Source organism: Monodelphis domestica, chromosome 1 (assembly GCF_027887165.1).
Source record: "Monodelphis domestica isolate mMonDom1 chromosome 1, mMonDom1.pri, whole genome shotgun sequence".
Classification (NCBI taxonomy): domain Eukaryota; kingdom Metazoa; phylum Chordata; class Mammalia; order Didelphimorphia; family Didelphidae; genus Monodelphis; species Monodelphis domestica.
In genome coordinates this window covers 185844434-185980216 of record NC_077227.1, presented here as the reverse complement: position 1 = coordinate 185980216, position 135783 = coordinate 185844434, and the positions used below count along the sequence as shown (strand labels likewise).

General features: G+C 36.6%; 3 protein-coding genes and 1 long non-coding RNA gene across 13 annotated transcripts in view; 2 read left to right on the top strand and 2 right to left on the bottom strand.

Annotated features, from left to right (window-relative positions):
- The window catches only part of TRPM7 (transient receptor potential cation channel subfamily M member 7), a 165922-nt gene extending 128885 nt beyond the window's left edge, over positions 1 to 37037 (top strand). The window contains exons 25-40 of one of the 3 annotated variants that reach the window (XM_007479942.3): positions 7468 to 7600; positions 10327 to 11060; positions 12569 to 12648; positions 14109 to 14168; positions 22889 to 22985; positions 23434 to 23504; positions 24385 to 24419; positions 26860 to 26885; positions 28194 to 28244; positions 29003 to 29068; positions 29523 to 29806; positions 29909 to 29991; positions 30252 to 30457; positions 32587 to 32638; positions 33173 to 33279; positions 35542 to 37037. In XM_007479942.3, the coding sequence (XP_007480004.1) occupies positions 7468 to 7600; positions 10327 to 11060; positions 12569 to 12648; positions 14109 to 14168; positions 22889 to 22985; positions 23434 to 23504; positions 24385 to 24419; positions 26860 to 26885; positions 28194 to 28244; positions 29003 to 29068; positions 29523 to 29806; positions 29909 to 29991; positions 30252 to 30457; positions 32587 to 32638; positions 33173 to 33279; positions 35542 to 35666 (2210 nt within the window). In that variant the 3' untranslated portion in view covers positions 35667 to 37037. Of the gene's footprint in view, positions 1 to 7467; positions 7601 to 10326; positions 11061 to 12568; positions 12649 to 14090; positions 14169 to 22888; positions 22986 to 23433; positions 23505 to 24384; positions 24420 to 26859; positions 26886 to 28193; positions 28245 to 29002; positions 29069 to 29522; positions 29807 to 29908; positions 29992 to 30251; positions 30458 to 32586; positions 32639 to 33172; positions 33280 to 35541 lie in introns of those variants that run through there. The other 2 variants (XM_007479943.3, XM_056810187.1) reach the window with 2 other exon arrangements.
- The window catches only part of LOC103106828 (uncharacterized), a 71490-nt gene extending 28235 nt beyond the window's left edge, over positions 1 to 43255 (bottom strand). Inside the window, exons 1-4 of one of the 3 annotated variants that reach the window (XR_008914876.1) lie at positions 30213 to 30321; positions 26403 to 26451; positions 6220 to 6363; positions 1292 to 1479 (exon numbers count right to left, since the gene is read on the bottom strand). This is a non-coding gene — a long non-coding RNA (uncharacterized LOC103106828). Of the gene's footprint in view, positions 1 to 1291; positions 1480 to 6219; positions 6364 to 26402; positions 26452 to 30212; positions 30322 to 42879 lie in introns of those variants that run through there. The other 2 variants (XR_460822.3, XR_008914877.1) reach the window with 2 other exon arrangements.
- On the top strand, positions 43152 to 62385 carry USP50 (ubiquitin specific peptidase 50). 5 transcript variants are annotated; one of them, XM_007479940.2, is made up of 7 exons: positions 43152 to 43289; positions 48737 to 48926; positions 49561 to 49756; positions 52417 to 52623; positions 54863 to 55005; positions 60651 to 60783; positions 62104 to 62385. In XM_007479940.2, exons 2-7 carry the CDS (start codon positions 48781 to 48783, stop codon positions 62293 to 62295), a joined length of 1017 nt encoding a protein of 338 aa, XP_007480002.1. In that variant the 5' UTR covers positions 43152 to 43289; positions 48737 to 48780; the 3' UTR covers positions 62296 to 62385. The 5 variants fall into 5 exon arrangements, with proteins under 5 accessions (XP_007480002.1, XP_016278644.1, XP_007480001.1 ...); XM_016423158.2 differs by having other exon boundaries at positions 43157 to 43289; positions 48732 to 48926; XM_007479939.3 differs by lacking the exon at positions 43152 to 43289 and adding an exon at positions 46624 to 46846.
- A 5205-nt stretch (positions 62386 to 67590) lies between these two features.
- Positions 67591 to 135439, bottom strand: USP8 (ubiquitin specific peptidase 8). Of its 2 annotated transcripts, none has more exons than XM_001369991.5 (20): positions 135102 to 135439; positions 122694 to 122860; positions 119450 to 119594; positions 117625 to 117710; positions 110751 to 110907; positions 107362 to 107404; positions 105765 to 105909; positions 101551 to 101713; positions 98380 to 98524; positions 95603 to 95826; positions 92000 to 92542; positions 86758 to 86844; positions 85859 to 85939; positions 85197 to 85459; positions 82514 to 82726; positions 78846 to 79056; positions 76987 to 77223; positions 71152 to 71294; positions 69870 to 70002; positions 67591 to 69706 (listed from the first exon to the last, which is right to left on the bottom strand). In XM_001369991.5, the coding sequence occupies exons 2-20, from the start codon at positions 122795 to 122797 to the stop codon at positions 69521 to 69523; spliced, it is 3309 nt and encodes a 1102-aa protein (XP_001370028.2). In that variant the 5' UTR covers positions 122798 to 122860; positions 135102 to 135439; the 3' UTR covers positions 67591 to 69520. The 2 variants fall into 2 exon arrangements, with proteins under 2 accessions (XP_001370028.2, XP_007480000.2); XM_007479938.3 differs by having other exon boundaries at positions 135213 to 135438.
- Between the last annotated feature and the right edge of the window lie 344 nt (positions 135440 to 135783).

Genomic DNA, 135783 nt, shown 5'->3' with positions numbered 1-135783 from the left:
TCCTCAGGTAAAGAGCTATCCATTTCATCAATAATATGGTTCAATTGTTGGAGATCCTCTGATATCTTGCTCTTTAACCAAAGACCTTGTAAATCGTGTCTAATTTCTTCAAATACATCAGACGTGTTAGCTTTAACAGGAAGGAAACAAAAGGCTGAATAGCGATAATCACACCTTAATTTACCCTTGATAGCTAAAATTTCTACTTGATTGGTTAATAACAATACATCTTTAGATATTTGTTGTAAAGCATAAAAAACCCTTGTATTAATATCTTGCTGTTAGTGCAAAACCTGGGTTACATTCTGCGCTAGCCCGTGTAAGTATTCTGCATCATGTTCCAGGGTCCGTACATTAGCTACACTTTGTGCTAGAGAAACACTACTGACAGTTGTAGCTGTTATGGAGGTTATAAGAGCTACAATACCTAAAACTAAGCAAGAAACATATCTTCTTTTCCTAGGGCTGATTAGTTGAGACAGTTTTTCCATTGCTCTATTTGCTGGTGATTCATACCATCCCCCTGAGTGTCTAGCTAGAATGTCTAATGTAACACTTCTATTTATTGGTTTTTCCATTATAAGTAACATTAACATAATGAGACATATTTACTTTATCCAATGCCAGGGCTATCTTTCCATAATCAGTCAAAAATCTGTGTGAAATTAGCAGAATGTAACCAATTAGCTCAGGGGGCATCACCCACAAAGGCTAGCTGTATCCTCCTATAAAACAATCATGAAATTTATAAGAATCCAGTTTCTTTCCAATACACCTTGTGTTGTTATGCCAAGACACCCAAATCATATTTTTCCAATGAATACATGAACCCCTTTTAGATCTACATGACAGCAAGGGCGGAAACATTTTAACAGTGCCTCTTTGTTCATATCCCATCACATGGACAAATAGGTCTTTCTTGTCCCCAAATACTATCACAAGATTCCCCTAGCCAACCTAGATATTGCAGTTGGCCATAACCTTCATATTTTACCCCTTTGTCTACACGATAAGGTCCTATCCAGAAAGAGTCTGACAGGTCAAGATGACCATAATAATGCGCCTGCAGAGATCTGAGGGGCAGGCATGCAGGATGGTCTTGTGCGAGGCCCACTGGGGGTGCCTCAACTAGTCCAGTCCAATTGAAAGGCACAAACAAATTGTTGGCCTGATTGTTGTCCTTAGCTTGTCTCTCAAAATGGTAAATGTCAGGAATATCAGAGTTAGTTTTTGTATATAAGATGACTTCTGGTAAAGCGTGTCCCATGCTGACATACTCTACTCAAGGTGGTTGTTCTCAAAAAACCATCTCTTTATTCCAATAGCTGTACTTAAATTCTGGAATAGAAGCAGAAGAGTCAGTATCTTATGGAGACATTGTCAAGTCTTCTTGCGAGGCTTCCTGCATCCTCTCTTTGTCCTTCTCTTTATGGTCAATTTCTCAAACTCAGAGGGGAGGGAGCCATACTCTGTCTTTACCTGTGGAGACACAAACAAAACCTTGGCCTTGCAGGACCACTGGGTGGTCCTTGCCTCTTGCCAAGTTTGATTATCATCTTTCTACATGCCAAGTTTTTGTTCTGGGGTAGGGAGCACAGGAGTGGTGCCTGAATTTCGTTTATAAGAAAACGCAGAGAAAAATTTTTCAGCTCTGGATATATTATTGGAAGTAAAGATCAAATTATTTATAGTATATATAGCTATTGCCAATCATCGATGTGGGATGCTGTCTCCCTCTTTTTGTTTTAAAAGAAATGTTTTTAAGATCTGATTACTGTGCTCCACAATAGTTTGTCCTTGTGGATTGTGTGAGATACCTGTGAGGTGAATAGCCCAAGTGTGGCAAAAAAGAAAAAATTGTTTGGAAGTATAAGCAGGTCCATTATCTGTTTTAAATATTCTGGGGGGACCAGCCATCTCAAAAGTCATTAAGCAGTGATTAATAACATGAGAAGTTCTTTCTCCCATCAAGCAGGAAGCCCATAAAAATCCTGAATAAGTATCCACAGTGACATGGAAATATTTAAGTCATCCAAAGGACGGTTCATGGGTCACATCCATTTGCCATATCTCTGTACTATTTAAGCCTCTGGGATTCACAGCAATATGCATTGGGGGGAGGGGGGCCCTGGAACAAAATTAGGACACTTTTTAATAATACTTCTGGCTTGATCTTTAATGAGTTGGAACATTTTGTGTAAAGCAGTACTATTTTGGTGAAATCTATGATATGATTCCTCAATTAATTGCATATCAGTTAGATAACATTGAGCAATCAAAGCTTGATCTATGATAGCATTTCCTTTAAAAATAGGTACAGACCGATTGGTATGACTGCATACATGCATGACATATGCTGGATGTGTCCTTTGTCATATGACAGTTTGTAATTTACATTTGTGCATTGCTTTGAGTAGATCTGATGATAGCTTATTCTATACCCTGCAAAAACTGAAAAACATTTAGAGTCTATTATAAGGTTGAAAGGTTCCTGAAATAACCAAAAAGCTAGTAAAACATCTGTTAATTCATTTTGTTGGGTAGAAGAATAAGGAGTGGTAAAAATGACAAGTGAGCTACCTTCCTTGTATACTCCTGTCTTGTAATTAGCATTTGCATCAACAAAAACATTAGGTCCTGATACCGGACGATCTCTTAGAATACTAGGAAAAACAATAGAATGCTGTGACAAAAAAGTATAAAATAAGCCTTGTGGAGTGTAGGTGGTAATAGCAATGGGGTATGCTAATAGTAAAGACCATTCGTCATGACTTTGTAAATATTTCTGTAGTATATCTTTAGCAATGGATACCCGGATTTCATGAGGATACCATCCTAAACCTGAGACCACATGTTCTATGCCTTTCCATATTAATGGAACCATAAGACAATTATAACTTGCCTTTCCCGTTTTGCTTTTTAGATGTAACCATTCAATGACTCTGTTTCTCAGTTAAGGCACCTGTTGGTAACATTAAAGTTGCAAAAATAGTCACTTCCACGGCTAATTGAGGCTGATAGTGGTTAAGTGGAGCCTGATTCAATTTGCTTTCTACTATCTCTAAAGCAAGAGAGGCCTCAGGTGTCAAAGTTCCAGGGGAATTCAAATCAGAACTCCCTTCCAGTATTTTGAATAAAGGTTGTAATTCAGTTGTAGTAAGAAATGAATATTGCCTAACCCAATTGATATCACCTAACAATTTCTGATAATCATTAAAGCAGTCCTTTCTTAATTGTATTTTTGAGGCATAACAGATGTTACATATAACTGAGCCCCTAGATAGAGTACGGGGCTTGTTTTTTTGAATCTTTTCTTGAGCAATAACTAAATGGTATTTTTGCAAGGTAATTTCCAATTGACTATAGTACTTGCTTATTTGAGATTCATCTTCAGCTACAATAAGAATATCATCCATATAATTGATGATGTACAGAGCAAGAAAGTGTAGTCTTACAGAATGAAGGGCTGAAGCTACATATTGTTGGCTGAATAATCTTATCATTCTGGACATGGAATGTTTGCATTGAAATTCCACAGCTTCAGACAAGCCACTTAGTCAGACAGGGCTGGCAAAGTTTGTTTGTTTGAGCGTCTTAAAACCTCTGAATCTACAATTAAAAATACACTTATCTTAAGTTCTATTACACAGTGGTTGTTAACTCTTTGAGGTCCCTATTTCAGTCTCTAAGTATCAGTGTAGAATAATTATAAGCACTTCCTTCTCCCTCCTGTGTGCAAAGAAGGGGTTAATAGCTTCTGAGCAATTTATCTGAAGGCTCCTTGGCTCAATTTAGATTTATTACTTTTAACAGCCTTGTCCCATCCTTCTTTAACAAGTGAGCTTACTAAAATTTAAAATATTGAATTTATCAAACCTCTTTCATAATAATTTACTCTCAGTGGATTTTAGTTTGAACTCCACAACTCCCAAATATCTTTGATTAAGTCTTTTAGCAATCTTTCAGTGTGTAACCAAACTGAAGAATAAAGCATTTACGTACACTCCTCTCAAATTTCTGATTAAATTCCACCAACATTATTACAATTATATCTATTTCATACTAGAATTTAAGAGTATCAGTTAGTATCTCTAGTCATTACTCTTATTGAAGTGGAGCACTTCATAAAACAAATCCGGACACCCCCGAACTTATATAGATAGGTTATAAGATATAAAGTTATTTCCTTTCACATACACATTCTTATTTGATTATTAAACAAACCTTGTCACAAATATAGTTATGTGAGGTCAGAGATCCTTAGGTTTGTCCTCAGGGGTTGGTTCCTTTCACATATACTTACTCACTTCTCCCTAGTTACCTGGCATTCTAGCCTGACCTCTTTGATATATCTGAAGCTAGACTGTATTTAATCCTCATGACAAGCCCTCTTGATTTCAGGGCTGGTTAAATTTGTCTTGTTAAGGACATACAGTTTGTATATCATATACCCTTAACCTCTTTTAGGAGGAAAACTTAATTCTCTCTAAAATACAAATGCACACATAATTTGTATTCACTCAGCATCACTAATTTCCAGCATTTGGTATCTGAATACATATATGTTCATCTCTAGATTACAAATTCCTTCCTATGCATTTTGCACATTTAAAAACAATTCTTATAACCTTGATCAAAGACAACATCATTTAGAACTTTTCTCTTACAAAATACCAAATTCTTAGTACTAATATTATTGAATTCCATGAACAGATTAACCACTTTAAAAGCTTCTTGTGTGTCATATGATTTCTTGCTGCTAGACAGCACACACATTAAAATAAATCTGATTTGAAAGATTCCCAAGTTTAAATTCCAGAGTAAATTCTTCTCAACAACATAACTTTTTCTGAATGACTTTTACATCTATAGAGTAGCTAGTACAATTTCTGTCCATACAGAATAAACATTCCTCTATCAATCACACTTAGACAATTCTCAAATTCACTGAAACCATTATGCATTGCAAGATTTAACAAAATAAACTTCTAACCCTGAGTTTTGTTGTACTCAATAAAATCTGATTAATATTTCACATTTAACTGACAAATAGTTACACGAAATTAAATTTAGATTATATCAAAATCATTAACAATCCTCCCAAATTGCGTACATCAAACCATAGAATTAATCTTAAGTGAAAAGTCGTCTCTAATTACGGAGTAAAAATCTCCCTTTTCTGCTCTGAATTTTTCTCTTTTTTGCTCCTTTGGGGGCCCATCCAAAGGAAGAAAGAGGAAAAAGTTATTGAACAGGTATTTGCTTTTGTCCTCTGCTTGAGGATTTTTGACAGACAAGTTCAATCTTGCAACTATCCCATTTTATATTCTTTCTTTTTGTGAGTGTCCAATTTAAGAATACATAGAGATGAGACTTTGACAAAGACAACGATAAACAGAAACACACAACATTGTTACAAGCATGCTTTGAAGAAAAAAAAAATCAGTGTTTTAGGATCCATTCTAAAGAAAAAATATATTTTCCCTCTCACCCTTAGAGTATCTCATATTCTCCCCACTGAGGGGATTTTCGTAGCGTCAAAATTCTGCATGACCAACACACAGTGTCGGGGGTTCTCCAAAAAGAACCGAAGGGAGGGTTCCAAGAAAAAAAAAAAGAACCTGGGAGAAGGGGATCCCTAATAGGGGACAGTTTAAAACTGTCGGGGGACAGCTTAGAGCTGGCCGAGAAGTCGCAAGAAAGAAAGACTGGAACATTATCAAAGAGGGATAATGAATGTTTATTGTAAGTAGAACCCCAGATTTAAAGCTCTTCTCGAGAGACACAACCTATCCTCCCTACATGTCCTTGTCTCATCTCACCGCTAAATATCACTGGTAGCTTGTCTTTAGGCACTGCCCCAGTCTTTTGTTTCTGGTGTCCTACCTCCATTTTTAGGACAGCCTGCATTTTCTTATTAGCTTCTGGATCCTCAATACATAGTTTTATGACATTGTAAATGACTGCATAATCAGGAGGTGGTATCACCCCGTCGGAACCAAACTTTAATCCAACATGATCCCATTCTAAACTAGGTATAATCTCCCCTTCAGGCTGAGCCTGCCAGTCTCCGTCTTTTAAAAGGACTGGAATTGAATTGCCCATAACTTGCTGAAAGATGAACTAGAAAGTGAAAGAAAGAAAGATAGAAGAGATAGGGGAACAGAGGAAGACCTCAAAGGCGATACTTTCTTAACTCTGTTCGTTCCCCCTTCTTACCCGATCTGCGGACTAGTAGAGGGGGTCATTACTCCTCATCATCCTAAGACCAGCAAAGGAATCGGGGTTATGAAGGCAAATCCCTGTCCAGGCGGCCATTTGTAAGACTCCACCACAGGGTCGGCTAGTCCTGTGTGATCCTACCTGGGGTAACGAAAATGAAGAGTAATGAAAGAAAAAGAATGGACACTATATGAAAGAAAGAATAGTGCCAAATTTATTTGCTTTACACAGAACTTTTATAGGCAAAGACTACTAGACAAAGCCCACAGGAATTTGTGACTATACATTCCAGAAACCCTAACCTTGGTCCAGGGATAGGCAGGTGTTCAAAGGTTAATCCACATCTTCGTCTAATGCAAATCCAAACAAGAGGAGACGGATGCCCACCTTATTACAATTTGCTTTTTATAAATGTTATCGTGCTTCCTTCATGTTTAGTGTTCCAACCTTGGTCCCGGGATGGGTAAAGGTTAATCCACATCTTTGTCTGAAGCAAAGACAAACAAAGGAAAGAGGAGGCCCTGCCTCGACTACAGTCATCATTAAATGTATTCATGACTCCAGCTTCCATTGAACTCTTCCCTCTTGAAAACTCCTATTGCATTGTTATTCACTTCCATGCAGTGTTTTAGCCCTTAATCATTTTCTTTTTCATATGTGCTAAGTTTTGTCAACCAGATTGTAAACTTCTTGAAGGCAGGGAACTATATCTTTTACATAATTCATAGACTTACCGTAATTTGACATCTAATTATAATTAAAGTGATAACTTGTACTTATTGCTACATAGATCATCTTCATTTTATACTTGAGGATACTAAGCCTCAGAGATGTTGTGAGTTGTCCAAGGTCACAGAGCTCTAGTAAATAAACTGAGGTGGAATTTGAAGAACTAACTTCAAATCTAGTCCTTTAGCTTCTTGAATGCTTCCTTCTTAAACTTTTAGTAAAGTCTTGAGGGTGAGTGAATCCCAAGAGTATACATCAAATGGTTAAATAAGAAAAGAGGAGGTGAAGCTATAATGAAATAGTACACAATGGCTCAAAATATGGGGACTGTCAGAAAGGAGGTACGTCAGTGGTTTTGGTGCCATTTGTTACTATCTGATAGGCACTAGTTCCAAACCCATTCATTTCCTTAAAAAAAGGAATCAAAGATATGTTGTCAGATACGCATGCCATCACTGACCTATATTTTTTTTATTTGGTTGTTTTTCATTTATTCTTTGTTTTGCTGTTTCTTAGAACTTTACTTAACAGAAGAAGATCAAAAGAAACTTCATGATTTTGAAGAACAGTGTGTTGAAATGTATTTTAATGAAAAGGATGACAAATTCCATTCTGGAAGTGAAGAGAGAATTCGAGTCACTTTTGAAAGGTTATGGGGCTTTTATGTTAAAATTAGTTGTTTTAAAAATCATACCTGTATTATATATTTCTATACATACTGAGAACATGGTTCTTTGTATCCTATATTTTTGTTAAGTATTATGTTTGGTGGTACTGTGTGGCACATTGGATAAGAGCTCACCTTAGAGTGAAGAAAACCTGAATTCAAATCTTGAACTTTATACTGGCTATTTGACCCAGGGCAAGTTACTTAATCTCCAAGTGCTCCCTGGAGGATCTAAGATGAGTTGTGGAACTGTTATTCATTTGTATTGGTAGGGGAATTAACTTATTAAGTGTTCCTAGTGATAAATCCACCTCCCCCCAAAACAAACGTATAGTTAATGACCTTTTTAGTGGAAATTGAAGACTTCTATTTTTAGAATGACATTTTTCTTTCTTTCTACTCACTCTGTCATCAGCTGAAGAGTACAAGATATTTGCCCAGTAGCAGTCAGTAGCTTAAAAAGCTATTTGTACATTTTTTTCAAATGCTAAAGGTGACATTTGTTAAAATTTCATGAATGCCATTTTCATAGGATTAGCACATCAAAGTCAACAAGTATTTGTTAAATGCTTACATTGTGCTAAGTACCATGTGTTAAGCACTGTAGATATAAGAAGAAGCAATAATAATTGCTGCCCTCTTGGACTTTATATTCTAAGGGAGAGAAAGTATGTAAATACATAGATATGTAAAAAAAAAAAAAGAAAAAGATTGATGATAACCTTAATGGGGATGGTTTTTTTGTGTTTGTGTTTTCTTTTTCATCTTTGGGGGCAGGAAAGTACTTTTGCAGAAGGTGGTATCTGAAAGGTAATTTTTGATGGAAGCTTAAGATTTGAAGTAGGAGAACATTTCAGAACTGGGAGCATAGAATCAGGAGAAGGCAAGAAGCCTAGGAAGGTGGGATTGGGCCAGGATATGAAGATCTTAAATGCTAAACATAGGGCTTTATTTTTATCTTAAGGTAAAGTGGAACCACCAAAGTTTCTCAAGGGGCAGGGTAATGTGACAAGGAAATCACTTAAAGATTGATATAAATTAATTTAAGGTCGCCAAGGAATTCAGCTATGTAATTCCTAAATGAAAACTCAAGTCAGCAGTCAACCTTTTATGGAGTTTAATTACAAACAGGAGGCCCAAGCCCTTAGATAGCTGAGGCAAAGAAAAGAGATCAGTCCCTATCACTCACGTGACCAAAATGGAGAAACAGTCTCAGGGGCCTCCACCTCCAGCTTTCTTCAGAGCAAGCTTCTCAGAGCACAACCTCTCAGAGCAAAACCTCTCCAACCAACCACCCCTAGTCCTCAGACCCCGCTATCTTTAAGGAAACCATCCAAGTTCCCTCCCCTCAGTTCTCACATCTACCAATCACTGTCCATGTCTTCCCTGTGCCAATGGTGGCTCTAGCTTAACCCAGGACCGCCTAGAGGTCTGTGGCTTTGCACATGTCTGTTGAAGGTCATATTCTCAAATAATTAAATCTTGATCCTTTGCTACAGCCCTTCCTAAATCCTGTTACCCTGAGTAGGGTGGAGATTGGAATAATTAAATTTTGATCTATGCTGCAGCCCTTTCCATTGTTCAGCAAAAGGTTTCTGTCCTAAAGTAATCTTAAGAAGGGAGGAGGAGGAACCTCCCTTGCCAATGGGGTTCACATTCCAATGGTGAAATTTCCAACATTCACAAGTCTAAGAAATTTTAAGGTTTACAGTAACAAGGTCAGACCTATGCAACTTTCCTTATAGACAGTCTGTTGCCAAGTGCTTTCATCTATGCCTTTCAGCTTCCCTTCTCTCCTCTGCCTTCAATGCTCATACCTTCAAGCCTAGACATTAGCAGGAGCCTGATAGTTTTCTCTGCTTCACCTCTCCCCACTCAGCTGCCACAGTAATCCTGAAGAGCAAGCCTGACCTCATTGGTCTCCTGCCCAGTGATTTCCAGTGGCTCCATTAGACCTTCACAGTCTACTAGAAACTTTTCTGTGTTTGGATCTTAAAGGCCCTTCTAGACCTTTGCAGCGTTACTAAGCCTTACCCATGGCCCTATATTTTGCATTGCAGCAATGCTGATCATCTTGCTGTGGTTTTTTTGTGCTTTTTTTTTCCCTTCCTAACCTGAAACCTTATCACTAGCTATCATTCATTCTTAGAAAGCTCTTCCATCCATGAGGATGCAGGTATAACTGTGATCCTGGGTCATTCCCAAGTGTAGTATAGATAAATTGAGCTATTCCCGAGTTCTTTTCCAAAAAGAAAATGGGTTTCCCCAGAATATCATTTAATCCATTCAGCAAGGCTAAAGCAGAAAGCATTTCTTTTAGTCCCCTTACCCATCCAGAATATGAAATTTGTCATTTTATCAACAGCAATTCTTAGGAGAATCTTATATTCTATATATCTTATATGTAGTTATTTGCATATTATCTACTTCATTAAAATGTAAGCTCCTTAAGGACAAAAACCATGTTTTTGCCTTTTATTTTACCCCTGCAATTAGTCTAGCATCTGACACATCATGGGTGCTTTATGCTTGTTAACTAAGTATGTATAGTGTGAAGAACTGTATCTGATGTCGTATATTCTCCCTTTAAGTATTGTTTAGTTGCCTTTTAACTTGATTACAGTGACCATTACTATTTGTAGAAACTGAAAACAATTTATAAAATCATTCCTTTTTGTGTTCTAATTTTTGGTTTTTTGTTCTTTCAGGGTTGAACAGATGTGCATTCAAATCAAAGAAGTTGGAGATCGAGTAAATTACATCAAGCGCTCATTACACTCTTTAGATTCTCAGATTGGGCATTTACAGGATCTCTCCGCACTTACAGTAGATACATTAAAAACACTCACTGCTCAGAAAGCTTCTGAAGCTAGCAAAGTTCACAATGAAATCACTCGTGAATTGAGCATTTCTAAACATTTGGCTCAAAATCTTATTGATGATGGACCTGTAAGATCTTCCTTATGGAAAAAACAATGTGTTGGGAACACTATTAGTTCTTCTCTTCCTCAAGGAGGTCTCGAAAATAATAATCCTTTTCTGTGTAACATTTTTATACGAGATGAAAGAGATGCTCAGTGTAAGGTAACTGGTCAGGACTTAGCTCTAATATCCCGAAGGGAAGAACTAATTCCTAGGAGGGAAGGATTCAACTTTCCAGAGGCTGGTTCCTCTGGCGGTGCCTTATTTCCAAGTGCTGTTTTTCCTCCAGAACTCCGACACAGAGCACATGGTGCAGAGGCCTCAAAAATCATTAACAAAAATCAGAAATTGGGCAGTTCATCTAATAGCACACCACATCCATCATCCCCACCAACCAAATTTTTTGTTAGCACTCCATCTCAGCCAAGTTGTAACAGTCAGATGGGATCTATAGCTATGAAGAAAGAGCATACCTGCTCTAAAGCTGCAGAAGGAGATGTAGAATTTGGAGCTTTTGTAGGTGAGTTGAATACAAATTTTTTTATATACTAGTATCACTCTAAAAACGTTTCATCACAAACTTGGCAAATATCAAAAGTATTATGTTACCATATATAAGGAGTATTGTATATGAAACTGACTTCTTGCATACAGTTCTTCCATATATATATATATATTCAGTTTAACATATTAGTTTCAACACTGCCCTATTTTTCTTTCTCTTTCCCAACCTCTTTATGTTTTGTCTGTTCATTTTCAAAATATTTTATTGCGGGGGCAGCTGGGTATAGATCAATGGATTGAGAGACAGACTTAGAGATGGGAGGTCCTGGGTTCAAATTTGTCCTCAAGACAGTTCCTGGCTGTGTGACCCTGCACAAGTCACTTAATGTCCATTGCCTAGCCCTTACCACTCTTCTGCCTTGGAACCAGTACATAGTATTGATTCTAAGACAGAAAACAAGAATAAGAAAAAAGAAAAAAAAAGTTTTATTGCTCTTTTCCCTTTTTTTAATTATCCTATCACTACCCTTTCCATTATTCTCATTAGAGTACTTTTCAACATTTTCCTTATTTATTGGAAAGTTGTATCTGTTTTATCATTGATTGTTACAGCTTTCTCAACTTAAAAATTTGATATTCATCCTGTCCAAATGCTTTTCTGTTTATTCACATTATAGTACTAACACTGAAAATAGGAAATAAAAATGGATGTAGCTAAATTTACATCATTCTAATTTTTACTATGTCAGTTCATAGCAACTGTTGTCCCGATAATTTCCAGAGACATGAGGGTATGTGTCCCTTTGCCTGCAATTCACAAATTCTGATAGGTTTTACTAAATTGAAAAGTTGTGGAGTTATGGATCTGGTGATTGACTAAAAGCCTATTGTCAAAGAATCTTAAGGCTGGCTACAGAATCATAAATTTTTTAAGCCAAAGTCTATCTCCAAGATCTTCTCCTAAATGGTAGCAAAGCAGATAGGAGCATATCCATGCTGATAGAATTAATGGTCCAAAATTATGAAAAGAGTAGTTTTAGAGTGGATTATATTATAAGGGGTTTTAACAGGAGTAAGCTGAAAGCAGGAAATACTAAGGCTATATAAATGTTAGTGGGCATGTTAAAACCAATAAAAAGTCCTGGTGGTGTTTAGATATCACTCTAATGTTTACTGTTGGTAATGTCTACTGTTGGTAGGAGAGGGGGTTGGGGGAGTAAGATAGAAATATGAGAGATGAGAGTGTGTATAGGGTAGTTTGAAGAACTTCTTTAAGTACTGTAGAATAAAATCAGTAAATGTATATTATCTTTGCACATAGAAAATCCACAAAAATTGTCTGTAATGATAGATCAAATGTATGTCCTTAGTCACCAGAGGAACTATAAGTGACTATGATAATTTCTCAATATATCCCCCAAAACTCCTTAAAATCTTTTTAAGTCCTTAGGACAGAGTAGCAACAATATTTAGAAATCCATAAGAAAACAATTTAAAGTGTTTTGTGTTTGATTTTTACTAAAGGTCACAGAGATAGCATGGAGCTACAAAAATTTAAAGAGGCATCATACAAGATGAAAGAAATATTGGCTATAAATATTCTGGTGGGTAAAACTTATTCAATACATTGTACAGTTTTCTTGTACTATTTAAAGGATTTAATTCAAAGTAGAATTTAAAATATATGTTACGAAAATAAGTTGTAGTCCCAGCAGAGATTTATGATTGGTAATGAATTCTCTCAGCTGTCTGAAATGAACTCTTTTTCTCAATAAATGTACTTAGGGGGCTAGCAGGAATAGATTGATCACTGTTTTTACATATTACCAACTTTTAACTTTGTCATTGTTACTATACTCTGCTAGTGGCATGAATAATTATTTCAGCAAGAAACTGACTTGTGTTAAGGAGTTTTGTTTAGTATGGGTTCATTTCTCTCAATGATATCCTTTAATTTCAGCTGTCATATTCATTTGATCTAGAAATCTTTGGAAGTACTTTTTTAGTTTGTAGGTATTAATACAGCATTTAATTGTGCTTTTTAGACACTTGTCAGTGTCATAAATATATTATTTAATAAATTCCTTAATCCCCTACCAACAAAACTTTTTTGCCAAGGTCTCTAGAGGTGGCAGAAAATATGTAACTATTTCTTTAGCATTCTGTTTATGACTGAAGAGATACAATAATTGTTCTCATTTTTCCTAAATTTAGAAGATACAAACATTAGTTTCTTATACTTAGCTTCATATAAAGATTCATTGGAACTACATATCTAGAAGTATGAAATTGTGAATAATTCAGGAAAGGAACAGGATGAATTGAGATATGATATAATGGAAAAACATGTGGCAAACTATTTTATTCGGTGAAAATTTTAAAATACAAAAAATGACAAATTTTGTAATAGATCACATCCTCTTTGCTTATTTAAAAAATGTCTTAATAACAAATTGATTAGGTAGAAATAAGATCATTGAACTCTTAATGGGCAGAAATAAGTTGAAATAATAATGTTCATTGTTGCTGTTAACCATATTTCTTCTGAGACTATAGATACCTATAATGGCCTTGGGAAAAATTACTTAGCTGGCAAGACCTCTCTCTTTTTTTCCATGTATAAAGTGAAAGGGTTGAGCCATGTAATTCCTGAGATCCCTTCTAGATATAAGATCTTTATTCTTTTAAACTGATTGTCAAAAAGAAGTTCAGATAGCATTTTCTCTGATTAAAAAACTGAATAAGTGATGATAATGATATTTTTCTTTCAGTAATAGTGTTGACAAATTTTCCTTTAACAATCAAAAGCTTGCTCTGATCATAAAAGATTCTTTATTCTTTGGCCTCAAAGAAACATTGGTCACCCATTATGAATGTAAAAAATCTCCATTATGATGAAATAGGAAATGGTATTTTAATGCATCAGATAAGTACAGTTTTAGTGTTTGACCATTGGTTTTGTTGCATATAGGACTTTAATTATAAATTATGTGCAATTATTTACTGTATTTTTTTCATATTTTTACTTATTTAAAGAAGTTTACAGTTTGCTTACTTCATATAGGAACAGCAGAAAGATATAAAGAACACCATCCCAGAGAATGTAGAGATCCCTGGATATCAGGTAAAAGCTTTTACAAACCAAGTCAAAAGGCATTTAAAAAATTTACTGTGTGCTTTTTCCTTTGTATCCAGCACTATGCAAAGAACTTGTAATAAAAAGAAAGACAAAAAAGGTAGTTGTTGCTCTGAAAGAAGTCACAGTATATAAGGGATCCAACATAATAAATATGTACAAAGAAGGTGTATATATAGTATAAATTGGAGATCAGTCACCATAGAGAAGGTACTTGCATTGAGGAATCAAGAAGTAGAAGATGAAGTTTTTAGTTGACACTTGAAGAATTTCAAGAACTGGAATGCAGCCAGTGAAAATGCTTGGTCAGGAAATGAAGTGTTTTGTGCAAGGAACACTAAGAATGCCAGTATAACTTGATAGTAGAGTACATAAGAGTGAGTAAATGTTTAAGAATACTGGAAAGGTGGTAGTGGTTTGGAAGATGATGGTCTTCAAAAGACAAACAAGATTTTATATTTGAATCTGGAAGTGAATGGGGGGGGGGGGAGATGATGATATGGTCAGACTTCTGCTTTAGGAATATAAACTTGAATGAAGGACAGATTGGAGGGGGGAGAAATTTGAGGCAGGTTGGTGATTATGGCTTTCACTAGGCCAGTGGCAGTGTCAGAGGAGAAAAGTGGACCGTTGTATACAAACTATTACAATGATAAAAGCAACTTGCAACAGATGATGCCCTTAACAGAAATGAGAAAGTTTAGAAGAATAGAGGGCTTAGGGTGCAGGAGTAGATAACAAGTTCAGATTTGGACTTGTTAAGTTAAAGATATATACAAGATAATCAGCTTGAAATGTCCCATAACATCTTTAGCACTTTGGGTGCTTAAGGGAGATGCTAATATGTTAAAAGAAAGAATATAAAAATATATGTATGTACATATATGTATATTTACATGTTGCTTGCAAAATTAGGTGTAGAAAAATCCTTTCAATCTATCATCTTTAGGAATATTTGGAATTCAGTTAAAAACAAGAACATAATTTTCCTTCTTTTTCCTTGGGAGACAGCATGAGAGTACTGGCAAGGAATAGAAGTAGGAAAGATATACAACCTGGTGAGGAAAAATATAAGAAAAGGAGAAAGAGATAGACTGAGAAAAAGTAAAAAGAAGGAAAGTATAGAAAGAAAGAGTACATTGTCCCAGTGATCCTGTTCTGAACAGATTCTACTTTTTTCAGTGTGTGTTATAAAATATGGTGCAGAATTGAAAAAAATATTTAACATTTCTGTCTGACCCAGGACAAAGCATAGTAAGGCCTATTAATTCCCTTATGATATGTCTGAGATCACCTTAATTTTTTTGGTTTTGTCTCTCTCACATTGTGCAGTAAGTTTGTAATCCACTCAGAATCCCTAGGTAACACCTTCTCTCATACTACATTTGTACAATATTTTTAACCTGTGCTTTATTTTGCATTTATCTTTGATCCATTTTAGAGAATGGGCTATTGCAGTGATGACAAACCTTTTAGAAGGGTGCATAATGTGAGAAATGTTCTCAGGCATGCATGGAGGAGAGGAGCAACCTGCCCTGTGGGTCTCTGGCTTTCTAGTAATGAAGTCTAGCAAACTCTGTGTTGGGGAACAAATGGGGCCAAGAGGAATTGTGTTATAAGTTAACAAATTAATTTATTGTGAGTCCAGCTTATATAAAAATTTTATGCTCAAGCAATACACAGAAAAATAACATGTTTCATAAAAAGTGATACACAGAAAAAGGAGTGACATAGCTACTCACAGCCACACCATGATGTCACTGACTTGATTACATACAGGATCTTTCCTATACAAGAATATTTTTAGCCTTGACTCAAGGAAATCTTTCATGATGTAAGGTTTTACTGTTTTCATGCCAGATGACTTCAGCCCACTTGTGAGGAATGCTTTTTATCAAAAAATATTTTTATTTCTGACAGAGGTTTGCAGTTTGCAGTGTGGGACTGGCCTTGGCAAAGTCTGGGGTAGGCTTGCAAACATCTTTTGTGGCAACTTTCCGCAGAATGTCTAAAATGTCTTATGGCTTTGTCAGTGCTATGGTTTTAACTAAATGAACTCTTTAGATAAGCACATCATCTATGCCTTCCTTTTAGAAGGTTGGTGGCATGGAGGTGGGATGATATGGAGTATTAAATTGTACAATACCAAGAAGGCTTCCAGAATACTATTTAATAGAGCTCCCCCTCCAGATTATATATGAACCCTATAATGACTGCTCTTTAAGTGTAGTCATTAATCTAGTTTTGAATCCACTTAATTGTTCTGTCATCTAACCCATGGTTCTTCATCTTATCTCTATAGATGACATGAGAAACTCCATTAAAATTTTTGCCAAAATTAAAGCCTCAGATAGAATTCTTCTAATTTTAGTAGTACTGTAACAAAAAGAAAATAATACTATTGTGGTAAGATCTAGTCTAGAGGCCTATCTAATAATGTAGTGGATAGAATGCTGGGCTTAGAGTCAATAAGACCTAAATTCAAATTCAACCTCAGATACTACCTGTGTGACCCTGGGCAAGTCACTTAATTTCTATTTGTAACAGTTGCTAAACTGTAAACCTACCTTGCAGTGTTACTATGAGAATCAAATAGGATAGGTGTAATGCACTTAGCACAGTGATTTACACATAGTAGACATTCAGTTAATGCTCATCCTTTTCCCCCCCTTCCCCTTCTTGATCAATTCCCATTTGTCTCTTACTGATTACCGACATGTTAGTAATCTTTCTTTTTTCCTCTTTGTAAAGATTAAAATTAATATACAGTAACTACATATTATATTTTATAAATTTGTATTAGTAATAACTAAAGGAAAAGAATTGCCTGAATTCAGCCTAGTCGCAGGTCAGAAAGAGAGCCTGGGAGGACCATACCTCCACTTAAATACCAATAATGTGATCTTGCAACATGGAGATGCAGGAGAAGATTATAAGAAATTTTGGGAAATGCTAAGGACTCCTGGGGAATGAAGTCAATCTTTCAAAATCTCCATTTATACATAACTCCCTGTGAACCTATTGGGAAACCAATTTCCCCATAAAGATCATGGAAAGATAACTTAAAAATTGTAATAATTTGTGGATAAAAGGGGGGTGGAGACTGATTACTAGGTTGATAAAAAGCCAATTTGGGGGCAGTCCTCCTTGGCATAGATTATACATTCAAAACAAAGGCATTTCAACCCTCCCCCCCCCCCCCCCCCCAATAGTTCAATTCACATCCCAAAGTTCACTCTAGATTTTCTGCTGCAGCATGTGGTCTCTACAGGTATCTATCTTCGTGGCACATCATGGATTCTGGGAGGTAGCAAGTTTCTCATCCTAAAATTGCTCAAATTTAAATCAAAGTTCACAATAATAACTTGGCCCCCCTGAGGTGAATAATAACAAACACAGGGATCACTCAGGGATGCATGGCTGAGTTATGAGTTATATGAATCAATTTGCAAAAGAAAATAAAAAACATGGAAAAAATCCAAATAAAAGATGAAAATAAATTGTGGGTGAAATACAAAATGTAAAAGTCTTATGTGTAAAAAAATCCAAGTAAAGGAAAAACAAATCTTTAACAGGTCCTTGAATCAGGGCCCGATTAAAATGATTTAAGCAATTATGCATTTACCGAGTCAGTAGACTATAGAAAGTTTGCCACACCATGAAAGACAGAAAAGGGATTAGATTTCAGCAGCAAATGGGTGCCAGGATGGCAGCAAAAAGGAGGTGCTTGATAGAATGTGGCTCAGAGGAAATCCAGCCTCTGACATATGTCAAAACAGCCACAACCTTGAACCCCAAACAAGTTCAAGTCCTTTTGTCTTGGCTCAAAATTACATCAATCCCACTGGGATCTGGTCTCTTTGACCTCGTGTTCCATAGGCACTATGCAAGTGCTTTGTGCTTCTTTAGCACTGTACAGTGGCTCTTTTGTATATTCCCGTCTTCTGGAATCAGACAGAATCATGAAACAAAGTCCCATCATTCTTTTAAATAATCAATGGCAGCTTTTTGAGTGTGCACTAATATTAGAACAAGTGTATTTTAAACTTATATTACTGTAAAATAAAAAAATTAAAGAGAAATCTCAATACTGTTGACGTGCTTAAAATACAAAAAGGAGAGAAAAAATAAAACTTGGATACTATATTGCACATTCAAGGAAAAACAATAATAAGTTTTAAAAATCAAAAATATATATATAGCTTAAAATCAGTGACACTGTGTCAACCATGTTTGAGTACAAATGATTTTCAGAATAAAACAGTAACACAGTAGATAATGCCCATTCAAAGAAGTACCAAGTCCCCAAAATTCACAATAGCCCAGTTAATTACAATAGCAAACAAACCCACTATCATATTTCACATAAATTTCTGTATGACATAAAAAAAACCTATGAACTGATGGATATTTGTCACAATTTTTACAGATGTAGCAAATCTTTCAACCTTGGCAAACATATTTTTAAACAAAGCAAAACTTATTTGGGTCTAGAACATCATCAAGAAATCTAGATTGTTCTGGTGGAAGTAAATTAAAATGAAGAATTTTGCAGGAGCTCTTTTTTCCGGCTTCCTGCTACATAGAAATACCTTGGTAGGAACATTTCTTTGTTTCTCTACCTTTAATACAACATTCTTTATAATATAAATATAAAATATCCATTCAGAAACCACTAATTATGTAAAATTATTTCTGAGGACCCCTTAAAATTACAGTTAAATTCTTTAAAGGTTGTATATAGCTTTTGATGAAGTTCATCCATCATCATCTATGTGACAATACACAAAGGCAACATGTCATCATCCATGAATCTAGTGAAAATGGTTTTGGGCGAGACATTCATGGACTTATAATGATATTTTTGTTCTTCGGCAAAGGTAAAGGTACAAATTAAAGATCAATATAGGCAAAACATAGCTTAAAATGATTCAGCATATCAGAAATATATTGATTAAATTAAAACAGATAAACAAAAAAAATTAAACCTTAAAGCAATCAGCAAATACAATAACAAACCAATGAGGGTGCAGAGGCAGGCAGTGCAGTCAAAATTCTTTTCACCAATCCCAATAGACTTGTTGTTCATTATTACAGGAGAATAAACTCAAAATAGTTAGCAAGAAACTTCCGGATCTCTTTTAAAGTTTCCCTCCCTTCCCCCAGTATTTATTATCCATTTAGATTTCTTTTGTCAGTGCCTTGAATTTTTTCATAAAAGCACAGGGCAGGATCTCCACTCTGCATGTTGAGAGCAGTTAGGACTTTTAGAACTTTGTCAAAATATTTCAGGTTGGTTTTTAGCATAAGCAGCCTGGCTTGTGGCATATTCTTGAGGAGAAGGAAATAAAATGGGAAATCTCCAATGAAAATAAAAAGTCCCAGGGAAAAACTTACAGATCCAAATTGCAATTCTTAGCAAGACACTGAATATGGTTTGTTTACAGAATAAACAGAAAGAAGCAAAACTTTGAGGGAAAACAATAGCATATTTGCATATGATAGAAAAAAAAATACTGCTCCTTGGTATTTTGCATCAAGAGAAAGAAGGGGGAAAAAAACAGGTTTATTTCCCAAAACTGACTAACACCCTTCTAAACTAGGAGTCCAGGATCAGCTTTAAAAAAAAAAATTCTGCTTGAAAATTAGAAGGTGTGGGATTCTTTTTTTCACACTGAAAAATGGCTAGGGCAAGCTGCAAAAACCCACGTGGAGTGTGGGATGGGGGTGGGGGGGGTGGCCAAAGGGATTGGAGAATCTCACCCCCTGTGAAAAAAAAGATGGCTGGGATTGGCAGGCTCTTGTGGCCGGTCTGGTCTTGGCAAGAGGAGGTTCCAAGCTCCTCTAAGCTGGGTGGAGAGTGGTGAGGAATGCTGGCTCAAGCAGATGGTTGGGAGAAACAGCAGGCAGAGGCAGGCACACAGGCACACCATGCCACCAGACCCTTGTGGTGGGCAGTGATCAGATAAACTTACTATCTCTACTGTAAGGTTATCTGCTCAAAATTTTTTTTGAGAATTCGTAATCGCTTCATGGTGAGCCAAAATGTGGGTTTTTAAATTAATAATCAATAACTAAATGTTATATTCTATAAAGTTTTATTATTCATAACTAAATCAAAAGAACTGCCTGAGTTCAGCCCAGTCACAGGTCAAAAACAGAGCCTGGGAGGAGCATAGATCCACTTAAATAACAATAATGTGATCTCGCCAATGTGGAGACAGGAGAGATTATAGGGAATTTTGGGAAATACTAAAGACTTCTGGGTAATGAAGTCAATGGTTCAAAATCTCCACTTATACACTTTCTTGTCTTAAACCTTATTATCTGTCTTAGTAATAACTCTTAAGACAGAAAGGCAAAGACTAGGTAAACAGGATTGTGATTTACCCAGGATCACACAGGTAGGAAGTATCTGAGGCCAGATTTAAACCCAAGTCCTCCCTACTCCAGGCCTGATACTCTTATCCACTGTGCCACCTACATGTCCCATATGTATTATTTCTAATAACTCATAAACTATGCCAAGTTATTGAATTTTACAATACAGAGACTGCCTTGAAAAAAATCAAGATAATATAACCTTATTTATTTGGGTTTCAACTCTGTTAACCATTTCATTCTATTCCTTCCAGGATAAATAATATTCTTTTTGATTTAGAACAAGCAATCAAACATTTTTTTTAGTCTTGCTTTCACATTGTTGTCCATTATTATCCCACCTATCCCAATCCCTGGGTTTTATCCCTACTTTGAATTTCCTCTTGCCCCTAGAATAGTGTGTTACAAAAATTTTCTCTCATTCAAATACTTCCCTTCACATCCTAGGTTCATTTATTACCAGAATAGTTTTTAAAATTTTTGTTGACCTTAGTACCTATTGGCAATCTCAGCTTATTCTATTATTTAAGGCTCCACCATCTCCTAAAGGATTATATTTCATTTGTGGTGATACTTTGCTACTTCCCTTTGCTTCTGTCTTCTGTGCATATCAATTTTTTAAATATCGGAGTGGTCATTTAATTCCTTATGCATCTATATTAGTCTCTCTAGATATTTTCCTTCTAATCAGAATTATTTCTTAGAATTTAATTTTCCCTGTGTTTACTGTCACATTTGGACTGACTTCTCCCAAAGAATTTTGGACAATAGGATGTAATATTAGTAACTAATACCCTTTCATTTGATAGCTCTGCCCACTTTTTTATCTGATGGTCTGTTGCAAAGACGGTACAAATGTTGGGGGAGAAAAATGATAATGTCAAATGATTTTTTTCACTTAGTCTTGTGTGACTCACCATTGAATTGGCAAAGATAAAAACCTTTTTTTCAAATTTTTGCTTAGAAACTTGGCAGTTTATCTTCACTTAACAAATGCATATTAATTGCCTACTTTGTACAACAAAGATTTATACATATAATCAGGTTTCTTTTTTATGTCTTTTTTTTTTAAAGACAAAATATTACTCATTAAAATTTTTAAAAACCTCTAGGGATTTGGTGTACCACAACAAACAACATTTCCATACACATGAGGAACAAAAATAGAGGATTGTATATGAAGTAGAATCATTCCGTACATCTTGGATTTGTTTTCGGTATAGAATATTCTTAAATTTAATACTGGTTACACCAATGCTCTGCTGAAAACTGTCTTTTTTCTGATTTTCCTTCTGTTCTTGTCTTTGGATAGGTAGGATTCAGTAAATGATAGAGAATAGGCCCGATAGGCAGAAAGAATAGCATGAACTGGAGAGGAGAAATTAAATGTTTCAGTAATGAGCAGTTTTGAGTTTTGTTCTATCACGGGGTTATATAGGGTAGTATTTATAAGGTAGGTTTGGACTACTTTGAACATCACAATAAGGAACCTAACTTTGTTCTTTGGTCTTTTGAGAACCATTACAGATTTTTATAAAAGACATTTTTAGGAAGACTAATAATGATCTGGTGTGCAGAATGAGTTGAGTGGGGAGGGATACTGGAAACAGGTAGAGCAGTGAGAATCTGATTATTGAAATAATTTTATCTCAGGTAATAAGGACTGTGCCTGTACTACAATAGTGGTAATAAGAATGAAACAAAGATTTATACAAGAGAAGAATGATTCATTTCAAACCTTTGTAAGAAAACAGGTTTTTTTTGTTTTTTTTTTGTTTTTCAGAAAAAATCAGGAAGAAATGAATTCTGATCAAAAGGCATTCATATACTGAAATATGGTTTCAGTATAGTAGGTCACGTACCATTGAATTCAGATAAACTTTAGGCAGCATAGTGGGTAAAGAATCTAGAAGACTCTTTTTCCCAAGTTCAAATCTAGCCTCATACACTTACTAGTTGTGTAACCCTGGGCAAGTCACTTAACCCTCCATGTCTTCGTTCCTTTTCTGTAAAATGAGCTGGAGAAGCAAACTATTCCAGCATTTTTGCCAAGAAAACTCTGAATGGGGTCATAAAGAGTCAGACAGAACTGAACCAACATAATAAAAAAAAAACTTAAAGGCAACAGGATCATAATCAGAAATTTTAAAATGTTCCTCATCTCTGAGGTTGACTTCAAGGTGAATCACCATGCTGTTTGATATATGCTTGTAGTAGGTAGAAGACATGGATGAATGAGCTCATATTGACCAAATAAGGCCATTCTTATGACATTTAACTCATGGTATAAACAGACTTCTAAAAGATTACTGGACTGTTTTCTGCAGAATGATCTTCCTTCTGACAACTCCTTGAAGCATGTGAGTTCTTATGCTGGATTAACTGAGTGTCACAAGACACCCATTTCCCTTCACTCAGACCAAGGTAGGTATTTTGCTTTGTTCCTGGTCTTTCTAATATATAAGGGAAGGAATAAAGCCTATGTGCTGAGACTGATTCTGAAAAAATTAGTTGATTGGTTATGCTTATAATATTTAATGACCTCAATCTTGGTAAATATGATGCAAGGCCATCTGACAAAAAGAAAAAAGGTGGTAAGGTGAACCATTTGAGGTTTTGAATAGCCACAAACAAATGATAACTGAAAAGATTGGGAGAGCTACAGAGAAGACTCAGATAAGTTAAATAAACATGAATTTGTAGTAGACCAGTTTAGCATAACTAATTATTCTCCTGCTAGGTTTTGAGGCCCACAAACATAAAAAAAATTCAGAAAAATTTTAAATTTTATATTATGCTTACAAAGAAAGTCAAGTGTTTGGTTACTCAAATATTCCAGATGTTTAACTTTAGGGTTTTTTTTTCCTTTAAGTTCAAAACAGTAATAGAAGAGCATCTGCAGAAGACACTCATGAGGTAGATTCCAAAGCAGCCTTACTTTCGGTTTGTGCATTTTAATTTTATCCAGTGTTTATGTCAGAAAATAACTTTATAAATGAAAAGTGATGGTGTTTTAGGATCATACTTTTTTTAGATTATGTTAAAACTTTTATGAAAGAGCCTTGAGCATAGATTTATTTAAGAAATCTCTTTTCTGACTATAAGGTGGAGCTCTGCTTTTCAAGTTCCTGTAGAGGGGGCAGAGCCAAGATTGGCTACTTGGTAGCCCAAAAGCTAGAACCACTCAGAGAATCCTCCCAAATCAAGTTCCAGTAGACCTATGACCAAAATATCATTCTTCCCCGTGTTTGGCAATCCTCTCAGCCACCTGAAACATACCTCAGAAACCAGAGTATGCTAAAAAAAATTGTCTTCTTAATTACCAAAAACTATCAAACCAAAATTAGTCCATGCTCTTTCAGTTAATGTTCTCTGTCAGAAAAGCCCTTACGCCATTACTCATTTTTTAATGACTTCTGATTTATAATCAGTTATAACTTTGTTGCTTCTCTTAATTTCTCTGAACCTAGCAGATAAAAATAGAAAGAAGTGTTTCATGTTCATAGTGATATTCTTAGGTGATTAAAAAATTATGATCAGTATATTCTGTTTAAGAAGACAGAGAAGCATTAAATACATTTTAACTATATATTTAACTGAATACAGAATGTTTAAAATAAAATATTCACTTAGCATGAAATAATTGATTCTCTTGAGTGCCTTACTAGAGTTATGCCCATTATTGAGGACTGTGTGAAATGATAGTTATGTTTTCTTTTCAAACTAGCTTTAAAAAATATAATATTTTAAATAAAGTCATCTAGCAATTGTATTTTGTTTTGAGATTATTAAAATATCTTTGTTTTTGTTATTTTGATTATAGGATTGGTTACAAGATAGAACAACAAATACTCAAATGTAAGTAGGCTTTCTGACTCATAAAACTAAATTTCAGACTGTTAGATATTCTGTTTATATTGCTTATAAAGCATGTCACTTAATACTTAGAGGGCCATGGAGATTATATTAGAAAAATCTATACTCTTTACTATTTCTTTGTTGGGACAAATAATCATGAATTAGTTCACTTATTTAGTTTCCTACTTCTTTTTTTTAAAACTCAAGTTATTTCATTAGCAAGTCATACCTTTAGCTTGTTACTAAAATTATATGTAAATTACATTGTAGTATGTAGATGTAGAGACTAGGATTAGTGCCCCTAACCTAACCCTAATATGAGATCATAAAGGGCTGGACTAAGATGACAACTATGAGAACACAGAAAAAGGAACAAATTGGAAAGGTACTTCACTGGAAAAATAAAAAGAATTAGTGATAGATTGGAAATAGGGATAAGAAGAGTCACATCCGATTCTGATATTGGTAAATCTGAGGTTTCTCTCAATGGTAATTGGGAGAGCTGGCTTGTAGTCTATAAATGGGCCTTTCCCTGTTATATAAAAATAAGAAGTTACCCCATTAACCAACAATGGCACTGTTATTCAGTGCAAGCAGAGCAGGTATGATGTCACACCAGAGATAGAACTTGAAATTGTTCTGGGCACTCAGAATTTTATTTTCACAATGACCAGATTTCTCCTTGTATCTTTTCCCAGCTCCCTCCTCCCCAGAGGGCCATTCATCATAAAAAATATATTCTATTTTTAAAAAGAGAGAGGGAAAAATCAGCAAAGCAGACTAGTATGTGGAAAAAATCTAGCCCTCACCATAGATTCCCTCACCTCTGCAAAGCAGTGGAGAAGATATCTTCTCACAACTCTTTGAGGAGAAACTTCACCATTATAACTTCATAATATTCATCTTTGGTTTTTGTTGTGGTTCTTTCCACTTACATTGTGTATATTATTTTCTTGGCTTTAAATATTCAGTGGTCATGGCTAGAACATCCCAAAATAAAAATTACATTACTGTACTATTAAACTTGATCTAAAGATGTAATGCTTTCCAAACAAACCACTGTTTGTTTACAGGATGAACTGAATGAAATAGGAATAGTGCTTCAAGACCACAAACTATCATAAAATAATCATCATCAGAACTATTTGTCACTGGTTAAAAAATGGAATTGTAGATCAATGCAACAAACAAAATGAGAATATCATAAATAATTGAATTCAGTAAGAGTTTCTGAAAATAAATAACCTAGAAAAGAACTTATTCGATAAGAACTCCAGGATACCTAGAATTTCATGGCTTTGTCATTCACTGTTTTTATCATACTAAAGATCTTGGAGATTCATTACTGGTCAGCCATTAATGGACAACTATAGGTGGCTTAGTGGATAAAGTTCCAAGACCAGAGTCAAGAAGACTCATCTTCCCAAGTTCAAATTTGACCTCAGTCACCTACCAGCTCTGTGACTGAGCGATTCACTTAATCCTGTTTGCCTCAGTTCCTCATCTATTAAATGAGCTAGAGAAAAAAATGACAAAGAAAATGCCAAGAAAACCCCAAGTGGGCTTAAAAAGAGTCAGACATGACTGAAAATGACTGAACAAGAAAAGAGTTTGGACATAGGATGTATACTGTACCCAAGGAGAAGCCACCAAAAATAAATGTTGCTTTTTTTGTTAAACCAATTGATTTTTTTTTTGGACAATTTCTATTAAGGACCATCCACTTAGAAGTTTAAAGATTGCATGTGGTAGTGCTAGCCTCAGAGATACACACTGAGGGGGAACTCAAGGCTCTGAAGAGTTCTGTAATATCCTCAAATCCTGTACCAATATCCCAAATTCTCTAAACTAGTCAATTTTTTATTAAGAAAAAAGAAAAGATATTACCTTAAGGTTAATGGTTTTTCCTGTCAATGGATCTTTTTAAAATTTAATAATGAAGCTAAATGGAAATGCATGGTTTTTTTATAATAGAATACATACCTTTCATTCAGGGAGCTTTTACTTGTGTATTTATTCCATTGCTACGAAACTAGAATTTAAGAAGAAATTTTAAAACATCATGAAAGTCTTGGAAGCAGTTATAATGAACTCTGTGTAACTTCCTATGCAGAATCATGTCCTCATTTTCAGGGGATGAATTCTAGATATCACTACAATGTAGAACCAGTGAATATGGTAGTATGCCTATGATAGGCAAAAATATACCCACCCACCACAATTTGGAAACATACGATAAAGTAAATATGAAGATAATATTACATATAGGCAGACCTTCAGATCAGACAATCAGAAGGCTATCTTAACATTATTACTTTTATTAATAATTACATTTTAACGATTCACTAGAAAGTCAGTTCACTTCTAGGATTTGAGAATATCACTTAAAAAAAGAGCTTCACAACTTTATAACTTGGTCCTCTGTATAACATTTTTCTAGGCCATCTGAAGAGGAAACAGCAAATGGTAAGGAGTGAAGTTTCTTCACAATAGAGAAATTAGTGATCACATAAGGCATAGTTTTATTATCAAACTATCCTAGGTGTAATAATTTGGAAGAATTAATATTTAAAGGTATTTCATCCCTTCTAAAATTAAGATATTGATTGATTTTCATAAACCTCACCAATCTTCTTATGTTTCTACCTCTGAAATTTTTTCTTCAAGCTTTTTAGACCATGTTTCTTCTCGATGGTGAATCCCTCTTCAATCTTTTTAAAAAAATTGTAGTTCTAAATTTAAGTCTTAAATACAATATCCACATGAGTGACATAACCTCCATTTTTATGTGTTTTACATTACAAGTATTCATCTTACTAAAAGTGCACAGGTGTTCTAATTCCATGCCCATGGAATAGCAGTTCTGGTTAACTGAGATCCACACTGAACACTGATATACTGAAGTAGATATATGCTTCTACTCGATCCCCAACTATTAAATACTACAGAGACTGAAAAATGCTAAGAGGGAAGCATATGGCAAGGAGCGGAGGTCTACATTCCTGTGTCTGTTTACTCCCTCCCGGGCTGGCCCCCCTTTACCCCCACACACACATACACACACACATACACATATCCACACACCCAGTCAGTACTCCCAGAAGAATAGTAAATGTCAGTGGCTGATGAAGAGGACAAGGAAGTATACTGTTTTCTCTTTTAAGTACAGTACTTTATGCTTTTTAGATTATATTTATCATCTTCATTTTGTACATAAATGCAGACTAACAGTAAACATTAGAATTAAGCCGCCCAGACCCCAGGTTCTTTCCACTATATGATTCTTCCTCTCTTGTTTTACATTTTTCCCATAGGCCAGTATGCAATTTGGCAGGGGCCTAGAGGCTTTAAATGCATCTCAAACCACATGATACCATTTTACTATTGCCTCATATCATAGGATTCAGTTTCCTCTTTTAAAATTTTTTAACTTCATATATTTTGTTGTGGAAATTTTTCTTGATATTTTTTTCCCCTTCAAAAATGGGTTTTCACTTTCTTGAATATGTAATGGGAAGCTAGAGGATTTCCTTTAAAATTTTAAGCATTACTTTCCATCTAATCTCCCATATCTGGTATATGCATAGTCTACCCTATTAGAATTTAGATCCCAGAAGACAGGGACAATTTTTCCTTTCTTGGTATCCCAGGCCTTTTCACAGCAAGTACTTAATGCTTGTTGCCTGTCTACCTTACTTAAATAAGATTCACATGGAAACATTTACGTGCACTAGTTAATTCTATAGAGTTATACTTACTTATTTGTCATTTTAGGTATTGCATCTCCTTTTAAGCCAGTTATGGATATAAATTACTACTATTCAGGTCAGTAATATCAGAAACTGAAAATATATGTCATTCCCTTGCTCAGGTAATGTTAAAAATTTTTAGGATAAAAAACAAACTTGTCTTTAAAACTTTCCACATTTGACTCCAGCCTTCCTTTCCAGACTTATCTATTACTTCCTTCTACACTATGTACCTACAAATTTTGCCTATTTTCTCTTCCCTGACTCAGTTGGGAACTTCCAGACAGGTTGTTTCATAGGTCTGATGGTCTGTCAAAACTCTCAATCCTTTCCCACCCCCTAGGTGATGGTGGGCCGTCATGTAGTGTTATGTCATTAGTAATAATTCCTAGTCTATTACTTATCAAGCAAGATGAACTCTTTTCTCCCTTTTCTATTTACCAGATTTTATTGGGGGATAAAAGGGGGGTGACATTCCTTAACGTTCCTGAGAACAAAGAAATATGTACAAAGATCAAAGAATTGGTTTGAATCTCTCCTACAAAACTCAAGATATGGAAATAATTTGGCATACATAAAAAACAAATCCTCTCAAATCTTCAAGAGTCAATTCAAGGGCCACCTTCTAAAACTCCAACAAGTGGGTTGAGTGCTTTTTTACCTCCTCAGATTTTCCTCTGTTTGTTTAAATGTTATTTGGTGCCCACCTTTCCCAAGGGAATCCAAGTTCCTTAGAGGCAAAGATAGATTTTCATTTTTTATTCCCAGTGTGATGCTTTGCATATTGTTTGCACTTCATAAATAAAGTGTTGTTTCTGTATCCTTGTTATGCAGCTGTAGAAAGAAATAACCTGATGAGGTTATCACAGAGCATTCCATTCACTCCTGTGCCTCCAAGAGGTAAAAATAAATAAAATCATCATTTCTTCTTTATGTTCACGTTTCATTTGTTATCACAGTATTGATAGGGATAAGCAGGGTCTCACAAAGACGTTTTGATTTGCCACCACTAGAAACATTAAAGCCTCCTAGTCCAGAACAGTTCTAATCCATTTGCTGGATCTCCAGCAGTGTGGTATAAATAGTGCTCTCTCCAACTGCCACAGACCCTCCCTAGTTTTCATGTCAGGGTTTCAAAAAAATCCATCCATGCACTCGTCCTTACAGTGTGTATATGGCTAATTTAAAATGTATTTTAAAATTTTTTTAATTCAGAATTTGATAAATAATTCCATTTCAAATCCAGAACCACATATTAAGAAAAGTTCATTGATTTCTAATCACTTTATTAGCTTTTTGTTCTTTATAAGAGTACTAGGTTTGAGGTTCACGTCTATTTCCCTTTATTTTGCAGGTGAGCCAGTCACAGTGTACCGGTTGGAAGAAAGTTCTCCCAACATCTTGAATAATAGCATGTCATCTTGGTCACAACTAGGACTCTGTGCTAAAATAGAGTTTTTAAGTAAAGAGGAAATGGGAGGAGGATTACGGAGAGCTGTCAAAGTACTATGTACTTGGTCAGAATATGAAATCCTCAAATCAGGGCATCTTTATATCATCAAATCCTTTCTTCCTGAAGTAGTCAATACATGGTCAAATGTTTACAAAGAAGATACAGTGTTGCATCTCTGTCTCAGAGTAAGTACTAGTAACAATAGAAAATAGTCTTTTCCCTGAAGTACAAATAAATGTAAAAACTTGTTTTTATTAGCTTAATTGAATAAGCTGTTTCTTTCCTAGGAAATCCAGCAACAGAGAGCAGCACAAAAGCTCACTTTTGCTTTCAACCAAATGAAGCCAAAATCTATTCCATATTCTCCAAGGTAAATCTTTTAATTATTTAATTCTTTTAAAGCCTGTACTACTCTGAAGAGAGAGTTGCTTTTTTTTTTAAATATCACAGTTGAGGTTCAGTATTTTGTAATTTGAATATTGTACTAAAATTTAAAGTCTTAATGATATATATCTGGAAGAATGTATGCAATGGATAGATAAGTACGATTTTATTAGAATAGTTTTTGAAATTCTGAGTTAACAGATTTACCTTTATTTAATTTAGTGTCTTGTCAATATTTTTCCTAAGGTTCCTGGAAGTTTTCCTGTTATATTGCCATTCTGCTGGACAGTGGTTTGCAGTTGAAGAATGTATGACTGGAGAGTTTAGAAAATATAATAATAATAATGGTGATGAAATAATTCCAACCAATACTCTAGAAGAAATCATGCTAGCCTTTAGCCACTGGACATATGAATATACAAGAGGGGAGTTGTTGGTACTTGATTTACAAGGTAAATTAAATTAAATTTTGCCCAAGAAGAAATGACAAGTATTCTAAATGACTAAAGTTGCTTCTTATTCAGCCTTTTGAGGTAGTCATGTACCTCCCCTCCCCTTCTTAGTTTTAGATATTCTCTTCAATCCCAACTTTGAATAAGGGAACTCCGGAATCAGTACAGAAAATGCTATTATCAGACACTTAATAACCAGATAAGAATTATATGCAAATTGTAAACACTTGAAAACTTGAAAATTTTTTAAGTATGTTAAGTGGTCTCACTAAAATCTTTTTTAAACAACTTTTTAGCAAGTCTCTTGGTCATAGTCAACTCACTTGAGCTGCTTGCCTCCCTCTAGGTTTACTCTCTAAATTATATGTAGTTCATCTGTCTATTCCAACCCCACCTCCCCATGTCTCTTATCTCCGGAGTTGAAGTCATTACTCTTTTCTAGTCAGCTAGTTGTTTTTCATGTCCAATGTGACAAGGAAATCACTTTAAAAGACTGATATATATTAATTTAAGGTCGCCAAGGAATTCAGCTATGTAATTCCTAAATGAAAACTCAAGTCAGCAGTCAACCTTTTATGGAGTTTAATTACAAACAGGAGGAAGAAAGGTATTAGAGAGAGGGAGAGAGAAAGGGGAGAGAAGGGAATAGGGCTTAAATACCCCTTCTGTTTAGGCTGGGCCAAAAGGCCCAAGCCCTTAGATAGCTGAGGCAAAGAAACAGTCTCAGGGGCCTCCACCTCCAGCTTTCTTCAGAGCAAGCTTCTCAGAGCACAACCTCTCAGAGCAAAACCTCTCCAACCAACCACCCCTAGTCCTCAGACCCCGCTATCTTTAAGGAAACCATCCAAGTTCCCTCCCCTCAGTTCTCACATCTACCAATCACTGTCCATGTCTTCCCTGTGCCAATGGTGGCTCTAGCTTAACCCAGGACCGCCTAAAGGTCTGTGGCTTTGCACATGTCTGTTGAAGGTCATATTCTCAAATAATTAAATCTTGATCCTTTGCTACAGCCCTTCCTAAATCCTGTTACCCTGAGTAGGGTGGAGATTGGAATAATTAAATTTTGATCTATGCTGCAGCCCTTCCTAAATCCTGTTAGGACTGAGTAGGGTGGAGATTGTAATTTCCAAGACCTGGTTCTGTCATTCCAAGTATCTCTATTGTATCAATTCTAAAATCAATCATGACTCAAAGAACTTCCTGTTCTATGCTTAAGCATAGGTCAAAGCCTTTTCCATTGTTCAGCAAAAGGTTTCTGTCCTAAAGTAATCTTAAGAAGGGAGGAGGAGGAACCTCCCATGCCAATGGGGTTCACATTCCAATAGACTATCAGTAAGAAATTTTCCAAGTATGAAATTTCCCAATGGTGAAATTTCCAACATTTATAAGTCTAATGTTATGTTAGAAATGTTAAGGTTTACACCAAAAAGAATCTTTCTTAAATTTAAGGCCCTGTTAAACACCAATTCTTTCATTAGTGTATTTATAACATTTGGTTTCCTTGTAGCTTAAATAAAAATTTGTATTTCTGTGTTAGAGGTTGAGTGAGGTAGCAGAGTGAGAACATTGGACTTACAGTCAAGAAAGCCCTCGGTTCAAATCTTGCCCTTGACACTGTTATATAATCATAGGCAAGTCACTTAACCTCTGAGCCTTAGTTTCTTCTTAAATTGGGCAAAATGAAAATAAATAGCTTTAGTTGTTACTGTTCCCTACTCTCTCAAGGTTATTCCATGTATGTCAATAAGGTGATCTAAAGGGCTATGTAAATGTCGACTGTTACTTTTTATGAAACTGTATGATTGTAGTCTACTCTGAAAACATTCTCTTTTAATGAGTGATAAGTCAAGATGGATAAACCTCTTACAGGATTGTTTCCTCTCTTGACTGTTAATACACCTAAAAATGAATGCCAAAGGGGTTCAATCCTCCTACCTATCAGCTCTGACATTTGATTCCCAATAATGTCAAGAGTTATGTTTTTCATGCTGAAATATAGCATCAGGAGGTCAGACATGAAATACAAAGCAGTCCGAGAGGATACTTTCATACCTGAGCCAAGAATAAAAACTAACTGAAATAGTAGTGTGCCATGTCAATAACTAAAAAGTTCTCTTTTTCATATGAAGGTGTGGGTGAGAATTTGACAGATCCATCTGTGATAAAAGCAGGAGAAAAAAGGTAATATTGGATTTCACAGCTTTTTAATGCATATATAGTTCAGTGAACAATAGAACTTTTATTAGTTGAGGAATAGGGGAAATTTAACTAGGACAGTACTTCTTCCTTAATGGAGTTTACCATTTAGTGGTAGGACATGATGGATGCCAATAACTATGCTGCCATTCCCCACCATCACTACCCTGACACACACCCCAAAACAACAACAAAGAGGCAAATCTTTTAAAGGTTAACAATAAATGTGTGTCTGGCTGGGGAAGGATCCGTGAAAGACTCATGGAAAAGAATTCATGTGATTTGGGCTTTAAAAGATGAGTAAAAAATTTAAGAGGTGAAGAATACATTACAAGGATGAGGAACAAAATGAGCAAAGGCCCATGTGTGTGATCATTAAGCAATAAAACAGGTTGTGGAAATGAGTGAAAACACAGAGCTCAGGAGATGGGGGAAAGATAATGCAGAGCCTGGAATCGGGCAGAGGAATTTAAACTTGTTCATAATTCTTTACTACTTCTTTGCATAATGATTTCAAAGATCATCTGACATGGTTTTTGGGCCAGCAAACCTAGGAGAAGATGCAATAAAGAACTTCCGAGCAAAGCATCACTGCAATTCCTGCTGTAGGAAACTTAAGCTTCCAGGTAAAGTTTTCCTTTTCATATCACACATGACAACTATTAGACCAAGCTTAGGCTTTATCCCAGCCTATAAGATCATCAGTTCTATAGCCAAAATGATTCCTAGTGAAGAACTATCTGCCCACTGAGGGCAGTTGTAGCATCAGCCTTATGGTCTTGTGTTTTCACTATAAGTTTAGAGCATTAGAAAGTGAGATTTGATCTGATGAAATAAGGTTAGCAGTGCTGTCAGCAGGGTAGACCTTTTAGCTAGTGTGCCAGATTAATAAACTTTTATTGAATTCCTGGCTTTGTAGAGTTGCTACAGTTACAGAACAAAATCTAAATTGGCCTTGCCTTCTCATGTTATAATGGAGATTAGACTCTGTATACAGGTAAATAAATGGGGAAAAAAATCAAAGTAATTCCCTATTGGAGAGGGAGAGCATTGTAATAATTGGATGGGTTTTGAAAGGCTTCCAGTTAAGATATACTATTTGAACTGAGTAGAGATGAAGAGGGAGAGCATTCCAAGATCAGGAGCAAGTGGAAGCATGAGGATTAAAATAAGCAAGTAAATTTATAAGAATCAAATCATTTTGGTTGGAACTATTATAGGGGACATGACAGGAAATATTTTTTATATATATATATATATATATAGATCTAGATAGATAGATAGATAGATATGTGCCGTCTTTTTATTTACACACACACACACACACACACACACAGACACACACACACACACACGATAGGTTAGAGTCTATTAACATCAAAAATTCCAAACATTAATGAAGCTGTCTTCCTCAGGTTCTCAAATAGCAAAAAATATTTTTTTAATTGATACCTGGTATGATTTGTGAAGCATTATTATGTGATGAGAGTGAATGTTAGGATTTTCCCCAAGCATGTATTCTGCACATAAAATTCTTTGTCTTCAGAAGAATGCCAAGACTAACAAAAATTTGTAGCATAAGCTGCTAATCAAAAGTTTTAAAGGCTTATGATAGCAGAACATCTGTAGAGAACTGTGCATATAAGTGAGTAGGCATTATTTTAGAATTGAGTATTTGCAGAGATGGAACCGATGATTGACACAGTTAGGTCTGTGTGCTTATAGAGTGGCATAAATACAGTAGTCCAGGAGTCATTTATATTTAGTTTTAGAATGTTCTATTATTTTTCTTGCATCTTCAGCTTACTTTTTTAATTTAGTAGTTATGTTTAGGTCAGGAGATTAAGAAAGTCTGTTTGTGTTTCTCTGTGCACAATCTATGGAAAAGAAAAGGAACCTTTGATTTAAAATTCATTGGCAGCTAATGGACAAAAGTTTAATGTTCTGATGAATATGAGAGTAGACATGACTGCATTCAGGGAAGATATTAAAAGTTCAGAGTCCACCCACTTCATAAAATATATAAATATGAGTTTGCAGTCATCATTAGTGGTAATAATAACAAACATGTCTAAAACTATAGCTGAGTCCTCTGTAGTTTAAGCTAGCCGTGCCACATACTAAATTTTATTTTATTTTTATAACCCTTATCTTCTGTCTTAGAATCAATCCTATGTTTTGATTCCAAGGCCAAAGAGAATTAAGGGCTAGACACTGGGGGTTAAGTGACTTGCCCAGGGTCACACAAGTAGGAAGAATCTGAGGCCAGATTGGAACCTGGGACCTCCAGCCTCTAGGCCTGGCTCTCAATCCACTGAGCCACCCAACCCCTTACATACTAAATTTTAAGTCTTTCCTATACCTTCCAAAACAAGACAGCACAATCAAATTACATCATAGGATGAAAAATGAACATGTACTTTTTCGGTAGTAATAATTTGTTTATGTAGCATTTTAAGTACATTGTCCTATAATCTTCCTAACAACCCTGTTAATATAGGCATGGTTACATGTCCATCTTGTAAATCAGAAAAGTGAGGTTTCCTTACCTACTTTTCTAAGGTCACATAACGAGTAGCAGCATTTAGGACTCACATCTATCAGGTCTGTTGACTCCATGATGCAATGCTCTATTATACACACTGATTTAAGATTTAACATAGACATGTAGTCATTTTAAAGAGCTACTTTATTCTCACTAAAAATGGAAAGGTTGTGTTGCCTCAGCTTAAACTTATTTATTGTCATCATATGACTCAGTTTGGTACTTAAACTTATACGAGTATGCATTTGGTTAGATATATTGCAAAAAGTGAAATTAGGTAATTATCCAGTTGTAAGAAATACTGACCCTTCTTTTACTTCTGTTTTTGTTTGGAATGATGCAGATCTGAAGAGGAATGACTACACGCCTGATAAAATTCTGTTTCCTCAGGATGACTCTCCAGATTTGAGTATTGAGCCTGGGAGCTCCACCAAAGAATCAGCTAATTCTATTCGTCTGATGCTGTAATCATTGGTTTGACCTACACCTCACAAAAATGTTACTGTGGTGTCACTTTTCCTTAAGGAGGAAGCTGTGCAGTAATATGGAAGGGCAGATCCAAGGAGAATCTGGTGACACTTGACATGTAATGGGTCAGTGTCCTCAAGGCCTCATTAAAGTAGTGAGTCAGTAATTGTCTACAGGACACAGCTGGCAGTTAATACATTTTAAAGGTAAAGAAGAATTAGTATTTATAACTTTTAAAAGGGCTCGTTTTAGTAGAAGATTTCATTTGACTTTGTTCTGGTGAAGGGGGTAATTCCCTCTTTCTCACATGGTGCAATATCCCGTTAACCAAAGTCATGTTTTGTTAAAGCAGAATGTGTTTGGCAGCTGGTTTCCTGCCAATCTCCTTGAGAAATGAAGTGATCACACCCAGCCTCCTGATAAGTTAAAAGTAAATGTCAGCCTCCGCGCGTTTCACTGACATCTGGATAATGAAGTCACTCGATCTCAGCTAGATACTTATTACTCACTGAAATAGAGAAAAGTCCTAAAAATATTAGAGTCAAAGGAAGAATCGGGAAGATTGAGCAGAAGATCAGAATGAGCATTTTTCTAATCGAGACTTTTTCCTGAATCAGGGTTAGGCTCCATGTTTAAAGATAGAGCCAGTTTTTGTCACTAGAACCCTAATTGTGCAAAATTGTTTTATACATTGTTTTATCAAGTCACTGTTCCATTGTAACAGGTAAAGCCATGTGAGACTGGTATAATACACCTGTATAGAAGGGAAAAGTACTTGCGGTTCAAGAGTTGCCTTGTAAGAAAACATAGAAGTGCTTTTTGTCTGTAGTAACTTCAGAAGTGACATACTTTCCAAAGATCTTATAGACCAGAATATCAAATTAGAATGTACACATGAACTTTTAATTGTAATTAAATTGTGTAGGAACATCTTGAACTACTTTTGTTTTGGGTACTTATTTAAGAAATGAATTGAGTTGATTATTATGTAATGTCGGGAGATTGCAATGCAACTTTATGCCAATAAAAGGTAATGTAACTGCCCCAAATATTGTTGAATATTCAACAAGAAAAACCTGTTTCTGACTGAAGTTTCATGCTTCAATTGAATTTTTAGTTTCATTTTTGTTTCTTAGGTACTAATTGTAATTTTAACCACGGGGCAATATAGTGCTCCATTTGTATTTGTAGTGTATCTTATAGATACAGAAGCAAGGCAGAAACACAATAGCTGTTTAAATGGTGTTTTATGTTGATTGAAGGGGAAATGGGGAGAAGAGAGAAATGAAAAGTGTATTACTTAAAGACATACTGTATACATTTTGTATCATTAAATCTTTAAAAGACTAAATAAATTTATTCTTCTTTACAGCTGTTAGGTGTGTTGAATTATTCTGAAGAAAAACAAATGAGTTTTCATATAGTAGATATAAATCATTTGCATAGCTAGTCTTGGCTTTTTTTTTTTAATAAAGTACATATTTTTTCTTAGACCTCAAGCAGAGTGTGATATCTTATCTGCTTTTGCAATTGCATTTGTTATTTTATTCACAATGCACCATTTAGCCATTATTTCTTTTTCTAAAATCAGAAATTTTGTGATTTGGAGGAGGGAAGGATTGTACGAAGGTAGGAAAAAGGAGGGTCTTCAGGCTTCACCCAGAAGGCTAATTTGTAAAGTATGTCGGTCACTATGAAATAGTGACTAGCACTTCCTTGTCAACTGTTCACAAACAGATTCAAGGTATTAACTTTCTTTTCTTCTGAGTTCCAAGAAGCAGCTAAATTTCTTCCTAAGAAGGGCAATAGAAATCCAAGCCCCTTCATGCCATTTTTACTACCTGACCTAATTTGATATCTTCTGCAACGTTAACATTCCCATCACAGTTTCCTCATCCTGGTCAGTTGTTATCTCCTAAATAAGCTGTGACACTCCTGTCCATCCATCGATTCTTGAATTTATATCCATGCAGCAACAGTTTCCCCTTATATTGACTGAAGGAAGCCAGGTCAAGTAACAGGATGAATATAGAAGCATAGAGGCATGTTCTATAAAAGTAACATTATTAGTAGTGAGGCTCACAAGGAAGGCTACAGAGATGGAGGGGAAAGGGTTTTGGAAAAAAAAAACAGTAGGAAGGAGAAGGATAAAAGAAACAATAAAATCTATGGATGGGGCAAGAAAAAAGATAAGAGAAGACTAAACTTTTTCTACTGTTTTCTTTATCAAAGGGTCTTTGGACTGCAAAGGACAGAACAAGAATGACTTAAGAGGGTGCTGGTACCAGTAGCTAGAAAGATCACCAGCAACCATTGATGAGTGGAAGTCAACAAAGACATTTGGGCTACATCTGAGAGTACTGAAAAACTTCTTATAGATGTGTTTGCTCAGCTACTTTTGGCAATCTTTGAAAGATTGTGGAGAACAGGAAAAGTACCAGTGGGGAGCTAGGGTAGCACAGTGAATAGAATATTAGTTCTGGAGTCAAGACTCAGCTTCCCAAGTTCAAATCTGACCCCAGACAAAACACATAACCCTGTTTGTTGTGTTTCCCCATCTATCAAATGAGCTGGAGAAGGAAATGGCAAACCACTCCAGTATCTCTATCAAAAAAAACTGATAAAAAGAAACAAGCAAGACAGTTTAGGGGCAGCTAATCTCAGCAATACAACAATCCAGGACAGTCCTCAAGGACTTAATGACAAAGAATGCTATCCACCTCCATAGAACACTGTTGGAATTGGAATGCAGATCAAAGTATACTATTTTTTTCTATAGTTTATTTGGGTTTTTATTTTTAGGGTTTGGGTTTTATAGGAATACTTTCATAACAATGAACAATATGGAAATATATGTATAACCCAGATCAAGTTGCTTGCCATCTCTGCAGAGGAATAATTTGGATCTTATAACTTCAGAAAACATGGAAAATTGGTCATTAAATGTAATTGGTAAAATAAAATCTCTTAAAAAATAAAGGGGAGGGGGCAGCTGCATGGCTCGGTGGGTTGAGAGCCAGGCCTAGAGATGGGAGGTCCTAGGTTCAAATCTGGCCTCAGCCACTTCCTAGCTGTATGACCCTGGGCAAGTCACTTAACCCCCATTGCCTAGCCCTTACCACTCTTCTGCCTTGGAATCAATACACAGTATTGATTCCAAGAGAGAAGATAAGGGTTAAAAAATAAATAAAAATAAAAGATACCATAAACAATGAATACCAAAAAATTTTCACAGCAAATTTCCTTAATAAAAGTTCTCTTTTTTTCAAAGATAGAAGGAAATGAGTCAAATTTATAAAAATAAGAGTCATTCTCCCAAGTGATAAATTGTCAAAGGGTATGAAAGGGCAATTTTCAGAAGAAAGTTAACTATCATCATGAAAAAAGAGCTGAATCACGATTGATTAGAGAAATGCAGATTTAAACAACTCTAAGGTAGCACTTCAAACCTATAAAATGACAAATCCAGAAAGGTTTAGGGAAAAGTTATATGAATGAACGTTTGGTGGAATTGTGAACTTGTTCAACCATTCTATAAAACAAGTTCGAACTATAGCTGAAGGGCTACAAAACTGCATATCCTTTGACCTAGCATTTCCATTAAGTCTATATTTCAGCGAGACTAACAAAAAAAGAAAAGGTCCTATCTGTATAAAAATATAGCAGCCCTTTTTGTGGTGGCAAAAAAATTAGAAAATGAGTTGCCTGTCAACTAGGGGAAAGACTGAACAAGTTGTGGTATATATACTATTGTACCTTAAGAAACTGAGAGTGCTTTCAGAAAAATGGGAAGACCTATATGAATTGATGCAGAAAGAAGTAAGAAGAACCAAGTGATCACTACACAGTGACAGCAATATTATATGATGATCAACTGTGTGAAAGACTTAGCTACTCTGATCAATACAATGCCCCAAGAAAATTCCAAATAATTCATGGTAAAAAATGCTTATACATCTCCAAAAAAAAAAAAACTAATGAACTCTGAGTGAAATTTGAAATGTTTTTTTCTTGCCTTTTTAATTTACACAACATGACTAATATATGTCTAGCAATACCAGATTTTAAATTGTATTATAAAACAGTAATTATCAAAACTTATCTGGTATTGGCTAAGAAGAGAACAAATAGTAGTAAAAGATGATAGTAACCTTGTATTTGGCAAAAGTAAGATCCTAGTTTAGGGGATAAAAATTGTTGGGAAAACTGGAAAACAATTTGGCAGAAACTAGATATAGACCAATATATATAGACCAAGATTTCACATCATTTACTAAGATAAGCTCAAAATAGATATATGATCTAAGCATAAAGGGAGATAAGCAAACTAAAAAACAGGACATATGAGATTTATGGATGGGAGAAGAATTTATGAATAAATAAATAGCATTGTGAAATATAAAATGGATAATTGTCATTTCATTAAAATAAAAAGATTCTAAACAAAACGAATGTAGCCAGGATTAGAAGGAAATTGGAAAATGGGGGGGGGGGGGGTCAGGGTATAGACAATTTCTCAGAAGTCTCATATCTAAAATATATAGAGAACTTTGCCAGTTTTACAAGAAAATGAGCTATTCCTCAATTGATAAATGGTCAAAGATAACAGTTTTTGGATGAAGAAATCAAAGCCATATATAGCTATATGAAAAAGTGCTCTTAAGTCATTACTGATCAGCAAAATACAAATCAAAAGAAATTCTAAGCTGCACCCATCAGATGGGCTAAAATGAACAAAATCACAAATGTTGGAGGGATTGTGGGAAAATGGGACACTGAACTGTAAGCTGATCCAACCATTTGAGAGAGCAATCTGGAATTATGCCCAGAGAATGATAAAACTGTATATATACCCTTAGACCCAGCAAATCCAGTATTGGGTCTATATCTTAAAATTGATCCGAGAAAAAGGAAGAGAAACAATGTTCTAAAATATTTATAAGCAGTTCTTTGTGGTATCAAAGAACTGGAAAAAGAGGGGATGTCCATCAGCTGAGGAATGGCTGGGGAAAAGTGTGGTGCATGATTGATAGAATACCACCCACTGTGCCATAATTAGTGATGAGCAATATTCATTTTTTAGTAGAAAGATCTACATGAAATATGAAAAGTCAAGTAGAACCAAGAGAACATTATATACAGCTACAGAATTCATGTTTGGAAAATAATTTGTGAATATCCACCTCCAGAAAAAGAAATGATAAACATAGTTTTTATGTACGTGAAGCCTTAGTGCGAGGAGGTGAGGGGGTACTTGGGAATTTTAATGTAAACCAACAAATAATTTTTTTAATGATATGACTAATATAGAAATATGGCTTTTGCATGATTTCACCTATACAATTGGTATATTGCCTTCTTGGTGGGTAAGGAAGGCACAAAAGGGAGGGAAAATATTTAGAATACAAATTTTTTCAAAATTTAAATAATACTTTGTTTAATTTTAACAATAAATACTTGTTGATGAATGGATAGAAAGATGTAGGCTAAGCAAATAGGTGGATTCAGAAATAGTCAAAAAACCAGACCCAGAGCAGTACTAGAATATCCCAAACAAACACTTGGGCTCTTTAACATCTCTATCAGTGATTCAAGGTATAAGTATCAAATCTGTGGATGACAAAGCTGGGAGAGATGGCTAACACCCTTGCCGGTAGCTTGTGTTCAAAAAGAAAGATCTCAATAGGAAAGAACACTAAATTCATCTAAATTAATACAGATAAATGTATAGTTTTATGTTTTGGTTCTGAAAGTCAATTTATCAAATATAAAGTGGGAGGATTATGCCTTGAGAGCATTTGATCATGGAAAAAAACACCCAGGGATTTTAGAGGATCGTAAGGTCAATTGTGAGTCAACAATATGGCAACCCAAAAAGCCAATGAGATTTTAGGCTGCATTAAGAGAACCAGGAGATGAAGTGCTCTGCCCTGGTCAGACCTCATCTAGGGTACTATGTTCAATTCAACACATTTTAGGAAAGACATTGATAAAGTGGAAAGTTGCCAGAGGAGGGAAACAGAGGATGAAAACCCTTGACTTCGTGTCATATGAGGACTGGTTAGAATGAACAAGGGAAGCCTTTATTAAGCACTTTCTATGTGCAAAGCATTGTGTTAAGCACTGGGGATACAAATAGAAAGGTAAGACAAGCTCCACAAGCTCACATTCTAATGAAATGAGGGAAATTGAGCCCAAATTGCAGGAGGGGAGGGAGAGAGCAAGGAATAAGAAGATGGTAAGTGATCTGAAGGGCATTTGGAGAATTGTCATGGTGAAACATAATTAGACTTGTTCTTATTGGCTCTGGAAGAACTAGGAGCAATGAATAAATACTATAAGCTTCATGTTGGGGAAATCTTCAGAATTGGATTGCTCTCCAAAAGTGGAATGAATGGGTTGCTTTAGAAGTTTCCCATCACCAGAAGTCTTCAAAGGCTGGATGTCCATTTGTGGGCCATGTTTTACGTTTACCACCAACTCCTGATATTCTACTTGCATGCTCACAGCGGAAAGTAAATAAGACTGGCCGGTGGCAGAATTGGGGAGAAGTGTGGCCATTTCTTCCATCCTGGAACATCCTCTCAGAGGAATAAAAAATGAAACCAGAGAGTGTGCTGTAAGATGATCCAAGCATTCAGCTCTGAGCCAGAACCAGCAATTTAGCAACTGAAGAGGAGCAGAAGTTAATCAATCCCAGAGAAGAAATGAAGACCCTAAAAAGTTTAAGATGTTGCATTCTAGTTTTTGTTTTCCACTAGAGCAACCCTGGTTGAGATGGACATGGGTGTGTGCAGTACAAACTCTGAAAATGAAGAGCAGAAAATGTCTTCTCAATTCAATTGAACTAACATTAAGCCGCCATGTGTTGTGTCTAGATGGTAGATATTGGTGGGCACTAGGAATATAAAAGAATCCCCGTTTTCAAGGAGTTTACAATCTATTCACTAGCAAGGTAAGGTAAGGCCAGGCAACAAATAGTGATTGTTTACTATGTGCCAGTTGTTATGCTACATACTGGGGATCCAAATACTGAAGAAAAAGTCCCAAGAATCTACACTCCAATGAGGGACGATACACATAAGGTGGCTGAAAAGGGTTGGGGAGGGGGAACCCTGTGGAGGGCCATAGTGAAAGCCTGGAGGCAAGAGGGGAATTTAAACTGGCTGACCCAACCCCACTGCCCAAAATGAAAGCCCCAAGAGGAACTCACCATTGGGAAAAAGGGGTCATCATTGCAGAGGAGGTTCCACAGTGAGAAGGTAGCAGCGTCTGAAGCATAGTAGCCAAGTTTGGGAAGGCAGGAGAAGCAAGAGGTGAATAATGACCACCACGGTTCATTCATGAAGTGCTTTCTCTCTACTGGGCAACTGCTAAACGGCTAGGGCTACCCCCAAAATAAATTACCCTTTCCCCCACCAGCCTAGGTATTTTTCCTGTGCATCTTCCTTTACTGTGGTTATTATGTTGTTGCCTTCAGGGACAATCACAACTGCAGGGTCATGGCCCAGAGTATCTATCTGTTGCCTTAAGCATGCTCCCACAACATGCAGGACTGGTCAAACCAGATGGAGAAGAAGAATCATCTAAACAATGCCACCAAGAAAATAGAAGTCGTTTATTGTGAGTTCCCCCTACCCTATTCTCTACCCCCCCAACTCCTCAGCACCCCCCACCATTTCTTCTGATTCAAATTTGTCTCAGAGCTGCCAGTGCCAACTCCTCCCCTTATGCCTGATGGTCTGACCCCCTCCTATCCCCAGCAGTTTGCACCTTCCACTGTCCCCTTTCTCTTCATTCTCTCATCTCCTGCCTCCTTCCCTGCTGTCTATAAACACACCTAGACATGACCAGTCTTCTCTTGAACCTGCCCCCTTAATAAGGTGTCGCATTCTAGTTTCTGTTTTCCACTATTTTATTTTATCTATACATTTCATTCGTCTATGTATCTTCTCCCTCCCAGTGCCATACTCCTAGAACAAAAATCTTTATTTCTAAACATTTCTTTCCCTCTCCTTCACTTTTCATCCATCCTCTTACAGACACTCAATTGAAATTTCTCTTTTCAAATGCAAAGACCTGTTTTCAATCTCCTCCTTCTTCATCTCTGGGCCACTTGACACAGCTAACTAGCTCTTCCTTCTGAATATTCTCTCCCTGGGTTTTCCTGGCTCTGCCCTCCTGGATATTCCATGTCTGACAGCTCTACGTTCCCTCCACTCCACTCTCAACCCTCCCGCCTTAGGTGTCCAAGTTTCTATCCCAGGTTTTCATCTTTCCTTGTCTTGGTGATCTCCTAACAGCTCCCTTGAGTTCCATTTATCTTTGTTCTCCCAGACTTCCTCTACCAAGCCCCAGTTCTGAATTAACAACTGCTAGTTTAACGTCTTCGAGATTATTAGGTGGTTTATTGGTGAGAAAGTCTCGACTTGGAGTTCTAAAGACTGGAGTGGAGATCCTGAACCAGGATTACTAGCTCTGTGGCTCTGAACGGGTATCTTAACCTCTCTGATTGTCTCTTCATCTCTAAAATGGGGTTATAGCACTTCCTCACAGGTTATAAGGATCACATGAGATTACAGATGTAAAGGGCTTTGCACACATGCTTTATAAATGTTAGCTTTATTTAGCTCAAGGTCCACATATACAAAAGCAAAATCATCTTCTCAATCACTCAGATTCAGAATCTTGGGAGTATCCTTGGCTGTTCCCCTTCTGACCCTTGTCATTGCCTTTATCCAGTTAGTTGCTGCATCTTATGAGTTCTAACTCCATCTCTCTCCTACATCCACCCTCGTTTTCCAATCATAGTCACCACTCTGGTTTAGACCTCACCATCTCTAACCTGGTTTATTCCAACGACCTCCTGATTGGGCTGGCTTCCCCTCCCCAACCTTCCTTACACATCGCTACTAAAAGAAGCCTTTCTTAAAGCTCAGGCTTGAGCATGTCACTCTCCTGGCCTCTTTGGTGGAATGTTCAGGCCTTGACAATGAACCACTGTTTTCTCGTTTGGGCTTTGCATTTCTGTTACCTACAGAAGTACCTAATCATATGTATAGAATGAATGCTTACTTGATTACAATTGGACCATTACTAAATGACATCGATATACATATCATATTCTATTAAGGGGGAATTAAGTAATAAAAGAAAATGAGCCAAGGAAGCATTAGTCCTGGAACAGAGATTGGGAGAAGAGCAGACAGAACTTCAGATGTTGGGAAATTAGATATCGGACCTTTGCTTCTAATAAGTTTGATGTGTGTGTGTATAAAATAAAAACTATTAGTAAACTATTTGAGGACAAAACAGAATAAGCACAAATGTACTAATAGCTGATGTGTACATAGCATTTTAAAGATTTGTAAAGCGCGTTAGAAACATCTCATTCAATTCTCACAATGACTCTAGGATATAGATGCTACCAGAAGGGAAATAAAGAGAAGGTAAGACTTGCTACTGGGCTCTGGGAGGAGCTTAGGGCCCAAGCTTGATGGTTTGAATCAGGGCCAAGGAAAGGTCAAAGCTAAAAGTTTTTGAGGAAAATGTGTCATAATGAGTGACTAGGGAGCAAGTGGACAAAGAAACAAAGACTCCTGATGTTTACAGCTGTGCCAGAGCTGTTGGGTACAGTGTTATCAGATGTCAACCAGTGATGGTGAGATTTTATGCAGTGTATTCCTTCTTCCTCTGTGCAGGTGGAACTGCAGGAAAGCCATTGTACAAAAAACTGCCCCATCCAGTTCCAATTTTCTCTAAGATGCCTTTTAACCACCCGTTGTAACCTGTCTGCATCTCATCCCCTTGGCCATGAAATCTTCCAAATGCCAAACAAACTACAAAGGGAGCTCATTCCCAGAGATCAAGTAATCATTCCTACAGTACTACTTTCTGGGATTCGTGTGTGTGTGTGTGTGTGTGTGTGTGTGTGTGTGTGTGTGTGTGTGTGTTTTGTATGATTCCCTAGCCTTGCACTCTTCCCTACAAATTAGCTCAGCCTCAAAAATCCCATTTCCCAGCTTTGAAAATTTTCTCTGTTGTAAATATGCTTTCAGGCAACGAAGAACAATTCGCTTTCAGAGAGGGCTCTTGGTTTGCCAAAGGCTTCCCTCACAACACTGTGAGGTAGTTGGTTTATTTTCCCTGCAGTTGAAAGAAGTTAAATGACTATCTCAAAGTCCCACATTTCAGAAGTGTTTTCTGACCCCAAATTCACAACTCTTCCTTCCTTCCTGCTCCCCTTTCCCACAACTACCTCTCACATTGGCTTCCAGATGTACTGAATCACTGGGCCTTCCCTCAATTTCGATTCAACTCTTTTGATTCTATCCACTAGGCATGGTATCTTATAGTTGGGAAAAGATCTTGAGGCTCACCTGGGCCAGTTTCTTACGTGATAGACGAATTCCTCCCTTCAACATTCTAGCCCAAGTGTATGCTTGAACATTTCTTTCTCATTTCTTACCACTTTTGGTTCTCTCTCTTTCTCTCCTCTCTACCTGCTTTCTCTCTCTCTTTCTCTGCCTGCTTTTTCTCTGTCATTCTCACAGGATTTCTATATTTTACTTACAAACTGAAGAACTGTTTTTCCAGTTGCTAGTAAATGGGGTCCATCCCACCCCACTTCCAGGATCTGAGATTCTCCCACCGTTCCCATCCCAACCACTGCTTTTTCCTGATAAAACAATTGTCCTTAAAAAAAAAAGTCTCTAGTTGACAATACCTCTTCCAGATCAGTGAATTGTAACTAGAACAGTCTTTCTTACCGAAAAAAAAAAAAGAATGACATGCATATTAAAAAGAAAAAGATCCATTTGAAGAAAAGGGTTATGCTTATCGTTGAAATACCTCCTTGCCAAAAATACTGAGAACAGCAGCCAGAGTAGCTACATCCCATAGCGACATGTTAGAATCCTGAGGGCAAATAGGATTATGATGCACAGAAGTTCCAAATTGGAATGGTACCTGAAGTACAGATGAAAACCAGTTTGGAGCTACCTGTTGGGGGGGGGGGAATAGAAATTATTTTTTAAAAATCAAGTCAACAGAGAGTGTGAAAGAGAGAAAGAAATGAAGTTAAAAGGTTAGACAAGCCTCAATAGCAGTAACAACCCAACACTCTCCTTCCCCATGGCTTCCAGATGTCCTCCTGATGACTTCAAAATCTATTATGTACTGTGAGTCTGTCTCTTCTACAGTGCTCTAGATAAGGGATTAAGCCAAGGGGGAAGACTGTGCGGAAGCAAGGAGGGGCTCAAGGCAGCAATTAGAAATATTCTCACAAGAGTGTGTGCTCAGTGTCTTGAATCACTGATTGACGATGATCTAAAATCGAGGGAGAAAAGTAACAAATACATATGTAGTATATAGAAATAAAATTAAATGTGTTATATATAATTTATATATATAGATATGTAGACAGAGAAAGAAATAAAAATAAAGATATTCAGTGGGGCAGATGAGTGTTGCAGAGGATAGAGTGCCAGGCCTGGAGTCAAGAAAACCTGAGTTTAAAATAAAGTCTCAGAAACTTACTAACTGTGTGAACCTGGGCAAGTCACTTAAGCTCAGTTTGCCTTTAACCCACTGGAGAAGGAAATGGCAAACTACTCCAGTATCTTTGCCATGAAAACCCCTTGGGCAGTATGGTCCACAGGGTCATGAAGAGTCAGACACTACTGAACAAATTAACAACAAAATTATCTCCATTTGGGGCAGCTAGGTGACACAGTGCCAGACCTGGAATCAGGAAGATTCATCTTCCTGAGTCCAAATCTGACCTCGGACACGTCTTAGCCATGTGATCCTGAGCAAGTCACTTAGCCCTGTTTGCCTCAGTTTTCTCATCTGTAAAATGAGCTGGAGAAGGAAATAGCAAACCACTCCATTATCCTTGCCAAGAAAACCCCACGGACAGTATGGTCCCTGGGGACACAAACGTGTCAGACACAACTGAATACCTCAACAACAACAATATATTCAATGCAATTCGTGAAAGCATCTGGCCTAAGTGGTTTCCCTTGCCATGAAACAGAGAAAAGATACCCTGATGGCCTATTACCTATGTTCAGAGATCTAGAGCCAGAAGAGAACCTCAAAGAACTTGTAGTTCTCCCCCTTCATTTTATAAATGAGGAAACCGAGGCCCAAAGAAGTGACTTGCCTAACGTCACTGAGGTGGTACCCTAGATCTTTCTTTTAACTCTAGAATGAGGGCTCCTTTCTCTATACTTACCCTTTCTCCCCTAAAAGTACTTACCTAAAAATTAGTACTTTTAAACACTTCTGAAGATAAACTACAAGTAGGAAATGAGGCATATGGCATAGAGGTGAGAGTTCCAGCAGCCCTTCTGTATGGTGGAGGGAGAATCGGCAGTAACAGATTCTGAGCTGCATGGCCCTGTGGCAAAGAGCATCTTGGATAAAAAAAGTCTTTCATTCCAGTTAGCCTTGCTCCATTACAATGGCTCCTCTCCCCAAGGAGAGGCTCTTGGCATGAAGAAAAAGCAGCCCATCAGGCTGGACTTAAGTCCAAAGACCCAACCCTTGAGCTCCTTGCAGACCTGAGAAAAGCCATTTCTTTTTTCATTTCATTTTCTGGGCATTGGAATGTCTATATTCCCTTGACATAAGGAAGACAAAAACCATGCTCTGGTTTGTCTATTATATCTACATCCCTATAGCTTATGGCAGAGATGAGATGTAGGCATTTTGTCTAAGCAGCCTAGAAGTAAACTGTGCAGGTTCAGCAGATGACTATACATCCCTGTGGTCTAGATCAGCAGCAGGATCATGCTTGACCCTGCCGAGTCTATAATCCAGTTATTTTCATGTGCTGTCTTCTCTCTATCTCTATCTCTCTTCTGATGCCTTGTATTTCCTTATCTGCATGCCTATATTATTTCCCTAGTAGATTATGTAAACTCCTTGAAGACAGGTACTGTTTACTTTTTTCCCCGCAGCCTATTAACAGACATTTAATAAAGACTTCAATTGAATTGAATTGTACTCATCGTGCCCCCTCAAAATATTATTTTTTCTTTCCCTCTGGCATAAACACAGCACAGAATGTACAGATTATAGTGACAGCAGCTCTGCCAAAGAGTCTAACATGGCCCAGCAGCACTCCCAAGGTGTGACAGGTCTTCGTAACCTAGGCAACACATGCTACATGAATGCCATCTTGCAATGTCTCTGCAGTATCACTCCATTGGTGGAGTATTTCCTTTCCGGAAAGTACATCACCGCTCTCCAAAAGTAAGTCTGTTTGTCAGGCTACCCACTTCCTGATGGATTGAGAGAGCAAGAGAGCGAGCGAGAGAGCGAGCGAGAGAGAGGGATGGATGGATGGATGAATAGATGGATGGATGGATGGATGGAGAGAGAGATGGATATGCACACATATAAGTAGATAGATAGATAGATTGATAGATTGATAGATTTAGGTAAAATAGATTAATATGTGTATATTATGTATATATCCATGCCATATACATGTTTTAGATATAATTAATGCAGGCACTTGTTTTGCTTGACTTTACATGTTTGGAACTGGGGCTTTTGTTTTTCTTGCTTTGTCAATGGGGTTAGGAGGGAGAAAAGGTGGATCCTGAAGAAAAAAAATTAAATTAAAAAGTGAGATTACTTTGAAACTCGAGATTCTTCTTTCTTTAAAATGTTGAGCCACTTGGTGGAGGGTATAGTACATAGCTAAAACACCCAGGCTTGTCACAGGAGATCAGACTCTGCCCACTTCTCTGGAGCAGCCAGTCTTCAGAGGAAGAAGGAGGGGGAGAGTTCCTTTGAATTTTCTGCACTGTGTTCAAGTATTTAAGTATATCTTCATAGCATTAATCAAACAACACTACCTGTTCTTTTTCTCCTTTGGAAGAGACAGTGGTGAGGCTGCCACTGCTTTTGCATACCTGATGACAGACATGTGGCTTGGAGACTCAGATTGCGTCTCACCCGAAGTGTTTCGGACAGCCATTGGAAAAATCTATCCAACATTTCTGAAGAGGACACAGCAAGATGCCCAGGAATTCTTGATTTATGTCCTGAATGAACTTCATGAGGCTTTGAAGAAGGTCAGTAGAAAACAGTCACTATGCCATAAGACAGGCATTATTATACTTGACCTTAAAAAAAATTCCCCTTGTTTTATAAACATGGTGCAGACTCTTCACCCAGAACCAGAACTCTGTATATTGATGCTGGACCCAGGTTCATTACCCTCACAAAGGCTCACTTTGGTCCCACCAGCACCTGTCTTGGGGTACCTCAGAATCTAGCTTGTTTTAGCTCTAGCCTAGAAGTATTCAATATTTCCTCTTCCAAACCAGGCAAGGATTCTAATGAGTATTTTAGCCCAGAATATTAGTTCAGAATAATGACAAAGAAGCCTAGTATCTCAGCTCCTTTCAGTAAAGCAAAAAGAAATATGATAGACTGCCTTAACAAATGACACTTCTTAGCCCCCTTTCCCCATAAGATGGCTTAGTCTCCATTCCCTCCCTCCAAAAAAAAAAAAGACTCATGGGAAAAGCCTGACAATAGAAACTTCATAAAAGAGTTGATGAACATTTACTCAGTGCCTACTATGTGCTAGGCACACTATGGACTATGCCTGGCACATAGAAGACACTTAATCCTCTAAGCACTAGGGATGCAAACAGAGGAAAAAAGATAGATCTTCTCCCTGACTTTATATTTAGCACCGCCCTGCTTCCTTGGGAATCCATTCATTCCCTCACTATTGCTGCCTGTCTCTCTCTCTCCCCTCTTGGGTCTGCTGCTCCATGGCCAATAAGCATCTAAGTAAATTGTAGCAGCTTTTCTAATTCCTTTGCTTGTTCTAGAAATCCTTGGCACTTGATTGGGATGGGAGCCGGGTGGGGAAAACCATTATCTCTATTCACTGTCATCCTAGAAGTTTTTTCTTCTGCATCTTGGATTTCTTCTTCCTTTTCCCCATCATTCAAGATTTTATTAAGCAGCCAATATAAGCCAAGCACTGTGCTAAGTACCATAAGGATACAAGAGAAAAGGAAAAAGTTCCCGGCCCTATGAAGCTTCTATTTGCAAACCTTAGATTTCTGCTTTCTGTCCTTACCTTTGCCCTATAGCATTCTGGGAAAATGAGTTGATTTTCTTCCCTACTGACGTCACTTCTACTTTAGTATCTTCGAGCCCATGCTAGCTTCCTTCCTTTGACCTTCAGAGAATGATGGAGAGAGGGGCAGTGTGGGAGGAGAAATGCAGGGAACACCAATTCTGCCATCAAGATCTTTGGCTCCTTTTCTGGAAATGATTGACTAGAAGGGAAAGGGATTGGCCCCAGTCATTTCCAAAAAGCTTCTTTCTCTTCCCACTATAGTAGGAATTTGAATTCGAGGCCAAGAGTGCCCATCAAGGCTCTCTGCAAGAACATTAACTGCTTTTCTTTTCCTTTTAAGCATATGAAACTACATTTCTTAAATGCCTGCCAGGTGCCAGGCATTGGGTTGGGCCCTGGGGTTTGGCTCCAATGCATAGTGTGTGCCAAAGAAGTAATTGTGAAATCAATCTGGAAAGAAATGTTGATGCCAGGCAAACAAACAAAAACCCCTCCATGCTAAACAGGAGTTTTTATTCCTTTCTTTTGGGCAGGGAAAGACATGGTCAGGCATATGTTTTCATGAGAACCATTTGCCTCCTGTAGGGGGGATGGATAGATTGGAGGAAGGCAAGGGAGGCAGATGAGCCAATGAGGAGTTTTTGCAGGAGTTCAGGGAGGACGGAGGCCCTGAACTTGGGAAGGGGCTCCCCTGGAGAAGGGCAGTGGGGGATGGGGGAGATTCTGAGTTAGAACAGCCTCTCAGTCACTGGGAACTCCATCCAGGAGGCCTCCAAGGCCGGGAGCCCGGTACATGAGGGAGTGGCCATTTCCTCAAAAGAAACAGGGAAGTTAGGAACCAGAGCGGAGTCTGAGGCCAGGGAAGCTGAGCGACTCTAGAGGACCACCAGATGGAGAGGTCCAGCGGCAGCATATGTTGCTATTCACGTTATTTTACTAACATAATATCCATAAGACTCCAGAATCTTTCTACCATCTAATCAATACTACATATATTTTATACATATATTCTGCAATATGACAAGAAAACAATTTCTTGTGTTCTTGCCCAGTGGGTTTGCCCACATTTTGAGAGTATCCTGGGTTCCCAGCACCTTCAGCAGCAGCAAAACAGATAATTCACACGAAGTAGCAGAGTCTCAGTTCCAATAAAAAACATCGGACACAAACGATGCATGTTCTTTTTTTTGGTCCTATTTTACGGTTGGGGAAACTGAGGCAGACAGACATTAAATGTTAGCCCAGGGTCACACAGCCAGTAACTAAGTGTACAAGGCCATATTTGAATGAAGGTCTTCCTGACTCAGGCTCTATCTGCTTTACCTTCTGCTGCCTCTAGGGATCCGTTCTTTTATCTCAGGATCAGTCTCCCTCTCTAATCTAAAGATGATAGATAAAAGATAAAGATTTCCTCATGAGAGGTCAGAAATCCCACCCAAGCTCCAGAGAAATACCTTCTAAAGAAAAAAAAAGTCTCCCTGGGTCACTGTCATTAGGAACCCCTTGGAGATTTTGACTCCTTTGTCACAGCATATCGCTCATTCTCACTTACGGAAGGTCGTGTTGTATGGACAATGGCTAATTTTTTTGCTCTTTCGGTGGGTGGGGGGGTCTTGGGGGGGATTCCTATAGTATCGTCGGAAAAAACCCCACGAGAAAGTAACTACAAAGTGCTACAGGAAGGTGGCTTCCAGTGAATCCTCCATCATCACTCGGCTTTTTGAAGGGCAGCTCAATTACGACATCGTATGCTTGAAGTGCGAAAACTGCACCTATAAAAACGAAGTCTTCACTGTCCTGTCCCTTCCGATTCCATCAGAGTGCGAATGTTCCCTTCAGGTGGGTAATCCGGGACCTTGGGCGGGCGCTCAGGCGTCACCACGCAGGACGTTTGCCTAAAGGGGCGTGATCGTGCGTGCACTGGTGAGGAGGTACCAGTACTAGGGTTTTTGTTGAACAATATTCTTGCCATTAAAAGGATTCATTTCCCCCTTTCCCGCTCCTTCTATCCACGGGAGCATTCAAGAAACCACTTCCCAAGGACAGCTAAGCGGTTTGTTTGGTGGAGAGCCAGGTTTGGAGATGGAAGGTCCTGGGTTCAAATGTGGCCTCAGATGCTTCCTGGCTGCGAGACCCTGGGCAAGTCTATCCCACTTGCCCAGCCCTTCCCGCTCTTCTGCCTTGGAACCGATACTTAGTATTGATTCTAAAACAGAAGGTAAGGTTGTTGTTCCATTTTCCAATACCATACCCGGGGTAACGTTTTCCCAAATGTCCAAGGAGGCCTCTTATTCCGGGTGAGGGAGGTCCTCAGACAAGCTCCGCCCCCCAACCCCCGGGGCGCCGTTCTTGGCGGTCTCAGAGACTGAGCGCTGGTCCTGGCGGGGGCGGGGAGCCTGGCTGGGATCTGCTTTCACGCTCTCGCCATCAGGGAGTACGCAGGGTTCGGAGACGGATCGCTGCGTCACGTGCTTTCCTACCAGTAAAAACTGCAGCGTCAGTATTAGCGGGCCGTGAACTGGAAATGCAAACTGCTGACGCCCAGATCTGAAAGAGAATAGAGGCAGGGCGCGCCGTTTGGTTCAGCTCCCGGGGCGGAGAGGATCGGGGAGACGCGCTCAGTTTGTGGCTCCTGGGTCCGGGTCGCCACAATGGGCTACTAGAACTTAGAACTAGCATTCCTTCCCTCTCCCCTTCTCCAGCCCTTTTCCCCGCCGCCGCCGGACTCTGCCCTCGAGGAGCCCCAGGTGTTCCCCGAGGCCCAGGAGCAGGCCAGGGAGAACTCTGGACCGCGGCGGCGGCAGCACAGCTGGTTTCAATTCTTTCTTTTCAAGATGGCGTAGGACCTTTAGAAGCAAAGCCCTGCGTTTCCCGTGTCCACCGTCAGCTAATTCTAATTCCCAACTAATGATGCTTTAGAGGCAGCCACCCAGATCTCCCCACTGCTTCTAGATCTGTATTCTGTAGTACAAGCCTAAGTTGTACAGGTACAAATGTCTCCAGCGGAAGAATCCCAGGGATAGAATTAATGACCTGCCGCCATTCCGAGGCAGAGGGAATGCTTTGGAAGTTCCACTTCTGATTTAGCGAAAACGAATCTTCTAAGCTCATTAGCCCTCATTTGGCTTTTGCATTCAAGCTGTAAACCTGTGAAGTCTCCCAGGTGTTTAGATGTTAGCGCGCCCCCCTGCGTTCCAACCAGGATTACTGGCGATGATTCAAGTCCCGCCCCCTGCCGGGGTTATGTATTATGACTAGCAATGGTGTGGCAGCAGCTATCATTCATAACTGCCATCATTTAAATAGTACTCTCAGGTGTGCAAAGCACTTTACAAATATTACCTTGACTTAACCTCACAACCTCCCTGGGAAAAGGAAGTGCTATTATCATCCCCATCTGCAGATGAGAAAACTGAGGTGGTTAAGTGACCTACCCAGAGTCACACAGCCAGGAAGGAATCCCAAACTCCAGATGGGGTCTGACTAGGTCAAAATACAGTAAGACTGGGGGCAGCTGGGTGGCTTAGTGGATTGAGAGCCAGGCCTAGAGACGGGAGGTCCTGAGTTCAAATGTGGCCTCAGACACTTCCCAGCTGTGTGACCCTGGGCAAGTCACTTGACCCCCATGGCCTAGCCCTTACCACTCTTCTGTCTTGGAACCCATACACAGTATTGATTTTAGGATAGACAGTAAGGGTTTAAAAAAGAATATAGTAAGACTATGGTCACCTCTCCTATGAGGAGGGGGCGGGTTCCTTTTTGTTTTCCCTAAACTTTCGTTTTTTACAACATTACACATAGAAACCATTTTTGACTATTGTTTTCTGACATTTTGAGGCTCAGATTCTCTATGTCCTTCCCTCCCACCCCTTCACAAGGAGGTAATTAGGCTGATAGAGGTACTCCCGGGGCTTTGCTGCACTACAGAGTTCCCTGTTCCACAGGCCGTGACAGAAGACACATATCACACACACACTAAAACACTCATGGAGGAAAAGAAAGGAAAGATGGCGGGTTCCGATCTGCAATTCCAGTTCCTTCTTCCTAGTTTGGTCACTAAATTTTTTTTTCTCAACAGGAATGTCTTGGATGCTTCTTTCAACAAGATACACTCACCTGGAATAACCAAATTCATTGTGCTTTCTGCGAATCCAAGCAAGACGCAGCTGTCAGAGCTAGTATAGCCAAAGCACCAAAGACAGTTATTTTTCACTTAAAGAGGTATGGATTCTTGGCCATATTTAGGTTTAATTCCAAAAAATGAAATGGACCAGAAGACCAGCATCTGGATAGTTGTATAAGGCACAGTTAGTCCTGGGCCAATCTTGGAATTGAGCATATTTATCTAGAGGAAGTCCTACCTTAAGATAAAAGATTTGTTATATAATTAAAGTAGCATTCAAATCCCATTGCCCCATCACCAAAGTTCCCCACACCGTCCTTTTATTTATTTATTTATTTAAGCCCTTACCTTCCGTCTTGGATTCAGTACTGTGTATTGGATCCAAGACACAAGAGTGGTTAGGGCCAGTCAATGGGGGTTAAGTGACTTGCCCAGGGACACACAACTAGGAAGAGTCTGAGACTAGATTTGAACCCAGGACCTCCCATCTCTGGGCCTGGCTCTCAATCCACAGAGCCACCTCGCTACTCCCCACACCATCCCTTTGCCACCACAAATGGCCCATAGCTCTTTTCCCAGAAAGGTGACTTATTCAGGAATGGGTGGGAGTTGAAACAATTTTAGCCAAATATAAAGAGATCAAGTCCTTCTCTGTTTCAATATGAAAGAGTCTAAATATTGCTGCCCTCTCAGATCATCATCCAATAAAATTCACCAACCATGGAGTGCACCAAGTGAGAATGGGTAAAACATGTATTTGCCTAGACTGAAATCAGACTAATAAGAACTTAAACTGAAAAGGGATAGAGGAGAAAAATGCTTTTCACTTACCGATCTAGGTGACACAGCAGCAGCTACAACACAGGAAGAAGAATGGCAGGAGAGACACACAGCCATTTAGAAACAAAGTTGAAGAAATGTGCTCATTAAAGCCAAGGTCTCAGAATTTTATTATAAGGGTATTTAATAAGAATCAGAAATCCCACAGAGACAAACAATGTCATAGCATTGAGCATTGAGGAGATGGAATTTATAGCTGGAATATGGCTTTGGAAGGATATACATTATTCACATGGAAGAGATCTATGAAGGGAAAGGGCTGGTGGCTTTGTATAGTAGAAAAATATACTCATGAAAACATTTAGAAACCTGAGGGAGAAAGTATGGTGGGAAGCCCTTGGGTAAACATCAGAAGAATGAAAAATAGAAATGCTGTGAGAAAATGCCGCAGATATCTCAAAAAAAAGGAAGATGAGTTTGGAAAATAGATCACAAGCCTAAGCACAGGGGCATGAGTGATACGGTTGTGGCATGTTTCTTCATTTCTCTGGATATCTGCTAGAACTCTGCCAAAAAGAAAAAAAGTTACTATTTCATCCTTCAAGAGGTAAGGGAAGGACGAAGGACAACTGGGCTTTGGATCCGATTCTGACCTGCAAGGGTAAAGGTAGAGGGGAGCTGAACTGCCTCCTGAATGAGAAATGAAAGCCTTAAGGGAGGAAATGGCCATTCTGCGTTGGAATCTGTGAGAGCGAGGAACCAAGGATGCAGGGCAAGGAGGCGTAGAATCCCATGACTTCAAATTCCACAGAGAGTTGTCTTCTTCTATAGGAGCTGCCTTCAAGCATGAAAATTTGAAGTTAAAAACAGAAACAATTCCAAAAAGGAAGAAAAAAGGCGGCTATCTAGAGAGATCAATGTGGAGTCACAGAGAACTCAATGACCAACCAAAAGACAAGTAACAGACAGGGACATGCAGTGGACCATGAATACAAACGAGTGACATTCTCCTTCATGAAGTGTCAAGAATCCAAGCTAAGATTGAAGAATGCTATGGACGACAAAGGGGTATTATGGGCTATCCAGGGAAAAAGAGAAAGCCCAAAGAAGAGAAAGGACCCTTGTTTTAGGAGAGGATAATAGAAAATGGAGAAAAGGCAGAACTACTCAACTCTAACTTTACTCTTTTCTCTGCCAAAGAAAATGACAAATTTTAGAGGTGGTGGAAGGAGAGGACCTTAGTTTCTCTTGAATGATGAGGTTAAGTCACCTGGTCTTGAATTCCAGGCTGGAATGCTCAAAGGATTGGCTGGTGTGATTGTTGAGCTATTGTCAATGGTCTCTGTAAGGTCGTATAGAAAAGTGGAGGTTCTGCTGGTTTAGAGGAGGGAAAATGGTATCTAAGGGGAATTTCACAAAAAAAAAAAAAGGAAACCAGTGGAATCTGCAAACCATAGGCTAGTGATCTTCACTGTTTGTGGCAACATGCTAGACTCAGGTCCACATCCCTCTCTAATACTAGCTGTGTGAAGGTAAAGGGGAACCGAACTGGCTCCTGAGAGAGAAATGAAAGCCTTAAGGGAGGAAATGACCATTCTGTGTCGGATCCTCATTTCCTCGTGTGTACAATAAGGACATTATCTTCAGTATTGCTGCGGTGGCTCTGTGCACAGTGGATGGAGAGATGGATTCAGAATGAGATAGACCTGAGTTCAAAACTTGCCTTGACCAATGTTACGAGGACCCCATTCAATGTTCCTGTACTCTGAAACGACTTTCTCTGACTGCCTGCTGCCTTTCCACTTTCCCAGTCTTGCAATTCTAAGCCCTGCTCTAAGTCTTCATTAAGACCTCCAGTCTCTCCTCTTCCCAAGTCTTTCACGGGCTATGGCTAGGAATGGCCATTCTCTTTTCTTCCCCATTTGCCGTTTGTTGGGCCGGTTTGACCCTACCTGTTCTCTCACATCCCTTGTTCTTTCTTCCTATTGAAAATCTCGTCCTGCCAGATTTCAGCCTTGCCTTATTTCCACCACCTGCTGCCTTCGCTCAGACGCCTGCTGCTGAAGAAGTTGGAGACGATCACAAATCCCTGCTACAAATACTTAAATCTCAAAACGAGTGTTCGCTGCAAAACAGCTGCTTTATACCTGCTGATAATACGCCGTCCCCCTCACCACACCCACTATTTTTTTACAAAATCCGTTTATCCCTCTTTAAGCCTTCTGTAGCTCCCCCTGCTCTGTCCACTGAGCTTTCCTCAAATTCCTGAAAGAACGGAAGCCATTCCCTGACTTCTCCTTTCTCCTCCCATCACTGGTACTGTCGCCTCCATTTCAGGCTCACAAGCAGAAGTGGCCCTTCTCGGCGCCAAGGCAAACCGTCTGTCTACGGAGGAGCGGCCCTCGTCCGTCTCTTCTGCCAGGGCTGCCCCTTCTCCCTGCTGGCTTTCTCTCACCTTTTTCATCTCCTGCGCCCACACGCGCTCTTCCATCTCCAGCTTGAGAAAACCCTGACCGGCCTTGTCCGTCCCTGCTAGCTCTTATGCTCTGTTTCTCCTCCCTTTTGTCATCTGCCCCCTACGTGTGGTGCCTTTACTTCCTTTTCTCTCCCTTCTTAACTCTGCAGTGGAGCTTCCAGCCTCGCCATTCTCCTGAAAGCTGGCCCAACTCTAACGGCCTCTGCTCGCGCCTGCTCCTTCTGGGCCTCTTCACCGCCTCCTTATTCTCCGCTCAGCTCTTGTGGCGCCTCTGCGGTTCTTCTCCTGCCAGGCTTTGCTCTCCTCCAACTTCTCCCGGACCATCCCTCGGGGGCACCCCGGCTGATGCGCCTCCGTCCAGCCCTCCCCTGGCTCCATCCTGTTTCAGCCGCTGTTCTCAGCTTCCGCCGATGGAATGATGGGCTCTCCTGACCTCCAGCCTCGCGTTCAGACACCTCGAGCTGGAGCTCTTCCGGACACCTGACGGCCAGCCCGCCCTCTCGCCCGTTCTGCCGAGACCTTCGGGACGTTCCTTAAACGTTCTCTGCTCTCGCCCGGGAGCAGGTTCCCATCCGGACAAGCGCCTGAGGCCGGCCTCCGGTCTCTTCCCGTTCTAGTCTCTTCCTCTCAGGTTCCAAAAGTACTGGCCCCCCCGCGGCCGCCCGCACCACCCTCCACCGGCCATTCAAGGCGTCCCAGCCCGGGATGTTCAGTCACGCCGGCCTCCTCCTCGCCGCTCCACATACGAGATGCTCGCCTCCAAAGTGGCCGTTTCCACGGTGTTCCCCAAGCCTGGAAGACTCTCCCCGGCTCCCTGGAAGGCCCCGCTAGAATCCCATCTTCAAGAAGCTTTTCTCGACGCCCCGCAGCGAAGGCCTTCCCGCTGCCTCCGTCTCCCACTCGGACATGCCTTGCTTGCGCCGGGAGGGCCGGGACTCCTTTTTGCCTCTTTGAATGCTCAGCAAAGGGCCCAGCGCACGGGAGCCGCTTCACAGAGGCTCACCCGAAAGCGCCCCATCAGCGCGGGCTCCCGCTCTCGGCCGATCCGCAGAAGTGCTCTGTGGTGGCATCCGCAGCGAGGCCTAAGGTGGGCGCCCGGGACAGAGCGCGGGGACAGATGCAAAGAAGGGGATTGTCCGAAACTGGGGAGCGTAATGACGCGACAGAAATGGAGAGCAGGCGACTAATCTCCGGCACGAGCCATCGTGCCCGACACACATTAGACGCTTAGTAAATGTCTGTATTTATCCATCTCCTGAAATGAAATTTAATTCAACAAGCATTTATTTTGAGACTCTTGGGCAAGGCCCTTCATTCACTTCCTTGGGTACTGGGAAATAGTAACATTTAATTAAGTAAATGAATTAATTAGTTCATAATAACAATTAACATTGAAATAGCATGTGCTCTGTGCTAAGCACTTCACACATTTATTTTTCTCATTCGGGCCTTACAACAAACCCGGGAGGGAGTTCCTAGGATGATTCCCATTTTACAGAGAAGGAAACTGAGGCCGAGGCTAAGTGACTAGGTCACAGTTATTAGATTTCTGAAGCTGGATTTGCACTCATGTCTAACAGACTCCAGGACTGAATCTCTACGCTGTGTTACGGCTGGTTGTTAGCCAATCACCGATCTTACTTGGCGTCACTGGGTTAGGAAAAAGATTAAGAAAGGCGCCAGATCTGCGTGGGGCCTGGAGAAGGTGGCCTGGCTGGGGTTTTCCCTGCTCTGTCACTGGCGCGACCTGGAGGATGGAGAGTGCAGAGAGCTAGAGAAATAGGGCTGGGCTGGGCGAGAGGGAAGGGCCGATCGTGCTGGAGCCCCTCCGACCGCTCCCGGACATCCTAGGTACGAGGCGCCCAGTTAAGATACACATTTGGCCCTCGTCCTCCGGGACCTTCATTCTAATGACATCCCGAAGCTCCAGGAGAATTTCTTCCCCTCAGAAATATTTTTCTGAAAATTTCTGAGGAAGGTACAGATGTGGCCTCAACACAGCGAAGGCTTAGGCTCAAGACTGGCCACTGATGTCACTGGTGTGTCCCTGAGCAAGTCCCTTGGCCTCTTCGGGTTACAAGCTGCTCCGAGCACTCTCGGGAAAGCTCCTTTAAATCACCCCTCCCCCATGGGAATCCCCATTGCTCTTTCCAGACTCCTGAATAGGGAAGAGTAATTGAATTCAGGTAAAGTGTCCCTTGGCAAAATACCCATTTTGTTCCATTAAATTCTGTATTGGCGCTGAATCTCTCCCCTCTGCATTAGAGTGGAATTACTTTATAGGAATTGTTTTTCTTCTTATTTTAAAAAGGACTTTTACGGAGCAAAAAATCAATGAATGCATGTTTGTAAATCATTGAATTTTGATAAATTATATAAAGAAAATCATTTGGTTTCTGTGAAGCAGAAAATATGGGTGACACTGTTCCGATGTGGAATCCTCGAATGGAGCATTTACCATATATTTACATTCTTTCCATTCCTTAGGTTTGACTGTCAGGGTAGAATGAAGAGGAAATTAAGGACAGATATCCATTACCCACTCAACAACTTGGATCTTTCTCCTTATATTTATCCACTTTTTCGGAAACATCCTAAATACAGCCTTTGTGGAGTGGTGGTGAGTAATAAGGTCCAATTGCTCTAAGTAACAAGCCCTTTAAGGAAAGCTGCGGGCTCACCTGCTCCTCTACAGTCCCTTGTTGCAAGCTTTAAACCTAGGAACAATTGATTTTCTTCTGGATTGGGCCTCGCGCAGACACTGCACTCGGGCTTCTAGAAGCTCCGCCAACTTCAAATCGACATTCTTCCTCGGTGCTAGTCTGGGCTCCTCCGGGCGCTCCTGAATAGCTTAGGAGTGCCACGTTTATTTGGGGGGTCCTTGAAAGGAGAGAGAATAGCGGTATATTGGGGTGAGGCGGAGACTCTGAGAGATTTTTTCCCAGCGAGTATCTCCTCTCTAGTCCTTCCTGGAGGCTACTTAAAAAATGATCTTTAGTAGCATTTTGCCGCTCTTCCTTTCCCGTTTGAAAAACTGTAGAACCCTTCCTTGCCTGTGATTGAAAATTAAATGTCTGATAGGCTCAATTTGCCTTTAAGGATTCACAAGTGGACTTTTCCCTTCCTCTGAGTCAGCATCTGGTTTCAGGGGTTGCTGTTTGAAATTCCCGTGCAGAGTAGAAAAGGCTGCACTCAACAACTACGGGGTGCTTGTTCCCATTACCAAGAGATGTTTGGTTCCACAGACTTAGAGTTTAAACTGGCCCTCCTTTCTTGCACGAACAGTCGTGAACTTATTAGGAAATGACAAGAAGAGGCATGAACTGAAAAAGACTTGGGTGATCAGAGCGGTCAGATCTCAAAACGGAACCTCGGGAATTATGGCGAGGGCCATCCGGGGAAAAGCGATTTTTACTCAAGCTCCGATGGGAACTCTGTTTCCTACCCTGGTCACCCACACCTAGTTGCACTCTAGCATCTGCCTTCCCGTGCCAGCGTCCCTCCGTTCCCTTTTCCGTAATAGGAGGACTCGCCCGTCAGGCCAGGCTCGTCCCAGCCCCTTTAGCTCCCCAGCGTCTGCGTGGCGGCGAGTAGCTTTGTGGGCGCATCCCTTTGTGAGTGACCCCCCCCCCCCCCAGCGGTTAGATTCCCCACTAAAAGCCATTGGCCAGATGCTTCCAGAAGTCGCCGTCCTGTGGCAAAGCTTGTCCCATCTGAGGGACTCCATGGACGGTCTGTAGGGGGCCCGGCGGCCCCGAACACGACCAACCATGGAGTCCTTCCAGCTTCCGCCCTACTGAATCCTTACGTGCCTGGCAATGGAGTGCGGCAGTGTCTTATGGAAAAGTCTTTCCTTACTTAGCTTTCTCGTAGTGAGAAAATGGTGAGCAACAGAAACAAACCCAGCGCCCCCAGGGCTAACCCTCTCTCTCCCCTCCAGAACCACTTTGGTGATCTAGATGGCGGCCACTACACGGCATTCTGCAAGAACACAGTCAGCCAGACCTGGTATAGCTTTGACGACACTCGAGTTTGTGAGATTCCAGATTCTTCAGTCCAAACCGCCGCTGCATACCTCCTCTTCTACAGTTGTCAGCCTTTTTCTATACCTACCCCAAAATGCAAGTGCTAGGAAAGCGTTTTCTGAACACTGCGGAGCATTAGATCACAAATCACAGTGGTAGCCGTTTTGCTTAAAATTAAACCTGTGCATCTGATATGACTCCTTGGCATTCTTCAGTCTTTCTGGGTCACGAGGCCCGTCTCCGCGCGCTCCCGCCGCTCCCTTTTCATTGCCTCCGTTCAGACGGCCGCCCAGGAGGCCGAGGATAACTGCAGCCGGAGCAGCCCAGGGGTGAGGACGAGGGAAGTCTCGGGAATCCGTTCCTAGCATAAGAGCCCCACACCCTTCCTAATTCCCAGAGATCACATCTGGGTTTCTCTGCCTGAAGTGAGTCAGAAGTAGTCTTTCTAGGGAGAAAAAAAGCATTTATTAAGTGCCTACTATGGACCAGGCACTGCGTAAGTGATTTTACAAAATAGTATCTCATTTGATAAGACTCTGATAGGTGCTATTATTATCCCCATTTTACAGATGGGCAAACTGAGGCAGATGGAGGTTAAGGCATTTGAACCAGGGTCATGCTACTGGAAAATGTGTGAGGCCACGGTATGGCCTAGCTGCCTTCTAGGGTGGCTCTGGCCCTTTATGCCAATTCCCATCCAGAAATCAGTTTTGAGAGTTCAAACAATGAACTTGACGCTTACGCTAAAATGGTTCTTTGACTATAAAGCCTTCTCCTGGGCCAGGGGTTCTTAACTGGCTTTGGGTCTCCAAAGCAAAGCGGACAACTGAGTAGAATGAACTTCCTTGGTCATCCCATGTATTTTGTGCATTCAAAAACATTCTGAGAATCCCAGAGGACCAGGCGGTCCAAGGACAGGAGCAAAGGAGGCTCAGCAGCCCCGCTCAAGGCTGCGCTCCTTTGGGTTTAAACTGGCTCATGATGGCTAGAGAACTTTGGAGAGAAAAGCTCCTCATCTGGCCCCCCCCTTCCCCTCACATAAACCCTTTTACTGGCAAGAACTAGGCTCGGGGACCGTCCAGGCATGAGGTTGGACCGAAGCGAGCCACCTTCATGCGGCTGGGTTTCCACCGTCCTCTTACACAAGCAAGCCCTGCTTGAGCTTGCCTCAGAATGACCGCTCTTACTAGAGAGGGCTCAAATGCGCCATACATCTAGTCATGAAATTAAAATGACCGCTTAATAGTATTGATTTAATCTTTCAAACCTTGCGTTCTCTTTAAAAAACTTATCAAGTTAAAAAACCCTTACTTTCTGCCTTAGAATTACTACTGTGTATTGGCTCCAAGGCAGAAGAGTGGTAAGGGCTAGGCAATGGGGGTTAAGTGACTTACCCAGGGTCACGCAGCTGGGAAGTGTCTGAGGCCAGATTTGGACCCAGGACCTCCTCTAGGCCTGGCTCTCAATCTACTGAGCCACCCTGCTGCCCCAAATTCTAACTCTTCAGTTGACCCACTCATGAGAAATTCCATTATTAGATGTTCAGTGACCATTTTAATTTTTAGAATAAAACTTCAAGTGGACAAATTCAGACCAAAGTTAGCAAAAAATGTTTATTAATGTTACATAATCTCAAGTGAAACAAGACATTTTTTAAAACAACTTCCTCATGGACCATTTCCCCCACCCAACACAGCAGCTTCTCCTAATCTCATCCCTTCTCACATCTTCCATGACTTCCCCCTCACCATCCCTCGGCTGCCCCTCTCACTGCCTCCCCTACCTCCTTCGCCCTCTCCTCCCTGCTACATCCATCCCACGGTCGCCACCGCGCTGCCCCCTCCTCCTCACTCCCTCCCACCCCTCTGCCATCTCCCAAATGGCCCAAACTGGATCCTCCCTCTGTGCCCCCACTTCCTTTCCTCCCCCTCAGCACTCTGCAGGTCCCAGCAACCTGGCCTCTCCTCTTACCTCCCCTCTGCCAATCACCCTCTTCTGCTCCCTCTCCTGGCTTTCCCAGCTCTGCTGCTACCTGACTGCTCCTTCTTAGTCTGTTTTGCTAGATCTCTCCAGGTCACCGCCTGAACCCTGGATGTCCTCCAAGGCCCTGGCCTAGACCTTCTCAGCCTATTCTGCGTGAGATCCCATGGTTCAGTTATCATCCCAATAAAGGTGATTCCCAGAACTAGAAGGGCTTTATCAAAAGTCTTAGTGCAGTTTTGAGATATTATAGATTTATATGAGAATTTTCTTACAACAATGATAAATATGAAGTATGGTTTACATAATACATGTATGATTCTGATGAAAGTACCATCTCTGAGAAAGGGGGAGGGGAGGGAGAGAGACAATATGGATCTTATTTTGGAAAACATGTGGAAAATTGTTTTTGTGTGTAATTGGGAAAATAAAATATCTTTGAATAAAAGATATCAAATTAAACATGTTAAAATTAATATCTACCAGTTATTATTTTTCACAAAGTTTATTAATAGAAAAGGTAGATAAGCATGGAGTTAAAGACTCTGCCTTACTCTAAGTTCTCAGACCATGAATTGCCTATTTTCCATGAATTTCTCTCCCTTCCAGTCAGCTGTCCGTGCTCAAAGATCCAAAAGACCCAGGTGGGTCCCATCTACTTCCTTTTATTGATGTTCAGGACAACTGTGATATTTGAGAAATGTTGATCAACCAGTCGGCCCTCCAGGAAGGGGAGAGGATGAACTTCCCTTGACACAATCCCCCTGTGATCCTTTGGGAGACCAGTCACAAACATTTAGGATATGAAAGATTAAAGCTAAGACTTCGCGGGACACCCAATACATCCTGTTCCTTGCTTTCTCCTGACCACCAGTCTCACATCACAGATTACCTACTGAACATCTTAAAATGGATGTCTTTGGACATAGCAAACTCAACCTGTCCAAAACTGAATTCATTACTTTTGTTTCTTTCATTCCATTTTATCTTCAGTTTTAAATTTCCCTCCTCTCTTCCCCTTTCCTCATCTACTCAGTAAAGAAAAACAAAATCCATTACAAATGTGTATGGTCATATAAAACAAATTCTTGAATTAACCATGTCCAAAAAAAACAAAGATATATTCTTCTGTCTGCATTGTGGGTCCACTAGTTCTCTATCTTAAAAGGTGGATAGCATGTTTCATCATGAGTCCTTTGGAATTGTGTTGATCAGCATTATCAAGTCTTTTACAGTTGAATATCTTTACAGTATGTAAAAAATTAATATTAATCTCAATAATTAAAATATAAGAGATTTATTAATGATCATTAGAAGGAAAGGAAGGAAAAGGTAACAAAATAAAAAAAACACATACCCATGGCTAATCAGCCTATTCAAAATCCTCGCTTACCACCACCATGGTTGTCAACAGGAAGCAAAGAGGCCGGGACCAGCAACCCCACTGCCTAATGTCCTCTGTCTACAGGAAGCATGTAATGATGACAGGAAGTCATTGGGCTCCTGGGAAATGTAGTTTTTAGGGTAACCGATTTCTAATTATACATTTTTTTACACATATTGTCCTCCTGATTCTGCTCATTGACCTTTGTATTCATTTGATTTTCTAAAACTCCATCATAATTCCTACAGCACAAATTATTCCATCATATATACCTTATTCAGCCATTCCCAAATTGATGGGTATCCATTCAATTTCCAATTCTATGCCATGAGAAAAAAATCTTTGATGTCTTTGGGGCATAAACCCAGTAGTGGTATTTCTGGATCAGAGAGTATACACTGCTCATAGTTTTCAGGTGTAGTTCCAAATTGCTTTCCAGAGTGTTTTGAACTGGTTCACACCACTAGTGGTTCATTAGTGTACTTGTTTTTCTCTGGTACTTGTCATTAGAACTCATTGCCTTTCTCCAAAAACCTACTTTTCCTAACTTCCCTATAATTAAAAACAAAAAACAAAACTTAGTACTGGAAATATCAGTGCTAAGGTAAAAGAGAAGTAAGGGCTAGTCAAATTGAGGTTAAGGGACTTGCCCAGGGTCGCACAGCTAAGAAGGGTTTGAGGCTAGATTTGATCCCAGTTCCCCTGGACTCCAGGCCTCACTCTCTCTCCTTTGAGTCACCTCTTCTCTATAATTGTTAAAGGCACTACCATTCTTCTAGTCACTCAATTGTGCAATCTCAGTGTCACATACCCAACATATACAATGTGTTATCAAGTCCTGGCATTTCTACCTTTACTACATCTCTTACATCCATCCATCCATCCTATTCTCTCCACTCACATATCCACTGTAATGATGCAGGCTCTTATTGCATCACACCTGAATTATTGCAATAGCCCAATGGATGGTGTCTCCATATACTCTGATCCAGTAACACCAGCCTTTTAGCTATTCCTCCTACATGATACACCATCTCTAGATTTCATGTCTTTTCCCCTGTGTTAAGGGTAAATTTTAGGGTTGAGACTGTATGTAATTTTAGTGGTCGCCAGATATTTAAATTTTAAATCCCAATGAAATACTCAAGTCAGAATGGACTTTTATGGTGTTTTATTTACAATAGGAGGAAGAAATTAAGAATGAGGGAGAAAGAGGGAAAAAGATAGATCTACTCTAGCCTGGCCTGAGCCAGGGGGAGTTCAGAGGCCTTAGCCAAGGAGCCTTCCCAGATTAAATCTAGCTTGGCTTCCAGCCACAAGGCCTCCTCCAAGAGGAGGGGCCTCCTTGGAGGCTGGTGCCTTCAGAAAGGTCAAGGGAAAGGGAAGTCTGCCTTAACATTCACCACGTGGTCACCTAAGGGAAGCAGTCTCAGGACCCACGTTTCCAGCTCCTCTAACTCAAGTTCCACTGCCCAAGTTCCGCAAAAGCCCCTCATAGGAAGTGACAAGAAATATAAAGGCAGCTCTTTACATCACTTCCTGTGTCTCACACGTACCAACGGTGGCTTAAACTTGGCTTAGGACAGCCCAGGGAGTTAGTCAGTTGTTTCTGATTTGTCAGGGGTCACAAACCATCTTCCCACACAGTTAATCCTTAAGTGGGGATGTATACATTCCTGGTTGCTAAAGTTCTAAAGACTAAGCAGGGTGGAGTAAATCTGAAATTCACACTTGCTATCTTCTATGTCTGGAATGATCCTATTCTTCTACTTAACCTCTTCTTTAAAAGACTCAGCTTAGAGGGACTTCTTATAAAGATTGCTATCCACCTTGAGACAGAACTGTTGGAGTAGAAATGGAGATGAAAACATGATTTATCACTTGTTTGAGTGTATGATTTGGAGCTTTGGTTTTATAAGATTATTCTCTTACAAAAATGCATATGGAAATGTGTTTTGCTTGATAATAACCCAGATTGAATTGCTTGTCAACTCTGGGATTGGGGAGGGAAGAAAGGAGGGAGACAACATGATTCATATAACTTTGGAAAACTTATGTGGAAATTTATTAAAATAAAGACAAAACATCAAAAAATAAAAAGAAAGGACTCGGTTTACATCCTGATGCCTTCTGTAAGAGGCCCTTCTTGGTCTCATTCCCTTGTCTTGTCCTCCCACACCTGCCCACACCCAGCCCCCAGTAGGACCTTCCCTCTGAGATAATCCCCAATTTATTCTGGATATACCTAGTATGTTCATGGTGGTTTGCATATTTGTCTCCCTCACTAGAATGCTATCTTCTTGAGGGTACATACTATTATACAGGGTGTTCCAAACATCTTTGTGCAGTTGTCAACTAATCAAGCTTTTAAAAACTAGATTTTTGGGGATACCTTATATTTTGCCTTTTCGTCTAGGGCTTAGCACACTGGCACATAGTTGGTGCTTAATAAATGCTTCTTTGACTAAATGACATTAACAGATAATTTCTCATCGTTTCTTCCAGAGATACTTATCATACTAAATCAATCAAGATCATCAGCAGATAACATTTGCATAGTGCTTTAGGATGTGCAAAACACTTTACTTGATCCTTACAATAAGCCACAAGAGACAGGTGCTATTATTATCCCCATTTTGTGGATAAGGAAAGTGAATTTGAGAGAAATTAAGTGATTTGCCCAGGGTCAAGATTTTGAGGTAGTATTTCAACTAAAGTCTTTTTTATTCTAAGTCCAGTACTCTACCTAGTATGTCAAACTGCCTCATTTTTTATCACTTTTTTCATATTTTATTTCTAAGAAAAACGAAAAAGCCTTAATTCTAAGTTAATATACCTGACTTTGCCTGCTGACTTAGAGACAGATAATTGTTGCTTTATTCAGAGCTTTTATTTGATTAGACTTGCTATTATAGTCTCAGTAGTATCAAACTCAAATGGAAACCGGGGCCACTAAAGGGTACATAAGGATCCCTAGGGGTTGCATGTTGTTTTAGTTTTAAAATGTAATACTACCTATTTATTGTACTTTCATTTCTTTTGTTAAATTTACTTCCCAATTACATTTAAATCTGGTTCAGGGTATACTCAGGAGTGTTGTGGGTGCATGTTTGACACCTCTGGTCTAATCAAAGTTGATTGAAGACAGTAGGAAAAAACATATGCTGAAGTTGGTGCTTATGGTTCTTCTGTGTTACATCAGACAAGAGAAAACTTTAATCAAGACAGAACACTTAACAGCATTTTGGGATTTAAAATAATTTCCTCATTGGGATTTTAATGCAGGTGTACATTAAATTTATATATTAAAAAATTAAAGAAAAGTTTCCATTTCTTTTTTAGAATAAAGTTGAAGTGCACAAATACATCCCAAAGCCAACATAAAAATAGCTTTGCTTTGTTGTGTCTCTAAAAAGCATTTTAGTTATTTAGAACAGGCAAAGAAAAAAGCAATCCTCTGAGTTCTAGGCTTCACGAAAGGACTTTTTTTTTTTTTTAATTATATACATAGGTCTGATGTGCAAGTATGCAATAAATATATACACATACATTCCTACCTGCTTTACATCATTCTAGAGTATTCACAGTAGAATCAAGCTGAGGGTTAGAAATGTGAAAAGGCCATAACAGTGAAAAAAAAAAGTATACAATGAGGTCTATTAGGCCAGGATAAGTATAATGCTTAAATGGATCGCAAAGAATGAGTTATAATTTAATCTGGGAGCAGACTAAAAAAGTTGTTTCGAAATAAGTAGAATCTATAAAGGATGCTTACTGTAATATTTATTAGATGTTGTCAGCTTCCTGATAAAGTAGTAGCACTGACCTGAAATATTTAGTTTCAGTAACACAGCTCTCACTTTTATGTCTTTTAAATGGTTGTGTATAACTATTCTGCATCTTACTATGCATTTCTAAAGTTGTGCTGCTGTGCCTTTAAAAAAAAGCTAGCTTTCTACGTACTCTTCTTATGTGGCTACATCTGTTACTCGCTGTTCCAATGATGTGTAAAAGAGGATATAAGCTGCTGAGGATCTCACAGAGGACACTGAGATGTCAGACACTTCATGATCATCAAATTTAAACCAACGTTGTCTTGCAGCATTTTTACAGTAGGCAGTGTAGTGTCCTCCATCTAGTCCCCCATAGTGATTCTGGAAGCAAGCAGACAAGAAGTCAATTAGGAAAATTCACAGTTCAAAATCTTAAGTTTTCTCACAGAGGTAAGAATGAACAGGTAGGGCCACTACCATTAAAAACATAGGTGTTGTGTTTTCTTTATTTAAATCAAAGGTTTAAACTTAATAAGGTACTTACTGAAACTGAAAACAAATTGTATCTCTTCAAATTGTTCTTTGGACCAATAACGTATTGTGATAAGTCAAGACTTTCTAATGGAAAATCTACGGATGTTTGTAGTTTTTGCTTCCATCTTCCATCATAGGAAAAACTGTAGAACATAATGTTAAAGCAGTTAAAAGGATCATCTGAGGTTCACAGGAATGTTGTTTTAAGCCTTTCTATGTGCTTATTAGTATTTCTATATTAAAGTTATCTACATCTGCATCTTATCCCCTCTCCCCAATTCTCCAATTAATGTGCTCCCTCCCCCTATGAATATGCCCTATAATAAGAGTAGGGTCTTTAGCATAGTCTAATCTCCTGTTTTTCTCAGTGTCCAATTCAGCACCTTACACTCAGAAAGCATGTGTGTATATATGTGTGCACATGCACGTGTGCATGCACATGTGTGTATGTGCGTGCGTGTGTGCGTGTGTGTGTGTGTGTGTGTGTGTGTGTATGCTGATTAAACTGAATTCTATTACAGGTCAGACCTCTGACATAATGGAAACTCCTAGAGATTGTCTGGAGAAAACGATTTCCTGCACAGTTGGTCACCTCAAGAACAAAAAGAAATGATATCAAGCTAAACTTAGAAGGAACTAATGAGGGCCACTCATTATCCAAGCATCCTTCTTCAAGATAATAGAGTCCAAAAACTGCTGGTATGGGGACCAATTCCAGACAATGTTCAACACAATCCCCTTCCATTCTAGTTCATCTTACTCAATGAATAGCTGTGCCACTATAAATGTTGGAGACTCAGAAGGGCAAGTCGCTCAGATAAGTTCAAATGGTGCTAAGTAAAATATAGCTAGTAGATATTTATTAAAGTATTCTTGATAACAAGGACAGTTTACTCAGCATCTACAAAATCTAATCCCCATAGTACCAATAATAACTAACATTTATGTAGCTAAATACTTTATAAATATCTCATTTGATCTTCACAACAATCCTGAGAGAGATGCTATTATGATCATCCCCATTTTGTAGTTGAGGAAATTGAGGCAAACAAATGTTAAATAACTTGCCCAAGGTTATAGGGCTAGTAAATGTTCTGAAGTTGGATTTGGACTCAGGTCTTCCTGACATTTGACTTTGGTGCTCTAACCACTATACCACCTAGATGCCTCAAGTCAACAGAAGAGAAACATTTTCATTTTTCTGGTCACACAGACCCCCCAGTAAAGCCAAAAAACACAATGTTGCAACTCGTATTTATGGTGAATCCCATGGATAAATTTCATTCTCTTACCGTTTCAGATGCACCAGAAGAACAGGTGGTAACTTCCAGATTTCTATTTTTTTCATTGAGTCCCTTCGAGTTTTGCAATGACTACAGTAAAATCTGTTGTTATCTGTGAGTTTTTCCTCTTTGGAAAATAATCTAAGGCAATCCTAGGAGAAAAGAAGTCGCCTCAAAGTTAAGATAATAAGAAGAATCATTTAAACAATCTCTTCATATCAGCTATCTAGATCACAGTGCAAAAATCAGGGGGTATCATATCTGCTTCAAAATTACTGAATATAAAGCAAACAGGTAGACAGAATCCACAGATCACCTCCTGTACTTAATCCCCAACTGACAACACCCAGGAATGTTATAGCCAAATTCAAGAACTATCAGACCAAAGAAGAGATATTACAAGCTGCTGAGAAGTCATTCAGATACCATGGAACCACAGTGAGGATAACGCAGGATCTGGCTGCATCCACACTGAAAAAAAGAAAGGCATGGAATACGATATTCCAGAAAGCAAGGGAACTAGGTCTACAACCAAGAATCAACTACCAAGCAAAACTGACTATACTCTTACAGGGGAAAGTATGGTCATTCAACAAAATAGAAGAATTCGTAAAGAAAAGACCAGACCTAATTTGATGTCCAAGCATAGAACTCAAGAGAATCATCAAAAGGTAATTAAAAAAGAGGAGAAAAAAGTAAAACAAAACAAAACAAAAAAAAAATTTTTAAGAGACTCAGTAAGTTAAAATGATATGTGTCCCTATAAGAAAAGAGGTCATTGGTAACTCTTAAAAACTGTTGTTATTACCTGGGCAGCAAAAAGAAGTACACTTAGAGGGAACAGTGACAAACTGTATAGGATGAAAGGACATGACACAAATAGGTATATAGATATATGCATGCAAAAATACATACACATGAGCATGCATATATATATACATATATATAACTAGAGCTTAAAAATAGGTTAATATTAAAAGAAATGGGGAAAAAAACAAATGGGGGTAAATTTATACGTCATAAAGAAGCTCATGGTAGGAGGGGGAGAACATCAATATACTGGAAGGGTAAAGAGGTCGGAGACAGGAAATACTCAACTTTTACGTGATTTGAAAGTGACTCAAAGAGGGAAAAACAATCCAATCCATTGGGGGCAGAGAATAGATTTGCACCCTATAGGGTAGTAGAAGGGTAACAAACGGTCTGGTGGGGAGGGAAGCAGTACAAGAGAGGGAGGGAGTGGGGGGTTAATTTTAGAAAGACTACAGGGAAAATAAGGGGGGATAAATAGGGAGGGGGTAGAAAGGGAAGTAAAATAAGGGTGGGAACAAGGGGGGACTGTTCAAAAGCAAACATTGGTGTAGAAGGAAATAGTGAAAGAAGAAAAGGTAGGTAAAGGAGCAGAAATCAAAATGCTGGGAAATACACAGCTAGTAATCATAACTCTGAATGTGAATGGAATGAACTCGCCCATAAAACGCAAGCGAATAGCAGAGTGGATTAGAGTCCAAAATCCTACCATATGCTGTCTACAAGAAACACATATGAGAAAGGTAGATACACATAGGGTGAAAGTAAGAGGGTGGAGCCAAATCTATTGGGCATCAACTGACAAAAAGAAGGCAGGAGTTGCAATCATGATATCTGACAAAGCCAAAGTAAAAATAAATCTAGTTAAAAGAGATTGGGAAGGTAATTACATCCTGATAAAAGGCAGTATAGACAGTGAGGAAATATCTGTATTCAACATGTATGCACCAAATGGCATAGCATCCAAATTTCTAAAGGAGAAACTAGAGGAGCTCAAGGACGAAATAGAAAGAAAAACTATACTAGTGGAAGACCTGAACCTTCCTCTCTCTGATCTAGATAAATCAAACCAAAAAGTAAATAAGAAAGAGGTAAGAGAAGTGAATGAAATCTTAGAAAAATTAGAGTTAGTAGGCTTGTGGAGAAAAATAAATAGGGACAAAAAGGAATATACCTTCTTTTCTGCAGCACATGGTCACAAAAATTGACCATGTATTAGGGCATAAAAACATTGCAAACAGGTGCAAAAGAGCAGAAATAATAAATGCAACTTTCTCAGATCACAATGCAATGAAAATTCAATAATTAGTAAAGGAACATGGAGAGGTAATTCGAAAATTAATTGGAAATTAAACAATACGATTCTCCAAAACCAGTTAGTTAAAAAACAAATCATAGAAACAAATTAATAACTTCATTGAAGAAAACGACAATGATGAGACATCCTTTCAAAACCTATGGGATGCAGCCAAAGCAGTACTCAGGGGGAAATTTATATCCTTGAGTTCATATATTAACAAATTAAGAAGGGCAGAGAGGTCAATGAATTGGGCATGCAAATTAAAAAATTAGAAAGCGAACAAATTAAAAATCCTCAGATGAAGACTAAATTAGAGATCCTAAAACTCAAAGGAGAAATTAATAAAACTGAAAGTCAAAGAACTATTGATTTAATAAATAAGACTAGAAGCTGGTACTTTGAAAAAATAAATAAAATAGACAAAGTACTAGTCAGTCTAATTAAAAAAAGAAAAGAAATAAACCAAATTGACAGTATCCAAGATGAAAAAGGAGACCTCACCTCTAATAAAGAGGAAATTAAGGCAATCATTAAAAACTACTATGCCCAATTATATGGCAACAAATATGGCAATCTAGGTGATATGGATGAATACATACAAAAATATAAATTGCCTAGACTAAAAGAGGAAGAAATAAATTACCTTAACAATCCCATATCAGAAAAAGAAATTGAACAAGCCATCAAAGAGCTCCCTAAGAAAAAATCCCCAGGTCCAGATGGATTCACAAATGAATTCTATCAAACATTCAAAGAACAACTAATCCCAATATTAAACAAACTATTTGACAGAATAAGCCAAGAAGGAGTTCTACCAAATTCATTTTACGACACAAACATGGTACTGATCCCAAAGCCAGGCAGGTCAAAAACAGAGAAAGAAAACTATAGACCAATCCCCCTAATGAATATAGATGCAAAAATCTTAAATAGGATACTAGCAAAAAGACTCCAGCAAGTCATCACAAGGGTCATCCACTATGACCAGGCAGGATTCACACCAGGAATGCAAGGATGGTTCAATATTAGGAAAACCATATAAACAAGCAAACTGACAAAAATCACATGATTATCTCAATAGATGCAGAAAAAGCCTTTGATAAAATACAACACCCATTCCTATTGAAAACACTAGAAAGCATAGGAATAGAAGGGCCTTTCTTAAAAATAATAAACAGTATATATCTAAAACCATCAGCAAACATCATCTGCAATGGGGATAAACTAGAAGCCTTCCCAATAAGATCAGGAGTAAAACAAGGATGCCCATTATCACCTCTATTATTTAACATTGTACTAGAAACACTAGCAGTAGCAATTAGAGAAGAAAAAGAAATTGAAGGTATTAAAATTGGCAATGAGTAGACCAAGCTATCACTCTTTGCCGATGATATGATGGTTTATTTAAGGAATCCTAGAGAATCAACCAAAAAGTTACTCGAAATAAACAACAACTTCAGCAAAGTTGCAGGATACAAAATAAACCCGCATAAGTCATCAGCATTTCATATCTCTAACCCATTTCAGCAGCAAGAATTAGAAAGAGAAATACCATTTAAAATCACCCTAGACAATATAAAATACTTAGGAATCTATCTGCCAAGACAAACACAGGAACTATATGAACACAACTACAAAACACTTTCCACACAGTTAAAACTAGATCTAAACAATTGGAAAAACATTGATTGCTCATGGGTGGGACGAGCTAACATAATAAAAATGTCAATCCTACCCAAATTAATTTACTTATTTAGTGCCATAACTATTGAACTACCAAAAAACTTCTTTACTGAATTAGAAAAAAACATAAATAAGTTCATTTGGAAGAACAAAAGATCAAGGATATCCAGGGAAATCATGAAAAAAAAATGCAAAGGAAGGAGGACTTGCACTCCCAGATCTCAAACTATATTATAAAGCAGTGGTTATCAAAACAATTTGGTACTGGCTAAGAGACAGAAAGAAGAATCAGTGGAATAGACTTGGCGTAAATGATCTCAGCAAGACAGTTTATGATAAACCCAAAGACCCCAGCTTTTGGGACAAAAATCCATTATTTGATAAAAACTGCTGGGAAAATTGGAAGATAATGTGGGAGAGATTAGGTTTGGATCAACACCTCACACCCTACACCAAGATAAATTCAGAATGGGTGAATGACTTGAACATAAGGAAGGAAACTATATGTAAATTAGGTGAACACAGAATAGTATACATGTCAGACCTTTGGGAAGGGAAAGATTTTAAAACCAAGCAAGACTTAGAAAGATCACAAAATGTAAAATAAATAATTTTGACTACATCAAATTAAAAAGTTTTTGTACAAACAAAACCAATGTAACTAAAATCAGAAGGGAAGCAACAAACTGGGACACAATCTTTATAAAAACCTCTGACAAAGGTTTAATTACTCAAATTTACAAAGAGCTAAATCAATTATACAAAAAATCAAGCCATTCTCCAATTGATAAATGGGCAAGGGACATGAACAGGCAGTTCTCAGCCAAAGAAATCAAAACTATTAATAAGCACATGAAAAAATGTTCTACACCTCTTATAATCAGAGATGCAAATCAAAACAACTCTGAGGTATCACCTCACACCTAGCAGATTGGCTAACATGACAGCTATGGAAAGTAAAGAATGCTGGAGGGGATGTGGCAAAGTAGGGACACTAATTCATTGCTGGTGGAGTTGTGAATTGATCCAACCATTCTGGAGAACAATTTGGAACTATGCCCAAAGGGCGATAAAAGACTGTCTGCCCTTTGATCTAGCCATAGCACTGCTGGGTTTGTACCCCAAAGAGATAATAAGGAAAAAGACTTGTACAAGAATATTCATAGCAGTGCTCTTTGTGGTGGCCAAAAATTGGAAAATGAGGGGATGCCCTTCAATTGGGGAATGGCTGAACAAATTGTGGTATCTGTTGGTGATGGAATACTATTGTGCTAAAAGGAATAATAAAGTGGAGGAATTCCATGGAGACTGGAACAACCTCCAGGAAGTGATGCAGAGCGAAAGGAGCAGAACCAGGAGAACACTGTACAGAGAGACTGATACACTGTGGTACAATCGAAGGTAATGGACTTCTCCATGGGTGTCAATGCAATGTCCCTGAACAATCTGCAGGGATCTAAAAAACACTATCCACAAGCAGAGGATAAATTGTGGGAGTAAAAACACTGATGAAAAGCAACTGCTTGACTGCAGGGGTGGAGGGGATATGACTGAAGAGAGACTCTAAATGAACACTCTAATGCAGATACCAACAACATGGAAATGGGTCTGAATCAAGAACACATGTGATACCCAGTGAAATCGTGCGTCGGCTATTGGGGGGTGGGGGGGTAGAAGAAAAGAAAATGATCTTTGTTTCCAATGAATAATGTTTGGAAATGACAAAAAAAAATGAATCAACAAACAAATAAATAAATAAAGCAAACAGGTAGATTTCTAAATCAAAAACATTTTTGGATGCTTTAAACTTGGAAATTAAGTGCCAAATCTGGGGGGGGAAAAAAGCCAAACTAGAGAAAGAAGTCTTAAAAGACAAATTCCTAACTTTTTAATCCCTGAGGGCCTTGGTAGATCTCAAAAACCTTATTACCTGTAAATTTCAACTACATATAACATCATACTTGTGTAGATTTAAGAAGTTTCCTCAGAAACTTAAGAGATGAATATGTACAACTAGCACTTTGGTTATCTTCATTTAATCAGAGGCTTACCTGTAATGTACATTTACTTGTGGATGCTAGTGGTAAAGACAAATACATAAAAGCCTCAAACGTCCTAGACTTTTTGTGACACGTGAGGCACTGTACTGTAGATTTAAACTGGCCCTGAAAAAGTGCAACAATAATTGACTCGTTGAGCTGCTTGTGCTTCTGCCAGGCATGTTCAGCTGCTTTGAAATCATCAAGATGATCATTATTTTCCTCTTTATGTCTCTTTCGGTTATCAGCCTAGGAACAAAATATTTAAATTCTCATTAACCTAAATAAGAATGTTCAATATTTGAATATAGAGGTTGAATGAATACCTACAAATGCTACTGAACACATTGTCAAGGAATTCTCAATGACTCTTGCTGTCATCTCTAAGACGACAGAAGATGCTGACACTGAATGAGGGGCGGTGGAAAACACTTAGCAAGAAGTTAATTTTTCAGCATTTGAGGGGGCTGGACATGTTCTCTAGGGACCCCTCCAATTTCATAATCCTATGGTCAAAAATAGTGGACTGCTATTATTTTAAAATGTACATTTATAGCTTAAAATGCATATTAGAGCTTTGGCAAGCAACTGTTAAAAAGCTCTTCCTATTTGTATCTAAAAGGTCTGATTTGTGAAGAGAATTCTTCCATCAAGCAATTGTATTATCTGTGCAGAAATTAGTGAAAGTTGTTCTTTTAAAGATGATTTATATATGTAAACTTATATATATGTCATATATATCAAATTGCAGAAGAGGAAGGAGACAATTGGTTATTCAAAATGAGAAAATGAATGTTAAAAATTATTTCTATGTGTAACTGAGGGGAAAAAAGAGGTTAAAAAAATAATTGGGGGGGGAGGGAGCTGGGTGGCTCAGCAGATTGAGAGCCAGGTCTAGGGATGGGAGGTCCTGAGTTCAAATCTAGCCTCAGACACTTCCCAGCTGTGTGACCCTGGGCAAGTCACTTAACCCCCATTGCCTAACCCCTACCACTCTTCTTTCTGCCTTAGAACCAATATCCAATATTGATTCTAAGATGGAAGGTAAGGGTTCTAGAAAAAAGTAAGTAAATAATGAGGATGGTGAAGGAAATCCTCTCTGGCTAGAATCGATAATTTCATGATCTGGTCTTAACATAAAAATCTAGATATGGAATACAGGACACAACCATATTGTACAACCATATTGTAATACAAATGATACAAGGAAATATAAACCTGTGCCCAAGTAATCTAACAAGTATGAAGTGAAAATCTAAAAATGGGACAATAAAAACTTTCAGTTTAAAGTCAATTATGATCATGATTTTGGTGAAATTTTTCTGCATTTGGGATTTTAAAGTATTTCACTCTACAAATATTTATTATCCTTGTGCACATAAAGGCATACAGTTGTTTTAACCTCTGGCTTGTAATTTCATCAATATAGGAATTCTCTATAAAGTCCTATCAATGCATAATTAGTCAATGTTCTGAAGCTTACCTGTCTTAGGGATTTTCTGGGAAACTGAGAGGTTAAGTGATCTGCCCAGAGTTTGAGGTGGGCTTTGAACTCAAGACTTCTAGACTATAGTCAGCCTTCTAACTGCTCCACCTGGCTGCCTACAGTTATGCTACAGAGATACACTAGACACTTCCCACTAGGTAAAAAGTAAAATGAACATGCTGACTACTGGAACAACAAATTTCACAGACACAAAAAAAATTAGCAGGACTGTCTAATATACAACTTCTGGCATCTGACAAATCCATTTTAAGAATACTTGCAAATCTCAGCCCAAAGCAGTTTGGTATCAAGTACCATCAAGCAAAATACATATGGATGCTAGATAAGATTACAGCACTACTGAGTAATCCATACAAGGACTTACTTTATTCAAGTCTTCATGGAGTCCATCCATTAGGAATAGAAGCAACTCTTGTGAGTCTTGTTGGCTGTATCCTGAGAACTGGTCATTGATCTTTCCAATTGTGATTTTAAAATCCTTTGGACTGATATACCTGTACTGTCCTGTCCACAGAGCCTTCATGATTATCCCAAACTCCTCAGCCACTTCCCCTTTATGCCCCAATAAATTTGACCTTTGTAAATAAAATAAAAATTAAAAGTAACAATTAAAATAAAGATATGCAGGAGTAAAAAAGTGTTAAATATTTTTTTTAAAATGAATTAGTTGATACTTCTAATATTTCAAACAAATTTAGTAAACATTTTTAAAGCATTTGCTATGTACAGATGATTATTATTTTTTTTAAAAAGAACACATATGTTTACTATGTACCAGTCACTGCACTATAATTTTTATCTTATTTAGGTAGGTGCTATTATTATAAACATTTTACAAATGAGGAAACTGAGGCAAATAAAGGTTAAGTCACACAGCTAGCAAGTATCTGAGGATGAATTTGTACTCAAGTCTTCCTCACTGTAGGCCTGGAACTCTATCCACGGAATCACAGAGCTGCCCAGAGAACTATGCTAGATGCTGAATAAGAAGGAAATTACAGGGTCATATCTTAACAGGAAATGACAACATGAAAAATAGTATGAGAGGTCAGAGAAGTAGGGTGATTCAAGATGGTGGAGGGCCTTGAATGCCATGTAAACACTCATGAGGCAACAGGGAACTGTATATACTGCCATGTACTCTTTGATACTGTGACACTGACTTCCATGTACAGGATGTCCCATCTCTCAGCTTGAGGCATTTTCTCTGACCTTGTTATTTCTATAACACTCTCCTCATTACAATTTGCCTTCCCTTGCTTTAGGTTTCAACTAGAATCACTGGTTCTAAACGGAAGCCTTTCTCAACCCTTTTTAATGCTAGTGCCTACCCTCTATTTCCTTTTTATCTTGCAAATAATATAGGGTGTTTGTGTTTATTTTTTTGTTGTCACTTCCATTAGATTGTGAGTTCCTTGAGGACAGAGATTGTCTTTTGCTTTTCTTTGTATCCCCATGGCTTAGCACAGTGCCTGACCAAAAAAAAAGAGGTACTTACTAAATGTTTACTGGCTGACCAGAAGGTTTTGAACCCAACTAAAGGCATCTATGGTGTAATGGATTGGGGTTGGGAAGAAGCATCAGACTTAGGAGTCAGAGGACCTGGATTCAATTCCCAATTCACAACCTCTGGGGAATTACTTATGTGGACTTTGACTGAATTCAGTGATGCCTAAGGTCCTTTTCAGCTGTAGAGTCTATGCTCACTGAACCTTAATCTCTAAGTGAGGAAGACAGGGTGGTAGTGACTTGAAGAAGAGGAATTAAAAAAAAATAAACAATCCTAAAAACTATCACAGTTTCAAACAAACAAGAAATGTGGACAATAGCACCCCTGACAAAAACAGTAAAATCAGAAGAAAGAAAAGGTATGCTGCTATATCATCTCTCTCCTAACACCTGGTAGCTATTTCTGTCATTTAGATTATCACTACCACCACTACAAAAAAGGAAGAGATTCATATCTCAGAGATTATTTGTTCCATTTTACAAATAAGGAAAGAGATATAACATATAACTGGCTCACAGTCACTGACTGCATTTGTATTGATTACCCTAAGAAACAGAAGGGATTTATATATAGATCCTTTATTTACCAGGCACCAACCTAGGGAGGCTTCGCCTTCCATCAGAAGGTCAGACTTCATATAGTAAAATTATCATGATTCTATTTTGGCTGCTAGGTCCTAGCTCCTTAAGGAAACAGCACCTTTATCCTTTTCACCTATCTTGAAGAGACCCTGTACCTCTTAACTCTGAGGTAAATGGGCTACCTATTACATAACCCAAACATAATAGCTTCTGTAAAATCATTCTTAAGAGTACATATATCAGCTAATACCAAGAATCTCATTCTTTGGAATGAAACGTTTTACAGAAATGACCTAGGCTTTACAGAAATGACTGTAGACTTAAAAAACAAAATCTTGCCTGTATTTTAGTGACTAGGAAACTTTCAGAATTAAAGTCATTGATCGCTCTTGCCTTTAGGAAGGCTGTGTGATCTTCCTCTTAATTTCTCAACATGCCCATATTAAGCACTTTGAAGGGGCACTAAATAGGTAATACAGAGGTAAATTAAGAGCAGAGGCCAAGGTAAGCTATTATTCCTAAATAGAATGCAACAGGTCATTTTAGTTAGAAATGTTACTTAGTACTCAATCACAAATAAGAAAACACTATCACCCCCATGAATTTGTATTGCACTTCAAGATTTCAAAGACTGTTCACATATATTATCCCATAAGATACTTAAAACAATTCTGTGACATTAGAAAAACAGGAATTATTTTTTTTTCTGTCTTACAGATGAAGAAACTTAGGCCCCCTAAGGTAAAGTGATTGATATTAGGAAACATAGATCTCCTGACAGCTAGCCCATCAAATTTCCTCTTAGGCCTATGAGAAACTGTTAGAATCAAACTGCCTAAATTAATGTTCAATTAGGAAGGTCAATGTTGGAAAGGAGGCTTCTCACATTAAGTGGGATTTGGAACACTTGACCTCTAAAGTTTCACAATAAACAATGCTTTAGAAAATGTTACTTTTTGTTCACCACTTGAAGTTGCCACTTTTACTTTGTAGTTTCTACATATTACAAAAGGCAGTATGGTATCATATACAGAGAGTGTTAGGACAGACACCTCAGGTTCTAGTTCTGGCTTCATCACTAACTGTATGATGTTAAGCAAAGGATTTAATCTCTGTGGGTTTCAGTTTCCACATCTGTAAAATGAAGCAGTTGAGAAAGTCCCTTCAAGACCTAAATAATAATTTCTAAGAGATTGATTTTTACCTTAACTTACAGCAGTAGGATAGTTTATAGTACTGTAATTCTATTGTCTAAGGTTTAAGGCATTGTGATTTTTCTAAAACTCAGTATAGTGCCTCTCTGCTTTGTATTACCTCTATAGATTTATAATCAGAATTCCAACTTTTATATTAAAAATGTACATTTTATTGAAAATTTTAAACAAGTTGTCAACATCAAAACAGATGATTTTGGGAGCAAAAAAAATTTTAAGCAAAATTCCTTATACAGCTGACTTTTTCCTTACTATCTTTACTTTCACAAAAGTTTTATTTTAAACACAATCTGATAAGAGACTTGAATGAATATGTCAAATTTTATAATTAATTCTGCATAACTTAGGCCCAAATTCTCCTTCTTTCTGCCTGACAGATAAGAGACAGGCTCCCTACCTGTGCCTGCCAAATTCTTCCTCTCTTCCACATTCCTCTACTTCTGCTCATCTTCCAAATTTCTAATCCTCTCTCAAAAGGAAAAAAAAGATGAAGTTCACAATACATCATTAAACTTGTTTTTTCAAAAGTCCGAGGTTTTTCTCTATTTTTTTCTCTTTAAAGAATACTCTTGCATATGACTTGTCTAGATCCATGTGAAATTTGGTTCCATTAGTGTAAAGTGATGGTATACCTTACAAACAGAATAGTAAACAAACTAAACAGCCAATACAGTAATTTCATTTCAGACCAAAAGTAGTAAAGGAAAGCTGTTTTAGTGTTCTTTACCTGTTAATGTCATCCTGATAAAAGTTTCTGTTGAAATAATCAGCCAAATGAGGAGCATTACATAGGCACTGTAATATTGAATTCATATAACAAGTATTTCCTAAGTTACGAAGTCCAGTGAGAGCTGGTCCTGATCCTCCAAATACAGGATTGAGATTACGAATCTGAGAAGCAGAAAGCCTTGAGATTTCTGCTTTGGGGTAGCACAGTGGTCTAGGAAGGAAAATTAAGGACATTTAAATAATGTAAGTCTGTACGTATATTCAGTATTTTCAGTATTCATATAATCTTATGGAAGTTCAGTGGTAATGAATACAATGGCAGAAACTCTGACAACTTGAGCAGTGGACCAAACACTTACAGAAAAAGAGATTTCCACATCTCTCTCCTTCCCCCAGTAATGGGCACGAGGAGTCTTGGGGTGTGGTATTGATACTGTGCTCTGGGACCCTCCCTGTAATCACTGCAACCCAAGACCAATAACGTCAGAGCCTCTGAAGACTCTTAGGAAAGGCTATATATATATATATACACACACACACACATACTCAGAGAAGAGACAAAATGATTCTAATATTAGGAATTTGTTTTCAAAATCCTTCAGTTTGGGGCAAAAAGGTGGCTCAGTGGACAGAACCAGCTCTTAAGACAGGAAGTCCTAGGTTCAAATCTAGCCTCACATGCTTTCTAGCTATTCTGATCCTGGGCAAATCACTTAACCCCCACTGCCCAACCCTTACCATTCTTCTGCCTTGAAACCAATATACTATATTAATTCTAAGACAGAATATAAGGGTTTAAAAAAAAGTCCTTCAGTTTTAGAAAGAAGTTTCAAGCACCAACTGAAAACATCAAACTATTTAACAAGGTTGTATAATAAAAAAAAGCCAAAACTGCTCTTAACTACCATGCTTTTCTAGATAAATACTTCAACAGCATGTTTGTAGCTGGGTCAAAAAACAGAGCTCTCTTGATACAAGGCTGAAAAGGAAAAAGCCATTAAAAGGAGCCATGAAGACAGATTAGTTCTAACTCTTTGGCAATAAGTCATATCTTTATAGACCCATTAGTAAAAGGGAAGTGGTGATGGAGGGGGTTCACAAAAAGATAAAGTGGACAGTAAAGCTAAATTAGGTATAATGTAGGAAACTTGTTTTTAAATAACTATTTTGATCATTGCTTAAAATTATTTAATCAATATATGTGGCAAAGGAATGGAGTAGAACTAATATTAGGTTCTAGGAAGTTACAATGTTCATAGTTTAGTACTATAGCAGATCTGGGGATCACAACCCATTTGTGTCTTATCATCACTGGTAAGTTTTATCTGTCGTTCCATAAATTTACCATGAAGGATCCAACCAAATTGTTCTGAGTTTTTCCTCTAAGAATTTTAATGTTTTGTAATTACTGGTATCTCCTAATACCACTTATAGTTCTGTCTCTACTACCCTCAGAGGAAAGACCAATGGAAGTCAGGTAATGTGAAAGTAAGAATTCACATATTACAGAAAAGAAGAGTGACAAATGTTGGAGGTGTGGAAAAATCAGGACACTAATGCACTTTAGTAGAGCTGTGAACTGGTCTGACTACTCGAGAATTTGGAACTATGCCTCAAAGGCTATAAAACTGCACTTACCCTTTGACCTTGCAATACCACAAGAAGATTGATATTCCCAAAGACATCAACGAGAAAAGTACTTATTTGTTCAAAAATACTTATAGTAGCTCTTTTTGTGGTGGGAAAGAACTGGAAATTGAAGGAATGCCCATCAATTGGGGAATGGCTGAATAAGTGGTGGTATATGATTTGACCACGGGGACAGTTTCAGAAAAATCTGATAAAACTTACTATAAATTCATGCAAAGTAAAGTGAACAGAGCCAGGAAATCACTGTACTTTATAATAACAATATTATAAGGATGTTCAACTGTGAAAGACCTAGCTACTTTGAACAAGACAATGATTCAAGACAATTCTAATGGATCTATAATGAAAAATACTTCTAGAGGAAAAAGTGATGAACTTTTAATTCAGTCTGAAGCATACTTTTTCACTTTTTTCCTTTTTCTTTTTTTGGTTTCTGTTCTCTTTTTCAACATGGCTAATCACAAAAACATGTTTTGCATGACTACAACACATAGAATCTATATCAAATTGCTTGCCTTCTCAAGGAGAGGAAGGGAGGGACATGAGGAAAGAAGAAAATTTAGAATTCAAATTTTTAAAAAATGAACATTAAAATTTTTAAATGTAATTTAATGCAATAAATAAAGACATACTTTAAAAAGAATTCACATTGTACTCTGAGGAAGTGGCTAAATGGGGATTCTCAAAGAAAAAACAAATATATGACAAAAACTGTAAAACAGTGGTTCTCAAAATATGGTTTGGGAGCTAGTGTGTGTGGACTTACAGCTCTGAAAGGCCTTCCTCTTGCATTAATACTGAGAATAACAACAATAATAATATTTTTATTTCTAATATGAAAAACTTATATCATAGTGCTCAAAGTTGTCATCAAAATCAGTACCATTTCCCCATCCTAATATATTTCTTTCATTGTAAATGTGATATATCATAAAGACTTTTGATCCCCATGAAGTCAAAACACTTGACTTGGGAATCATTGCCATAAAATCTAATGATTTTCCTGGTTTGGGGTATATAGACAGACTTACTTGTTTTCCCGATTGACTGCTGGAGTTACTGTTGGCTTCTTTTTTTCTTCCTCCTGAATGGCTTGGGTTATATCTGGGGAGGAGTAGGATCGCTTCAGTTTGGAAGGCTCCCTATCCCGCTCAGCAGGAACCTGTGGCTTGGCTTTATGTGTTGGAGGGGTAGAAGTAGGAGCAGATGAAGGAGCCATTTCCGGTGGATACATATGAACACTGTTGGTGGGTGAATGGTAATAACGAAAAGTTCCAGTGATTGGGTCAAGGAACTTAAATGGAAAGGGAAAAAAAGGTAAAAAAAGTCAAACTATCATGATTTTAAAGCTATTCCATTATTAAATATACTTTTGGCTTTGAATAATCTAAGTATAATAACTACAAAGGCATCATCAATAACTATCTAAATAATACTTTTAAGCACAGATTATTTTGTTTTTAGATTAAATACTTTTGGAAATGCCAGATGCCAAAAATGTCAATCAACCTCAATGGATCTTTCAGTAGTCCAATTAATATTAGAAAAATCTTTTTACTTAGGGAATAACTCTATCTGAACATTTCTAAATTAGGAAACAATATCACATTAGTTCATGGAGAACAGAAATAAAAAGGAGTTATTATTTGATATGTAGTAACCCTTTTTCCTTTGCAATAATTTTAACTTTTACCTTGGCCCAGCCTAAAGGCAATCCTGGTACTATCCTTCCCATTTCTTCACTTCGAGCTCTTGTCAAAGGCTCTCGCTGAGACTAGTTGAAGAAAAAGAAATTTAATGTTTAAAAAGATACAAATTAATTAAGATATAACAGTTAACAGAATACTCTGCCTTTAAAATTTTTTGAGAATTAAGTTCCTAGACTTTTCCTGATATTTTAATTTTTCTTTATTATAATTATAATCTATGTCCAGTTTGAAGGAAGGGGTTTCTCACACTGCAGAACTATGATGAGAATGAGTGGTAAAGTAGCAGAATCTGGTTGGAGATTAATAAGAAAAGCTTTTGAAGTTCAATGAGCAGATTGTAATTGAACTGTGGGAGACCTCTGTTGCTAATAAGCCTTCTTAAATATAGTATGCACCTATGCACTCCATTATAATTCTTTATGTTCTCTTCTTAAATTGTCCTTTTTAGGACAGGGAAGCTTGATATAAGTAGTGTTTATAATAATCTACTTCCTTAATTACTGCATATTCTAAAAGAGCTAAACCAAGTTTAATGTATAAATAGAGTATTAAAAAGACTAGGGGAAAAAACTTTTAAAAATGAAAAGCTTGGGAATAAATAATCAAAAGAAAAATGGAAAAAGTTCATAAAAAATTTTTACTACTATAAATTAACAAGATACTTGTTACCTCTAAGAAAGAACAGAAAATATTTTCAGTGGAAGTCTAAAAACATACTTTGAAGTGAAAAATCATATATAAAGAAAATAGATGCTGAAGACTGAATAGCTCTCTCCTACAAAGGAGAGTTTAAAAACCAAAAGAAATGGCTTAAGATAGTCAATATTATTTGGTGCTATAGATGTGTAGTCCTGTCTGTACTTCTTTTCAACACTTTACTTACTTTAGGTTTTTCATTATCTTCAGTAGTTTCACTAAAAGTTCCTGCCTTTGGAATCCCAATTTCTGGTTGTCCCTTAACGTTAGCAGGCTGGAAAATAAATAGTTAAAATTTTGGAAATGGAAAAAAACCCAACATTTTCTTTTAGCATATAACTGCACTTCTGAAATTATAACATTCTCTACCAATCATGCTGAAAACATCTTTTTTCTCAATTATAAGAAAGCTCTACCAATGGCACCAAGATTTAGCTGCCAGAACCTTGGAAGCCCCAATCAATTCAAAGGCACTTAAATCCCTTCAAGATTTATAAGCTTCTAAATAAGAGGGAAAAATTCAAAAGGAATTATGAAGCATTCTATCATGGTAGAGTAACTGCCAGTAAGACACTGTCCTGTTATTTTAGTCACAGAAATTTGCTATCATCTTAACACTGTTTTGGACTGGAAGTCTCTTGTGATTTTCAGTTTCTTAAGATTATTCACTATAAGCAAACTAGTTATGTTAGTGTTATGTTGGATGATGACAGTCATGTTTTTTCCACAAGGCATTACTTAAAATATTTTAGTGAATCAGTAATCTCTCTTCACCGGTAGAAGTCACAAGTCTAAATGAGCATTCTGCTAAGATTCAAGTCTGCTGTTAATAAGACCTGAAACCCTAAATTTCAAGTGCTTAAATTAGGAGAAATTAATTAGGCACATTTTAATGATACTATAGCTCTACCTAATTAAAAAAATATCACAATAATCTTTATTTCTCTGGAAAGATTAAGAAATAAAATGTTCCAAACAAGTGAATTTTCCAGACATTTGAAGGCTCTTTAAGGACCAATTTTTAAAAGTTTAACTATTTTTCATGGGATTAATTATAAACAGTAATATATTTAAATATATTTTTAAATGGTGAAGAATATGCCTATTCTTTTTAATTCATGGTCAGAAATACAAAGGATTCAAAGTTCCCCCTTATTAGTAAACGTCCACAATCAGGTCCTAGTTTTTTTAGTTCCAACAAGTTTCCTTTATTTTTTCTCTTCTCTTCTCACTAGCTAAGTTTTAAGTTTCAATTCTTACTGCTATCAGTAATACTACAATAACATTGTTCTATAATTTGTTATAGGTAGGGGAAATCATATAAAAGCAGTCTCCACAAGATTCTGAGAGGCTATTAATCTGCTACCATTACAACTCTCTCTTGAGTTTACTCTTCTAAAATCTCTACAATCTTGTTGACCAGCGAATGGGCTCCATTGCTACTGTCAGAATGATTGGCCTCAACAAGGGTCACCTGGCTTTAAATTATGGCCCTTTCCATTATATTCCTGAAGTTCCTTACTTTCTCCTGGATGATTCTGTAGAAAAACAGGATTCATTGAAGGGGTACAAAATCATTTGAAGTGACCCTCCAGTCCCTCCCTTAGTATTCTCTCCAGTTATCAGTCAAACTTTCTACTTACTGTCCTCTATTCTTAAATTCTTTGCCCCTCTGTCCTATTAGAGGTCATGCCCTACTAAACCCCAACCCAGGATCATCTCTGCCAAATGCCTTTTGCATTCTAACTCCAGGCTGCTAAAGGAAGTTACACAACCATACAGACTGGGTTTGCTACAAACGTGTATTACTGAATCTTAACTATGGTCACATTGAGGTAAAGTATATGGAAGTCTTGGGTTCAAATAATGCCTCTGACATATAGTTAATGTGACCATGTGCAAGTCACTTAATCTGAGCATCTCATACAAATTTTCTAAGGCTGTAAGTTTTCAGAGAAGCTTGAATTTTGTATTGGTAGAAAATTTTCTTACAAGAAGCTCTTACACCAATAAAATTATCCATCTAAGAGGGGAAAAAAATATCTAAATGCTCCCAGTGCTAAGAAAATGCTTTCCCTCTTCCCCTAATTGACTATATAGCAATCTTCTAGCAATTCTGAACCATTTCTTAACTTTTCAAGCCTCTCATATCTCCACTGCCTATTCTTTACCTTTTGCTGGATAATCTGACCTCACACCTGATTTGGAAAATAGAAGCCATTCACTGTGAGTTCTTCCTATAATCCCTTATTTTTCTTCCTTTACTCCAATCTGTTAAGAAGAGGTAGTCTTTTTTTTTTGTCCCACCAAGACCAAATCTTCTAATTGTATCCCAGATCACACTTCTTCTTGTGCAGTAGATAGACAGTATTCCATGAAAATATTTTCTTTCTCTCAAAATAGTTAATCCCTTCCTTTTTGCCTTCTTCTTTGCCTATTATATACACAACCAGGTCTCCCTATCCTTATAAAACAAAAAATCTTTAATTAATCCTAATTTCCTGTGAAGTAATTGTTCTATTTCTCAACCCAATTACTAGAAAATGCTTTCTATATTCATTGCTTCCAAGTTTTCTTATTATTCAATTTTCAACCTCTTGCAAATTAGCTTGAACCTCATCACTCACCTAAAACTGCTCTCCAAAGTTACCAGTCACTTTTTAATTGCCAAATGCAATGGCCTTTTTTCAAGCCTAATTTCCTCCTAAACCTTTCTGTGGGATCTCTCTTTTCTCTGGGTTTTCATGATCTCTGTTGCTGCTTCTCTTACCTATCATATCATTTCCTCTCATGTTCCTTTCCTGGATCATCATCATCTAGTTCCTTAGTGTAAATATGGGTGATTTCAAGCTATATACAGCCTTATCTGTTTTTTTTGCCTCATTCATCTGAGCTCAAGAACCACATCACTAACTACTTTTTTTTTTTTAAACCCATGAGTGGTAAGGCCTAGGCAATAGGGGTTAAACGACTTGCCCAAGGTCATATAGCTAGAAAGTGTCTGAGGCCAGATTTGAACTACTTATTAAACATTTCCCACAAATCCCATAAATCCCTCAAATTCAATATGTCCAAAATAAAATTTCATCCCCTAAACCCACCTTCCTTCTTAACTTCCCTATTTCTATTAGAGGCAGAGCTATCTTTCCAATGAGATTCAAAACCTTGAAGTCATCCTTGATGTTTCATTCCACTTTAAGATCTAATCAATTGCCAAGTCTTTAAAAAAAAAAAATACTTATCTTTTGTCTTAGTATCAATTCTAACACAGAAGAGTGGCAAGGGTTAGGCAACTAAAGTTAAGTGACTTGCCCAGGTCATATAGCTAGGAAGTGTTAGAGGTCAAACTTGAACTCAGGGTCTTCTGACTCCAGGCTTGGTGTTCTATCCACTAAGTTACTTAGCTGCTCTCCCAACTGTGAAGTCTTGTAAAATTTTACCTTCACAACATATCTCATCTAGTCCCTTTTCTTCACTCTCATTAGGCTATGGGCTTCTTGAGAGGAAGGACTGTACTTAGATTGTTTTGGCAGGAGGGGCCTTTCTTTGTATCCCTAATATTTAGTACAGTACCCAGCATATAATAAATACTTGTGAATTGACAGTTACCACCTTCAGAACTTTTTACTTGGTCTTTTGCAATAACCTCTGAACAGAGGCAAAGGACTCCAATTGGTCTATCTGCTTTAATGATAAAATACATGAACTCTTATTTGGCATTCAATGCCTTTCATAATTATTACACCTTACTTTTCCTTCCTGCCTTCTAAGGACCTGTCAGACAATTTTCTTACTCTTATCCATATAACATTCTATTTCCTATCTTCATGCTATTCCTCACTCCTTGATCTTTTCAAAGACTAGCAAAAGTGGCACCTCAGACATAAGTTTTCTAAAAACCACCCTCCAATTACTTTGTATTGATTTATGTGTGTCCTTGCTACTCTCTCATTCCTCACTGCCAGAGAGAATATAAGCATCTTGAGGACAGGGACTATCTCACATTTTGGTTTCAATATGTCCAGAGCCTAACAGTTTCTGGCATAGTAGGCATTGGAAAAAAATGCTTGTTGACTGGTAAGTTTTAATTTATGGATTGTCTGATATTTAATTTGGCTGGAAGAGGCATTCTGGTTCCTATCTAGTTCTGGTTTAGTCTTCAAATGACTGAAGTTAGCAGTCAAGTGAAATGTCTCTGAAAGTGACATGTTCAAGGTAGACATGTTTTAGGGAATACAGAAGTTAACAATTTGTGTTAAGATGCTATTTTTGCCTCTTAGTTAAGTTTATTCACATCCTGTAAATAATTAATATTTTGACTTGCATCTACATAAAACCAATTAAATAAATTAAACTATTTTGCAAACATGTAGTTTGGGCCTAAGACATCAATTATGCATTCAAGTTTGGCTTTTATAAGTTACAAGGCAATATGTAAAGAGAAAGAATATCAGACACTTAAATTTTAAAAAGTATTTCTGAAATTACTTAAATAGATAAAAACAAAAATTGTAACAGCAAAAAAAAGCACCTACATACCCTGATATAGATTTTCTGATATACAAATAAGCAGTATGAATATGAAATTTAATATATAAAATAACATATTTTTTTACTGTTCTAACAAGAGAGGACCCAGAATCTTTTTTATGTGTTTTTAAAGATGCATCAAAAAGGCAGGCTATATATAGTGTGTATTTCAAATGTTAAATATATCCTGCTAATAAGGCACAAAGGCACTAATTTTAAAGGCCTGTTCCAAAAAGTTGTCTTAAAATGAACTGAACAACAAAGCATGAAGAATTAGCACCAATCCATCTCCCCTACACAAAATGTATGCTGTCAGTTGTACCACCCTCTTTTGGAAATTACAATATAATCTTTCTCAGCAGCAACAGTAGCAGCAGTATTTCTATAGCATTATCTCATTTGATACTGACAACATCCCTGAGAAGCAGGTGCTATTATTCCTATTTTTACAGATAGAGACACAGGAGGACTGAGGTGAAGTGGCCTGCCCAGAGTCACACAACTAATAAAGTGCCTGGAGCTCATCTGGTGACTCTGGAGGCACTGGCTGCTCCTTGCTTGGCTGGCTATCTGTGCTGACCCTTTCCATCTGTATAATTGAAAATCTGTTAACCTAAAAAAAAGAACTACATTTCCCAGGAGCCCACTGACTTCCTGTCCTTACGTGTTTCCTATAGACAAGGGATATTAGGCAAGGACATGAAGGGTCCCAGCTCTTTACTTCCAGTACCGAGGTTGGTAGTGGTAAGGCAGGTGTTTGAACTGGCTGATCAGCCATGGGCACGTGGTCTTTATCTTCTTTATTCCTTAATTTCTAATGATCATTAATAAATCTCTTGAAATATATATATATATATTTTTTTTAATTGAGATTTTAATTTTTACACAGCTTTCCTCACCTTGCTGGAGCCTGGATCTGCTAGTCCAGATGAGTGGGCAACATCTGCAACTGGTTTCTTCTGGACTTCTGGCGTCTGGCACCCTTTCTCTCGGTCTTCCATGGGCTTTGCAGTCTCTGCTATTTCATGCTCCTTTTTAGCTGACCCTTTCACTCCCCCTGCCTCCTTTGCCTCTTTTTTGTCACTTTCCTCATCAGCCTGCTGCGACCTGGCTCCCTCCTCTCTCTCCTCAGTTTCCAAGTTCTCTCTGGCTTTCTGTTCCTGCTCTTCCTTCTTCAGTTTCTCTTTCTGTTCTTCTTGACGCCTTTCTCGAAGCTCTTTCTCTCGTTTGCTCTTCTCAATCAGAAGCGTGGTTTCTGCATGAATACGAAGCTTTTCTTCTTCTGTTAAAGCATCTACCACTGGGGCATATGTTGGCTTTGTGGAACGATCAGGAACAACTTTCCCATTCTGAGGAGGCTGATGATCAAGGTCCATTGCTTCTGATTTTGGTCTATGATGATCATCAGGCAATTTGGTTGATGGCTTTTTAGTGCGATCAATCTGGAGCAACAAAAACAAAGTATATACATTACTGTTGTCAAAATGTCAAAATATTTAACATTAATTCTTGAAACCCTGCGTTTTCATACAATAAAGGTAATTCCAAAGAGACAATAATGTGTTGGTATTACTTGTAGGTGTTGATGGGATAGGTAGTTTTGTAAAAGGTCAGAAAGAGAAAACTTAAATGTAAGTTCAAATACCAATGAAGTACTTAAGAATAGGGTTCTCATTTCACTTTAACTTAATATAATATATGGATAAGAGTTACAGTCTTCTGACTAAAATACAAAGTTTGGACCTGGACATTTATGTAGTACTTAAGTGCCCTAAAAAAGCTTTTGTTTTTTAATGAACTGAGCTATTTCACAAAGGATTCAAGTCAAGTAATTATATGTAAATTGTCTAGATTCCTCAGACATTTAAATGGTTGGTATTTATTTCTCTTGTCAATTTTTAATTAGTACATTAATGTCTCACTAGATTGCAAAAGACATAAATAACAGAGAACAGAGGGAAGAGTTCTCCTCACTGAGTAGTCTATCCCTCTCTCAGTTGCTTTAATCTTAGAAGCATATTGTTCACAAGTCTTCCCTTATAACTTCCCCAGTCAAGACAGGAACCCTATAGGGTCAGAGTTAAAATAAATTGGTTTTCAGTGCTTAAAAACTGCTAATTTTCAATCCTTATGAAAGAGTATTTCTAGAATTTAAAATTTATTTCTGAAAAATGCTCTATTATTGTTACAATTTTTTGCCTATCTTGTTAAAGACAAAAGATCCTAAATAATAAAGGAACAGATCTCAATTTTTACCAAAAGGAAACTGCCATATATGGTTGATAGAACGCTATTCTTGGAGTCAAAAAAGCCCGAGTTAAAATCCTGCCTCAAGACACTCAGTAGCTATGTGACCATAAGCAAGTCACTTAAAATCTCTCAGACTCAGTTTACTCATCTATAAAACAGAAATAAGAAAATCATCTACCTCAAAGTTGAATATATGGGAAAAGCTTTGCAAAACTAAAAATACCAAATAAAAGCCAGTTATTGTAGAATTAAACCAAATTATACAAACCAAAAGTTTTTTCATTAAATCTGAATTATAAGTTAGTAATATTTGAGAAAAGGAGTATGAAATATTCTTGCTGGAAAATAAACCTTAAATTGCTGAGAAGTCCAAAAAGGAATCAGTTTAAACTTTCATCTTTTAAAATAAATGATATAATGAATAGAGGAAAATGTTGAGATCTATCATTTTTGTATTTTTTTTGTAGAAGACTTCAGGCTAAAAGTTTCCAAAATATTCTTGCTGTTTATATGTTGAAATCTGAGGAATGGGGAGGTCATCAGTCAATCATATTTCAGAATCATAATCATTCACCAACAACAGGAAGCCAGTATGTATTTTATGGAAACATTATAAAATCAAGGATATAGGAACAGAGACTGGACTATATATCAATGTAGTGACGACACACTCTACCAGTGGAAGTCAGAAACTTCTCTGAAACATTATCATCTTAAGACAGGGTACATACTAGGGTAAGTGAATTGCCCAAGGCGATTTACAAAGACAAGATGTCATGAGTTAAAAGCCAAATCTTCCTATCTTTAAAATAAAATTCCTGGACACTAGACTTACCTGGATACACATTCTATCCATTATGCCATACCTCTGTTGGCAACAATGTTCAGGAAAATACTAGGAGGCAGTCAGTTTTAGAATGAATTCCAATAGACTGTTGAACTGTTTAAAAAAACAAAAATAAGGGCAGCTAGGTAGTGCTATGGATCCAACACCAGGGTTAGATTCAAATCTGGCTTCAGACACTTCCTGGCTGTGTGACCCTGGGCAAGTCACTTAACCCTGACTGCCTAGTCCAGTATTGATATTAAGACTAGATTAGGGTTTAAAGGTAAGGACTTAAAAATAAATTAAAAATTTAAAATAAAAAGCAAAAACACAACCCAATCTTTTGTTGTATTACATTATATAATGGAGTAGAGTGTTGGATTTGGAACTGGAAAGACTTAGGCTCAAAACCTATCTATGACATTCACTATTACCAACTTTCTCAGCCATGGTTTATTTATCTGTAAAATGAGAATTATAGGACCCTGGATTTAAAGATGGAAATGACCTAAAATGTCATTTGACCAGTTCCCTAATTTTACAGTAGAAAAAGTTAAGGAACAGAAGTTTAGTGAATTGCCTAAGGCTACATACACAGGTAATAAGTGGTAAAGTCAAGTTTTGAAGCAAGTTCTCTGACTCTAAATCCAGTACTTTTTCTAAAGTATCACAATGTATTACTATGGGGATGAAATAACCAAGAGTTGTAATCCACTAGCTGTGTGACCCTGGGCAAGTCACTTGACCCCCATTGCCTACCCTTACCACTCTTCTGCCTTGGAGCCAATACACAGTATTGACTCCAAGACGGAAGGTGAGGGTTTAAAAAAAAAAAAAGAGTTGTAATCCTTAAAATGCTAAAAAGCATTGTTGTCATTTTTGTTGTTAAGTGAACCAATAGCTAAAGATTATATAACCATTTGGCTAGACTTTCATTGAAATAGCATTTGTAGTAAATGGATCTCTAGAATTTCATCTAAATTTAAGTATATAATTATCCCTTCTATATTGCCACTTTCCCCATCATCATGGTTTCAGGCATAAATTGTTTTTGCAAAAGTCACAGACAACATGCAAAGCCTAGCAGATGACACTGAAAAAGTTTAGAAACTCAAGAAATGCATACTTAACCCAAAATTTACAATGAGGTACTATAAACACCCCATAAAAGAAAAAGAAAAAATTCAGACTTCTCTGGTATGCAAAGAGGGCCAAAAAATTTTATGCAGATTTTCCAGTTTGTAGGGATACCACATCTCTAATCCTGGTGATGTGGAAAGAATAACTGTATAGCTATAGATATCTACCTCTCTATATTTATATATATATGCATATTGCTTTGGCAGTTTTATTTGTACAAGAGAAAATGACATCTATCAATCACCTTAATGAGATATTTAAAGACTTAAAATTATCAAGAACATACCTGAGGAACATTTTTCACAATACATATTGAATTAGGTACAGATGAACCATCAGATTTAGAAGCAGTAGCAACTGGTCCAATTGGAGTTAATACACTAAGTGATCCCATCCTCTCTTGATTACTTCCCAATTCTGCATTTTCATTAATAGTTACAGGAGAAGGTGGCATCGGGGCTACAGGGTGAACAGGGATTGGCTCTTCCAGTGAAGGATAAGTAAAATCCACTAAAATTACAAAAATAAGTCTGAATTTAATTTTTTAAAAAGAAATGTTTTGTTGTATCTACCAAACACAGCATAAGCAATACCAAGGACATAGCCATCATGTAAATGCTATGTATGATCTAAAACCAAAAGCCAGCACTGTGTATAATGAAGCTAAAATAGAGGCCATTCCAGTAAGATCCGGAAAAATCCAGGACATTCACTGTCATCACTACCACCAGACATTGGTAGCAATGCATATAGTATAAGGCAAGAAAAAACAAAATTAAGGGATTAAGAACAGGCAAAGAAAAAACAAAACTACTGTTTTTTGTAAATGACAATCTACTAAACATTAACTTCATCAAAGTTGTAGTTTATAAAATATATAGGAAAATAGAATTAAATAACTTGAAAAATATTAAAACTGCTAATGATGAGTTGAGTCAATATAATTAAAATAATAATCTAAGAGAAATTGGTTTATCTGTTCAATGTCATATCAGTCATGAACGCCTAAAGGATTATTTCATGTAACTAAAAAAAAAAAAGGTAAACTCAATTTGGGAAATCATGAAACTCAATGGAAATTAAAGGGGAAAAAAGTGGGAAGGAAAGAAGTTCAACAATACTAGATCTAAACTAGGATTCTACAGAAGAATAATCTTCAAAATAATTTGGTACTGATCAAAAAACAGAGGTCCATAAACAGAACAGATTAAATACAAACCTAGTACCATTATGTATGATAAACTTAAATACCGTGGCTACTGAAATAAGGACTCTATCTGACAAAATTTACTGTGAAAATTGTACATAGGTCTAGAAGAAATTGGGTTAAAACCAACATTTCATAGAAAATTCCAAGATAAACTCCAAAAGACACGATTAGTTTTAAAAGGTCATGATTTAAAGAAATTATTATTATCATTCAGATCTATGCAAAGGGGATGAAGAGTTCATGACCAAACAAGGGATAGACAGTATCAAAGAAAATAAAATAGACAATTTCAATTACAAAAAATGAAAAAGGTTTTTCACCAAAAGTTACAGATTAAAGGGAGAAAAAACCTTTGAGGCAAGTTTCTTTGATAGAAATCTCATTCCCATAATATATAAAGAAATAATTTAAATTTATAACAATAAGAACAAATCCCCAAATGATAAAAAGTCAAAGAATATAAACAGACAGTTCACAAGGGATGAAATCATGTCCACAGTCATGTGAAAAAAGATGCTCCAAATCACTAATTAGGGAAATGCAAATTAACTTTGAGGTTCTAACTCATATTGAACAGACTGGCAAAACTGACAAAAAAAGGGAAAATTATACACTGTTGGTGGAGCTGTAAAGTGGTCTAGCCATTTTGGAAAGCATTTTGGAAATATACCCCAAAATATTACTAAACCTTGAATACCCTTTGACCCAGGGATACTATGACTATGTGGCAAAGATATATATATATATATATTTTTTTTTTAAATCAGAAAATATTCTCTATATACAAAAATATTTAAAGTTGTACTTTTTATGGTCTAGACTTAATGAAGGGAGAAGTTTCAGAGAAACTTGGGAAGACTTGTAAGACCTGATGAAGAGTTTAGTTAGCAGAATCAAGAGAATAATTTATACAATAACAATACTGCTGTGAAAATAAACAAATCTGAAAGCCTTAAGAATTCTGTCAGTGCAATGATCAATCATGTCTCTAAAGAACTCATAATGAAGCATGCTACCTGCTTCAAACAAAAGATGGAATAGACTCAAGAGTATAGGCATATATGTTTTGGAAATGGCCAAAATGGCAATGTTTGCTTAACTACTCCTATTTTTTACAATGGTTTTCCTTTTTCTTTCTTTTTCAATTAGGGACAGAGAGAAAAAAATATTTTTAACTGAAAAAAATCTATTTTTTTTTTAAAGATCAAAGACATAGTTTCAAAGGAACCTAGAAAAATGTATGTGAATTGATATGGAATAAAATGAACAGAATCAGGAAACCATTTTATTCTATAACATCAATACTGTAAAAACAAACAATTTTTAAAGATTTAAGAACTCTAATCAATGCTATGATCAGCTATATTCCTTCCAAAGGGCTATGATGAACTGCTACCCACTTCCTAATACAAAGATAATGGGTTAATTGCAGAATAGGACATATATTTTTGGACATGGTTTTACAGTAAATATACTGTAAAAAAACAAACAACTTTGAAAGCCCTAAGAACCACGATCAGCACTGACCATTCATGATTCCAGAGGAACAGTAATGAAGCATGCTAACTCCCTCCTTAAAGAGAGAGAAATGATGGACTCAGGGTGCAGATAAAAGGCATGCAATTTTTTGTACCTAGCCTGACTCCATTATTAGTTAAATGAATTTTGTTATTCTTTTTTTCAAAGGGGTTGGGGGATGTTTGGAAAAATAGAAAATAGATTTCCATTAAGAAAAAAATTAAGATTAAAAAATGACAAATGAAAATATAATCAAGAATTTGGCAAGGCTCTATTAAATAGACAACTGATTTTAAAACATTTTAACATAATGCAGCTTTAAAAAAGGTACGTACATGAAATCGACACTTCTTCAGCCTTGCCACGGGCAGGTGGAATTACCTTAGCATTTGTTGTAAATTGGGGATAGCAAAGGAGCCAATTTTCATAACCTCCTTCTAAAACTAAAGGTTCATTCTTCAGGATAGTTTTACTTTCCCACTACAAAACAAAACAAAACAAAAGAAATTTATTATTTTAACAATGAATTAAATATTAAAATATTTTATAAAGCTGAATTTTAAAACCATACTTCTTTATTTGAAGTGCCTGTTATTAGTATAATTAATAGAAAATGTGGCATTAATCCAAAACAAAACAAAATTACTCAGAGAAACTTACAGGGATTGTTTGCTTTAAAGAGAAATTTTCCTTTGCCAATAAATGGAAATGACAATATTCACATTTAAAATATTATCTAGAGAAAATAAGCCTGTCTTTACTTTAAATAAACCATCAATGGACATAGATGGTGAATAATTGTCTAGAGAAACTAAGATAAGTCCTAACAGCTCCATTTAGAAATCAAGGGAGATCCTAGCCCAAACAAAACCTTCCAATATTTCTCTTAATTCTCTTGGATTGAAACAGTAAGGGTGAAAAAGACAAAATAAAGAAAACCAATCACAAAGTCAACAGTAATCTCTAGATAGTGATCTTTATAATCCTTTTCAGAATTACTAATCCACAAGATGCAGCTCTTTCCCATAGTGAATCCTTTGGCTCTTATAAAAAGAAAAAAGGACTAAGCTAAACCAGATTTGTTTATGTAGATAACTAACCACATCCAGTACCTGCACAAAGGACTCTGCAAAACACTAAGTATTAAAGTCACAATGCTTAAGTAAAAAGTCATGTCCCAGAGCAGAATATGTTGATTAATTTTTATTGCTAAGATGTGGTGAAAAATACAAAAAGAAATTCAAAACACTCTTGTGTTTTGAGCTTGTAGGCAAAGGCATTATTGGAATTTGAATTCATTCTTTAATCACCCTATACAGTTTACAATATAAAGGAAAACATACATGGGAAATCTTCCAGAAGCTAATTTTTCCAGGATCAGTTTTTGAGGATTCACTATGTCCTGCCAGTCCATCAGTAACTCAACTGGCTTCTCGTGAAACCTCTGCACTGGATGTCTGGAAATAACCTGAGATATATAAACTCTTGATTCAAAGGAGAGCTAAGTAGACTTTTTATTGGAGATGAGTAGAAGTTACAGGGTATTACAGAAAAAAACTACAAAATTATTTTTTCCTAAATCTAGTTTGACCACAACCTAAAAACAACAAAGAAAGTGAAGAGAAAAAGAATAGTAATGATAAAAATCTTTATTTAAATTGAATTTAAAAACTCCAAACACTTGTTAATAAGTTATAGACTTAAAAACATGGTAATTTTGTGTAAATTTGTATAATTATTGTGTATATACTTATAGATAGATTTCCTTTTAAATAGATCAATTTAGATATCAAGTTCAGATTCAGAATAATTATTAGTATGGTCTACTATAAAAAATAATTCAGTGAACTTTGAAAAAATGAGAGCTAGATAGCTATTTAAAGCCTTCTATGATGGGAACAAATAGTACCTCAGCAAACTACCTCCAATAGAACAGAAAAAGTATCTTATAACAAGGAATTCCATAAAGCTACCTTTCATTTAAATATAAAGATACTGATGAAGATTTCAGTTAATGAGAAATTGATAAAGTTTGTTTTGATTCGGATGACCATATGTTTAAGCTCTCATACAGTTCCCCATTTGTTAAATAAGAGGAATGGAATTAAAATGGAATGCTTCAAAATTAAAATGACCAAACTTGGTCTCAAAGAAGAAATATAAAACGATACCTCTCCTCACCCAGCTTCCTTGTAGGAATAAGTGACTACATGTGTGGAATATGATAAAGCATACTTTTGATATTTTGATAACATTTTCCCTTTATTCTTCTCTTTTTATTCTTTACTACAACGTGGCTATCTTAGGAAAGATAGAGAGGGAGTGAGTGAGAAACAAATGTAGCTGATATAAAAAACAGATTTCAATAAAAAAATTTTTGGAGAAAAAAATTTTCTAATGAGTGTTGACCTAGATAGATGATCTCCTATAGTCCCTTCCAGCTCTGAATCTATAGTCTTATGATCCTTTGGCCTGACTTCACTGGTATTTCAAGGAAGATATCAATCCTTATCACTAGGACTTTTAAAAAAAATAGCTAAGCTGTCCCCAAAAATCACTCTTGGAGTCCCTGTTCAGAACTAGCAATGATAACTGTCACTAACAATAACCAAAAAAAATGATTGCAAAACACTTAAGAATATGGAAGATTCCATTTCTAAGTAGGAGAATTTGAGACCATACATCCTACTACTTTCTGTCCTGCTTCTACTTTCAGGTCACTTTCATTCCTGTTCTCATGCTGCCTTCCCACAGATAAGGACAGATCTGGAGATACTGAGCAGGGGAAAAGAGAGAGAGAGAGAAGAAGGAATAATATTAAGAAAGCTAGATTATAGCTTAAAGGCACCACCTAAACTTAGCAAGCAGTGTAAAAGGAAGTCTAGAAGAGGTGAGTCACAGGAAGGCATGAGGATGGGACAAGCTCTAATAAAATCTAGGGTCCTGGGTATAAGGAGGAGAATATGGAAAAGAGATCACAAGGGACATGTGATAGGGTATGAAGAAAAGAGAGAAGTCATTTAACAGTATAGAAGACAATAATATTTCAGTAAATCCAACTTCTATTATCAATCAAATATTCCTTGTTTCATTGCCTTTTGCTGGCAGAATCCCTGAAATTTTGTTAGTTTAATATTTATAGAGTTTTAAGTCCCAATATGTAAAATCAAGGTTAAATTTTTGTAAGCAATTTTTAAAAATGACTTATTTTGAATAAAACCATTGAAAAAAGGCCTAATTCTTAAAATAGAAAATGCCAAAACATTTTCTTCCAACAATTTAAATTTCTGAGATACTGATTATTTGGATATCTATGGCTGTTTTGAATAGAGTACATTGCTTTTGCTAGGGCTTAATAAATCAATAATAAATGTTTAAATATGCAGGAAGAGGAGAAAAGAAACTGTAATTTCAAAGTACCACATCTTCTTGCTCTTTAAGGTATTAACGAAAACTTTTGCTTTTTTAACCTTATAGAATTGAAATAAACAAGGAACCTTGCTAACCTTAAAAAGTGCATCTTTCAGACTCTGCAGAGTTGTTCCAAGCTGTAAATCTTTGGCAGAACTAAACCAGTCAAGAAGTACAACATAGTCAACGCACCCCCGCTTCTTCCATGCATCTTTAGAATTATCTGGGAGTTTTGCTTCAATCGAATTAGCAGTGACTCTGAAATTTATCAACATATGCATTGAGGCAAAAGGACATCAGACTTTCTATTACATTGTACTTGTATAAAGCTATAACTTAATTCAAACTTTATAATAAAAGCTTGTTTCTAACTCCCTGACTAGAGCATAAAATTAGAATGCATTTTCAGGGATAATTATTAGGAAGTGAAAAATAACTACAAAAAAACTATCTTTAATCATGAGTAGATTATAAATTTTAACAATTATCCACAGGGAAGGAATCCTTCTTCTATGGTGGTCACCAACAATAAAATACCAGGAGAGGTGTGAGGGCACTGTGTGAGGAGAACAGTCAAAAAATATCTCTCAGTGTCTCTCTGTATTTCAAATATAAAACCAGTATAGTTAAATGTAAGAGCATTTTGTGTTATCTATTGATTAATTTCTCAGCTTCAAGTCCTACACATTCCATGGCTAGTGAAATGTAAACCAAATTTATACACTACTATTTTAATTATGCATCTTTATGTTAATAATATAAAGATAATTTAATCAATCAATAAATCTTTAGTTTGCTATTATATAAACTTTCAGATTCGGCTGATGTACTGGGTTTTTTTTTTATGAACTGTTTGCTTTATGTCTGCTATGCTTTTACTCCATATTAGGAGTGGCTCTCATTGGAAAGATGGGGGAGAAAAGGGATATTGGAAAATGAAGAGTTTTCTTGTCAAGATGGCTGACTGAATAGAGATAGACTTCCCATACCCTTATTCCAACAAAAACCTAAAAATACCACAGATTTTAAAAAAAAATCAAGAAAAAAAGGTCAATCCAGGGAATAACTACAGTAAATGACTTCTTCTATCCTAGAATGTGATAGTCAGCCAAAAGTCTATGGGCAAAAGGAAAAGGAGTCCTCCATAAAAGTTTAGGCAAATAAGTTGACAGCCTTGCAGTACTACAAGAGTCAGTTTGGAAAACCTACAGCCTATGGGGCTCTGTACCAGACAGCAAGACAAGGTATGAAATAGCAAGGGCACTCCCCAAGAAAGCCCTAGCCAGTATATACCTTGGAAACAACTTAGAGAGGCAGTTATCAGTGAAATGTGCCTGCAGAGTTGGCAGAGCTTATCTCTGGATACCATAAGCCCTTAAGTACTGAGGTCTCTGGCACTGTCCTGAGATTCCATAAAGGGATCTGAAGATCCAGAACCCTGGACTACAATGACCAATGAAGGCTTAATGCTCCTGGTGGTAAAGGTTAGATCAGAAACCTCTATGACCCAAATGAGATCAAGGTGGGAAAAATTCATTTTCCACAAGAACAATTTAAATAACTAGAGAAATTCAAAGAGATTAAAAAATGAAATAAAAGTCCTAAAGAAAAGAAGTGGGAAAAAGCTAACAAAAAAGAAAATAGCAAATATTAGTTAAAAAAGGACTCCATGAAAATCAGAATAGTTCAAACAGAAAGCAATGGCTCAAATAAAGAACAAGAAATATTAGAAAATCACAAGACTGAAAAAAAGAAGAAAATTGTTATCTGCTATCAGAAACTATTGACCTAGAAAACATTTAAGAATCAAGAAATCTCTTTAAACTTATGATTTTTTAAAAAGCCTGGACATTTTAATTCTAAAAATAATGAATGAAAACTGCTTAAATCTATTAGAACCAGAAAAGAAAGTGAGGATAGAAAATATCTGTCATTCACTTCCTATTTGAAGGAAATCTCAAAAGAAAATAGTAACAGCATGGTTAAATGTCATAACAAATGCCATAGTTAAAATCCAGAGCTTCTATGTGAAAGAAAAAATACTGCAATCACTAAAAAGAATTCAAGTGCCAATAATCCAGTCAGGATCACAAAAGACTTGGCGGCTTCTATGATAAACAAGAAGATATTTTAGAATATATTCTAAAAAACAAAAGATGTAGGCATATAAACCAAGAACTGATGACTCTGCAAACCTGAATATAATCCTACAGAAGGGAAAAGAATGGACTTTTAATTGAGCCTTTACGGTCTTTTAATTCCTGATAAAAAGATTACAGGTGAGTAGGAACTATGAAGTGCAAACACAAGAATCCAGAAAAGCTTAGGAAAGAAAATTTATTTGAATAATTTAAAGGAGAGAAGAAACAAGAGTCTTTTCAGAACCTTAATGTCTTCAAAGTGTATTAAGGGAATTAAGAAAGTTTTTGTTCTGAACAGTTTAAGAAGGGAAAGAAAAGGGAAGGATAAAAGGAATATGTTAGAAAGGAGATAATTAGAAATGGAAATGGTTAACAGCAGAAATTATATTAAAGAAGATGTATTATTATCTCCTTTGTCACTGCACCCTAAGGAACATGGCAAGTTAGGGTAGGGGAACGAAAAGAAATATATTAAGAGAATGTCCATGGCTGACCAAATAGTAGCAAATAAAAGAATTAAAATATGACTTGCATGTTAAGAAATGATAAGAAACAACAGTATCTTGGGAAAGTATGAACTGATGCAAAGTAAAGTAGGCAGAATCAGGAGTATTTATATGTACAATGACACAACAACATAAATAAAAACAATTTTGAAAAACTTAAGAATTCAGATCAAATCAATAATCAACTATCTCTTCAGAGGACTTATGACAAAGCATATTGCCTCTCTGTTCACAGAGATATCAAGTTGTGGAGAAAGATATATTTTTAGACATAGCCTCCAAATTATTTTATTTTCCCTAAATGCACTTATTTGTTACAGGTTTTTTTTTTCTTTCTGTTTCTAATTAGGAATTATGGCCAAGATAGGGAATTAAACTTTTTAAAGAATACAGAAAAGAAGGAAGTTCAAAATGAAGCATAAATAACAGGACAACTTTGAAAGAAATGTGTTGAATGAATTATTACAAACTTTCAAAAAAATCAAGAGATATGGAAAAGAGAATCATTATTTCAAGTATAATCCTCTTTTTGTGTCTACTTGGTATATATATATATATATATATATATATATATATATATATATATATATATATATATATATATATATGCTCATTTTTTGAGGTGTTTACGTTCTGAACAAAAAAAAGAAAACAAACAGAAAACAAAGATGATATAAAAAAAGACAGCAAGAAAAAATATTAATACACATATAATATTATAAAATTTATGGTCCCAAGGAACCACAAATAAAGAGTTTATCTAGCAATGGATTTTTTTTTGGGGGGGGGGGGAGGGCAGTTCTTTCCAAACACAGTGTGCTTACTATACTTGATGTCTCTGTCAGGTGACAGATAAGGATGGTAATGAAAATGGGTACCTGCAAGGACTAAAACAAGGCCACCTAGAACTTTAGTTATTGATAAGATATTTTATTAATTTTTTTAGTCTTTTTTGTGACACTGGGAAATAGAGCAGGTGACATTTTTTCTTTTAAGTAAAAATTTTAGTATACAGACAGGATCAAGAAAATGATTCAAGGATATAGAAAAGTTCATTCTTACAAAGAATCCACATATTCTCTAGGTTCACAGGTTAAAAAATAGCAATTACTTCAACTATAAAATGTGAGGAAAAGACAATAGGATGGTCTAGTTCACACAACTAATTGATCATAGAATGAGATCAGAATCTATGTCTTTGTGATCTTTCCATTATATTACCCTACATCCTGTCCAGTACAACACCATGCAAGAAACTTTATATGTATTATATATATAAAAAAATATATAATCTTCTCTAAATTAAATGTACATAATGAAAGGCTAAATCAATTAGCAGGCCTTCCGGGAAGAAAGATATATAGAGATATATAAGGGCTGCCCCATATAAGTCTGCAGTAAAGCTCAGGTGGCTGCAGAAAAACAGGGAGAGTAACAATACAAAGGAGAAACTTCCCTATTGCCTATATATATCTACCACAGTAAGTATAACTAGACTTCTGACTACACGGCACCTTATCACCTGCATCCTCTGGCAAGGAGCATTGTTACATAAGAGAAGGCAATGGAAAGAACTAAAAGAGGATTTAACCTAGATGCTATTAAACAGTAACACACATTATCTTCATAATCCACCATATCATACTGAATATAATAGCCTACCCTGGATTGATGGCTTCTTCAGGAACACTTAGAGAATTAATAATACAGGAATCTTGATAATCTTGTATACTTCGAGCATCCATTATAATCAAACTGATGTTTTTATCTGTCATCATTGTGAACAACTCCTCAGCTGTGACTGCGCCTTGGGATAAAGTAATAGTGCACATAAGAAACAAACAATTATTTAAAATATTATCAAAGATGAAACATGATCTTTTCTTAGAAAAGTTCTATACTTTATCATATATTATTATATTAAGGAAAACATCATGCTTAAATTTTGCTCTATGCCAAATGTGCTTTATGATATATTTTTGGCTTTTGGTAAAACCAATTAAGACTTTATTCAAAAATCTTATTTAAATTCTGTTCAAAATGCTCTTTATGAAATACAGCTTCTAAAAATTCTCTTAATGAGGAAGCTTATAAGTATTGGAATTCCTAAATATTATTAGGGATATTCAGTTAAGAGCTGATTAGCTAACTAATGATACACTACCATATGTAACAATTAAAGTGGCTCCTGGTCTAAAAGAAAGAGGAGGAAAACTTTTTGACTCTAACCTAAAATGCTGAGAAAACTTTATGTGAGTGAAAAGAAACTGGGAGGAAGAAAGAGAAGTAAGAAAAGGTTAGAGTAGACAATTTGCCTTCTGGTATGTTTTATATAACTATTCCTTTTTCTTCCTGATTCTAAAAGGAAAAAAACCCCGGGGGGGGGGGGGGAGATAAATAAATATATATTTATTATATATTATATTATATATAATAACAAATATTATTATATTATATATATATACACACACACACACACACACACACACACACACACACACACACACACACACACACACATATATACACACACAACCACGTTTAAGTTACCACCTATCACACCGGTGGCAGCACACTCAAAATAATACATTAAAATTTTTTGAGTGATGAATAAAACTTTTTTAAGAGCCTAAAATCAGAAACCTCAAGCTAGAAAGTAACTCCAAGCATCAGAGTAGGTTTCAATTTTTTTAAATGAACTACTATACATTATTATCTTAGATAAACTACAAATATATATTGTTTACTGGATGGGAGGATACAATTATTTTATGTGAATTTTTGTAAGGCTAGAAAAAAGTAGTAACAGTTAAAAGAGATTTGAAAAAGTATTACAGTCAGCATTAATATAGTGCTTTAAGGTTTGCCAAGAACTACATACATGTTTTCTCATTTGATCCTCACAACAACTCTGTGAGGTAGATATTATTATTACCCCAGTTTATAGATGAAGAAACTTGAAGCTGAAAGAAATTACATGACTTGCAGAGGGTTACATAAAGTATCTGAACAAGAATTTAAACTAAGGTCTCCCTAACTAAGTCTAACACTAACTGCACCACCTAGTTGTCTGTTAAAATTCCAAAACTTCTGGGGCAAAAAATGGATGCTTAAAAAAATGCTATAAAATCAGAGTAATATGGCCTAAGGAATGTTGGGCAGAAAAATCTCAAAAATAACATAGAAAAGGAGAAAAACAAGTATTAAAGAATAGTGATTTCTGAGATATGTGGGCCTAGCTATTGTTGCAACCACTTACCTTTCTTAGCTTTCTCATTCTTTTCCTTCTTTTCGCCATTAATCTATTTAATAAAAAACAAGAAAAAGATTTTATTTGTGAAACTCAAATTTCATACTTCAATGAAATTTAAAGTTAAAAAAGTTTATATGAATGTTTAAAAAAAAGTTTATATGAATGTTAAAAAAAAAACACTGGCAGAATAGTAATAATTAGGGGGCAGCTGGGTAGCTCAGTGGATTGAGAGCTAGCCCTAGAGATGGGAGGTCCTAGGTTCAAATCTGGCCTCAGACACTTCCCAGCTGTGTGACCCTGGGCAAGTCACTTGACCCCCATTGCCTAGCCCTTACCACTCTTCTGCCTTGGAGCCAATACACAGTATTGACTCCAAGATGGAAGGTAAGGGTTTAAAAAAAAAAGAATAGTAATAATTAGAGGATTGTAGAATAAGGACTGAATGGAACTTTAGAAGTCATCTAAACCAACCCATTCTTTTTACAGGTGTGAAAACTCAATCCCAATGGAATTAAATTATTTGTCCAATGTCCAGGTAACTATTAAGTGGTAGAACCAAAATATAAACCCAAGTCCTCTGAAGTCACATTTGAATCATAAAGAATGGTTAAAAATCAAAGACCCCAGAATAATTTGATACATCTTTTCTTTTTCTATATAAAATTCCGAATGTTATATAATAGTACAGAAAGGATGCTAATTTGTAATATAATGTTCACTCACTCAGATATTCTTGGTATAATAAAATAACAAGCAAAACTAGTCATTACACTCAATGTGTATATCTGCTTGACTTAATTATAAGAAAGATAATTAATAACGAAACACCTTAAATAAAATTTGAATAAGTGAATAGGCACTTACTAAATATTTACTATGAATATAGCACAGCACTCAGCTGTCTGAAGACAGAAATATCAAAGTGAAATAAACTGACCTCAAGGAGGTTATGTTTTAACTCAGGAAACAACAAAGGGAATGTGGTGGATGGTCAGTTAAAAGAGATGGAGAATTAAAAGGACAGTAAGTTGATCTGTAGAATGGAGGTAAAGGACAATAGCTGTTACTTTACTAATCTGGGAACATGACTCCATCTATAAATCAGCCTCTGTGTCAGTGGAAAATGTATAAAATTTTAACTAAGTTACACATTCCAAATAGCACAGTATTATATTCATAAGATACTGTGATAAAAATGCTAAGTCTAATTTACATTATGATTTTAATATTGGTCCGTGCATCATATAACTAAATGAAATTAAGAAATTAAAATAGTCAGAACTATGCAAATAATCTAACCCTGAAGAACTTAGGATCATTGATTCAGATCTCATGGTACATCTTATTCAATCCCCTCACTTTACTGATGAAGAAATTAGAGCAAAGTTCTTTGCTCAAGGTTAATTATATTTGCATTAAGGAATAGAGTCAGAATTTGAACCCATATCCTCTACACAAAAGCCAATGTTCTTTATATTCTTCTATAACACTTGTTATTAATTTAATTTTGTCTAATAATGAACAAAGCTAATGAAAAATCATGAAAAAACTTAGACAAAGCACTCAATTCTGATTATATGTAATTATCATGTAAATTAATCACACAACTTTTTCCAAACTTATGAATAATTACTGTTGAACAAAAATACAATTTTCCTTTTAAGGAAAAAAAAAAGAAATTTCATGTCATCTTTTGGGTCATTTCTAATGCCTTGATGCTGTGTAAGTACCAACTCCTTTCTCCTTACTTTCAACTCGAGTTCTAAGAACATTAATCACATCCACTCTACTATTCCTTGGTAAAGGCATGCCAAAGACCCTATGATGTCAATCACCATTTATTTGGACTTCCCTGTCAGAAATATTCCTCTTGTTGGTTGTCACTCCCCAATATGTACTGTTTCCTCCTACTGGAATGTTAGCTCTTTGAGGACAGGAACAATCTTGTTTCTATTTGTATTTCAACCACTTATAAGAATTGCCAACACATTGCAAGCACATAATAAATTATTTTTCTTTCTTTCCTTCATTTCCTTCACTCATGCCTGCTTTCATTATTCCCCAATTAAAGCAGAGACAGCCCCTGTTCAATTTGGATTGTAGTCTCTGAGAAGGAAAAGAAATGTCTATATTTCCCTTTATCAGGTGGTAGGCACACTATCATACAAAGCTCAAATACTACTTTTTGATGACAGTGAGTGATGACCCGCAAGCAAATGGCATTCAATAAGTACCTAGGCAGCAGCTAGGTGGTTTAGTGAATTGAGAGCCAGGCCTAGAGACAGGAGGTCCTAGGTTCAGATCTGGCCTCAGAAACTTCCTAGCTGTGTGACCCTGGGCAAGTCTCTTAACCCCGATTGCCTAGCCCTTATTGCTCTTCTGCTTTGGAACCAATACACAATATTGATTCTAAGAAAAAACTGACTCTAGGAAATGAGTCAATGAGGGGCTATTAAGTGATACCACAAAGATGCCAGATGAAGAAGGAGATGAAGGAAGAATGTCTTGAAATTTGAAGCTTAAAAGAGAAGAGAAATACTAGGATAAAGTTATAAAGAAAAAGACAGAATGCTGAAGAGAAAATGGCTTTAAACTCTGACAGTTCAGGAGAATTATGAGAGTGCTTGCCATGAGTAGTTTTTCTATGGAGTATGGAAAGTTAGATTTTGAAAATTCTGAGGTGGCTGGTCACATGAAACATAATGCTGTCAATAGTGGAGTATTTAGAGGTGACAGTAGCTGAGTGCAGAAGCAGCAGATGAAAGCTTAAGTAACCTGCCAACAGTTCTCAAAACTGCACAGTGGCAAGGCTAGAACTACAACTCTGAACCACCTATCCTTCAACTACAACTTAGCAAATAAACAAATAACAAAACCTCCTGTTGTATATTTGTTGGTATTGAAACAAAGTAGTAATAGTAACATCAGGATCTAACTGAAGCCTATCTAACTTTCTACAAAATGTATTATTTGAATGCTACATTTTGGCAGGTCTTACCAAACTGTAAAGTACAGGCCCAGCCTAAGTTGAGAGAGTATAATCATTAAGATCACTGACATAACTGATATAACTGATTTGTGGCCCTCGCCACCCACAGAAGCCATATTCTTATGCAGAGATGAATTGTGATCTGCAAAGAAGCAGAATTCATAATGGTAATGTGATGGATCTCTTTAATAGAAAAATATCTTCCAAAATATATGATCTTTTAAATGTTACCACAGAAATAAATAACTTAAGGTGTATCGAGATTTTATTTTTTAAATAGGTACCATATTTCTCTGGCACACAGATCCTTGTCCTAACACCATAAATTCCAACTAGTATCACAAGATCAAAAGCCTAGACTTGGAAGGGATCTCAGAAACCAGATTCCAACATTCCCCCTCAATACCTTTTTGGTTTTGTCTTTGGAGTCTAATACATTTTCTAAAGAGCTCTTAGCTGAGACTCTTCCATCCTCCTGTCCCGCTTCCTTCTTCTGCTGGAGCTGCTGTTCCTCTCGTCTGTCCTTTTCTTCAAGTTTCTTCCGAACTTCAGCTTCTTCATATCTAGTTGAAAAGAGAAACCAAATGACCCATTGATTGCACAATCATTTCATTAAAAGATGCATAATGTTCTTAAAAAAAATGTGGCCTGCTTGGTCTGCATCCCCTTTTCCCAGTTTAAATCACATGCCCTTCTGACAGTATTGTTTCAAGTCACAAACTAGTCTTGGAGTGGAGCAAGAGAGAGACTTTATTTCCCAGTTACCTTGAGGGAAAATTCAGAGATTTCTTAATTGAAAGTATTTAAGGTTCTTCTTACTCTTTTCTTGCAGTGGATTTCATATTGATGTGTGTGGTTGTTTGTGGTTTAGTTTTGCATTACTGTTTGTTGTAGTTAATTGTCAAGGAAGGATGATAAAATAAAGGACTCCTCATCTCATGTATGTAGCATTAGTTATTGGAAAACACAACAGGTTTTTAAAATTTCTATATCCAAAGAGTTTGGATCTATTTTTTACTTAAATTTTGTAACTATATGTTGCTGCAATCAAATAAATAATGTGTAATCAGGGGGCTTTCATCCTATCTTTTTTTAGTTCTACGTGCTAGCTAGAGTCAACCAATGCTTATGACTAAACATGGGCAAAAGGATAAGAAGAATTTGTAAAGGAAAATGGGAAAGGAGGAAGAAAAAAACCCATAAACTTATTTAATGGGAGGTGTTAGTACCATCAATTACTTCTGTTAATTATGACATAAGTTGGCTATTCTTGTGTGAAGCAATCACAAACAAATGAAGAAAACACCACAAAAAACTTTAGTAAGTATTGAAGAGCGAATAAAACGATACAAGAGACTGCTCTAGAGATTGGTGGTATGGTCATAGCTACAATTTTAAAAAGACTATATGGTTTTTATCTATTTATGATATGACTTCTTAAAATATTAGTCACATGTCCATATTGATTGTACTATGGTTTATAAGGTATTGAACAAAATTCAACATCTATCAGTCAAACTGCTTTTCCCTTTTCCCCATCAATTTCTTGTCAAACAGAGAGTTCATTCTCAGACAACTTGTTTTCAGGTTTACTATTTACTAAATTAGCTGGATTACCTAGTTATATCATTTATAATTCTTCCTTGTCTTTCTATTCCATTGTTCTATTTTTCTAACCAGTTGCAAACAGTTTCTGATCATTATTATTATCTGCTTAGCATCTTCCTAACACACAGTTAAGAGCTTAATAAGTATTTTGCCTACTTCTGTATCTGAGGTCTATAAATGCTAATCATGTTTCATTCTTACTTTTTCCCCTTTTCCCTCTTTTTCTAGATCTTTTACTCTAACAAATGAATTTTGTTATTATTTTGTCTACTGGTAGAACACAAAATCTATAGATTAATTTCAGTAGGTTTGTCACTTTTATTATATTGGCACAACCCAACTATGAAGACTTTAAAAAAAAATTCCTCCAGTTACTTATGCCAGTAATTATTGCTTTAAGGAACGTCTTTATAAATTTAAATTTATTTATTTTTATTTTTTACCAATTACATGTAAAAAATATCTACATAGGTTTTCCTAAGCTATATGATTAAACGTATCTCCCTCCCTCTCTTCCCTTTCCCCTTCCACTGCTGGCAAGAGATTCAATCTCGGTTATTCCTATATTATCATGTAAAACATATTTCCATATTGTTCAGTTTTAAGTGAGTAATCTTATAAAACTAAAACCCCCAAACAAACAAGTGAAAAATCATATGCTTTCATCTGCATTTTGACTCTAAATAAATTTTTCTCTGGGGTTGATAGCATTCACTGTTATAAGGCCCTCAGAATTGTTTTAAGGAATGTTTTATAATGAATGGGCTTTGATGTACTGACTTCCAAATATGGGATGCATTCTGCAATTATTTTGAATTGGACATCCCTTTCAATTATTTACTCTTGGTTTCTGTTATTGCTTTGTAAAAACACTGTTCATTTTTGTGGGTATATTTTGTGTGCTGCTGTAATGTCATTATTTCAATTAGTTTCTTTGGCCACTTTCTAGGCTAGTCTATATTGATTAAATATAACTTTAGATTCCAAGGATCTCGTATTATCTAGGCTCATCATATCCTTTTATTAGGATAAAATACTCTCCACTTTTTCTCTTTAAATCCTGGTACATCCAAGATACATACAAAATGCTAAAGTGTCAGAATTTGAACCTGTTAGTTCTGGTTCTATCGTCTTGAGATCTGGTATGATCAAAGGTATCATTATTTGTCAATTGTTTTTGAATCCATTGTGAAATCAGTCTATTTTTTAAAAATCTGTACCTTCTTTCTATTCTAAGACACTAGAGTGGCAAAGGCCAAACAATTAAGTAACTTAGTAAGGGTCACACAGCTAGGTGTACAAGATCACATTTGAACCCAAGCCCTTCCCCCAAATCAGTCTCTCTCAAAGAAAATAACATAAAATTATCAACTCATATAGATTATAATCAAACCAAAGAACTACAAATTGCATATAAAGAATGAGACTGAATTATATTTTAATGTAATTCTTAGCAAAATATACATATTTCTTGTTCAACATGACAACAACTTTGCAAATGTATGACATGACCCAAGCTTTACCATGAACTTCTGACACAATACAAATACACTCACTGCTGTGATTTGAGGACATAATAAGTTTTATTATATTATGGGAAGTTATAAATTTCATGAATGGATTGTTTTAAAAATATAATTTGTTGATCCTACCTGTGTGACTTATCCAGCATTACCTAGCCCATACCACTCTTCTGCCTTGGAACCAATACACAAGTTAAAAAACAGAATCTAGTCTTTCACTATTAATGCTCAATTGAGCTTAGAATTCTTTATCAGAGAAAACGTTTAGAGAAAGCAATCTCTTTAGAGAACTTATAAACAAATACTATACTTATTAATTCTATTTAGATAAACAGCCAGAAGAAAAAGTTCCATGGAAGAGAGACAACCACAAAGGAGACTAAAGCTGTTACAGACAAGAAATATTTGGGCTGTTTTCAAATTGCAACAAGTTCTCCCATAGTACAAGTTTGTGCAGGATCAAAAATAAATAACCAGGTTATATCTTCTTAATAACAAGTCACTGAATTAGAATTCTTTTGTATTTCCATCTTTATTAAATTATGTCAGAGCATATTTGTGAGAAAGTATTTAAAACTATAATTTTTATCAACAACTTAGATGGTCTCTAGCATAGGAAAGTGGAGAGTGTGCCAGCTTTGGAATCAGTAGTCCTGGGTTCAAAACCTGTCTTTGACACTACCTTTATGGCTTTAGGCAAGCCATTTAATTGGTATAAGACTTAGCTTCCTCATTTATAAAATGAAAGTCACACTAAATTGACTCTGAAGTTCCTTGCAGCTCTATGATCTTTCATACATTAATGCTAACATTTTGTGCATTAGGACATGCTACTTTCAGTTCACAGTCTGAACTAATTTAACTGGGAAAGAAAAGTGAGTTTGTCCATCTGTCCATATTTCCTTCCCTCACTTTTTCCTTTCATTCCTCTTTTTAAAAAACCTTTACTTTCTATACTATGTATTGGTTCGAGCACATAGAATACTAATACTATGCATTGGTTCTAAGGCACAAGAGTGGTAAGAGCTAGGAAATGGGGGCTAAGTGACTTACCTAAGGTCACACAGCTAGGCTAGATCTAAACCCAGGATCTCTTATTTCTAGGTCTTGCTCTCAATCCATTTACCCACCTTGCTACCCCTAAAGGATGCACTTTCTCTATCTAATGGGACAAAAGAAAATAAAATGGTTGAATTATCTCCCACTTTCTCAAAAAGACACAAAATTTGATTCTCCCAAGCACACAGCAAAAGGTGGAAATATGGACAAAACTTAAGGGTTCTGTGGTCAAAGAAAGAATACAGAATGCCTGAAGTTGCCCTATCAGTTTGAACTTTCAATCAACATTAAAAAAACTGTAAACAAAACAAAAAAAAAACCCTTTATCATCTAGGAAGAGTATTTAATTAGATCTCCTGAGAAAAATCTTGGCCTTTAGCCAAGCTGCAAAACATGGTGAAGTTTTAGTTTTGACAGTAAGAATGAGTTGCCTCCTTTCTAGTGAAACTTAGCACAGTCTAAGTCAAAATGTGAATGGAGAAGTTCTTTCCTTCTCCATTTCTCTCTCTCAAAAAAAAAAAAAAGGTGAAAATATAAATCCCAGGGAACTTCAAAGCCTCTTCTTTTCTTCATCTTACCAGAGAAAGCTAATTACATACTAGGATTCATTCTCCATGACAGTTCTGGATTAAAAAGAAAATTCACAAACATCCAAAATGAAAGGAAAGAACTAGGATTAATGCTCTGGAGCAGGGATACCTATTTTGAATATTTTGATAACTGAATTTCAATAACCGATGTATTTTATTTCATGCATTTAAAACATTATTCTGTGGAGGGGTCCACTTTACCAGAGTACATGGAGAGGGAGGCCCACGACAAAAAAAAGTGAAGAACCCTTCAGACTACAGCAGGAAAGGAGGAGGAGGATCGAAAGATTTGAAGAGAAAATTGTTATCTAACTTCCCAAGGAATTGAACAAAATCTTCGTATGTGGGATATATGTTATAGTGATCAAAACACTTGTGAACTTGGAATTAGTCAACAGGTCAAACATTTAATAAAACAAATTCATATATAAGATCCTAACAGGCAGGGAGCATCTTCTTTTTCTTTTGTATTCTTTGGTAAAGTGTATGTACATAATGGCTGCTTATATTTTCAAGTACTAGTTAAGAAGAATTCCCAATTCGATGGGCTTTACTATGTCATATTATTATGTGTACAATTCTTTTAAGCCCACACAAAAAAAATCCAGTGTGGGCATGGTGCTAAGATTACAATATATTGGGGGCAGCTGGGTAGCTCAGTGGATTAAGAGCTAGCCCTAGAGACGGGAGGTCCTAGGTTCAAATCTGGCCTCAGACACTTCCCAGCTGTGTGACCCTGGGCAAGTCACTTGACCCCCATTGCCTAGCCCTTACCACTCTTCTGCCTTGGAGCCAATACACAGTATTGACTCCAAGATGGAAGGTAAGGGTTTAAAAAAAAAAAGATTACACTATATTTTTCTGCTTTTTTGAAAGAATTGGAACAACGTATCTACAAAGACAGGATATTCCTGGAAGTAAATGTTAAAATTCTAAAGTGGGCTCACAGTTTTTCCTCCTGTAATCTCACACATTTGAAATTAGAAGTCAATGGGAAAACAAGCTATTATCTATATTTTTTTATGATTCATTTATTTGCACAAACTTTTGAAGAACTTAAAAGTATAAACCTGAATTCAAACTGTATTGTAAAAAAAAAATAACCCCGCAATTTTTTATACTGAAAAATAAAATTCTTTGTTTCAATAAACTGATCTTTATTAGAATGCGAAAACTTTTTGTTTTATAGCTTTATATCCCTTTATTTTAAAAAAATCTTATGATGAACAATAAAACTGTAATACAATATATGAATTGAATTCAGACATTTGAGTGCCAACTATGTGTAAGACAATGGTAAAATAAAACACTTCTGCCCATAAGGGCTTACATTTTACTGAAAGATACAATGGATACATAAATAGTAAAAGAAAGGAATGAGGAAGAGCTCAAACTGAGTGGCAGTAGAAAAGATCTATGAATAAAATAACCCCTGAGCTAAGACCTCAAACAAACTAAGAATTCTAAGCACTGGAGGTGCTTAGAAGTTAGGAATGAGTACATTCCTGGCATGAGTGACCACTTGTGCAAAAGCATGAGGTAAGAAATGGACGAAGCCTTACTGGAATGCAGAGTTGATGCAGGCAAGTAAAAGGAAATAAATATCATTAATATGAACATACATTTAGGGCTGCAAGGTACTGCAAGGTACATTGTGGCCTTCAAATTTCTGGATGAGGAATGAAGGTCAAGAGAAGTTAAGTGACAATGTCAAAATGCTACTAACTATGCAACTCCTGGTTTGTCTGATTTCAACTCCAATACTCCATCCACTATATCATCCTTCCTCTCTTGAAAACTATAGCCCAATTAGGAAGGGTCTTGAATGCTAAGCTAACTCATTTGTATTTTATTTATTCATAATAAATAAATAAATAAATAAATAAACACTGAAGGCTTTTGAGCAGGGTGGTAACTAATGAAAAATTTTTATAACAGAGTAAGTGACACATTCAATTTGGGGGGTAGATGGGGTGAGAACAGAATCTAGGTGGTTTCCTATTTTTCACTAGTCTTGCTAAGGTGTTAAGTACATCTAAATTCAGAAAAAAACAAAAAACAAATAGTAAATATAACCAACAACGACTTGGGACACAACCTGAATGCCTTGGAGAACAACTTGGATCATTTAATCTTCCAGCAATGTAGTACAGTTCACTATGCAAATGATAGTTTTGTTTTCTGAAAAACGGTCTTTTAAAGACAAATATTTAAAGCTGAGAGAACATTGGAGAAGTTACAGAGTCCAGTACAGTAGTGTTTATTTAAATAATCTTTCATTTCTCAAATATGGTTTTAATTTCAGTAAAGATCCCTAAATGACAGCATAGGATGTAAGAACATGGCAGGATAAATATTAAGTATAGATCTGAATTTCTATACTCCATAAATTGTTTCTAAATGCTAGAGATCATATTCAAGGTTAAAGGTGGATGGGATAAATTATAAATACTATTTCAATCTTATTTTAATTATTTTATATATTTTATAATGTATATACCTGAGTTTAAGGCTTTCAGAGAGTCTTTCAGCTTCTTCAATAGCTTTTTTGATGTTTGCAGGTCCAAGCATTGAATGAAAGTAGTCCTAAAATCATAGGAAAATTATCCTATAATGTTAGTTTGGGCCAATGATTCCCCAGAAGAGAACAGTCTACAAAGAATACAATAATGAAAATCCCAACAACCAAATTACAATATGGTCCTTATAACATAATTTTTTTTTAGATATTTTCTTAATATATAAATTTCATTAACTCAAACTTAAAACATTTAAAGTATGTTCCAAAGATAATTCTATCTTTCCCTATGATTTAAAAAAACCTCTGACTAATGAATGCTAAACTTTTTTTGATTGTAAGGCACCTTTTCTATTCGTAAGGCACCATTTAGAACTTTGTATTATCTGTGAGAATACTACAAATTAAATTATCCCCTTTACACATTTTGTTTATTTTGTGTGTGAAAATGCTACTAATTTTATTTTTTATGAGTAAATAGATAGTTTTGTATCTATTTGTATCGAGAGAGAGAGAGAGAGAGAGAGAGAGAGAGAGAGAGAGAAAGAGAGAGAGAGAGTGTGTGTGCGCATGCGTGCTAGCATAACTTTATAGCTCCTATCTAAATGGTATTAAGTATTGGTTTCAAGGCAGAAGGTGTAAGGGTTAGGAAATTGGGGTTAAGTGACTTGCCCAGGATCACATAGCTGGGCAGTATGTGAGGTCACATTTGAAATCAGGTCCTCTTGACTCCAGGCCTGGAGCACTATCCACTGAATCACCTAACTGTTCCTGGTATATATTTTTATTATGTATGTCAATACCATTTCCTAGCAAAGAGTACTACTGGGAAAGGGATGCTAGGGGAGTTGGAAGAGCAAGGGCAAATGAAAACAATACAAAAATTCTTCCAAATTAAGATTTGTGCAGCCTACTCATATAAAGCCATGGCAATTATAAGCACTTTTAGGTTGATAAAGCCCTTATTTCACAACAATATTATGTGATAAATACTATGTCATTTCAATTTTATAGATGAGGAAACTGACATTCAGTTCCTCAGAAATAAAGGGAATAGCCTAGCATCACTCACACAAGATAGTACCAGAACAAGGACTCGAAACCAAATTTACAATTCTAATCTAGCAATATTGTGCATACTAACTCTTTCCAGTTCCACAGCCCCCAGGATCTATTCTCTGTTGTTTTCCGACCAATGCAATTTCAGCTCAAGCATGGGTATATTTTTGCATCACTTTATTTAGTCTGCTTTTCTTCTTATTTATCTACATTCCCAAAATAACAGAGGAATACTACCTGTCCTACAGAAGGAAACCACTGAATCAATCAACAAGTATTTATTAAGCATTTATGCACCCTGCAGGCACTGTGCTAAATGCAATTTTTGTCCAATAAAAATAAAAAATATTAAGTAAATTAAATTTATCTTTAGAATGGCTACAACACAATATAAGTCATGACACAATGAGAGTTACTTACAACTGAATTTGGATTTCATGGAAGCAACATGCCACATACTTTTATTATATTATCATTTATTTGATGAGAAAAATGGAACTCCTTCCATAAAATCTAGTACAATTTCATTAAAACAGTAACCAAAAAAAAAAAAGTCCATAGCCTACTATCAACCTGGATTAAACCAAAGCAACACTTTTGCAAATTAAATTAATTTTACATGTGACTTGTCTTCTCCTATCCCATGTATTTATTAAATTCATGTTCACTAAATTGATCCTGCAAGTTCTGAAATTTGATATTAAGAAAAACTGTTGATCACAGAAAACAGAAAAAAAAAACCCCATACCTGCTGCTGCTTGAAATCAGGTCTTTTTTTTATAAGATTATAAACAGCTACATATTTCATATACAGTACATAGGCTTTTTCCTCATCACGGTCCAATCTACATTCTTCTGCTGTCCTGAAGATCTTCAGGGCACTCTGCACATAACTTGAATTGGAGAATAAATAATTAATGTAATATTGCCTATAGCATTAAAACAACTGACAAATTCAGAAATAGCTTAATACAGAAAAACCTCATTATTTAGGGTTCGATTAGTTTATCTTATCTGAATATGAGGTAGATAGAGACTTAACTTTCTATAGCCACAGGTAAAATTTTGCCATAAATAACATTTATTTCCTGGAAATAAAATTATTCCCATGTTCTAGAAAATCATTTCTGAGAGAATATTTACTTAATCTGGTTAAAAATAAATTCTATGCAATGAATTATTAAGTGTCACATTCTACAATAAAAATTTGATTATATTCTATTTTTGCATGTAGGAGAACAAAACTTCCTTAAGTAAAAGTACCTTTGAGCTCTTCTTACTCTTCTCCACTTTTAATCATCAAAATTACTAAAAAAAAAAAATAAAATAAATCTACCCTTACAACCAAGCCACATACCAAAACAAGATCCAGAAGTTAGGAAGAAAGAAGTATGTGAGTATATGGGAAGAAAGGGGGAAGAAAGATGTATGTGACATCTTCCTCCCTTTGTGGTTGCCAAAAATGGTAGGATTTTAATAATAAATCAAAAGAGAAGGAAAAAAAGGGTTCTTTCAGTAAAGTGAGCAGAGCAAAGAGAGCCAGAAACTCATACCTGCAGCACTTTACCAAAAGCATAAGCTCCCAAAAAAAAGAGCCCTGCAGCATGAATCTCAGTCAAATTTATCTCCCAAGCTTCCTTAGGTAAAAGGAGGACATAACTTAAAAGGATGTTGGGAATATAGCTCAGGTGTGGCAAATTTTCCACCTGTGCAATACCTAAACACTTGCCTCTATTTAGGAGCCAAATGATTTTTTAAAAACTTTCATGACATTTTTTTTTAAAGCAACAAAAAGGCAATATGTTACCACAGACTACCAGTGTCTAGTAACTACAGAAGGGTCTCACAGACACTCAAGGAATACGCAAAGAAAGCCCTGAGCATATCTAAGTAGAGTATTTACTTGGCTATGAATATAGAACACAGGTAGCTAAGATGTCTCTTCCTTCACTCCTTTTTACCTTCTTTCCTCCCATACAGTGTGGGCAAAAATAAAGCTATAAAGGTATAATGGTGGCAGAAAAGCCTGAAATCCCCATTGCTACAAGACCAAGTAGCACTATGTGGATGCTGGGTAATACTTTTCAAGATTTTATAGTAAAATGCACGAGTTAATTAAGTACAAGCTATTTTCTAATACAGGATTACTGGGAATATACACAGTAGTATCAGTAAACATAGCAAAATAAAAAATGAAATTTTAAAAAGTATGGTCTCAAGAATTCTCACTCTATAAGTTAGCAGAATAGACTACTTCCCTCCAAATTAGAATACATGGAATAGAAATTGTCATAAAAGCAAACAAGGCAATCCTTATTATATACTCTTTAATCTCTATCTTCAAAAACTTATCTCTTTAAATGTTGCTTTTCTGATAACTAACAAATCCACTTTAACATTTATGTATTTAAGCCTTATTAGAAAATTCTTTTTTCCTTTAAGTCAAGGTTACTACTTATATTTTAAATAAGTTATTACTACAATTAATAACAATTTTATGTTACCAATAAAATGCAATGCATGCAGTGGGAGTTTTATATTTATTGTTAATACCTGACATAAATCTTTTACAGTACCTTTAAATATATAAAATAATAAGCTATCACAGGAAGGATCATATAATCCAATGTCTTCATTTTAAAAAGGAAGATGAAGTCCACAGGTCAAAGGACCTGCCCAAAGTCACATATATAGCAGAGCTGGAGTTCCTTCTCATGTAAATCTTATATAAACAGGCTAGGCCCAGACAAAATGTGCGTTTGTGGTTGGTGCTCAAAGGTATCCTTGAGCTTTCCCTCTACCCCGTTATCTCCTCTCTACCACATTTCAATAGCATAGTGCCCTTACAAACTTCCTTTCTCCCCTCTCTAAAACTTTTTAGAAAATTGATTATCTAAGTTGTTTATACTATATCATAGTCAACTAATAATGACTTGTGATGTTACTTCTTCATGAATTTGCATCTCAAGAGGGATTAAAACCATGAGCTAAAGGGACAAAGCTCTTAATGGTAGAATTTCAGGCAACAGATATGAAGTGTGAGATAGATTCATCAGAAAAGGAACATATTTAATTGTACCTAGAATAACCTTTAAAAACCTTTTAAATAGCCTATATATGTGATGGTTTTGATGTTTGTTTTGTCTGATGCTTTTGTTTGCCAGGTTTACATTTTCTAATCCCCCTTAAGCCAATGGCTTATTGATTTAACTGACAACTTCTAACTTCTTTAGAGGATACATCATCAAAATGGCATTTGTTGAATCTGACAAGTGAAATGGTGTTTCACTTTCTCCCATACTGATCTTAGTGATGTGGACGGATGGATAAGGAAGATGTATGGTTCAAGTGCTTCCTCTAACACATGCAGGCTATATGACATGGGGCAAGTTTCTAATTTCTTAAGCAACTGTTAAGTTACAAAATAACTGAAATCCAAATCCATGGTAAGAGCTCCTATATTGGGAATTCTCTGCAAAGTAAACTCATTGGTCTGGAACAAGAGAAATGACTATTAGAATAACTGTTTAGTTTTATTTTGAATATTCAAAAAACTCTTAATAGGAAAAAGTCACAGAATCATGAAATTGGAAGAGATTTTAAAGGACATGTTATTTTAACCCTCCCTCCCCCAAAAAGCAATCATCTCCAAAAAAAAAAATCTGACAAAAGAATCAAGTCATGAGTACCATTCCATTTTTGGACAACTCTAGTTGTTAGGAAATTCTCCTACACAATAAACTGAAACTTAACTTCCTGATGATTCCACACTTTCTCTGCTAGAAAGCCTTTTAGATACTTTGGAAACAGCCATCATGTTGAAGTCAAATGCCCAATATTGTTATCAACAATATCTTTAAAGTCTTATAAGGTCTACTTATGTGATGTTTGAGTCAAATTAATTTTAGATGAAATGTATCCGTAACAACATGGAAATGTGAACTCATTTTAAATGAATTAATATCACTTCCAAAAAATTTAAATATACACACTTCTTAGTACTTATTTTCTCTGCTTTAACTTCTGTCTTCTTGTTAAGTTCTTTCAATGAGGATCCAAGGTAGAGCTCTTTAGGTACTGAAGCAACAGCAGGCATGGTGAATAGTTATCTACTTTCACCCTTTTACAATGGGTGGAATTCTTTAAAAGAAGCTCTTTTCTGAAACAAACAAACAAAAATTTCAGAATACCAGTTATTTTCACTACTAAAATAATTCAATGGAACACCAAAATTCTTAAAACTATGCATGTGAATCTTTGATTCTATATATCACATGAATTATTTTTATGCAATTAATCTTTTTTTTAATTTAAAGATATACAATGGGGGCATTCTAAATTACATTTTCCCCAAAACATATGCAAACTTGATTTTTAAAACTATACACACTTAATCTCAATAAGAGGGAAAAAAAATCAACATCCTATATACCATATAACCAGAACTACTTAAGTTTTATGTGTCCACAAACTAGTAACAGTGACTTTCATTCTTATTTGTTAGTTTACATGTTTTATACAATTGTAGAAAATGTACAGTTAAAAATTTTCCCCTCACTTTGCATTAATATGTTCTTCCAACATTATTTCCTTTATTTGTCCTTTTTAATGGCATAATAGCATTCTCCTATCCAGATTTACCAATATTTGTTAAAAGTTAGTATTAATAATTTTATTTACAAAAAGATTTTGGGGGGTTTGTTTTAGGCTCAATAATGGGAATCATTGGCCATAGGGAATAAAGTTTTCTAATTCTTATTGTGTGCTGCCAGATTGTTCTCTAACAAAAATACATCAATTAGTTGAACTAGCAATTCAACAATGCATTAGTTTCTTCCCAGCCCCATTAACATTCAGTTTGGTTATTTTTAATTGTTGTTGTTGGGGCTGCTGGGTAATTCAGTGGAGTGAGAGCCAGGTCTAGGGATGGGAGGTCCTGGGTTCAAATCTAGCCACTGACATTTCCTAACTGTGTGACCCTGGGCAAGTCACTTAACCCCCCATTGTCGAGCCCTCACCACTCTTCTGCCTTAGAACCAGTACCTAGTATTGATTCTAAGACAGAAGGTAAGGGTTTTTTAAATATACACATATTTTTGATTATTGTTGGTAATTAGATGCATGTTTCCTAATAAGGGTCACTGAAGTGCCTTTCTTGGATTATTAAAGATGTGAAACAATTCTTCAGGTGATGATACATGTGTTTTTTTTCTTTGCAATTTTCAACATCCTTCTAACCATAGGGGATTCAGTATCCACGTTTGTTTGAATTTTTTAAGAGTCTGGATGTTAAGGTTTTTATCAGTAATATTATCCTCCCCATTAGTTTCCAAGTCTGTCATTTGTCTTATTTGGCTTACAGTTTTTTGTGAATAATTCTTTTTTTTAATAAAACTGAATCCATCTACTTTGTTTCTAATAGTTTAATTTCTGTGAAAGATTTTTAAAGTATCTTTTCTTCACAGTTGAGAATTTTCTTTATAAAATGCTGTGTAATTTATTAATAATGCTGTAATATTTATCAAACTGCCCCATTTAGATTTTAAAATAATATAAACATCTGTAAGGTAGAGAAATAACATGTACTGGTGTTATGAGAAAACCAAGATTTAAATCTCAGCTCTAATAAATTCTATGATATATTTCCAACCTCTCTTAATTCTAGTCTTTCTTTTAATTATTTCCTATTTATCCTGTAAATAGCTGGCTTGTATATAATTGTTTATCTCCCCATTAGACTGTAAATTCCTTGAAATATGGGACTATATTTTGGTTCTTTTTTATCTCCACAGTACTGGGAACCTAATAGGCACTTAATAAATATTTAATGATTATTACTATATGCATGTTGTGTGATCCCAGCAAGTTAATTCGTTTCTTTAAACCTAGGTTTTCTCATCCATAAAATGGGTTTATTGATAAGAGGAAAGAAATAACTAAAAACCCTAAAAGACTATTTAGTTGAAGGAACTTCAAGCATTACCATCTGCCTTTCCATTCTGCTCTAAAGAACATCCACGTTAATCATTAATCCAGTTGCTACATACTCCAGATAACTGGGCCATCTTTGTTGCCCTCTAAGGATCATTGGCTTTTCCATATCCCCTAAAACTGAACTCTCCAATATGTGTTCTTTTTTTCAAATTAGAATGTCAATTCCTTGAAAGCAGACTGTCTCACTTTTCTATTTGCTTCCCTAAGATCTGTCTATTCTTGCTTGCCTATAAATGGACATCATTTTTTAATCTGCCCTACTGAAATATTTTTTTGATAAAGCACCAGATAGCCATTTAAGTACCACATTTTATACTCTGGCAGGGTATCTGGACTACCCCTTTATCCAACTGAGAGCTTTTTTGTAAAAACAACTCTCTTGTTATTCTTGCCTACTTATTTTTCTATGTCAAATTGATTCTACAAAATACCCCAATGGTCTTCAGGTTGATATGGCACATGAATCTATACATTAATTTGAATGCATTATTAGTATTCTAACAATATTTTGTCAATTATCCAATAGTTCAGTTCTTCCTTCATTGCTTCCAGAAGAGCAATTTGCCACAGCAGTTCTTCAGGGAGAATATTAGCAAGCAAACACAAAAGCCTAAGGATCTAATTTCTAGCAAGTATGGAGAACAGGGGAATTTGTACCAATAAAATGCTGTTTTTATTTCTCCTTTTACCAAGTACCTGCTAAAGAGCAACCTGTTTTACCTCCTGGAAGAAAGCAAAGGAATATGAGGAAAGTTTTTCTACTTCTCGGGGTATTAGGGAAAAGTAAATATTCTTTTTAAAATAGAAGGTATTATGTACAAACACAGAATGGGCAGAAGGGAACCAACTGGTGTCTGGCGGTTCAAGAGTAGAAGAATATGACACACACAAACACAGAAGGGTAAAACATACATAATGCTTAGCACAAAAAAAAACAGATCTGAGGGGCTTCCTGATAAGGGGAGAGCTGGGTCCTCTGAGAGAAAGCAATTGCTGTTTTACTAAATGATCCCTAGAATGACAGCACCTGTGACTTGATAATTTCTTAAGAGTCAGAGAAAGAAAATTTAAAATATTGGTGGTTGGTACTTTCCTGCTAAGAAACTCCATTTGTTATAACAACGATAGAGTTGCTTTCTTTAAAGGACATGTTCAAAAGACATGAAAGGAGACCTAGCAAGATTTGTCACAATAATGCCTACTGTCCACTTCCCATTTCTAGTGATTCACTTGGATACAAATTATATTAGATTACAGAAGGAAGGAAAACATTCCTAAAGTTTACAAAGTCATGGACAAGAAACTGTAGTCCCTGGGAACACATTGGGACCCATCAAAGGCAAACACTTTAGAAAAGAAATTGAAAAGCAAAAGATGGTTGAGAAGATAAATGAAAATGGTATTTAGATTTTAGAGCCATAGCTGAAAATATAAATTACAGACTCTTTGAGAGAATAAATAGTTCATTGCTAAAATTTTTCTTAATCTCTTTTGGCTTTTGCTGTGAACACTCCTTTCTCAGGCCTAATTCTTAGTTTTTTTTCCTCTCTTCTTTGTTAAATCCACTTTATAGAACATTAAACAAAAAAAACTCTAGGCTTATTTCAATTGTTCTTACAGTTTTCATAATTTCTGTTCTCATCTTAAAAACTACACATATATATTTCCTACTTTCCTTCAATTCACCTATTCTTCTTTTATTGAAGCCTTTTGTTTTTATATTTTGTATTTCCAAATGTAATTTGTTGCTTTTCTAATTTCATCAAATATGGTTTCATAATTCTTTTACAGCTGTATATACACAGGTTTGTTAAAAGCATAGTTAAAATTTAAATCCAAGTCCTTAATTTTAATAGACTGCTAGATTTGAAATAAAAAATTTATATATTTAAATTTATTTTCTATAGGCAGATATTATATAACTTTTAAAATCTACTCCATAACTTTTTCCCCCTTATAGGAGAACTGAATACATAATGTTACCATTGTTAGACTGGAATTATGATCATGGGGGGAGGGGGGGTCTGAGGGACTGTTCTGTTAATTGTATTGTTGGATGGGAATATAAATTTCCCTTATTTCATGATAATGACTTCTATATCTTAACTAACAAAATTCTTTTTTTATGTGGCAAGTCTATTAATTTCCTTAAAACATAATTTCCCTTTGACAAAAAAGTTTTCTTTTGCAATCACCAAATCTTCCTATTCCATCTTTCTGTTGCTAATCTGAAATTCTTTTTATGAGTACATACATTTTAAGAATTCTTTTTGACTCTAAAACAAATCTAACTTTAATATATGCCAACACAAGTACATTTAGGAAGATAGGTAGGAATGCCAGCAATTTCTGAAGTACCTACTTCCAGTCAGCCACTGTCAAAGTTCATTCCACCACAGCAAGGGAAATCCCTAGACAATTTAAATGTTCTGCAGTTGCAATATTATAGCACTGAAGAAACAACACTAGATTTGAGACTCAGTGGCACTATTCCATCCACTATCCATTTTTACCAAATTTTTATTCCACATAGGCCACACAGAAGACTATTCAGAGCCATTAGACATATGCTTGAGTATAACTAGGTGTTATCTGACCTTTATTTCTATGAGGGGGGAAAAAATTTATAACTTAATGACAATTAGGTTTCTTGGCAGAAGAAAGGTAACAATTTGAAGCTTACAATATAGTTAGAAAATAGTTACAAACTGAGAATATCCTTAAATATTCTACTTTTGTTGGTTGATAACTAAAGATTTGGATTAGTAAAACATAAAAAAGTTAAAACTTGTGTTTAGGTCACTTAGCTTAATGAATTTAAACAATAATTTGTACTAAATTCCAAATTTGAATAAATTTATATTTTTTGCCCTCCATTAATGGCTAAGAGCAATTCTAAACAAATAATACTTCTTCAGATTATTATTTGAGTCCTTTAAACGACAATGTATTCTTCTATTTCTATGGTTGTTTAGCATGATTATATTTTTAAAGCTGAGCTGACAAGTAATGTTACTTGGTGCTAAAATTTATTTTAGGCATTGCTGAAGGTGAAGTTGCATTTAAAATAATTGCACTAATTTCTGCAGGAAGTCAAAGCACAAGGTAAAAGGTGTTTGATGAAAAGCGTAAGTATAAAAAAGGATATAAACAGGACTTTAAATGCTAGTGAAGTTTATAGCACTTCAGAGTTCAGCTAGTTGAACACTTTTGACTAGGCATCTCCTTTCCAACATCTCTAACAGATGTTCATCCAGCCTTTGCTTGGGGAGCTCTAATTACTTCTGTTATTCTAAAGAGACATCTAGTACTTCTTTTAAAGGATCTCAAATTCATTTATGGATAGCATTGGAATCCAACAGGTACATTCAGTAATTTGTCCTGCTATATCTAGGTATTATTTAAATATTAAAATAGCTTGACTAATTGAAATAGGGAAAGAATAGCTGATTGAACCCTTAATTTCCTGTAAGAAAAATACCTTAACCAACAATACTTTTGAGGAAAATATGGAGAAGAAACCTCTAACTCAATTTCAATACAGATTTTTTTGTCTATTGGGCAGTTTGTTACACAATACCATAAAGACAAACAACTCCAAAAGACTTAGGAACTTGATGCATACAATGACCAACACAATTTGAGAGGAATAATAATGAAACAAGTTCACCTCTTCTGCATAAAGAGGCAAGGAACTCAAAAGTATGGATTAAGACTTTTTTTTTTCTGGATAAGGTCAATGTGAGAATTTGTTTTGCTTGATTATATGTATGTTTTTGTTAAAAATAAAAAACACACATTTACCTTCCATTTTAGAATCAATACCATGTATTGGTTCCAAGGCAAAGAGTGGTAAGGGTTAAGCAGTGGGAGTTAAGTGACTTGCCCAGGGTCACATAGCTAGGAAGTGTCTGAGGCCACATTTGAACCCAGGTCCTCTCGTCTCTAGACCTGGCTCTCAATCCACTGAGCCACCCAGCTGCTCCTTGACTATATCTATTTGTAATAGGCTTGTTTTCCTACTTTCTCAATGGGAACAGGGTAAATGGGGATCATGTTAACAAAAAAAAATGAAAAAAAAATCTGAATTTTAAAAAACTAAATTAAATTTTAAAAAATGTTCCAAATCACTTAATAGCAAGAAAAATGCAAATTAAAACACCTCCAAGCTTTAGCTTTGTACAATGCAAATGAGAAAAGATGAAAAAAGATGGAAACAGTAAATGATGGAGAGGGGATGAGTGAAAACAAGTTCCCCTGGGCCCTGCTAATACAGTTGTGAAGTAGACTAACCATTTTGGATTTAAATTTGGAATTATGCCAGAAAAATGATAAAATTGTTTATACACTTGGACCCTGAGGACCCATCATCACTGGGCATATATACCAAGTTAGTCAAAGACAGACATAAAGGTCCAATATACTCATAGTAACATTCTTCAAGTGTCAGGGAACTGAAAACAAATTGGGTGCCCATTGACTGGAGAACTGGCTAAAAAAACTATAGGAATGTGATTCATGGGAAAAGAATATAATCTCCTACTTATATAGCTGTGAAAAGCTATACCTTGAAACATTAAGTCTAGGAGACCCTAAAAATCTCCATTGGGAAAATTATAGCATATAATAATTTACATTTATATAGTACTTTAAGATTTACAAAGGACTTCATATATCTCATTTGATACTTTTAACAACCATTTAGGAGAAAAATCTCTGGATATTATGATCATTCTGTACATAAGGAAACCAGTTATATAAGAGGCTAAGTGACCTTCCAACAGTCCAGAGTCAAGATTTAAAGTCAGTTCTCTCAAAAAAATTCTTTTCTAAATAAGACTGGATCTTCCTATCTCTTCCAGGCTGGAAGTACAGTAGTGATTCAAGGGTCAGATTCCACTCTTCATTGGCATGGAAGCTTTGATCTATTCTATTTCTTGCCTGTGCCAGTTCATTACTCCTTAGACAACTTGGTGGTCTCCCAATCCCAGGGGCTCACCATACTGAATGAACTTAGTGTGCACACCAATCTGGTTTTAGCTCATAGAACCTCAGAGCTCTGGAGCTCAAGGTTATCTGCCAACCCCAAATTCTCTCGTATTTGGCATTATAAATCACAACTCTCCTGAGTTTCAGTCCAATATCCTTTCCATTACACTATGCTGCCAATCAATATTTGAACTATACCAATATTTGTCTTTGTATATCCAGTACCTATGAGCAAAGAAGAATTTTAATAACTCAAAAGAAATGTGAGATGTATAAATTTAGAGACATCTCCATCCTACATGTTCATTAGGACTATTTGTGACCAGCCTGTAGTAGTCTTCTGAGCTAGTATTTGTCTTATCAACCACAGATGAATATACTGTACATTGACACTGACATCATGATGTCACTTTACTCCTGAGTAGGAAGAACAACCATCTTCTAAGATAATACATTGTGCTAAACACTGGAAGCAATTAAATACTTTCAGAATGAAGTTATATGTATTAAGGTATAAAAGAAACTTGATCTCCTCAGGAATATGTCAATGTAGAGAACTATCTTGAATACAGGCTATATGCCAGCTGTTCTGGTAGACAGATATATGATATGGTCCTCAGGGAACTTGAAATCTAGTTAAAAAAATCAAACTAATATCTAGTTAAAACCAAACTAATAGCCATAGGACAGCGAGAATAATGAAGAGTTTAGCTACATAGAGCTTAAAGAAGAATCAAGAATTCAGAGAAAATAGAAATCAGTGTGGGCTAGAACAGTTAGATAAGGCTTCATTCTATACATGTCCCCCTGGTCTGTCCACCATCCCTCACTCTCTAAGGTCTTTCCCTGCCTTTGAAAGTTCTCTCCAAGGTCAATTTCAAAGCTATCTCCTCTAATATTTTCCTGATTCTGAAGGTTTATTGCCTGATCCAGTTTCCTTAAAATACTTATTTCCTATATTAACTTGCTTTCCTTATATTATATATCCTGTCTTTCCTAGACTCTATGCCACTTGGTGGTACAAATCATGTTTCATATTTCTTTAACTCCTCAGTGACATGTATATTAGTAGTTATTCTAATGTCTAATGATAATGAAATGGGACTTGAAAATACTCTCAAGGAATGCATAGGACTTAAGCAGAGAACAGAAGAAACATGAGCAAAAGCAACATTAGAAATTAATATCATTTATGGATGTAATGTCTTCATCAATTCAGTATTTATGTAATTTCTATGGTGAGATAGGTTCAGGCAGAAATATGAATAAGGCAGTTTCTACCTGTAATGAGCTTATAACCTAGTTGGCAGGCAGGGGTGGGGTGGAAGTTTGTGCAATACAAAGTCAAATGTAACTGCTACAGAAGAGACAAAAAGTGCTACAGTAGCAGAGAGAAGAGATTATCTAGCTGAAAGAAGAGGGTACAGAGAAAGGTTCATCTATGATTTAACAGGTTTTGAAGGATGAGTAGGATTTCAGCTCTTGGAAAGAAGAGTCCTAGGCAGATTGAATAATCATAGGAACAGAGGTAGAAAAGAATATGAGGTATCTGACACAATAATTTTTTTGTGGCCATACTGAATGTGATATAAGGAAATACTCAAGTAGAGAAGGTCTTTAGGAGATATAAACAAAGGCAAAGTAAAAGGTCTAGGCTAGAGATGTAGATTTTGCTGGTCATCTGCACAGGGGCAAAACTCTGAGTTTATTAAGTAATCTCTAAGCAAAGGTCTTTAACTAAAAAAGGGCTCCTAGAGCTTTGTTCTAAGGCAAATAAAACTCAAAGATCATAAAATTTAACATTTCCTCAACTGCTTAAAATAAGAGTTTAGCACCTCGTTAGCAAAAATAATTCAAATAAGAAGCTATCGGATCAATGTTGCAATTCCTGTTAATCAACACCTATCTATAAACTACTATAATAACTCTCCAATCAGTTGACTTTGTCTTAAAGAATCACAAAGTTAACAAGAGTACTCTTAAAGCTGCTTCCCTTGCCCCCAGGATGTGAGGAAAGAAAGAAAGAGTGAGAGAAGGGGGAAAAAAAGCAAGAGACATAGCCTGAGAGGGGGAGAGGAGAGGGGAAAGATAGAGGGGGGAGGGGGAATGGAGAGAGAGGGGAGAGAGGAGAGAGGAGAGAGGAGAGAGGAGAGAGGAGAGAGAGAGAGAGAGAGAGAGAGAGAGAGAGAGAGAGAGAGAGAGAGAGAGAGAGAGAGAGAGAGAGAGAGAGAGAGAGAGAGAGAGAGAGCGCACACAAATCTTGGCAGTAAACTCCAGTTAGGAGGATGGAAAAAGAAAAGCACTAAGTACAGGCCATAGAATACTCAGAAAAGCAGGAGGAAACCCAGGAAAGTACAGTGTTACAGAAGCTAAGGGAAGTGAGGTCAAAGAGTAAGAGAACTGAGAAAAGGACACTGAATTCCCTAAGGAGGCCACTGGTATCAATTTTTATATCAGTACAATGGAAAGGACCTAAACTAGGTTAAAAAGGGAATTGCTGACTAGAAAATAGAGCTACTTGGTATAGACCCACTTGTTTTTAACAATCTTCATAGTTTGGTGGACTTGAAAAAGAACTTATGTAATAGCCTATAAAATATCCACTCCTGGCGTTTTTGACATAAAAGCACAAATTGGTCAGCATATTGTGTCTATAATGAGGAACTAGGTCTAGAAATAAAAAAGAACTGTTGGTCTCAAGTGCAGGGGTCTGCCCACATGACCTCTGTTCAAAAGTGCTGGGTAGTTGTTCATTTATGCACTTGACAGCTTTCAGCAATGACTATGTAAGCAATCTGACTCAATTTTTTGAAGTATTTTATAAAGGAAGTTTGAACATGAAAACTTTTAACATGTATCCAAATTCATAATTTGATTAACCTTAAAGAAAATATTTAAGCACAATTCTGGGGGGTTGGGAGAGAAGGAATCAGGAGAAAATCTGTGATTTTATTCCTTTATGCAACTCCAAGTAAGTAAATCCCATCATTAATGCAAATCAGCACCTGCTAGATATATTTAGAGAACTGCCTGGGACACTGCATGGTTAAATAACTTGCTCAAAGACAAGCAGGTCTTGAATCCAGGTCTCTTCCTGACTTAGTTCAGCTTTTATCTACTACTTTAGGGCTGACTTAAACTTATAAAATGTGTTTACTAAGTCTAACTCCTACCAAAAATTTTATTTGTGAGGAAATTTTAAAAGTCCACCAAATACGAAGATTTAAAAGAATATACTAGGGATTTGGCTTATACAACTTTTTGTAAAAGATGCAATGTCATTAAACTCCAGTTTCAATTTGCTCTGAAATTGGTACTAATCATGTAAATTATGAACAATTCATTTTATTAAATTCAAGAGCAATGTGCCCATATCACTATTAGAAAGATTTAGAAAACTTAGTTTTTTTAAGTGATAATTTGTAAATTAAATTAGGTGTCTATAACAACAATAGTGATACCTAGTTGCCTGAAATGAGAGTTGGCAATAACCAGTTGACTATTGACTGGATATTTCTATACTAGTGGAAAATGAACCACATCAGATTAGATAAAGTATTTTTTGTACATACTGCACAAAATATCCAGTTGAAGAGTAGGCAATATAAATAAAACCCATTATTATCATCAAGATGTTCTTTTCCATGGCAATAATCTTAGGCATGAAACTATCCAGTAACTTTAATTTCTAATGTGACTAGATGATCTCAAAATTGAAATAAGATACTCTACAGCTAATATGAACAATAATATCCTTGGAAAAAGAAAAAAAAAGCTTTCTCTCTTTTGTGTTAAGGAACTAAAAGTTAAGAAACTTAAAAGTTAAGAAATAGTTCTATCACCTTACATCACTAAATTTTCATTAATCTTGTTACAGCAGTATGGAATAACTTACATTCATTAACTAATAATATTAAGTTTAAATTATGGCTAAAAAATAAACGAGCAAGAAATTTTAAATATCTTGTTCTGCATCTAAAACACAAAAATAAGCCCAAGTCACAAAAAATGCTCTTCAGAAAAACCTATACATTGAAAGATGTTTCCTTAATTGTGTTTATAGTCTTAATGGCAATGCCTTTCCATATCTCCATCAATATTTTTGCTTCTGTAGAAGTTTAGTATTTATTATATTAAAATATTATATAATATAGCACAATGCTAACACAATTTTTTGTGAAAAATGTAATAAATATAAATATTATTTGAAGTGATAAGTGAAGCCTTCTCTTCCCATGTCAAGTTGTATACCTAGCCTTTAGATAGTAAAAATAATGTCCTTTTAGAAAAGACACGCAATATTATCCCTTTCTAGTTGTATGATCCCTTAAAGAAGTAATTATGTAAAATTACCTTAAAATCTTTTTTTCCATAGTAAGGTACTCTAATTAAATTTGTAAGTTACACAATTTGTAACATATATTCAAATGTGTCCTAATGAGACAATTCACATTTCCAGAAATTATTACTAACAAGATTGGCATCACCTCCTGTTGAACAAAATATTTTCATTTTATCAATTTGTGTGTAACTACCGGAAACAAAGAACCTCGGATAGCTTTCACAGAAAAAGAAAATCTAGTTATTTGGCAAAATTCACCAATAAGTCTAGCATATTAACGTTTACTCAACAACTATCATTTGACACTTTTAAATGGCTGCAGTATGATAGTCACAAAAACTAAGGATGCCTGCAGAACCTGAAGAGTGGCATCCTTTACTTATGTAGTGGCATTTATCCAAGACTTTCAGAGCTTTTTACAAACATTAAATACCTCAATCTCTGCAAGAACTACCGGAGGTAGAAAAATGTCTTGTTAGTGGTTAAGTGACTTGTTCAAGGTCAGAGAATGAATCGGAGAGAAAAAATAAACTTAATGTCTGGTCTCTTGTTCTGCAGCTTTACTCTTAAAAACATACCACCACAATACGGGGTTCTGGGTAATGTTTAACTAAAAAGATGGGGGAATGACCTGACTCTAACAACTCTGTGGCAAAGGCATAATTAGGAATGGATGGGGTGTCATATGTGGTACCCACAATTATAAATCTAAAGATCACAGGTAAACAAAGATAGGGTTCCAATTCTCCAATTTCTCTGTCCCTTCCGAGGTATTTGGATTAAGTCAAACGGGATGGTTTGTTAATGAAACCTCTAAAAGAGAGGCTAAGGCCTGTGCTTGCGGACAAGCAGGCAGAAGGGGGTTACGGATGGCTCTCCGAGTCAGAGCCAGGGAAGCAGCTGTATACTGGGCCGTCTTCTTCCCACGAACCCGAAGCCATGACAGTTCGCACCGAATCCTCTGAGCTTCCCCTTCGTGGGCAGCGGGAAAAGCTCCGAGGAATGCCGCCCGTGCCTCCCTCCCAGTCAGTCCGGCTCCAAGGTGTCCCCGCCCCGCCCTCCTCGTCTCCCTCACCACGGGGACCTCCCGGACCGGGTTCGTCTTCAGGGCGACGACGGACAAAGTGGGCGTCAATCTGGACGGCTTTCTTAGGTCAGGAGACCCGTGACCTCGACCCGCGCTTACCCTGGGGTAGGAAGGGAGGACACGCTTCACCAGCGCCTTTTCGTTCGCCAAAGGCCCTTCTCCCGGGGACTCGCGGAATCAGCCATCGTCGTCCAGGCGGAAGCGAGCCCGGCTCATCCCCTTTTTCCCAAACTGCACCGCGACGCGTCGCGTCGATAAACGTCATCCTAAGGGGCGGGGCTCCCGCTTGGGCTCTTCTCTCTGCACAGGATCTGGAGAGGAGCCTTCAGGAAGGAGGCGGGAGGGCCGCGGGAGAGCCCGGCCAGAGAGGGCGTACCTGCCCCCACCCCCACCCCCACCCCTTGCAGGCGCGTTAGCGCGCTCCAAGCCCTGCGAGTTTCGGGAGCGAGCCCTCCTCGGTGATGTCAGTGTGTGTCTCGCGCCTCGCCCTCTTGTGTCACGGGAGTATACCTTTCTTCCCTCTTTCCCAGGAGCTCCTCTGCGGGTTACAGCGAGAAAGCCTGAGCTTCCTTCCCCCAGCCCCGAATTTCTTTTTGGTTAGCTCAGTGAGAAAGGACCTTCAACTCAGTTCAGTTCAACTTAACAAACATTTATCAGGAAAGCAAAAACA

Coding starts and splice junctions, on each gene's coding strand:
- USP8 (XM_001369991.5), bottom strand. CDS start 122,797: ATGCCTGCTGTTGCTTCAGTACCTAAAGAGCTCTACCTTGGATCCTCA. Junction 77,224..78,845: donor TCCATGAAGACTTGAATAAA/GTAAGTCCTTGT, acceptor TTTTGTTCCTAG/GCTGATAACCGAAAGAGACA. Junction 71,295..76,986: donor CAAGTAAATGTACATTACAG/GTAAGCCTCTGA, acceptor CTTTTCTCCTAG/GATTGCCTTAGATTATTTTC.
- USP50 (XM_016423158.2), top strand. CDS start 43,201: ATGCTCCCACAACATGCAGGACTGGTCAAACCAGATGGAGAAGAAGAA. Junction 43,290..48,731: donor GAAAATAGAAGTCGTTTATT/GTGAGTTCCCCC, acceptor GCATAAACACAG/CACAGAATGTACAGATTATA. Junction 52,624..54,862: donor AGTGCGAATGTTCCCTTCAG/GTGGGTAATCCG, acceptor TTTTCTCAACAG/GAATGTCTTGGATGCTTCTT.